The sequence below is a fragment of the Acomys russatus genome, chromosome 13 (genome assembly GCF_903995435.1).
Source record: "Acomys russatus chromosome 13, mAcoRus1.1, whole genome shotgun sequence".
Classification (NCBI taxonomy): Eukaryota; Metazoa; Chordata; class Mammalia; order Rodentia; family Muridae; genus Acomys; species Acomys russatus.
In genome coordinates, this window is record NC_067149.1 from 57,287,982 (window position 1) to 57,409,877 (window position 121,896).

General features: G+C 43.8%; 2 protein-coding genes across 2 annotated transcripts; one reads left to right on the top strand and one right to left on the bottom strand.

Moving 5' to 3' along the window:
• Positions 1 to 26,735: 26,735 nt before the first annotated feature.
• Mansc1 (MANSC domain containing 1) lies at positions 26,736 to 38,291 on the bottom strand. The gene is made up of 3 exons (XM_051155466.1): positions 38,057 to 38,291; positions 33,922 to 34,062; positions 26,736 to 27,736 (listed from the first exon to the last, which is right to left on the bottom strand). Exons 1-3 carry the CDS (start codon positions 38,274 to 38,276, stop codon positions 26,844 to 26,846), a joined length of 1,254 nt encoding a protein of 417 aa, XP_051011423.1. The 5' UTR covers positions 38,277 to 38,291; the 3' UTR covers positions 26,736 to 26,843.
• Positions 38,292 to 53,430: 15,139 nt separating this feature from the next.
• Borcs5 (BLOC-1 related complex subunit 5) lies at positions 53,431 to 121,685 on the top strand. Its single transcript, XM_051155479.1, has 4 exons — positions 53,431 to 53,709; positions 56,825 to 56,968; positions 97,812 to 97,969; positions 121,443 to 121,685. The coding sequence occupies exons 1-4, from the start codon at positions 53,652 to 53,654 to the stop codon at positions 121,668 to 121,670; spliced, it is 588 nt and encodes a 195-aa protein (XP_051011436.1). The 5' UTR covers positions 53,431 to 53,651; the 3' UTR covers positions 121,671 to 121,685.
• Positions 121,686 to 121,896: the final 211 nt, after the last annotated feature.

The window sequence follows — 121,896 nt, forward strand, 5'->3', positions numbered from 1 at the left end:
TAAAGGCTTCCTAGACACCCTCCTCGGTGTGTCTGTCCGAGCGCACAGGTGTACCTGGCTGCAATGAACATCCAAGAGCAAAGTGAAAAACACTTCCTGAAATACAAAGCTCAAAATAGTCTCACGCTGCTGAGGCACGTAGGCACGTAGGCGCTGTGTAAACAACTCCCTGGCAGGGGGAGTCTCAGACTTGGTCAAGCTGAGCTGCAGAATCACCTGCAGGGTTTAACTTGGAGATTGTTCAGTCCTAACCAGCGCTCCTAACCAGCGCTCCGGATTCCCTGAGCTCCGGTATGGCCTTCAGATCTGCCTTTCTCTCTCACTCTCCCAGGTCTGCTGGTCTGGGGACAACACTTGGAGGGCCAGCGCTCTGGCCCCCAAGTCTGTTTCTCTCCCCCACTTTCTAACTTGCCTGTTCCACAATCAAGGACAAGGTCAAAGTCCCTGTGATTTTGAGATTTCCTGTTTCCTCACTGACAACATCCCTCAATCTTTTTTTTTTTCCCCACAGAGTCTTCCTCCTTTTTCTTTCTTTTTTTTTGGGGGGGGGGGGAAGTATCGATGGGGGGGCACAGGGAGGTGTTGTGGGGGGCACAGGAAGGTTCTCATATAGCCTAAGCTGGCCTCCAACTGGCTAGGAAGCCAAGGCTGAACTTTTCTGATCCTCCTGCCTCTAATTCCCAAGTGCTGAAATTATAGGCCTATGTCTGCACACTGGGCCTCCTTCATTTGGAAAGCTCGGAATTGTGCTATGGTGTGTAAAAGAGAAGTTGGGAAGATTTTTTAAAAGAAGGAAAGGGGTGGGGGGAAAGGAGAGAAGGAAGGAAGATATCAACCTTCACTGTTTCTTCCTTTTTTTCTTCCCTTCCTTCCATCCTTCTTCCCCTCCCTCTCCTTCTTTTCTTTTTTTCTTTCCTTTTGCAAGTCTTTAATGTTGTTCCCATTGGTTATTCTTCTTTCTTCAGCCTCTTGTTGCCCTTTTCCACAGCGTCTAGCACACCACTGTTCATACAGGTGGCTTGTCATTGACCCAGTCACTGCTGTCCCACTTACTCTTGATCAACTAACTTGTCCTCAGTACATATCAGGACAGCCAGAGGTTTAGAGCATGTCCCATATTAGCTAATTTTATTTTGCTTTTTATTAATACCACTTTGTCTTATCTGACCTACCCAGCCTGTGCTTACCCTGTAGGGATTAATACTATCTGGGTTTAATGTGAAATGTCACACTGTCCATCCTCAAGGGTCACCCCCTATAGGCTCATGCATTTGAACAGTTGTTACCCACAGTGTGGTGCTCTTTGGAGAGATTTGCAACTTTTAGAAGGTAGAAGGTACAGGTTTGCTGCTTGCCACTCAGGTGGGCTTTGAGGATAAAAGCCTGAGACTCTGTTCTGACCAATGAACCATAAAGAGAAATTGTCCTGGCTGTGTCTAGGTAATACGTGTGTGTGTATAACATATATATGTTATATATAACATATAACATATATATAATATATATTATATATGTATATGTGTGTGTGTGTGTGTATATATATATATATATATATATATATATATATATATATATTTCTGTTTTGTTTTTGGAGACAAGGTCTCAAAATATCACAAAATGGCCTTGAATGTTCTACATAAAGATGACCTTAAATTGACCCTCCTGTCTCTGCTTTTGTTAATTTGTTTGTTTTTTGAGACAAAGTCTCACTACATAGGTCTAGCTGGCCTAGAATTCACTCTGTAGACCAGAATGGCCTCAAACTCACAGAGATCCTGCCTCTGCCTCCCATGTGCTGGGTTAAAGGCTTGTGCCACCACCCAGGCTTTGCCTCTGCTTCTTCATTACCAGGCTTACAGGTGTGTGCCACCACAGCTAACAAACGCTACCCTCCCTTCGTCCTCCTCCTCCAGGAATTGAACCCAGGGCCTTGCCCATGCTAGACAAGCATTTTACTGATGAGTTATACCTCAGGCCCTCTTAGAAAAAAATTTTTTTTTCTCCTTTAGAGAAAGTAAGTAGAGGAAGAATGCTTTTCTGTAGTTTCGGTAAAAATATGATGTTTGGTGCCATGGCGGCCATTTTGTCACAAAGAACGGTTACCAGTATGGACAAAAGGCAACACATTGAGGATGCCAAAGTAAAAAGTTGGAAACTATCTAGGTGTGTCTCTTGGCCACTAACCAGAATTTCCTATCTTTAGTTTCTTACTATATAAAATAATAAACCCTTATTTATTTGCTTTGAGCTAGTGCCTCCAAAACATTTTTTCTCTTTTTTTGCAACAGGGTCACACTGCATAACCCTGAATGGCCTCAAACTTGTAGTCAATCCTCTTGTTTTTTGCCTCCAAACCCAGCTTCTCAGACTTTAATGTGCACACACACTCCACTCTGGGATGGGCAAGGCATTGTACTTCTGGAATGCCAGTACTCGGCAGGGGCCACTTGAGTCCAGGAGTTTGAGACCAGCCTGGGCAACAAACATTACTATTAGTCCCTATGGTTCTGCTTGACAAGAAGACACTTAAGGGGAGGGGGATTTGCACTGTGTCACAGTTCAAGGGGAGAGAGTCCATTGTGGAGGGATCTGGCTATGCTGAGGGAGTGGCCAATGGGCAGAGAGCAGACACGATGTGGGTCAGGCTGTCCATCCACAAGGCTCACCCCCAGTGACGACACTTCTTCCATCAAGGCTCCACCTCCCAAAGATTTCACAGTCTTCCAAGGCCGAGCCACCAGTTGGCATGAGCTTATGGGGGAGATATTTCATATTCAAACAGCAGCTCTGTCTCAAAAGCATAACAAAAACAAATAACCAACCAAACAAACATTTTGTCATGGAGCCTGAGACTCTGTAATCCTTTCAGTCTTTTAAGTGATGATCATGTGCTGGTCCAAAGACCACACCTTAGATGGTAGGAATCTACTTTTTTTTTTTTTTTTTTTTTTTTTTTTTTTTTTATTCAATGTGATATCTTTATTGCTTCTTTGGGAATTTCACATCATATGCCCAGATCACACTCATGCTCCAGTCCTTCCATGTCTGCTCCTTTACTCTTCTAGCTTCCCCTAACCAAAACAAAAAACAAAACAACAACAACAACAACAAAAAAAAACAATGGTCCACTTTGTGTTATCTATATTTTCTCTGAAGTATGGTTAAACGTCAGTGGCCTGCCCCTTAAATAGAACTGAGTCCTTCCTCTCTCATACTCTGACCAGAAGCCATTACTTATGGACGGCTACACTTCAACATTCTTATCACGCTTTTTAGGAATTCTCTTCAATGGCCTCCTGTTTAGGCTGCCACTTTTTTGAGGATGGGTTTGGGAGTTAGAGGTTGTCATAGAAACCTTCCACGTCCCTCTTTCTCAACCATGCATCTGCAGCCATCAATATCACTGCCAAAGAAGCCTTGTCATGGGTTTCTGGCAATAGCACAGACTGCAGTCATGGCCCCTGGTTGTGGTAGGACCACTGAGTAAAACAAGACCCTCCGAGGCAGCCCAGACCACAGACATCAACATGGCCTCAGGCAGCAGTGCAGGTCACTCACATCGATATAGCCCCTGGCAGTAGCTCTGCCCTCAAACATCAACACGGCTTCAGGCTGCAGGATACACCATGGACATCCCCATGGCCTTCAGGGGCTAACACAGTCCATGGACATCAATGAGGACCTGGCCACAGTAGGACCATGAATTCAGTCATGGCCCTCTGCAGCAGTACAAACTGGACATCACATGGCTTCAGGTAGCAGCACAGACCACAAACATTTGCTTGACCTTCAGTGGTTAAGAGGAGCCATGGACATCAACACAGACCCTGGTCATATAAGACCTCGGACCCCGACATCAACATGGTCCCACATGACAATACAGGCCACCCACATCAACACGGTCCCCCCACGGGCACCAACATAGCTACAGGTCATGTTGCATTGACCACGGACATCCACATGGTATTAGGTGGTAACACAGGCATTGGGCATCTACCCAGTCCCCAGTCCCATCAGTACCACTGAACGTGACCCTCAGCGGTGTCATGGACCACAGTGGTCCTTTGAGGAGATCCAGTTCAGAAAGTGAATCATTCTTCATCTCGGGCCCCCACCATTGCCCAGAGCCAAGGAGATCCCGCCGTATTTAGGGACTCAATCTGAATCTGCATCTGCATAAGCTCCAGGCAACTACTCACCACCCTGCTGACCCCCCTGGGTAGTGCCATGTTCCACTGCCGACATCTCTTACCCCCACTGCATCTCCAATTCTGTCTCTCTCCACAGCGCATCTCTTTCCCACTTCTCCATCATGTATTCGTTCATTGTGGTGGCACCCTCTGCCCCACGCCTGTGCGAGGCAAGGCCGGGCGGATAGGAATCTAGGTTATTTTCATCAGACATTCTATTATTCATGCATCCTGGTTGATAGCATACCTCTACCTTACATGCATTCTTAAATATTAGATAAATAAATTACTAAATACCTTCTTTTTTTTTTAAGATTTTATTTATTTATTATGTACATAGTGTTCTGCCTGCATGCCAGAAGAGGTCATCAGATCCCAGTATATATGGTTGTGAGTCACCATGTGGGTGCTGGGAATTGAACTCAGGACATCTACAAGAGCAGTCAGTGCTCTTAACCTCTGAGCCATCTCTCCAGCCCCTAAAAACCTTCTAAAGCTGCAACTGCAGTGCTTTTCCAGATCCATTTCTGCAAAGGAAAAAATAAAGGACAAATTTAAAGCTAGTGAGATAGTTCATTGGGTGAAGGTGCTTGCCAACAAGCCTGAAGACCTGAGTTCAAATTCCCAAGCCCCACATGGTGGAAGGAGAGAACTGTCTCCTACAAATTGTCCTCTAACATGTGTGTTGTTGTCCACACTCCAGCAGGAGAATTCACTCCATCGCACATGTGTGTGCATGCATACACACAAATAAATAAATGAAACAAACATGTTTTTAAAAGAACAATGCGCAAAGTTTAAGGCTAATAAAGAAGCAAGGGGAGACTCTTCTGACAGGCTCATGGCCCTCCTTGGTGCATACGCTGCTCTTTCTTTTCACTCGTTTTTATACTTTGTGAGACTTTGTTGACTTTTGTCTTATTTTATGGCCTGCACATATGTCTGTAAACCACAAGCATGCAGTGTCCATGGAGACCAGAAGAGGCCACTGGATCCCTTGGACTGGAGTTACAGACAGCTGTGAACTGCCATATGGGTGCTAGGAATCGAGCCTGGGTCCTCTGGAAGGGCAGTCACTGCTCTTAACTTCTGAGCCATCCCCCGCCTCTCCCCCACCCCCACCCACACACTATCTTTTTCTTAAGTCTCTGTGGAGATGTCTCAGTGGGTGAAGGTGCTTACAGCCAAGCCCACAGGCTGAGTTCTAGCTCCAGAAATCTCAAGTGGAGGGAAAGCCACCCCTGCAAGTTGTCCTCTGACTTCTGCACGCACATGTGCTGCTCAACAGAATGCATACGTGTTTAGGACACATTTAAAAGAAGGAAAAGGGTCCAGGAGAGATGGCTCAGCATTCAGAGTGCTTGCTAGCTAGGTGGTGGTGTCTCACACCTTTCATCCCAGCACTCTGGAGGCAGAGGTAGGCAGATCTCTGGGAGTTCAAGGCCAGCCTGGTGTACAGCACAAGTTCTAGGACAGCTAAGGCTACACAGAGAAATCCTGCCTCAAAAAGTGAAAGCGAGGAGGGGGCAAGGGGGAGGGGCGGAGGCTCAGGAGATGCGGCTTAGCATTGAATGTTTGCTGTTCTTCCAGAGGTGCTAAATTCAGTTTCAGCACCCATGCCAGGTGGCTCGCAACTGCCTATATTTCTAGCTCGAATGGACAGACACCACAGTACCTGCACTTACATGTACATTCCCACACACAGCTGAAAACAAATACACATAATTAAAAATAAAGTTGGTAGAAATCTACAAGTAGAACAATATGATAGGCAGATTTGGGCCCAGGGGTCCCGCTCAAACTAAGGCACCAGCCAAGGACAATACAGGAGGTAAACTTTAAACCCCTTCCCAGATCTAGCCAATGGTCAGAATATTCTCCACAGTTGAGTGGAGAGTGTGATATGACTTTCTCACGTACTATGGTGCCTCACATTTGACCATGTCCCCTGGAGGGGGAGACCTGGTGGCACTCAGAGGAAGGACAGCAGGTAGCCAAGAAGAGACTTGATACCCTATGAGAATATATAGGGGGAGGTAATCCCCCTCAGGAACAGTCATAGGGGAGGGGAATAATGGGAAAATGGGGGGGGGGGCAGGGGAGGAATGGGAGGATACAAGGGATGGAATAAACATTGAGATGTAACAAGAATAAATTAATAAAAAATAAATAAAATTAAATTAAATTAAAAAATAAAATAAAATAAAAATTTAAAACACCTGACATTGCACTTCAGGTCAGCTTGTTAAAGTAATAAATCCTTTATTTAAGAAAAAATAAAAAAAATAAAAATAAAAATAAAGTTGGGCTAGAGTAATAATGGCTCAGCAGTTAAGAGCATTGCCTGCTCTTCCAGAGGACCTGGGCACAGTTCCCAGAACCCACATGGCAGCCCTGAACCATCTCTCCCTCTAGCCCCTGGGGATCTGAAGCCCTCTTCTGGACTTTTTGGACATCACACACACCTGTGGTACACAGACATGCTTGCGGGCAAACACCCATGTATATGAAAAACAAAATTAGAATAACTTAAATATTTTTAAAAGAAAGAGAAAAGGTTATTTGCAAGCTCATACACATCCAGGGCTTATTATTATAACCCGATCATCAGCTATATAGAGATTACTAGTGGCATAGGCTCTTGGGATTATTAGTGGCTGTGAAAACCTTAAGTTTTTTTTTTTTTTTTTTTTTTAAGTAGACTTCTGAAAAGTATTTCTATTCCAAGTTTCATACAGAGATTTAATTTATCCTCAGCCCCCCACCCCCACCCCCCGCGCCTCCACAGCCCTAGCACTTGGTGGAATTAAAAATAGCATACATGGATATATTTTGTGCCAATTTCCCTTAGGATGTTTGCAGATGTTAACACACACTTCAAAGTACAGAAAGGAGCCTGATTTTTCGGCAGGAGTGGGTGGAGAATGGAAGTGGAAGTCCCTTATCCCCAGGAACAATGAGCTCGCCTATCATTCTTGTTTCCTCCACTGAGAATTTCTTTGCTAATGAAGTATAGGAGTTGTTTTTCTGTTTTTCGTTTTAAGTGAAAATTTGATACCTACAATGGACCTTACGTCCTTTACTACCCAAATGATACTTCCCTGAACTCAGAAAAACAGGCCATGTAGCAAGATATGTTTGACAAAAGAATAAGTTGAGCAGGGGTAGAGAGAGCCCAGTGACTGAGAAGGTTTCCTACTCTTCCAGGGGAACCGGATTCAGGTCCCAGCATGCACATTCCAGGGCTCACAACTATCCATCCCTCCAGCTCCAGGGAATCTGATGCCCTCTTCTGTTTTTTTTGTTTGTTTGTTGTTTGTTTTGTTTTTTGAGACAGGGTCTCTCTGTGTAGCCTTGGCTGTCCTGGACTCGCTTTGTAAACCAGGCTGGCCTCGAACTCACAGTGATCCACTTGCTTCTGCCTCCTGAGTGCTGGGACTAAAGGCCTGAGCCACCATCGCCTGGCTGATGCCCTCTTCTAACAGCCAAAGGTACCCCTACCCACATAACACATGCAGACACACACATACACTATACATATACATAAATAAAAATAGTACATCCTTTTTTTCTAAAACATAAATAAATAAATAAATAAATAAAATAGTAATGAAAGGGGGAATTTCCATCTGGTGAGAACTGGGCTGAGGATTTCAGGTGGGAAATTCATTTCTTGCTTTGCTAAAAATGCAAATTGAAATACATGTGGTGACCCAAGCCTGTGATCCCAGTTACTCAGGAGGCGGAAGTAGGAAGATTGCAGCCTGTCTCGGCTACAGAGTGAGTTCAAGGCCAGCCTGGACAGGACATCAACACCATCTCTCATGGTTAACACTGTAAACAGGATCTAGACTCCATTAGAAGACGAGGCCTCCGGGCATGCACACCTGTGTTCGATTATCTAGCAGGTGAATTGAGGAAGGAAGGACCTACTTTCTCTGTGGGCGGCACCATTTCCTCTGTGCGAGAGTGTTTAGGGTTTTGTTGGGTGTTTGGTCATGGTACCTAAGCCAGTAACTAATACGCCATCTCAAAAATAAACAAAGAAACGAAACCAAGAATGAAAAAGATGCGTTTACACCCATAATCCCTGCACTTGGGAGGGAGAGGCAGGAGGATCAGGGGCTTAAACTCATCCTTGGCTGCATAGCAGTTTCTGAGCCAGCCTGGGCTACATGCAACCCTGCTTTAAACAAAACCAAGAGAGTTTTTAAAAGGTTTGGTGCTTGTCTCCAGTGTGTGAGGTCCTTGGTTCCACTGCCAGCACTGCCATTTAAAAAGAAATGCTAATTGAGTCAGGTGTGGTGGAGCACACCTGTCATCTCTGCACCGGGGAAGCAAACACAGGAAGAACGCAAGTTCGTGGCCAATATTTACATAGAAAGACCCTGCCTAAAACTATACCAAAACATAAACCAACACCAGATTGAGCACGGCTCTAAGAATACTGAAAGCATAATACTGAAAGCATCAGGTGTGTGGGCCAACGAGATGGCTCCATCAGTAAAGGTGCTGCACTTGCTACCAGGACTGATACCCTGAGTTTCATCTCAGGACTCACACAGTGGGAGGAGGGGGACCAACTGTGTGTTAACTTCCCTGTAAGGGCAGCAGCAGCAACAAACAAGAGTGAATGTACAGAGGCTGTAGGGAGCCTCCCTGCCACTCATCTACTTGAAGGACTGAAGGGTTGCCAGAATCTCAAATCCCAAGGTGTAGGGTCAGACAGCCATTGGAGGAAGGCGGTCAAGCCACGGACGCTAGACCCACCAGAAGCCTGGAGGATAATCGGCCTGCTCACGTTCTCTGTCCTCTGCTCTGCTGCTGGCAAGTCCTGTGAGCCAAGGTGAACAAGAAGCCAGAGGGGAAAGGGAGCCATCCATGCCCTCTATAAAGGGCAGCTTCCTGGGGGTGCAAAGCCAAGACAGGACAATTACACCCGAGGGGCAAAGTAGCAAGCATCTGTCTCACTTGTGACTTGGCACTCTGCTTCCAGGTTACTTCCTCAAGAACCCTTCCACCGCTGGGCGTGGTGGTGCAAGCCTTTAAGCCCAGCACTCGGGAGACAGAGGCAGGCGGATCGCTGTGAGTTCGAGGCCAGCCTGGTCTACCAAGCAAGTCCAGGACAGCCAGGGCTAACACAGAGAAACCCTGTATCAAAAAACAAAACAAAACAACAAAAAAAGAACTCTTCCACCAGTGCACCCTAGGACAGATGCGGAGAATCTTGCAGACAGTGAGGTTTTGTTTTTCATTTGTCTCTCTCTTCTGAGTGTGGGAATTACATAGATGAGACACTATGAGGTACTGAAGATCAAAACTGGGAACTTGTGCATGCTATACGACGTTCCTGAGGTCTTTTGATTGATTGATTGATTGATTAAGACAAGTTCTCACCTTGAAGACCTGGCTGACACAAAACTTACTATGTGTACCAGTCTGGCCTCAAATTCACAGAGAAATGCCTGCCTCTGCCTCCCAAGTGCCAGATACCACACCCAACCTTTTAGCCTTACTTTTAACAATATTTTAAATGTATTCTTTTGCCAGGCAGTGGTGGTGCACGCCTTTAATCCCAGGACTCGGGAGGCAGAAGCAGGTGGATCATTGTGAGTTCAAGGTCAGCCTGGTCTACAAAGTGAGTCCAGGACAGCCAGGGATACACAGAGAAATCCTGTCTCGAAAAACCAAAAATAACAAAAGTAAAAAACAAATAAATGTATTCTTTTGCAGTTGTATTCATGTACACAATATCTCTTGATCATATCTACCCCAATCTCCCCTTCCCAGTGTCTCAGGCACACTCTAGCACATCCTCCTCCTACTCTATGGTTCTCGCCTTTTTCCTGTAACCCACTGCGTCCAGTTGTCACTGCCCAATGGAATGCTGACTCACCATGCTGCCTTGGTCTTGTGTAGGTGACCACCGCTGTTGTGAACTCAGGAGTGTGGCAGTTGTACCCAGAAGACAGCATTTCACAACACACCTCCCATCCTCCAGCTCTTAGCTTCTTTCTGCCTCTTCTTTCATGATGTCCCTTAAGCCTTGGTGGGGTTGATACAGGGGCTCCGTTTACTGCACTTCAGTTGTGGGTTCTCCCACAGACTCTGTGACCACCTCGGCCATGGGTTTTTGACCAGGTCTATGGCACAAGGCATGAATTCTACCCTTTGGAATGGGCCTTCAATTCAATCAGAAGGCACTTGTTAGCCCCACCAATAGTTACATCTTGGATGGCAGGTTAGTGCTGGGGCCTGCAGCATCCACTAATGAGTGGGTAAGACTGTTGAGGACTTTTCTCTCCCAGTGGCCTGCCCAGCACCTTTGGAACTATGAAAGCTAGCCAGCCAGGAATAAGTTCCCTGTTCAGCTCCAGTTTGATTTCTCTGTGTTCCACAAAGGAAGGATGTAGTGCCTTCAGCAATATGGTCCTGCCTTCTAGTGATGGAGGAGAAGGGGAAGAAACTGATGGAGAACACAAGATGCACGAGGCATTATAGGTATAACATGGCATTCTGTTTAATAGGAAACTTCTAGAACATAGATAGTAAACCTTAAAATATATAAGCAAAAGGATGGGATAACAATTGAGATGTAATATGAATAATTAATAAAATATATTTAAATATATATATATAAGCAAATAAAATATAGAATAGGTCTGGTGAGATGGGTAAAACGACTTGCCATGCAAATCTGGTTTGGTTTGGTTTTTGGTTTTTCGAGACAGCGTTTCTCTGTGTAGCCTTGACTGTCCTGGACTCGCTTTGTAGACCAGGCTAGCCTCAAACTCACAGAGATCCACCTAGTTCTGCTTCCTGAGTGCTGGGACTAAAGGCATGCACCACCACGCCTGGCACCATGCAAGTCTGACAACCTGAATTCAATCCCTGAATCTACATCATGGGAGGAAAGAGCCAACTCTCTCAAGTTGTCCTCTGTTTTTTTACCAATATGCCCTCCCCTCCAACACACACACACATACAAATAAATGACATGATTTTTATGACTTTCAAATGTAGGCCGTCGTGAGCCTAATTCAGTCTTTTGTCATCGTCATCAAGCAGCATGTATAGTGCATGAATATTCATTTGTGTAAGTGGTAGGTCGTCACAGCAGCATTACCCCAAACACGGAAATGGTACGTCAGTCCATGCCATGCAGAAAGCTAAGGTGTCACTAGACAATAGAGAATTGCAGCCCCATATGACCTGATAGGCCCATCTGTGTGCAATCTCCTGTTGACCTCAGTCTTGTTATGCAGTACATGACAGAATCCGCTACTTCAAGTTAACCACCCAGTGCCATACTTCCCAATGCTTTGCGACCACGTCCTCAGCCCATTCCAAAACTTTCCAGCATTCCTAAAATCCCCAAAGCTGTAAGCAGTTTCCATTTCTTCCTATTTCCAACCCCTGACAACCACTGAGCTGCCTGTTTTCAGTCTCTATGAATTTACCTGTTCTGGACATTTCATACAATTGGGACCATGTAACACGGCCATTTGTATCTGGCTTTTATTTAACATAAGAGTTTGAACTTAGGACTGGAGAGAGATGGTTCGGTGGTTAAGAACACTGTTTGCACTTCCAGAGGTCCTGAGTTTAATTCCCAGCAACCACATGGTGGCTCACAAGCATCTAGAATGTGATCTGATGCCCTCTTCTGGCCTGTTGGTGTACATGCAAGTAGAGTACTCAGACATAAAATAAATAAATCTTTTTTTAAAAATGAGCTTAAAGTTCATACACAAATACATCACCCTTTTCCATAGCTGAAGAGTACATGTACTTAGAGTCATATTTAAAATGGTTTTAGGCCCATTGAGATGGTTCATTAGGCTCAAGAATGACAACCTGAGTTTAATCCCTAGGATCTATCTAGGCGGAAGAGAAAACCAACTCCACACATGTATTATGGCATGTGTGTGTCCATACACGTGCACAAGAAACAAACAAACAAAGTGTATTTTTAATTGTAGAAAAATACACATTGAAATGTACTATTTGAACTATTTTAAGTACACATAGAGTTCAATGACACTAATAACACATGCTCACACTGTTGGATATCCACAACATATTTGCTCTAGGTTCTTGTTTTTTGTTCTTTCTCCAGTGCTAGGTATTGAACCCATGGCTTCACACACGCTCACCAAGTGCTCTGCCCCTGGGCTAGAGCTGTGTCTCACTTTTTACATTTCTTTTTTGTTTGGAGACAGTGTCTCACTGAGTTGCCCAGGCTGGCCCGTCAGCTTGTGACTCTCCTGCTCCAGTCTCCTGAGCGCCTGGTACTACAGACTTGCACCACACTGCTACTGTAACGCTCCCCTCTTTCCTGTGTGACAAGAATCAGCAACTTGGGAAGAGAGTCACCTGCACATTAGAAGGCAAAACCAGGCAGTAAGTCAGGTGTGACAGTTTATTCTGGGTATCAATCTGGCTCGGCCAAGGGTCACCCTGATTAAACATTATTTCTGGATGTGACTGTGAAGGTGTTTCCAGAAGAAATTAGTGTTTGAATTTAACTCAGTAATTACCCTCCCCAGTGTGGGTGGGCATTATCCAATCTGTTGCGTGCCTGAAAAAAACAAAGCAAAGGAGAAACACATAAACACTCCCATACACATTAACACACAACATACACACATAAAAACACACACATACACACAGACACACAGCATATACACATATACATACATACACACAAACACAACATACACACATAAACACACACAAGTACATACAATAAACACACATACACATACATAAATACACACACACACACACACACACACACACACACACACACACACACTTTACTGCTGAGACTTCTCATTTCGTCTTCCTTTGCTCTCAAACTAAGATTTTTTGCTGTCACCTCCTTTGGTTCTTAACTCTTTGGACCCAGACTGACACAACATTGACTTTTCTCTCGGTTTCCAGTTTACTGATCGTGTGATCCCTCAGCCTCCATAATCTGTCAACTAGTCCTCATTTTTTGTTTGTTTTTTGTTTTGTTTTGTTTTTTTGGTTTTTGTTTGTTTGTTTGTTTGTTTTTCGAGACAGGGTTTCTCTGTGTAGCCTTGGCCATCCTGGACTCACTCTGTAGACCAGGCTGGCCTCAAACTCACAGCGATCTGCCTGCCTCTGCCTCCTGAGTGCTGGGATTAAAGGCGTGCGCCACCACGCCCGGCTTTTTAAAGATTTATTTATTATATAGTGTTTTGCTTGCATATACACCTGCACACCAGAAGAGGGCACCAGATCGCATTATAGACGGGTGTGAGCCACCATGTGGTTTACTGGGAATTGAACTCAGGACCTTTGGGAGAACAGAGGGTGCTCTTAACCTCTGAGCCATCTCTCCAGCCCCTGGTTTTTGTTTTGTTTTTTTTTGAGACAAGGTTTCTCTGTGTAGCCTTGGTTGACCTAGACTTGCTTTGTAGACCAGGCTGGCCTCGAACTCACAGTGATCTTCCTGCCTCTGCCTCCCAAATGCTGAGATTACAGGTGTGTGTCACCACGCCTGGCTCTGGTCCTCATTTTTTTTTAAAATCTGTTCACTTTACATCCCAATTGTAGTCCCCTCCATCCCTCATTCCCCCTTTGCCCTGAGTCGTCAGAAAGGGGGAGCCCTCCTCCCCCATCCTCTGACCTCAGCCTATGAAGTCTCATCTGGATTGCCTACATCCTCTTCCTCTGTGGCCTGGCAAGTCCGCCCTGCCAGGGGGAAGTGACCAACTAGTGGGCACCAGAGTTCATGTTAACCCTCATTTTAAAATCTATTTCTCTATCATTTATCTACCTATCTATGGTCTATTTATCACCGATCTATCACTCCTCTTCTTTTTGAGGCATGGTTTCATGCAGCCCAGGCTAGTCTAGAACTCACTATGTAGCCAAGGATAACCTTGGACTTCAAATTAGTTCTCAATGTCCTAAGAAAATTTCATTTCATATTCCTTTGTTCATGTTTCTATGGCCATATTTGGCACAAATTTCTGAAATTATGTGTGTATTATTTGTACTTGAACTGGGAAGAGTGGCCCCCCAAGGGACAAAATAAAGTCAAGGCCAGATAGTTTATATAGTGGGGTCTGGGTCAACCCTACATAGTAAGAGCTTACCTCAAAAAAAAAAAAAAAAAAGAGAGAGAGAGAGAGAAAGACAACAAAAACAATTACCCTCGGCTCTCAGCTTCCTAATAAGTACCTGACAGAGAGAAGTTGCCAATAAAAATTTACTGAATGGATGCGTGAGGTGGGAATACTGGTAGAGCATCGTGGTCCAGCAGAGCCAGGCACAGTGGCACACAGGCCTGGAGCCCTCGCACATGAGAAGTGGAGGCAGGAGGATCAGGGATCCGAGGTCATCGTTTGCTATGTAGGGACTCTAAGACCAACTTGGGCTACACAAGACCTTGTTTCAAAGAGAGAAGACAGCCGGGCGTGGTGGCACACGCCTTTAATGCCAGCACTCAGGAGGCAGAGGCAGGCAGATTGCTGTGAGTTCAAGGTCAGCCTGGTCTACAAAGCAAGTCGAGGACAGCCAAGGCTACATAGAGAAACCCTGTCAAAAAAACCAAAGAGAGAGGAGGCTGGGGAGTGGAGACAAATTTATGGCTCTGCCTGAAGTCATTCAAGATGAAGGCAGGAGGATCAGAAGTTTAAGCTTGGGGCTGGAGTGATGGCTCAGCAGTTAAAACCATGTGCTGCCTTTACGGAGGACCCAGGTTCGGTTCCCTGATCCACATGGGGACTCACAGCCCATCTGTGACTTCCACTTCAGGGAATCTAATACTCTTTTCTGGGCACCAGGCACTCACATGATGTGCATGCATACACGCATGCAAGTACACGTGCACATAAAATAAAAATAATTTTTTTAAAGCTTAAGGTCATTCATAGTTATACAAGGAGTTCAAGACCAGCCTGGCCTACAAGGCCAGACTGGGCTATATGAGACTAAATAAATAAATAAATAAATAAATAAATAAATGTTACAAACTGATAATTGTTTAATGTTAGAATCCTCAGCTCCCGCGTAAAGCCCCGGCTCAGGCTTGGTGTTAGAATCTTTAGTCTCAGGCATTTCTAACTCAGCGCTGGAGGGCTCCAATGAAAACAGGTGGATCCTTGAAGCTCATTCACCGGATCCAGGACCAGTGACAGACCCTGATTCCTACTTGTATTTCCTGTTGCTCTGATAAGACACCCTGACAAGAGCAAGGGGCAAGGGAAAAGGGGTTTATGTGACTCACAAGTCCATGTCACAGCCCGTCATTTCAGGGGAAGTCCAGGAACAGCTAGACACATTCGCAACGAAGAGCAGAGAGAGAATTCACGCATTTTATGCTTGTGCTCAGCTTGCTCTCTCTCCACTTTTATACCACCCAGAAACCAAGCCAAGGGAATGGCGCCACCTATTCACGTGGTTCCCAGCTCCAACATGCCTGGCCTCAAACTCACAGAAATCTGCCTGCCTCAGCTTCCTGACTGAGGGCTAATTAAACACGTGTGCTACCACACCTGGCAAAAACAAAACAAAACAAAAACCCCAAAAACTATTAAAGAAGAGCATGTATGGTGTCAGCAGTACAAGTGTTTCCTACGCTATCAGGCAAGGGCTTGCTCAGCTCTTGGAAGTAACTGGGAGCTCTTTCTTCTTTAATTACCTGGGAAGAGACTGAGAACACAGACAGCAGACAATGGCTGGACTGAGTGTGGCCAGTAAACTCTGACCCACAACCTCTGCAGGGAGTAATTGACTTCTACCCAGAATTCCATTCACTTGCCAACCCAGGATCAGCCAGAGAAAGCCAAATGCAACTCCCACAGCGATTGCTTAAGATACTCCACTTCTTGGTAGCCTGCCTCCACCTCCCCTGTTCTAGTGACCTCAGATCCTGGCCTAGCCAGAGCTGGCCTTTTCCACGCTCCATTTTCTTTTCACCTCCTCTGCCCGCAAGAGATGGCGGCTGACACCTTCAGCTAGCTCTGGGCATAAATTTGCCACACTCATCTGAACTGTCTTCATTTTCTTCCACCACTGGATGAGTAATAGAAGATGTCATAGAGCCAGTTATGAAAAGAGCATCAGTTATTAGACATTTGTAAAGTGCTTTACAGACACTTCGGCATGGCTCGTAAACACTTCCAACGTCCTGATACCCCCCATTTTAGAGCTGCAGAAATGGAGAAGGAGCCTAGGAGATTAGGTGACTAGGAGGGGAGCATAAATTTTAAGGTCTGTTGTTTATGTGAGGAGGCCAGCCTGCCCTTTGGAATCATTACCATTTTAAAGTATTTGGCTCCAGGTTCAGTGAATATTAAGCAGTAGATCACATTTCAGCCTGGCAGGCGTGAAAGTATTGTTTTTAGTTTGTTTTTCTAACTTTTAGTGGGAGACATATGGGCTGCATTAACTCTACTATGTAGCACAATTTCAAAGATAGTTTCTCTTCCAAAAACATTTTCACCGTCATTTAGCATTTGAAAGTTCAGCACATGCCATCAGCCCTCTTGTTTTTCTCAAAGTTTTGCCTTTTGCAGGAAAGTGGGTGGGAGGTCACAAATCTAGCCAGGAGTATGTTCTGTGATTGTGCCTGGGGATGGTTTTCGGTCATGAGGGGAGAGGGCATGGAGGCGGCATGGACAGAGTTCCCCTCATGCAAGGCTTTTCTTTATTTTCTTTTTTTTACCCACCCCTTTCCCCCCATTCTCCAGGCCAGCCAAAGTCTTAAGATGGAAAACTGAGATTTACAGCACCTAATTAGAGTCTGAGGGTGCTTGTCTAGTAGGCAAGGAATGACGGGAAAGAATGTGTTTCCGTGGCTCCTTGCTGTCTGCAAAAAGGCAGGGACCCTGTCCCTGCTGCTCTCGGGCATTTAAGAAGGAGGAGTCTTGGCAACAACATTTGATGTGCTTGCCACTGTACCTGGTCAGCGCAGCACAGAACGCCCGACTGGTCAGAAGACATTAGCTGAGGTTGACAAGTTCAGCATCGTGTAAGTGTTTCAGTGACTGTTACATAGTAAGGCTAGGGGGGTAGCTCCATTAGTGCTTGCCCTAGCGCACACAAACCGGATTTTGGTGGGTATGCAGGATGAATTGGAGTTCAAGTTCATCCTTGATAGAAAATTTAAGGCCAGCCCTGGGATATATGAGACCCTGTCTCAAGACAAACAAAAGAAATAATAGAATACATTTGCCTGCTGTGACTCATCTGCCTGGATCCTAGAGTTTTATGCCCCTGTGCAGCTCCACTTCCCCCGGCTTAGAAACGTAAATCCTGCTCCGGATTCTACTTCCCCTCCACTGTCACTTCCGACTTCTTCCTTTTGTTCTTCTCTGCTCCAAGCTTTCTGTATACAAAGTTGGTAAATGTATGTGATCAGAAAGGTGATATGGCAGCAAGTAAAGTGTTTTATGTTGCAAGCAAAGTGGGTTTTTGTTTTGTTTTGTTTTTTTTCGAGACAGACTCTGCCACCACATAGGCTAGGGTGACTGGCCTGCAAGCTCTGAGGATTTACCTGTTTTTGCTTCCCAGCACTGGAATATGATTGTGAGTTTTGGGGTTTTTAAAAAAAACATGTTTTGGGGGAGGGTTGAATTTACAAGGTTACCACATTACTTACTGACCCACGCCCTCTTTTGTTGAAGACGGGAGTTATTTTGGCTTGCAGTTAAAAGAGGGTACAGTCACCATGGCTGGAAGGGAAGGCAGTGGGAGTGTAAAGCTGCTGACATCTGTGTGGATCTGAGAGCAGAGAAAGTCTGCCCACATTCCCAAACATTTATAATTCTTGTCTGGCTACATCTGTGTTTCCTTTTATGCCCTGAAAAGAAAACCCAGAAGCCATTAGAATGCTGGGAGTCAAGAAGATGTCAAAACTAACCACTAGTTCCTCTCCTGCCCTCCCCCATCTGTCCCTCTTTCCCTGTCTTCCTTTCTCTCTTCCTCCCCTGCTCCCCCCTTTTTCCCCAATGCTGGACTTGAACCACTCACATATGCTAGACACTCTATCATTGAACTACATTCTCCCCTTGCCCCACTTCGTGGTGGTGGTGCTGGACTCAAACCCATGGCCTCATGGAAGCCAGGCAAATGCTCTACCACTGAGCCATACCCCAGGCCCTGTAATCATTAAGTATTGATCACTAGTTCAATGCAAAGGCCACCAAGGCTCGAAAGCAGATAAAGCAAGGACGGAAGGGTGGAGAACCAGGTCAGACAAGTCCTGCCGCTCTCTAAGCTGTGTTTTTCTCATCCTTTACAACATATAATTAGGATTAAATGGGGGAGGGGCGGGGGATAGGTACACACTTTAGCCACAGACGGCAAACAATAAATGATACTAACAGATGAAAAGAAGGGTAAGGTGAGTGCTAACCTTCCAGACACTTTTCATATTGCCAGGTAGAAAAGTCAGCCACATTAAAAGGCAAAAACAATCCAAGCTAGGTACCATGTGCCCGCAGTCAAAGCTACTTTGAAGCTACCCAGGAGACCACTTAGCTTCCAGCCTGAGAAAAATAACATGACCAAGAAATAAATAAATAGTAAAAATGGGTATCAAAATGTTGTAATTCTTTTTTGGTCTTTATACAGACAATATGTACCTAGTCGTCACACAGATAGAATTCAGTTTGTAACAACTCTCATAAATCTTTATTTCCTTGTATTTCAATGTAAATGGATTTTTTCTTACAAAAAAACAGAAGGAAAAAAAATCAAATGTTTTACTAAAGAAATTGCGCAGGGTGTGAGGGCACTTTTCTGTAATCCCAGCACTCAAGAGGCTGAGGCAGGAGGAATACTGTGAGATTCAGGCCATCCTGGGCTACATGAGACCCTGGCTTTAAAATTAAAAAAAAAAAAAAGGAGAAGGAAGAAACCAAAGAGGAGTATAGAGGAAGGGGTAATACTTGACCTTGGTTTTGAAGGATGGTGCCATCTCTGGAATGATGATTTGGGTTCTATAAGAAAGCAGGCTAATCCCGGGTGTGGTGGCACACACCTTTAATCCCAGCACTTGGGAGGCAGAGGCAGGCGGATTGCTGTGAGTTCAAGGCCAGCCTGGTCTACAAAGTGAGTCCAGGACAGCCAGGGCTCTTTTACACATAGGAACCCTGTCTCCAAAAACCAGGGGCGGGGGGAAAGGGGAAGAAAGAAAGAAAGCAGGCTGAGCAAGCCAGTATGCAGCACCCCTCATGGCCTCTGTATCAACTCCTGCCCTTGCTGATTTTTGATGACAAACTGTTCTATGGAACTGTGAGTGAAATAAACCCTTTCCTCCCCAACTTGCTTTTGGTCACTATGTTTCATCACAGCAATGGTAACCCTGAGACAGCTAGCATGCATCACATCTTGGATTTGATCCTAGGAAGTGGGTGGAGCATAGGGAGCCTCGCCACGCCACATTCAGTTGCTAATCTCTGCTACTGTGGTAGGAGCAGGTGGTCTTGTGTACGGTGTTACATGGCTCTGCTTTGTGATGAGAAGACATCCTTAAGTTGTACAGTGGGAACGAACTGGTGATGGAGGAGCAGAGTAAGGAGGAACAAGTCACTGTCTTCATATTTTGTGCTGCTGTGACGCAACACCTGAGGCTTAGTGAGTTATGGTGAACCGAAGGTCATTTCCTACAATTCTGGAGGCTGGGAAGTCTAGAATCTCTAAAGCTGAATTTGATGGTGGCCTTCATCACTCTTTGGTGGGATGGAAAGTGGAAGACGAGGAAGTGCCTCTATGTGACAGAGAGAAGAAAGGGGGCAGGGACAGAGATTGAGAGCAAGCACGAGAGGGAGATGGAGAGGAAGAGAGAGCCTGAGCTAGGTAGAGAGCCATCCACTCTGTAATAGGTCATTAATCTATTCATGAGAGCAGGGTCAAGCCACTTACTGGGTGGTCCTAGGGACCGAACTCCGGGCATTATACCTGCTCGGCAAGTGCCCTACAGTCCATGCATCTGTCAACATTCTCCTTGTCATGCTGCTGCACCGGACAGTAACTTTCGAAAACACAAACTTTGAGAAACAGAGTCATAACAAAGGAAGGAGGCAGTGGCATCCAGTGACTTTGAGAAGCATTTCTAAAAGAAAATATAATCAGGGCATGGTGGCCCACTCCAGTAATCCCAGCATGTAAGAAGAGGCTGAGGCATGAGTTTGAGGTCAGCTCAACATATAGAATGAAACTCTGATTCAAGAGAAAGAGAAGCTAAAAGGAAGGAAGGTAAATACTGGAATGCCGTGGCTAAGGCATCAGACAAAAGAAAATATTGCTTTGCAGTTGCCCAGTCCAGGATGGACTGGGAAGCAAATGACACTGCTTACTAAGAGGAGGGAACATGGAGGCAGGCGGCAGGTTTTCTAGTTCAGCGTTCTCCAGATGAAAGAGTGACTCTTGGTTCTGCAGATGTAGCTCAGTGGGCTCACGAGTGTTTTGGGGATATTCGATCACACTGTTAATCCTGAGACTGTGTGATTTACTGGAAAAACTCTTTTTAGTTGTGGTGTGGCTCAGCCTTAGCACACACCTTTAATCCAAGAACTAGAATATTGTAAGCATGATTAAATAAAATAAAATCAAGCATAGACCAAGAGGCGGAGCAAGCAACCAGTTCACAGGAAGTGAACATAGGATTATTAAGGAAAAAAAACCCATAGGGCTGGGGAGATGGCTCAGTGGTTAAGAGCACTGGCTGTTCTTCAAGAGGTCTTGAGTTCAATTCCCAGAAATGAAAAGGTGGCTCACAACCACCATAATGGGATCTGATGCCCTCCTGTCATGCAGGCACATATGCAGATTAGAGTGCTCATATACATAAAACAAACAAGCAAACAAATATTAAGAAAAGAAAAAGCCATAGAGAGGAAGAGAAAGTCAGGAGGATGGATGGATAGAGAGACGAAAAGGAAGTAGAGAGGGGAGACCTTCAGTTTGAAGGAAGTTGTTTGAGCTGGCCTCATGGGTGAGGAATATTCCTTCCAGGACTTCGGTTGAGGAGGAGGTCAGCTGGGTGCTTTCTCTGCCTCTCTGAGCTAGCAAGCTTTCACCCCAGCATCTGGATGAGTCTTTATTGGTAAAATCAAATGATTGAGATTTTGTTAAAAACAACACACAAGGCCCTGTGATCAGCCCCCAACACCCCATACAAGAGGCGTGGTACCTATTATCCCAGTTCTGGGAGGTAGAGGGTTAGGAAATTAAAGTCTTCTCTACACAGGAAGTTCCAGGCCAGCCAGGTTAGCTCTCAATAGCTGACTCACTCAAGAGGTCACTCTGAGGGTTTTTTGTTTTGTTTTAGTTTTAGTTTTAGTTTTTCAAGACAAGGTTTTTCTGTTTAGCCTTGGTTGTCCTGGACTTGCTTTGTAGAGCAGGCTGGCCTCAAACTCACAGCAATCTATCTGCCTGCTTCTGCCTCACTAAGTGCTGGGGTCATTTTGTTTAACAGCACTTAGCAGCTCTTCTCTGGGGCTGGGTTGTAGCTCAGTGGTAGAGTGTTTGGCTAGAATGTTCTGGGGCCCAGCTTCAATCCCCAGTAGTGTCAAAGGAAAAATAAAGAAACAAATCATTGTCTGGAAAGTGTCTTTTACTGCAAACCTGTTCTAGTTGCAACGTGTAAGAATATAAGGAGAGTGAACTCTGAAAATACTCAACCAGGGCAAGTGGCCTCAGGCAAGTTGCTTAAAACTCTGACTTCCTAGTTTCCTCATCTGAAAGATGAGCATTAAAAAACTCTTCCAAAAAAAAAAAGGAAAACCATACTTTTGGGTGATGGTGGCTCACACCTTTAATCCCAGCACCCAGGAGGATCTCTATGAGGCTGAGGCCAGCCTGGTCTACAGAGCAAGTTCCAGGACAGCCAGAGCCACCCAGAGAAATCTTGTCTCAAAAGAAAACAAAAGCAAACACAACAATTGTACTTTTGAAGTAGAGCTGGGGCTTGATGCTGGTAGCATGCTCCACAATGCAGTAGTAGACAGAGCCCACAGCCCGTGCAGACGATCCACCCACAGGGAGACATACAAGAACGTCTAAATGCTTTGCCACTGGCTCTGCGATCACCTGCCTACATGGAACGGGATGCGGGGCAGGTGCTAGGCATTGACTCCTTCCACACCAAAGAGCTGGCTGCTGGCAAAGCCCAAGGGCATGACTACCAAGAAGGCCTGCCGCTCCAAAGGAATCTCAGGCATCCAGAAAGAAGCAGCCTAATAAAGTAAAGGGTCAGGAGAAAGCCCCAGGTTGCCTCTGCCTGTAGCTGGTGATGCTCCAGTGCAAAGCGGACCTACATGGCCAAACCAAGGAGCATGTCCTCTTCACGGACGGCAAGCCAGGCACGTCCTGCATCCTCGGGCAAGCCTGTGCTCTAGCAGAGGCCCTGACCTTCTCTGGAGTAGAGAGGCAAGACAGTCTACCTATGTGTGCTATGCATGCTCCCTTCACAGGCTAATCTTACAGACCCTCTGTGCTGTGGGATTGCCTCATTTCTCATTTAATATTTAAAAATAAAAGTGTTTTGCGTTGAGAAAAGAATATTAAAGGTTGTTGTAAATGAGCCAAGAATGGTGGCACAGGTCTAAAACCCCCTCACTGAGGTGGTGGGAACAAGAGGATGAGGAGTTCAAGGCCAGCCTCGGCTACATGAGACTTACAAAGCTATCTTACTCTACCAGAGACCTGGACTCAAAAATTAAACATACAAGAATGTTTTCCATCCAAGTGCTTCCTTATTAGCCATATTCTATGGCCACTGGCAGAGACCGGCCTCGCAGCATCTCTCACCTGGACTACCGTGGCTACAGCGTCCTCTCTCTGACCGCTCCATCGAGGAAGCATTTAGGAGACTTGTGCAGACATCTAAGCCCCAATGTTCAGGAGGCTGAGGCAGGAGGATTGAAAGCACAGGGGCCCCTGGCTGCAGAGTTGAGTTTAAAAACCAACTGGGACAACTTAGCAAGACCTTGTCTCAAAATAAAATGAAAGGGCTAGGGCAGCTCAGTGGCTGAAGCTGAAAAACAAAAAAAGAGGGGGTAGTTCAATTGGCAGAATGTTTGCCCAGCATGTACAAAACTGCTGGTTCCCTACTCTAGCACGACACAACACCGAGCACATGGCATACATCTGTAATCCGAGCACTAAGCAAGCAGAGGTAAGAGGATCAGAAGTTCAGAGATATCCTTGGCTACATAGCCAGTTTGAAGGCTATATAAAAATAAAAATACACCTGTAACCCTGTACTTCTACATTGACTGCAGGAGGGCTGAGAATCTGAGGTCAGCCTGGGTACAAAGTGAGACCTCACTTCAGAAAGGAAAAGGAAAAAAAAAAAAAAAAAAAAAAAAAGAAAGAAAGAAAGAAAAGAAAAGAAAAAGAAGGAAAGAAAGAAAGCCTTCCCATCCTTGGAAAGGCTGCAGCTAGGTGAATCAGGGAAGCAAGAGGAAGCTTCCATAAACACACAGGGAAAGCCTTTCTCTTTACTCTCCAAATCCGTTAACAAGGAGGGGAGCCATTTTCAAATCCCAAGGTACTTGGTTACTAATCTGATTCTGCTCTACAAGTGGATATTCAAAAAAAAAAAAAAAGCTTGTTAAATCATCTCAAGGCTTTATTTATTCAACCTACTTAAAGCTTATGTAAACTCCTTGGAGATTTGTGTCAAGCTGTTAAGTTGGAAAATACATGAAAAATAGGACTTTCAATAGGCCAGCTTGTCTCTTCAATGAGTTTTGCCTGGACCACAGTGGTGAGGGGTGGTTATTAGGAGAATGGAGGAAGGAGGGGAAAAGACAGGAGGAGGGGAGAAACCGGAGTCATTTTCACAGCTACCCTTGTTAACCAGCTACCGCCCTCTAGTGTTCGCTGTATAGTTTGCATGTGAAGTCCAATGAGAGTGAGAGAGAGCGAGAGAGCTGGGGGGGGGGGGGGGGGGGGGTGAGAGGGGGAGGAGGGGGGAGAGGGGAGAGAGAGAGAGAGAGAGAGGAGAGAGAGAGATGAGAGAGAGAGAGAGAGAGAGAGAGAGAGAGAGAGAGAGAGAGAGAGAGAGAGAGAGAGAGAGAGAGAGAGAAAGCGCCAGACTGTCTGTGAATGCATGCATGCGTATGTAAGTGCCTGCAGTGACCAGAAGGAGATGGGTGTGTTCAGTCACCTGGAACTGGAGTTACAGAAGGTTGTGAGCAGCTATATGGGTGCCGGCAACTGAACCCCAAGCCTGTGTATGAGCAGCAAGTGCCCTGAACTTTGGAGTTATCATCTCTCCAGCCTCCCGAAGGCCATTAATATGGGCTGAGGCAGCTAGCTCAGCGAGGAAAGGGCTGCTGTACAAAGTTGGAGGACCTGAGCTCAGATCCAGCAGCTGCTTAAAAAGCAGGGTGCGATGGTGCATTCCATAATCCTAGCACTGGGGAAGTGAGGCAGGAAGATTCCTGGAGCTCACTGGCCAGGTAGTCTTGCCAAATGGTAAGTGCTATATTCAGTGAGACTTTGAATAAAAAAAAAAAAATAAGGTGGGGAGTGGGGAAGTGGTGGTGTACAATTCCATCCCTGAGAGGCAGAGGTGGGCAGATCTCTGTGAGTTCGAGGCCAGCCTGATTTACAGAGTGAGTTCCAGGACAGCCAAGGCTGCACAGAGAAACTCTGTCGCAAAATCAATCAATCAATCAATCAATAAAAAAGAAAGAAAAAAAATTTAGAAAAACAAACATCATCATCAAAAATAGATAAAAGAATTAATTTAAAACATAAGGTGGGATGGCAGAGGACCAGCTTGCGGTAGAGTCCTCCATGATTGCTGCTTCAGCTTCTGCTGTAGATGTTGCCCTGACTCCCTCACTGATGAATTATAACCCAGATATGTAAACCAACTGAAGCTTTGCCTTTGTTGCTTTGGCCATGGTGTTTTCCCACAGGAACAGAGGTCAAACTAGACTACCACCCAATTTTGACCTTTGGCCCCCTACATACATGTACATGTGCATGCACAAATGTGTACAAGCCTACGTATACCTGGATGAATCTACCATTCTTGTTCTGGCAATAAGCACATTGAAATTCAGATATGAGGTGTCCAGTGGACCCAGGGAGCCTTCTATACTTACCCTCAATTGCTTGGCAAACTTTCTGCCTTATAAACTTCCCCCAAATTTCAGAACTTAACCAATAAAAGAATACAACATAATAACCAAAATGCTATATATTACTTCTAATATTATCCCCAGTAAAACTGTGATTGACTTGTGTTCAAGTTTAGATAGTCATAAGTAATATCAATAATTTTAAAACTTGGTACAATTTTAGAAAATGTTAACACTTTAAAAGTTAGACCAAATCCCAAATGGGTTTGTCTGGTTATGTGTCAGAGCTAATTTACTAGCTGGGCCTGGGGCACATACTTATAATCCCAGAATTTAGGAGGTGGAGGCAGGAGGATCAGGGCATCAGGATCATCCTGGGCCCCGTGGAGAGTTTGAGGCCAGTCTAGGCTCCAGGAGACACTGTCCTAAACAAATAAATAACAGAAAACCTAACTTACCATTGTCTCCACGGTGGATTAATATTCTGCTAAAATTCTCCCAAAGGAACTTCTTTGGTCATTGACGGGAAAGAGAGGTTGTCATTTTTTAACAGGGAACACATACTTTTATCATTTCATCATTTGGCTGATGGGAAGAAACTGGAAGCTGTCCAGCTGGCCTTGCCACTCAGGACAACGCTGAGTAACAAGAGATTTATTCAAATAGTTAATTGGAGGGAAATACATCTGGAATGAGTTTTATTGGAATTCATATAAAAAAGAAAAAGAAAAAAGAATCCTTTAAGCTAGTATCAAACAGTTGCCATTATCAGGGATGAGAAATAGTAATGAGTCCCTACTCAGACTCCTAAACTTATGGGTTGCTGTTGTTTGTTTGCTTGCTCTTTAAAACCAGATATACATTTCTAGTTATATTCAGGTATACTTAATGTTTTAGTTAGGAATTATTTTCAGCTACTATTTTACAGATAGGTCACTCAATGCCTTAACTTAGTTTCTTGTATCCTTTCTCTTCTTCTTAAAACAAAAACAAAAACAAGAAAACAACAACAACAACAAAACAAATGAAAAGAAAGTGGTTGGGCTGGGGTGTGGCTGAGAGGTAGCCTGCTTGCTTGGCATGCAGGAAGCCTTGGCCTCTAGTGCTGCAAAAAAAATTTTTTTTTCAATTAAAAATCCAGACATGGGCCAGGAGTGGTGGCACATGCGTTTAATCCCAACATTTGGAAAGCAAGGCAGGGAGAATCTCTGTGAGTTTGAGGCCAGCCTGTTCTACAAAGTGAGTCCAGGATATCCAGGACCATTACCTGCCTCAAACAAACAAACAAACAAACAAACAAATCCAGACCTGATAGTGAAAATCTGCAATCCCTGAACTCAGGAGGCAGAGGAAAGACAGGAAGATTAGGAGTTCAAGACCAGCCTGGGCTACCTGAGCTTGTTTCAGAAGGAAGAGGAGGAGGAGGAAGAGGAGGAAGAGGAGGAGGAAGAGGAAAAGGAAGAAACATAATGGGAACATTTTTCAAGATATAGTTCCTGCTGAGTGGGCTGGGCAGAAGGTGCATTTGGCAACGAGTTTTTACACAAACTAAGAGCTGCCTAATTTATCTTTAGATATCGACATAGATCCCATTGATCAAGTAATCAAGTCTTGAATAGCGTTTCCTGCGGAGGGATTCCACCAGCATCCTACCCAGGAGGACGAGGCCTATTACTAGGAACAGAACACCAAAGAGGAGGGTCCCAATGAGAAGCCATTTCTCAAATGAGAGGCCATGCTGGTGTTTTGGAACCCTGCTCAGTGATGCGCTGCCTACACTGACCCTCCCATTCTCCCAGGAAGCAGTCTTGTTGGTGGCAGAAGACCCTGAGGTTGGCAAAGGAAGGACAGCAGAACTCTCCCCACGCTCTGTGTCTGAAGTGAGCTTGGAGCCTCCTCGAAAGGCCACGGTGTCTAAGGCTCCTTGTGTGTCTGTGCGTGCCCGGAAGGCGGTAGTCAAAGCTGCCTGGTGTGTAGCCACGTCTGTAAAACTTGCAGACACGGGGGCTGCTGGGGGCTTTGAGGTCACAATGGTTATAGGCGGAGCTGTATAGGTGGCCACCTTCTGCTGCAAGGTCACAGGTGTCAGTGACACTCTGGGCAACAGAAGTGCAGGCTTCAGAGTCGCAGAGACATTGTGGAGGGAAGCCACAGCTATGGTGGTGGATGACGCAGTCCCATTTTCAGGGAGTTCTGAGGAAAGCTGTGGACCAGGGGAATGGCTTTTTTCTTTATAAACAGGAAGCTGTGTGGTTGCTTCATCCATCTTGACGAGTTTCTGAGAGTGAACTGAGGCTGTGGGCATCTGAGAAGACACACCTCTCCAAAACAGGTCAGTGGGTTTTGGGTAACCTGTTGCCGGAGGGACCCTGGGAGTGACTGCTGATGACGTATGGCCACGTACCAGGGACTCTTCTTGTGTTAACTTTTGGAGCAGTGAACTAGCTCTGGTCGATGGAAAATCTGAAAATTTAAGGAAACGAAAAGGAGAGTTAAAATGTCCATGGTAAGGTACATATAAAACAAAAGTGTTTCCTATGCCCTCAAACTATTGGTGCTTGATGCATGTGCTGGCTTAAGTATTATTTGTTGTTGTTGTTTTATCGGTTTACAGAAACCAGAGTCATCTGGGAAGAGGGCACCTCAACTGAACAAATGCCTCCGTCAAATTGGCCTGTAGACAAGTCCATCAAGGCATTTTCTAGGTTAATGATTGATGTGGGCAGACCCACCCCAGGTACCACCCCAGGGCAGGTGGTCCTGGGTTGAATGAAAACACAGGCTGTGCCAGCCTTGGAAGGCAAACCAGTAAGCAGCTTTCCTCCAAGACAACTGCATCAGCTCCTGCCTCCAGGTTCCTGCTTTGGCTTCCCTCAATGATGGATCACGATCAGGGTATATATAAGCCAAATTAACCCCTTCCTCCCCAAATTGCTCTTTACCAGTGTTTTATCATAGAAATAGAAAGCAAACTAAGATATACTGACTGACAACTAATCTCTCTCTCTCTCTCTCTCTCTCTCTCTCTCTCTCTCTCTCTCTCTCTCTGTGTGTGTGTGTGTACGCACATGCATGTGCACTCACATGCCCATACACACATGCAAGCACAAGTGCATGTGTGTGCACACTTGTGTATACATGCTGGAAAATGAACACAGGGCCATCCTGTACACACTAAGTGTGCACTGTACCACTGAGCTACACCCCAGCCTCAGATACTTGATATCTCACCAAAAGCATGTATAAAATAAAAAGTACAAGTGGCTAAAGATCCCAACAGTGTCTCTCTACCTCATGGTATGGCTTACTTGTAGCCTGTTGGAACGGTAGAGAAGAGTAAGTGGGGTGGGGGTGCCTCCAGCTGACTGGGGAATAGGTGGGTGCAGCAAGGAGGCTGAGAGAAGCACCACATGGAAGGCAAGAAGAGGTTTAGGGAGCTGAGGACAGCTGAGGGCTGAGGCAGGGCAGGGAGCTTAAGTAGGACAGTGACTGTCAGGGAAAATGCTGGTGTGAGCCAGGCATTCCTGTAGATGTGCCAACTGCCAGTGTGACAGGTTACCATGGAGACAGATGTTCCAGTCTGAGCACGGGACAGGTGAGAAAGCATGAGTGAAGCCTTGGGGAAATGAGAAGTCGGGGGAAGCAGGATCCTAGTGACAGGCTGTTAACAGCGACAAGGGTTTGACAGATAGGGGGAGGGGTGGCCTTGGAGGCTCTGGACTCCTTGAAGAACACCAAGCCGAAGAAACAGGGCAAGGCAGGTAACATTTTCCAAATAAAGTCGAGGGTGGGTGGTTCTAGAGTGTTATCAGAAGAGGGAGGCTCTCTGTGAGACTTGATTTGAACTTTCAAAGCTTGGAATTAATAGAGCAACTGCCCTCGGTTATGAGCAAGATGTCTGCAATTATAATGCCCACACTGGATAGGAAGAGTAGGGCCATTCAGACCAGCTGCTAGGGTCAGGATTTAGCTGAATATTCGGGGTTTTGCTCTGAGCCACACACAGCTGCTTATCACAGTTCAAACTGGAAAAGCTTGTTAAGGCAATCAAGTGCAGTGAAAGATAACTTGATTGCTCAATATTAACTCTGCTACTTTTGAAAGTATTAGAACGGCAGGCCGGGGCTGGGAGTGTAGCTCGGTTGGAAATGCACTTGCCCACAGGCATAAAGCCCTGGGCTCCACCCCCAGCATCACACAAACCGGGCACTGTGGAACACACACATGCAAATCCCAGCACCCTGGAGGTGGAGGTAGGAGGATCAGATGTTAAGGGCTATCCTCTGCTACATAGAGGGGTCAAGGCTACGGTGGGGGGGGGGCCGGCGGGCAGTACATGATACCCACCTGGGGGTCTATAAAAAAAAGAAAAGAAAAACAGGACAGAAAACAAAACAGTAAGAAATGCAGGAAGCACAGAGGCGCAGCCTCCTCTCTCTCTTTCTTCCTGTTGGTTTCTGACGAAGACCTCTCATGTCTCCTGACAGATTCAGAGGCAACTGCAGAGGTGTGAGCTCACTGGCTGCTCACCAATCCCCACATCTTCCCATGGCTCGCTCTTATTTATTTTACAGTTTAAATATTTATTTGTTAGGGTGGGGGAGGACCCAGCATGTGTGTGAGGAGGTCAGAGGACGATGTGTAGAAGAAGCCTGCTCTCTCCTTCCACTACGTGGCTCCTGGGGACCAAACTCAGGTCATCAAGTCCATCAGCAAGCTCTTTCGCCCACTGGGACGTCTTGCTGGCCCTATTTCAGTTTTTGGAGATAGTCTCACATGGCTCAGGCTACTCTTGAATCTCATATGTAGTTAATGCTCACCTTGAACTCCCGATCCTCCTGCCTCCACCCTTCTCGCATTACAGGCAGGAAGGTATCATCCCATCAGACTACTACTAAAGAGCCTTTAAACCAGTCACCTAGGGGCTGGAGAGATGGCTCAGAGGTTAAGAACACTGCCTGTTCTTCCAAAGGTCCTGAGTTCAATTCCCAGTAACCACATGGTGGTTTACAACCATCTATAATGAGATCTGGTGCCCTCTACTGGTGTGCAAGTATACATGTAGGTAAAACACTTAATAAATAAATAAATCTTTAAAACAAAACAAACAAACAAACCAGTCACCTAATTAATCTGGGACAGGGTTTAACCTCAATGGCCAGATCCAGCTGGCCACCTACCTTTGTGTGGCTTGCAAGCTGTGAATGAAGTTTACATTTTTAAATGGCTGAAAAATAACCAAAGGGATGTTTGACCTGGGAAGGTCGAATACTATTTGAATGTATACGGTCTTCTATCAAGTTCTACTTGACTGTCCAGCATGATAACTTATTTACATATACCATATGGTCCATGATGAACAGATTTAACTGGTTGCATATGGCCAGAGTGCTTCACACCCAGGCCTCCAAAACCTAGCTACTATTTATTTGACGCTAGACAGAAAAGCTGGCCGACACATGCTCTAAGCTACTGTGCTCTGACACAGAAGTGGGAGCTGGGTGTGTGCTGATGCCTGTAATCCCAGCACTTGGGAAGTAGAAGGGTTAAGAGTTTACAGTCATCTTCAGGTAGTGAGTTCAAGGCCAGCCTGACTTACATGAGACCCTGTATCAAAACCTTTTATCCCCCCTCCCCACAATCTGGAGACTTGAGCTTCCTCTTTCCTCTGACAGCACAGACAGATCCTTCTCTCTCTCTCTCCTTTCTTAATTAGTTTTATTATATCTTTTATATATAATGAAATGTCTTATTATATATAAATATATATTACTACAGGTGATGTCATGGCATATTATCTGTATCATAAGGTATTCAATAAAAATGACGACTCAGAGGCTGGGAGTGTAGCCTATAGTATGCATAAGGCCCCAGGGCAGATACCCACAATCATACACAAAACAAATACACCTCAGCATGTTTCATTTTAAAGTTTAAAAAAAAAATGTCAGTTAGATGGCTCAACAGGGCTGCCAAGCCTGGCCTGAGAAGCCTGAGTTCAGACCCCTGGACCTACATGGCAGACACGGTCGGGGACAACCAGCTCCCACAAGTTGTCCTCACCTCTGCACTATCACTCTGGTGAGTACAGCTCCTCTAAATAAATAATAAATAAATATGTGATGTAATAAAAAAAATTAAATAATATTCTAAGGTAAAGAGAGGGCAAGGGAAAGAGAGAGAAAAAAAAGCAAGACTAACTGACATGCAGTCTGTATGGTATTATAAGTTAGATGTGTCCACTGACAAGAATGACCAAAACAACTGCTGGCCTTCTTAAACACGTGGGCTCAGCTATTAGGACAATCAAACGCTGGGCCCACTTGATAAGGTACATGTGTTGGCAAAGAGCCTGGACCCACACAGAATCCTCCACACCTGCTCCTCTCACCTCGTCCACTGCAGCTCACACTGGGCGGGGCTTCCTCTGTGGACAGAAGCCACAGAGGGAGCTGGGAAACAGCCCTGGGCCGTAGCCTCTCCTTTAGAGTTTCATTTTTCAAGGGATTTCACTGAGTTAAAACAACAACAACAAAATAAATAAATAAACAATCCAATTTATTGGATTTCTGAATTCTCCCATTCTTACAGTGCTTGGTAGAAAAAATATATTTCAAAACTATTAAAAACAGATGAATGCTAAGCTGCAATGCTTTTATAGGCTGAGCAGAGTCTACTGCCATCTTTTAAAGTGTCAGTCTGTAAATATTAGTCAGCTACAGGAAATAAAAGTTCCTTCAGAAACAAACTGCCAAACAGATATTTACATTTCAGTAACAGGATAATTTATGATCAATGGAATAACTCAACCCATAAATGCAAGTAGATTTATAAATAGAATTAAGAACATAACTTGTATACATCCTGTAGGAATAAACAGTCCTCTGCCATGTGTCCAGGATCTGGTGTCACTGCCAGGGAATGTCCTTCAACCTGTGCTCATGATGCCCCCTGGTGGCTGCCACCAGAACAGGTCAACTCCCGTTCCTCCACCCTCTTACTCCTCCTTACAATGTTCTTACGTAGGCCCACTCTGCTTTCCTCTTGTCTCCACTGGTCAGCATCTTTATCTTGTATTTCTTCTTTTAGACAGTATAAAAGCAACAACTCCACAGAAGTGTTACGGAAATTAGAAAAATTAATCTCCAGTTATTAATTTATTATAGCAGATCATTCAAATGACCTGTGCTTTTTGCACCCGTTTAAGGAAATGTCTGGCACATTTCTTCTGAAGAAGAAACAGTCAACACCCAGGTGCCTCAAGTAGTTCATCCCACAAAGCACCTTGACAGGCGAGAGAGAACCCTTCATTCAATTCTACCCTCTGACTCTAAACTGCTCTCCTCGAAATCTCCCAGGTCACAAATGTGGCCCCACCCATCTAGATGTCCATTCATCTGGACTCAGCCTCCTTGTGTCTATTTGCCTGGCCACCAACCAGTCCTATCAATATTACCTCCTTCCATCCCCTGTATCGTCTGCCTGGACCACGTTCTTCCTACATCTCACTTCCCACAAACCAGGTTTGCCATTTTCCCTTTCCTGTGGCCTCGGGTGGGTCCAAAAAGAGCCACCTGTGAGCTTTGAGAAGTCTCCTTAAAGGCACCGTGGAAGCACACACAGCTGTATTCCCAGCACTCTGGAGACACAGGTAGGCAGACCTCTGTGAGTTCAAGACCAGGCTAGATTACATAGCAAGTTTCAGGTCAGCCAACACTGTAGTGGGAGGAGAGCCTGTCTTGCAAAAAAACCAAAAGCGAAACAAATCATTTGGGCAAGAGAGTTGGCTTGGAAGGTGGAGGCACTTATGCATAAGCCTGGCAACCTGAGACCTCCATGCCTGCCATGGCATGTGCACACATAATAGTGTGTACATAATAGTGCACACAATAATATTGATTTTTTAAAAATGCACCATGGTACATGCCTACCTAAAAACTTCCCTTGCACACCTGCAATAAAACCTACTTCTCCTGGATGACAAATGCATCTGTGATCTGGGCTCCCTTCCTCCACATCACATCCTATGCACAACTTGCTACGCCTCTGAGGTTCAGAATGAACATTTGGTCTTCAAGCATTCCAGCTCCATTCTGCCTAAGGATCATGGTCCTGGAAGAGCTCCCTCATCTTCTCCCATCTGGCCCCTGGCTTTTCAGATCTCAGTCTAGGGGTCCCCTTGGCGATTATTCTATTGGATCCTCTCAACTCTGGACATCACCTGTGACTCCGCTACATTCTTCTGGAATGGTTGTCATCTCTGTCCCCCCAAAGCCAGCTTCAGAGATAGGAACTGTGCTTTTCATGTCCAGCACCTCATCCCTGGGGTATAAAAGTGTGCTAAGGCATAGGAAATGCTAATAGTCAACAGTTCTCTTGTGGGCTAGCCTGGGCTACAAAGGAGACCGTCTTCTTTTAAAAGAAAAGCTTTCATAACAGACCTGTGTACTTCCAATAATATGAAGGTAAAAACAAAATAAAAATACTGCCAGATGCGATTATAGGAAAATATATTTTGGTTTAATGAATTTCCAATCACAAAATATTTATGAATCCTTTGGCACTTAGGCTTTTATAGGAAGTCTTTCACAGAGGCCAGTGCTTTAAATAATCCAGTCACAAAGGGAAGAGAACAATGCCTTCATTACCTCTGATGAGTCTGTAGCTCACAAGGCCCTTTGCTGGCTTCAGTGGACAGGCATCCTCACTGGGACAGAAAAACAGGTAGCAGTTGGGCTGCCCGGCTGTCTTCCGGGTATCGAAGATCATCAAATTACACGGTTTGTCCCCTGCAACGAAAGGCTTGTAAGTACGACTTCCTAAGAGAACTTTGCTCAGTGGGGCACGCTGGAGTGGCTTTACTCAGAGTTCCTTGGTCACTTTCCTTCTTTGCTGACTCAGATCGGTTCCCTTAGGTTAGCAATATAAAGCAATCTCAAAAGACATGGCTTGGGTTTCTAAACCTGAGTTAAGGTAATCTTGGAAAAACCTTTTTTTCAATTTAAAATTTCATTATCAATTTTATGCATATGGGTATTTGGCCGGCATGTGTATCTGTGTACTGTGTGCATATAGTGCTTGTGGAAGCCGGAAGAGGGCATCAGATCTTCTAGAACTGGAGTGACAGGTGGTTGTGAGCATGATGTGGGGGCTGGGTCCTTTGGAAGAGCAGCCAGTGCTCTTAGCCTCTGAGCCATCTCTTATTTCCCCAAACCAATTGTTAGCAGAACATTTAGTTCTCCAGGGATAACTCTTCTATTTGTTAAAATATCCTTTAGGGGCCAGGGGTTTGGATCCTAGCATCTACATGACACTCCCAATTATCTGTAAGTCCAATTCTAGGGGATCTGATGTCCTCTTCTGGCTTCCTCAGGTACCATGCACACACACGATAAACAAACAGATATGCAGGCAAACCACCCACACACATAAAATAAAAATAAATCTGAAAAATAACAACAAAATACAAAAATACAGGCCGATAACCTCAGCACTCAGGAGGTAGAGGCTGGAGAAACGAGTTCAAAGCCATGCTCAGATACATAGTGAGTTTGAGGCCAGCCTGGGCTATAAGAGATCCTATATGAAAACACCAAACTCTATGGCTGAGAAAGAGAGGTAGCTCTATTTCTTTCCTCCATTACTCAACCCAAGACAACCCTAGTTTCCTCTTCTGACAGTGTGATGCTGCAGGAACACTGGTGAAGGTTAATATCACTGTCAATTTGATAGGTCTGAGACGCACACAGGAGTCAGTGAAGCACACCCCTGCGTGTGTCTTTTCAGAAAGGATTAACTCCATAAGGAAGACCAGTATTGACTATGGGTGACATTGCCCTTAGAGTGGGAACCTGGATACGGAAAGAACGGAAAGGTGGGAAAAGGAGACCCCTAGCTGGGCAGGTGGGACGGGTCAGTAATCTCAGTGCTTAGGAAGCCAAGGCAGGAAGGTCAGGAGTTCAGGGTCATCCATGGCTACATGAGCTTGAGGCTAACTTGAGCTATATATTACCCAGCACCAAACAAAAACTGGGCATAGATAGCTGCACAGCCTGTGATCTCAGCACTCAAGGGGCCGAGGCAGGAGGATCATCACAAGCTCAAGTACAGTCTAGTCTATACAGCAAAAATGCTGTCTCGGAAACAAACCAACAATTTATGGGAAATAGAAGGATTATCTGTGAGGAGCGAATGCTGGACGTGTGGGTGTTTGTTGGCAACATCAGGAACCAGACATTTGTCCTCAATTCCAGGGCCTGGGGGGTTTTCTACTTTACAGTGAAAGCACTCATGCAGCTTTGCTGCCCATGGATCTTAGCTTACAGATTTTAAACCTTCCCCTTATTTATTCAGCAGTTAAAACTATGGTTTTAAAGTACTCTGATAATCTGACAACAGTCCTAGACTGTAGGAAAGTGTACATCAAAGAAAGGACACAAACTTCCACCCGTGACTGGGGGTCTTATGGACCTACCACTTCATCTAAGATCCCACCATGTTATTTCACCTCTTCCATTACTATGACAAAACACCTGCTGCAAACAACCCAAGGGAGGAAAGATCTGTAGGAGCCCGTGGTGCCAGAGGCATCCCTCCAGGCTGATACCCAGCATGGTATGGAATTCACGATTCTCCAGAAGGCCAGGATTTCAGGTATGCATCACCATGCCCACCTCTATGGCACATAAATGTTTATCTCAACATTTGTAAGACCAGCACTTTATCCCCTGAGCTATCGGGGCTTCTCCATCAGCGCTTACAGAAAAAAACCAAGTGGGAATTTACGTTAAACCACTGTGCTGTCTAAACCACAGCATCACAAAGCATATGGTTTGGTTTAAGGTCACCAAACGGCTACTTCCTATGGACATCTAGTGTAGGGTCTCTTCCCATACCAGTTCTCCAAAGCCCTGGCAAGATGGGGCATCCTTCAATTCACTTCACCCCACTTCTGAATCTAACCAGCTTCAGTTAGCTCCAGCCCCCATAGGCTTAAAGATTCTGCCCTGCAAGCTTGCCATCCTCCCAGAAGCCAGCGGCAGGTGGCAGGTCTCAAGTTACCTGAACTCTAACTGAACTACAAATTCAGAGGTTGCCACAACCCTGCCTCTCCCATTTGATACTTTGCTAGTACAATTCATAGAACTCAAGGAATAATTATATTTACAATTACATTGTAAGATGACAGACTTTTTTTTTTTTTTTTTTTTTTTTTGCATATGTGCTGACTATCAAATCCCGGGCTTTCCCTCTATAAAATATAAAGGATAAAAATGAACAGTTGGATGAAAGGGAACATAAGGAAAGGTCTGGAAGGATCAAGAGTGCAGAAGCTGCAGTCCTCATGGAATTGTGGCATGCTACCTTCCTACCACACAAACACATACACTCATTTACCTGGAAGCTCCCCAAACGTCATCTTGTAAGAGACCTATATATGACAGCTCTGTTGCATAGGCATAATCAATTACAGTCATCGGCCTCTTGGTTCAATGGACCCCTCCCTGAAGACCAGGGCACAGGGCTGAAGGTTCCAAGCTCTTTCTGATGACCAGCGACATCTAGAAGAGTCTGTGGGCCTGTTAGGTAGTCTCAAGTAGCATAAGTGAGTTACAGTTGAACTGGACTTACGATCATGAGTCTTGCTCCTGTCACTCACACATTCCAAGGGTTTAGGAGCTCTGTGCCCCAAAACACAAGACAGCCTGCATGTAACTCCAGCTGCTCAGAAGGCTGAGACGGGAGAATCATAGGCGCATGACTTGGCTGGATTACAGAATGGGTTTAAAGGCAGCCTGACAATTTTGTAAGACCCTGTCTCAATTAAAAAATAAAAAGGGAGAGGATGGAGAGATGTCTCAGGGGGTTAGAGCACTTGCTGCTTTTTACAGAGGACCCAGGTTTGAGTCCCAGCACCCGAATGGCAACTTCACCGGCAACAGTTTCAGGGGATCTGGCGCCCTCTTCTGGTCTCTCCTGGCACTGCATGCACATGGTGCATATACACATCCAGGCAAATACTCATACACATAAAATAAAAATAAGTCTTTCCTTTTTAAGTAAAAAGAGAGGAAGGGAAAAGACTGAGTGGGAGAGCACTTACTTAGCATGCATGTACATGAGGCCATGGGCTCCATCTACAGTTACAGCACCACTAAGAAATAAGGACCCGAGACAAAGACCACAGGTACATTCCTTATGCCCCGGCATCACAGAAAGAGAAGTTCAAGAGCAGTCACCTGCCTCAGTGTCTCACCCAGGGCTGTTTCCTGCTCCTTGATGGTGAGGCCTTCCTATCCCATGTACTAACTTTAGCAGTTAGCGTAGGTGTGGCATATTCAACAAAGTTAACACTGGATCATGTAGAGAATTCAGACAGGGTCAGGAGCAAAACTGAACCATCCATCTCTGCTTAAAGGATTCTCTTTCCAGCTTGCAGACTTGAAGCCTGAACTGTTTAAATGTGTTGGTTTAAACCCACGAAGCTAGGCTTTCTTCTGTGTCTCATGAATGTATAGGATGCAATAACTTCCCTTCCTGACCGGAAAGATGGCTCATGTGAGCCTGGCCACCTGAGTTTCCTCCCTGAACCCATGTAAGCAATGTGTGGACACACGTATCAGCAACTTTAATACAGCCCCGGGGAGGGATGGTGGAATGCACTTTGTAGACACCAGTGTCACTTGTCTTTCTGCTCCACTGAGAATCACTGGTGCAAGCTATCCAGCCACACCTAACTACCATGTCACAGAACACACAGGCCACCACAGGCATGTTACCTACCTGCTATGTTCTGTGTAGAGCAGCAGGCACCGATGCACTCTTCCTGAGTGGCTGTATGTGTGGGCTCATTGCCTCTGATGCCTTTGGAAAGAGAAGTCTGGATGTCAATAACAACGCCCTCTAGACTCTCCGTGAGGCAGTTCTGACCAGCAGATAACCTTGGTATCAGGAGGCAAATCAACACCAAAGTGTAAGCCCAGCTCCCTCTCCTGAAGAACATTCTGAACTCCTGCTCAGTCTCAGTCTCTCTTTAGAGGTTAAGGATGACCCTTTGGATCTCAGTAGACGTCAGGAAGGTTGTACAGACAGCTTTTTCTCTAGAACAAAACAAAACAAAACAAAACCTGTCAGTGGCGCCACATGATGACATAAGAGGTTCCTAGGACCTTAACGGCAGACCAGAGAACTAACAGCTGCTGCTCCTTCCTTCCTTCCTTCCTTCCTTCCTTCCTTCCTTCCTTCCTCTTCTTTCTGCAGCCATGTCATACCTTTCTGGTCATTATACTCTTTCCTTCAGGAATTAGCAACACAGCAATGATAACAAAAAGTAACCAACACAGCGTGCATGCCCTACACGCGTGTGCAGAGGCCAAAGGGCATATGGGTGTCCTGATCTAGCACTCTCTGTCTTATTCCCTTGAGCCAGGGTTTCTGCTGAACCTGGCTGGCTTGTTGACAGTGGCCCGCCTCCCCTAGTACCCAGCACTGAGGTTATAAGAAGGCATGGTATGCCTGGCTTTTTATGTGGGTGTTGGGGACTCAAACTCAGATCCTCAGATTTGAGCAGCAAATGTCTTCCCCACTAACCCATCCCCCCAGTTCCAAATTTCTACTTCTTTAACTTTTCCTTGACCATGATCTCCCTTGATGATCTAAGGAAGCATAGGATCTTTCTTGAGAGAAATGCTCTAAATGCAGAGATGGGCCGAGGGCGCAGCGCAGTGTTAGAACACCTGCACAGCATACTCAAAGCCCATTGGAAGCCGGTTATGTTATCACAACCGTTTTTAGAAGCTTCGGCTCTAACTCAGTTGGTACTGCTCATGTAACAGGCACTGGGCACTGGGTTTGGTTCCCAGAACCACACACACAGGGCCTGGTCACATACACCTATAATCCCAGCACTCAGGAGGAAAACACAGGGCGATCAGAAGTTCAAGGTCACTCTCTAATACATAGCCAGGTAGAGACCAGTCTGAGGCATATAAGACCCTGTCTCAAAACAAACAAAACTAAATGGGGAGGAGAGACCCAACGACATCTATACATTCAATCCCAGTAGTAACTCTGTGGATAACAACAAAATGATTCTAACAATTAGACAGGAATGCAAAGAGACCTGTGAGAGTCAGCATGAGAGTGAAGGAGGAAGAGAGGATGAGGAGGAGGGGGAGGAGGGGGGAGGAGGGGGAGGAGGGGGAGGAGGGGGAGGAGGGGGAGGGGGGGGAGGAGGGGGAGGAGGGGGAGGGGAAGGAGCAGAAAGGGGAAGGGAGGAGGGAGAGGAAGAGAGGAGGAAAATGAGGGGGAGGAAGAGGAGGAGAAGGAGGGGAGAGGGAAGAGGAAGAGGAGGAGGGAGAGGAAGAGAAGGAGGAGGAACGGGAGGAAGAGAAGGAGGAGGGGCAGGAGAAGGAGGAGAAGAAGGAGGAGGGGGAGGAGGAGGAAGAGGGGGAGGAGGAGGGGGAGGAGGAGGAAGATGAGGAGAAAGAGGAGGAGAGGGAGAAGGAGGAAGAGGAGGACAAGGGGGAGGAGAAAGGGGAGGAGGAAGGGAAGGGGAGGAGGAGGAGGAGGTTGGCAGAGCAACAACTCCTGATTCAATGCCTACTAGAAAGTTATAGTTACCAAAACTGTGCACTGTAAAAAAAAAAAAAATAAATAAGACAGACATATCAATGGAAGGGGATGTAGTCCAGGAGGTGACACACAGACATACAGACAACTAATCTTTGGCAAAGGTGCAAAAGGCAATGCAAATATAATTTGGGGGCCTAGAGAGACAGCCTGGTACTAAGGAGTATTTGCTGTTCTTGCAGAAGACTGGCATTCTGTTCTCAGCACCCACATTAGAGGGCTCACAGCCACCTGTAAATCCAGCTCCATGGGCCCCAACACCCTTGTCTAACCTTTGCACACATGTGCATACTTACATACAGACATACGAATAAAAATAAACTAGACCTTTAAAAAACGGAGTTGGAACAACTGGACAGCCACATGTGAAAAATAAATGGGGACACAAACATTTTAATGTTCACAACAATGAAATCCAATGGATCACAGCCCTAAAAGTAAAACACATCTATACAATTCCAGGCAGTAGCATAGAAGAAGAGACTGTTCTCTGATTGATTAAATAATGTATTTTTAGATACAACAGCAAAAGTACAATCCCTTAAAAGCTGATTTAATATTTATTTTATTTTATGTGTTTGAGTGTTTAGCATGCATGCATGTATGTGAGCCACATGCATATATGGTACCCACAGAGATCAGAAGAAAGCACTGGCTCTCCCTGAAACTCAAGTTATGGATGGTTGTGAGCTCACTACGTGGGTGCTGGGACTGAACCCAGGTCCTCTGCAAGAACAAGAGGTCTTAAGGACAGAGCCATGACTCCAGCCCCTGATGCTCTACTCAATTAAAAAAAAAAAAAACCTGTTGCTCTATGTTTGTATGGGGGTGGGGCGGGGTACACATGCCTGTGGGGCATTGATGTTCAGCATCTTCCTTAACAGCTCTTCCATCTTCTTTGGGGGCAGGATCTTTTAACCAAACCTAGAGCTTGCTGATACAGCTCGCCTCTCCAGCCAGTTTGCTCCAGGATCCCATTTCCACCTTTCAAAGGCTGCCCAGCCTACCCAGCATCTGTGTGGGTTGGGGATCCAAACTCCAGTCCTCAAGTTTGCCTGGCTAGCACTTTACCTACTGAGCAGTCGCCGGCCCAGCCACAGAAAATATATGTGTAAAACACCTGTCTGCTAAAGGTCTGACACCCAAAATATACCAAGAACTATTAACAATCATAGAAAAACTAAAAAAAAAAAAAGAATCCAGGAATGGTGATGTAGACCCTTAATCTCAGCATCTAGATCCCTGTGAGTGTGAGGCCAGCCTAATCTATATATTGAGTTCCAGGCCACCCAGGGCTGCATAGTGGGAACCTTGTCCAAAAAATAAACAAACAAAAATAATCCCCCCAAAAAACAGAAACAAAACCAAAAAACTCAAAAAATTGGCAAGAGATCTGAGCAGTCATATCACCAATAATATAAATGTATACATATATATGACAACAAATAAGCATGCTAGAAACGCTCAACATTGTATCATCAAGGAACAGTTTCAATCAACACTGAGGAACAACCACTTGACACCTATTAGAATAGTAAAAATCCAAAAACCAGGCAGCACCAAATGCTGATGTGAACTAATGGGAATCCCATTCTCTGCTGGTAGAAATGCAAAATGGTATGGCCACTCTGGAGGAAGTGTGGCTGTGCCTTACGAAGCTGAAAGGCTATCTCCCCATACAATTCAGCACTGTCCTACACATGCTTTCCCAGGTACATTAAAAGCTGTGTCTAGGGGCTGGAGAAATGGCTGAGCTACTAAGAGCAGACACTGCCTTCCCTGAGGTGCCAAACTTCAGCTCCAAGAGGATCTGACACCATCTTCTGACCTCTTTAGGGCCTGTAGGCTCATGTGTAGACCAATCAACACACACACACACACACACACACACACACACACACACACACACACACCATAGATCTTCATGGGAATGTTTATAGTAGCATTCTTCAAAATTGCTCACAGCTAGAAACAACCAAAGTGTCATTCTTAGGTGAATGGATAAATGAGACACAACTATATATATTTAAGTGTTGTTCAGCAAAAGAAGGAAATAATTATCAAGCAACAGAAAGCTAGGGGGAAAAAAAATCTTCAGTTGTATATTGCTAAGTGAAAGAAGCCAGTCTGAACAGGCTTGACTCTGAATATCCATCTCCTGATATTCTGGAAAAACCAAGCCAGAGAGATGGTAAAAATACCAGAGCTGGAGAGATGGGTTTGAGGTTAAGTGCGTTGGCTACTCCAGAGGACCAGGTTCTACTACTAGAATCTACATGGTGGTTTACAATTATCTGTAATTCTGGTCCCAGGGAATCTGACACCCTCTTCTGGCCTCCTCAGGAAGTGCACATAGGTGGTACACAGACATACATGAAGACAAAACACCTAAACACATAAAATAAAAAGAAAAGGGAAAAGAAAAACTTTTTAAATATTTATTTCTTTTTATGTATGGGTATTCTATCTGCATGTACGTTACATGCCAGAAGAGGGCACCAGATCACATTATAAATGGTTGTGAGCCACCATGTGGTTGCTGGGAATTGAACTCAGGACTTCTGGAAGAGCAGACAGTGCTCTTAACCACTGAGCCATCTCTCCAGCCCAAAAAAGAAAATTTTATTCCTTCTTTTTATTATTATTATTTTTTTTTTTTAAAGACAGGGACTCTTTACATAGTCCTGGCTGTTCAGGAATGTAGACCAGGCTGGCCTCAAACTTACAGAGATCTGCCTGCCTCTGCCTCCTGAATTCTGGAATTAAAGGTGTGCACCACCATGTCTTGGAGAAAAAGAAAATCTTAAAACCATAAAAATTCTATCAAGAGCTTGAAGAGGTGGCACACACCTATAATCCCAGCAATCAGAGAGGCAGAGGCAGGTGGATCTCTGTGAGTTCCAGGCCAGCCTGGTCTACAAACTGAGTCCAGGGAAACACAGAGAAACCCTGTCTCGAACACAAAACAAAACAAAACAACAACAACAACCAACTCTATCAGGGCTTAGGAAAACGGGAAGAGGCATGGATAGGTGGAGTACAGAGAATCCTTTCAGCTGTGAAATTATTCTGTATGCTACTGTAATGGAGACATGCCATTGTATATCTACTGAGAGCACGGAACTATGAAACATGCCAAATGAACTCTATGTGAATAATGAGCTTCAGTTTGTTAACAAACAAAAGTTAGCATACAAAGCCAGTCTATGGCAACATAACACAAGTGTGATGCTTCCCTTGTTATTATGTCCAGCTCCTGTGTACAGCACAGTGGAACCATGTATCATGCCCACATGACAGCCTCGATGCACTTTATACACACCTGTCCTTAAATACTCACAAGAAACCCAGTGGAGCCCAGCAGGGTGCTTCACACCGGAAATCCCAGCACTAGGGAGGCTGAGATAGGAGGCTGAGGTTTTAGGATAGCCTGAGCTACCTAGTGAACTCCAGGCCAGCCTGGAATACAGTGAGACCTTTACTCAAAACACACACACACAGAGAGAGAGAGAGAGACAGAGACAGAGACAGAGACAGAGACAGAGAGAGAATATGCTAATAAGACAGAGCCCAGCTTTAGTCCCACCTCCAGTTAAAACAGCAAGTAAAATAACTGTGTACTGTACATGTTTATTAGCAGTAAACATGCGTGGTTGTATCAAATAGCTGCCGCAATTCTCAAGTAGCATTGAGTATAAGATTTTGAGATATTTGTAACAAGCAACACCTATGGACAGGATCTGTGCTGTCTCGCAGTGCCAAGCCACAGATACTGCCAGCTCCACTATGGCTCTGCCTACATTCTTTCTCACGGAAGTGCTGCTTTTCATTTGGAGGCCAGGGAAGTAATAAAACTTTCCCAAGTTCGCAGACTTCCTGAATTCCACCCATGGAGGCCAGAGACGGGGGTTGGGGGGTGGGAGAGGAAGGAAGGGGAGTCTGGTATAGCCTGTCCTTGTGCTTGCACAGAAACCTGAACTGTGCATGGAGACTGAGCAGAGGCTGTGCTCTCAGGATGCAGCATCTTCCCAGCGACTGCCCTGCAGAAAGTACCATCCCTGAGGCAGCTCAAAGGCTTGCTGCCAAGTCTGATGACCTGAGCTTCATCGCTGGAACCTACGTGGTGGAAGTTGTTCTCTGACCTACACAGATGCACCAGGGTATAAACATTTGTGTTCATGGGTGCACACACAAATACATGCTTTTGTTTGTTTGTTTTTGTTTTTGAGACAGGATTTCTCTGTGTAGCCCTGGCTGTCCTGGACTCCCTTGGTAGACTGGACTGGCCTGGAACTCACAGAGATCTGTCTGCCTCTGTCTCTTGAGTGCTGGAATCAAAGGTGTGCACCACCACTGCCATACTTGTTTTTGTTTGGTTGGTTGTTTTAATCTTGAAAACAAAACAAAACAAAAAAAGGTAATTCCAGCAGATGTAGAGGCAAGCAGATCTATGTGAGTTGGAGGCCAGCCTGGTCTACAAAGCAAGCTACAGGACAGCCAAGGTTACACAAAGAAACTCTGTCTTGAAAGACTAAAGACAAACAAACAAACCCAAAAATATATGGAATGGTTGAACACACCTTTAACTACAGTACTGGGGAGGCAGAGGCAGGCAGGTCTTATCAGTTCCAGGCCACCCAAAGCTACACAGGGAAATGCAATTAATTAAATTGAAAAAATAATTTCATTAAAGATACCCAACAAAAGCTGGGCATGATGGCGCACACCTTTAATTCCAGCACTCGGGAGGCAGAGGCAGGCAGATTGCTATGATTTTGAGGCCAACCTGGTGTAGAAAGTGAGTCTAGGACAGCCAAGGCTACACAGAGAAACCTTGTTTGGAAAACAAAACAACAACAACAACAACAAAAACCCCAAGTCTTAGGTTACTTAGGTCTGCTGTTTGTTTTTTTGTTTCATTTTGCGTTTTGGTCCCCAATTAAGGATTTAATATTAGCATAGTCCTAGAGCTGGGACCACATGCTGGCAAGCCCGCTACACTGAGCTACATATTATTAGCTCATGAAGTTATCTAATTCACTATTATTTGAGGCTTAAGGTCTGGAGCTCAAGTTAATCCTGCTGAAAAAGAGCACAGACACAGATGGAAGAAAGAAACTCCAGCTACTGAGCCATTCAAACTTAACTTTTATGTAACTATTTCAATTATTGGGAATCATTTACGACATGCTATCAAGAAGTCAACAACTGTTCTGTCTCTGTCTCTCTCACACACACACGCGCACACACGCACGCACGCACGCACGCACGCACGCACGCGGAAGCATATGCAACACATACGTCCCTTTATAAGAAGTCAACAACTGTTTCTCTCTCTCTCTCTCTCTCTCTCTCTCTCTCTCTCTCTCTCTCTCTCTCTCTCTCTCTCTCTCTCTCTCTCTCTCTCTCTCTCTCATACACACACACACACACACACACACACACACACACACACCTTTACAAAGTATCACACAGCAGGTTGAATAAGGAAAGGGAAGACAACCATAATAAGAAAATATGGGAACTTTCCCCTTCCTTTGAGGAACCGCAAGCTGCTCCCTGAATGATTTGGCCTCCCTCTGCAGACAGCTTGGAGCTTGTGCCATTTATAGCAGGTGCTTTCAAGCCCTCCTGGCCATCTGCTTTGGGATATTGCAGAGAAATGACTATCCAGGCCAGCCCCCTTTTGCCCTAACCTGGTTGCAGAGGTCGCCTAGGGGTAGGTGCCAGAGCTGGGCCTTGGAAAGGAACGGAGTTGTTCTCAACAGGGGTCAACTCTACCCAAGACCAGCCAGGAGAGGAAAGATGTCTTTACCTGCCAGCGAGAGGTCCCCGTGGTGCTTGGGCAAAGGGCGTCTGGGTCGCTTTTGCAAAGGACCGGCAAAGCGGCGCAAGGGTTTGGGGAGGATCGCTGGGGGATGCTCCGGAGCTCCCGCGCCGGCCCCGCAGATTTTGTCGTGATCAAGTTCCTGCTTCCGTCGCAGCGACTGAAAGTTTGCACGGGGGAAGGGCGCGTCCCTGCCCTGCAACCCGGAGCTGCTTCCCAAACAACATCCAGCCTGAGGGCCCCAGCCCGGACGTGCCAGAGCCCAGGCTCCAGGTCCCCAGCTCACGGTGTCGCCACCGCACCCAGCACACTGCAAGCCACTAGGGTAGAGAGTCCGACCCTCTCCGGGTCACGAGAGTCTGTAGCTACGCTGCCGGTGCCGGGGGTCGGGGAGTCGGGGCGGGGGGGCGGGGGGGGAGGCCCTGAAGAGCAGACGCACAGGTGCTGATGGGGAAATCACACACCCAGGTGTGCTCCGCACAACGCCAGGGTGCTGCGGCTTTTTGTTTTCAGACAGATCTTGAAGGCCTGACTGGCTTGGAATTCTTCACGCAGGCAAGGATGACCTTGAACTCCTGATTTCTTGCCTCTATCTTCTATGTGCGGGTGTTACAGGGCTACACCACCACCTTCGATCTAAGGGCGCCTTCTCGGTAAAAGTTCACAGACCATCCTATTTGGGCATAATTAGGAGATTCCTATTTCCATAATTGGAGAAGGGGGGGGGGGGGGGGGGGGGGGGGGGGGTGGGGTGGTGGGGTAGGGTCAATCAAACCTGGCAGTTTTCAAGCTAACTCTGTAAGGCAACCCCAGAGGAAGGCATTTGGCTTTTTTCGGGATTTACTGGGTTGTTGTTGCTGCTATGTGTTGTTTATTTTGGTTTAGCTGTTGCTTCGTTGAGACAGGTTCTCACCAGTCTGGCCTCCAACTCCAACTCCCTATGTAATGAATATCTAACTTTTATGTCCTCATCTTCCTGCCTCTACCTCCCAAGTGCCAGGATTACAAATCCAGTTATGATTTGTTTATGGGTATGGATAAAAATGAAAGCAATGGTGTCCATTACAGTCATTAAAATGACATCCCTAAGCACTGAGCATAGTGCTTTGGGCGTTGTAGTTGTTAAAAATATTTAACTAAAATGTGCTTGTTGCCAGTGAATATAAAATAGCCATAAGTGATAAAAGTAGCTCTTACTAACTGCCCCCCTCACTCCTTCTTGCACATGCCCCACTCCCACCCCCCAAATAAGTAAAACCTCGCTAAAACACTGATGCAATTTGGTCTAACTTCCGGCAATATCTTCTTCACCTTGGCTGGTGTGAGTTTTCAAAAACTGCAATTATAGATGATTCTTTTGGGCCTGTACAGCCAACACATAAGCCTAGCTTTAACCAATAGCTGCAGGAGGTATATGTTGCCAGAGAAAGCTCGTGAACAATGATCCATTGTGCGAAACCAACTCGTGGTAGGTAGAGGGTGACCTACTTTCCAGTTATAGTAATGTTGCCACAGCTTGGAACCAAAGAGTTGCCAAGGAAAACTAGGCTCCGGTGTGGATTAATGCCTGCACTGGAGTAATTTTCCTCCTGCAATAGGATACCGTGTATGCGTATTCCCTCTCTGTAGATGATGTGGTGTGGGGGACAATGGGAACTAAACAGACCACCAGCATTAGACATTGCAGGTTGCAGGGCATCTACACACCTGCCTATAATCCCTGACCTCAAGATTCGAAAGCAGGAAGACCAGGCCATCCTCAGTTGCATAGACTTCATTCGGCCCTGTCTCACACAACAGAGAAAGCCCCACTTTTAGTGCTCTGCTACAGTGGACTTGTTATACGCCTTCAATTACAGCCGTGAAGAAAGCTGATTGGTGAAAATAATGACCAAACAAAACTTCCTGGAGCTGAACTTGGAGACACAGGTTTGTAATCCTAGCTAAAGGTTAAGATGGGAGAATTACAAGTTTAATGCCTGTCTTGGCTACAGAGTGAATTTTAAACTAGCAATTTAGTGAGACCCTTTTTTTTTTTTTTTTAATTGAGCTTGAGAAATGGCTCATTGGCTAAGAGTTCATATTGCTCTTCCAGAGGACACAAATTTGGCTCTCATCACCCACATCAGGTAGCTAATAACTGCCTGTTAAACTTTTTTTGTTATTGTGTTTTGAGACAGGATTTCTCTGTATAGCCCTGGCTGTCCTGGAACTCAAGCTATAGACCAGGCTGGCATTGAACTCAGAGATTTGGGAATAAACTCAGAGTGGTGGGATTAAAGGCATGGACCACCACTGCCTGGCTTCTGTTAACTTTTTTTAAAGGTTTATTTTTGCAGGGCATGGTGGCACATGCTTCTGACCCCAGCACTAGGAGTGCAGAGGCAGGTGGATCTCTGTGAGTTCAAGGCCAGCCTGGTCTACATAGTGAGTTCCAGGACAGACAGAGCTACATAATAAGATCCTGTCTCAAGAAAAAAAAAAAAAAAAGATTGAATTTTATGTGTTTGAATGTTTGCCTGAATGTATGTATATGTCCCACATGTGAGCATGCCCAGTGTCCTGGAAGGACAGAGGAAGGTGCCGAGTCCCCTGGGCCTGGAATTACAATGGCTATCAGCTACCATGTAGACCCAGGTCCTGTGCAAGAATAACAAGTGTTCTTAATAATCTCTCCATCTCCTAAAAGAAAAATAAGGACTAGATACATACATACATATATACATACATACATACATGTGCACACACGCACACACACACACACACACACACGTTTTGTGTGTCTGTGGTAGAGTACTTTCCTAGCATGTACAAGGCCCTACTTTCAACCTACAGAATAGTAAAAACTATAAGAATAAACATTTCACAATTCTGTTGACATGAAACAGATGTTTAAATAGCAACCAAATCCATTGCTACCTCATTGTGAGATGAGGTTTTGTTATGTTTTGAAAAAGGGTCTTGTTAGGAAGCCCAGCCTAGCCTTGAACTCAAGATCTTCCTTCCTTAGCCTTCTGAGTGCTGGGGTAATGTTATACTCTGCACTGCTTGGTCCTAGAAGCCTGACTAGGGTGATGAGAGAATGAAGAAGGGGCAGGCACACAGACAGATGTGTAGAAAAGCTTGGGTCTGGTAGGATGTGCTCACTCTGATGGATGAAGGACAGCAGCAACCCAAAAACTTGGAGTTCTGAACTGAGGAGGCGGGCCTGTGGCACACAGCTAAGTAAAGAGGCAGCATTTGCTAACCCCAGTAGAAAGTCTCTGTAGGAGGCAGCCCCCTGGCTTGCTGGATGAGAAATCTCTGCCTGATAGTTTCTACATACACAGTCAGCATTCAAACTTGGGCCAGAGAAAGGCTCTGCTACCCCTCTGAGCCTCATCTGGGAAGGCTTTGCTACTCCCATGGGTCTGAGGCATGGGGGTCCTTGACACGGCTGTGCTCCGCCCCACGCACATTCACTGTACTTCATCTTCTTCTTTCACATCCACTCAGGGCTTCCTCTGATCCTCCACAGAATTACAAGTATATATTGCTAGGTCTAGCACCTGAAGAGATTTTTGATCCTCTCTCCTGAGAGTTAGGACTCCTGTCTACATAGATGCACTTAAAAAAAAAAAAAAAGTTGGTGGCACTCAGAGGAAGGGTAAACAGGCTACCAGGATGAGACCTGACAGGTTGTGATCATATGGTGGTGGTGGTGGGGTGGTCCCCTTCTGTTACAGAACTAGGGGAGGGGAATAGGGGAGGGAGGGAGGGAAGATACAGTGAGGGGATAACAATTGAGATGTACTCTGCATAAATTATTTAAAATTTAAAAAAGCATTTCATTAGGAAAATACATGATAAGTACCTCAAGAGGAAATCAAAGGCCAATGAGATGTGATGTCTGATTTCAAGGTGTTTCTAGTTCAGAGAGTGAGATAGATAAGTCAACGGCTATGGAAGAAAAGATATTATGGTAGAAGATGCTAACTAATGCATCTCAGGAGGATGCTCTTCCAAGAAGAGGTACATAAGTTAGATCCAAAAAGGAGAAGATCTGATCCCTACATAAGAAGGAAGAGAAGGAAACAAACAAAACAAAACAAAACAAAACAAAAACCTGAGTAACTCAGAGAGAGGAAATATGACCACTCAGTGATCAGTCCACCTGGCAGGAGGGTTGCCTGTGTACATAAAGAAAAAAAGAATATTAGTCAGATTATGTTAGTATTCTGGAAAATTCTCCTGCTTGCTACAGGGAGAAAGGACTGAAGGAGGTGAGGCCAGAGGTCTTCTGACTTCCAGGAAATTAAAAAAAAAAAAAAATGAGGCCTTGAACTGGGCATGGAAATAAAGGAGAAATCAGAGGGACAAGCTCCTGGGACTTAGGGATGGCTAGACGCAATAGGGAGGCCAATCTGACTTTCAGAAGGGCTGCTGGGTGAATGGATGTGGTGGTGGGCTGGGGGAGACATAGGCACACACACACAAAAGCAAAAAACAAAACAAAACAAAAAACCTCTTTGGTCTTGGGTATATCACACCTTCGCTGTGTGATCAAGATTAAACCACATCACTGGAAAATCAAGAGTGTTATTTCTAAGGTAGGAAAAATGGCCTAGGCCCATAATCCCAGCACTCGGGAGGCTGAGGTAAGAGAACTGTTGTGAATTTAAGTGGATCTCTGTGAGGTCCAGGCCAGCCTGGTCTACAAAGCAAGACCCTGTCTCAACAACAATAACGAACCACAGAAAAGAAAAAAAAAAAGAAAAAAAAAAAAAAAAGAGGGTTTAAAAAAATAAGATGTGATAAAAGGCTCACATATATGAAGGTGATATAAACGTCCAAGGCTGTTCATGCACATAACACAGATTCCTGCTCATGTGTAAGTGATTCTAAAGGGCATCAGGCACAAACTCACAGTGTAAACTCACAGTATAAACCCTCATTTATTTCCTAGTCTCCCTACTACGCGTTTCTTAAGGCTGAGTGCAAATCTTGTTTAATCTTCTCTTCTCGCCTCTATCTAAGCTGCGCCCAGTCCCTGACAGGCATACTAAGTTTCATATTACAGCTGCCCACTCAAAGCATCTCCTTCCAAGGCTGGAGGGATGCACCGGCAGCCACAGTTGAGCACTGCTCCTATGCAGAACCCGAATTTGGTCCTCAGCACCCACATCACGCGACTAGCAACTGGCTGTAGCTCTCGTTCCAAGGGGATCTGAGGCTCTCATCTGGTCTCCACAGGTACTCCAATCCACTTGCTCCTGTCCCCTGCTCTAAGTAAAATAAAATCTGCCAAAACCAAAAACTACAGGCACTTAAACTTCGCCTTTTCACTGGGCATGGTGGCGCCCACCTTTAATCTTCTTTTTTTTTTTTTTTTTTTTTTTTTTAATTTATTTAGTTTTATTTTATGTGCATTGTATGTCTACGGGTGTCAGATTTTGGAGTTACAGACAGTTGTGAGCTGCCATGTGGGTGCTGGGAATTGAATCCGGGTCCTCTGGAAGAACGGTCAGTGCTCCAAACCGCTGAGCCATCTCTCCAGGCCTCACCTTTAATCTTTAATCTCAGCATTTGAGGCAGAGGCAGGCAGATCTCTGTGAGTTCGAAGCCAGCCTGGTCTGAGTGCCAGGGCAGCCAAGGCTATTACTCAGAGAAACTCTGTCTCAACAACAACACCACAAAACAAAAACCTCACCTTTCCTCACCACTCTAGAGCCCGACATGATAGCACATACCTGTAATCGCAGCATTTGGGAGGTTGAGGCAGGAGACTCATCTGACCTGGGCTTGTGTATCAAACATTAGGTAAGCCAGAACTGTATAGAGATCCTGTCTCAAAACCACATAGCACACCCAACCTCAAACAGCAGAGGTTTGTGATACAGCAGAAGAAAGTTAAAAATCATTAGGTCAATTGGCCTTGCTGGGATTGTATTTATACACGAAATCTTTTTTTTAAGACTTATTTATTTATTATTTATACAGAATTCTTCCTGCATGTGCCTACACACCAGAAGTGTGTGTAGGCCAGATCACATTATAGATGGTTGTGAGCCATCATGTGGTTGCTGGGAATTGAACTCAGGACCTTTGGAAGAACAGCCAGTGCTCTTAACCTCTGAGCCATCTCGCCAGCCCTATACACGAAACCTTAGGACTATTTTTTGTTTTGTTTTGTTTTTTAAGATAGGGTCTCATGTAGACCAGGCTGGCCTTGAACTCTCTAAGTACTCAAGGACAAATCTGAACCCCTGATCCTCTTGCTTCCTCCACCACCACAATCTCTGAGCACTGGATAGATTCCAGGCTGTTGGACAAGACCGGGAGCCAAAGTGCTTCCATGTTCAGGGTTCCGGCTGGGCTTGCTGACTGCATCCCTTCCTCTTGGAAGGAAAAGGGGAGAAGGGGCAGATCATGGACCTCTCACCCGAGTGTCCAGCTACTCTTCCCAACCAGCTGTAAGCCATTCTGCAGAAACTGCAGGTGGCTTTTGGGGGTGGAGGACTGTCTCCGGATGGGGCTAAGGCATATAGGTGGGGACTTCACGAATACACCTAAAGGAGAGCGATCCTGCATGTTGGGTGCTGAATGTCCAGTGCGGCTGCTCTAAAGCCACCCATGCCCCCCCCCCCCCATTGCTCTATAAATAAGCCTAATAATTTCATTGGTTCCTCAGAAAAAACTTTGACCGTAGTTGGGACTGTAGGAGGATGCAGATGAATTTATTATAATAATTTAGTATATCGTATTATTATATTATTATTATAACTTATAATAATATTCTCATATTATTATTATGAATTTTAGCAGCACAGGCATACACCACAGAGCTTAGCTGCTTGTAATTTCTTGAAGCAGATGAGAGACCCCCTGGAAGGCACTGGGTTACTACCCATATATCTGTGATTTGCTCAGACAAGCAATTTCCTTTTTGTACTCGCTGTACATCTTCCAGGCCTTTGGTAGTTCCTTAGTGACCTGTCAATAACTGCCAAGATCCCCCGAAAAGTGCCTAGATTAACTTCCCTTTCAAGAGATGTAAAGCAGCATATCCTAGCAGTTTTTCTCTCATTTCTAGATAACCCCTCCCGCCCTCCCTTTTTTTTAAACAGTCTTGGCATTTCCTGTATAGTCGCCTACTGCTAAACTCCCTGTTTTCAACGTTTAGAAAAGAGCTCTGTTTCTTTACTATTGTGTATTGAAACTCGAGGTCTACAGACCACCTCTCTACTCCATTGGTGAAAGAAAGAAAGAAAGAAAGAAAGAAAGAAAGAAAGAAAGAAAGAAAGAAAGAAAGAAAGAAAGAAAGAAAGAAAAAGGAGTAAAAATAACCATTTTGCTGGGCATGGTAGTTCACCTCTGTAATCCCAGCACTCAAGAAGTTGAGTCATGAGGATCGTGAATTGGAGGCCACCAGGGCTACAGCGTGAACTCTTGTTTCAAAAACAAAAATCAAGCTTATTTTTCAAAGCTGTTCGGAGATAGTCAGGATTACCGTGACTAACACGTGGTGCTCAAAGGGTCGCGTCATCAGGACAGGAAAAGGTTTAATCTTCTGGATGCCTTTGAGTTTGGGGAAGCCTGGCCCTTTAAGACAACACCGCCCCAGCCTCCAGCGCGCGTCGCCCCGCCCCGCCCCGCCCCCGTTTTGGGGGGCGAAACCTCCGAACCCGGAACTGACGGCCACGCGTAGCCGGCGCGGCCAATGGGCGTCCCGGAAGGAGCGAGCAAGCTGTACCTGAGCCAGTGAATGACAGCAGCGCCTCCCGCCGGTCGTGGTCGCTGCCGCGGCACCGCCGGTGTCTAGAGCCTCCTGTCAGCTTGCCCACCGGGAGGGCGAGTGGCGCGCCTCCGTGCCGCGCCTCCCCGCGTGTCTGTGGCCCAGCGGGGTCTCCCCTGCCCCGCTGTCCCTCCGCTGCTGTCGCCATGGGCAGCGAGCAGAGCGCGGAGGCCGAGAGCCGCCCCGGCGATCTGAACGCCTCAGGTCGGTGCCTCACCTCCCGCCCGGGCGCTGCTTGCGGAGCCGATGGCCCCTCGTGTGTGTGGGGGGAACCCCCCACACTGTGCCCTAAAACAGAAAAAGCGTGGTCTCCCGCCCCAGGCCTGGTCCCCTAAACCGGCTCGCTCAGCTTCACTCTAATCCTTAAAAGACGACCCCGTTAATGTTCAGTTCCAAGACTCGCCACAGATGCCCGAGATTTGGCTCACGCTGTGGATTGATCATAACCCAGGACGTCTAGGATCAGGCTCTTTGAAAAATGGGGTGTCGAGGCTCCTTTTCAGAAGGGACCTGTGAGCACTGAGCGGCCACTCTCCATGTTTGGGTGCAGATGTTTCCGGAAACCGCTTTTTCCCTTCAGGTGTCGGTTCAGGTTTCTATTAAGTTGGCCAGATGGTAGGCAGGCTCTAGTGTATCTTCTGTTCACATTTAGATTTCTCTAAGCGTTTGAGGTGGGAATTGGAAGGGTACTGTGCTGGACCTGTAGCGAGTGCTCAATAAAACAGCTGGTAATTGAAAACCATTTGGTCTTTTTGTTGTTGTTACCCACTTAGGTAAGTAACCTCTGAGGCTGGCGTAGATAAACTCAAGGAGTGCAAGCCTACTTAGTTAAAATCTCCGACCTAGGGGCTCTCTACTTGGCGACATTTGTCACTCAAATGTGGAAGCTAACAGATGCGGTGATGATTCATGCTCAAGGGCGTTCCTCAAGATGAGTTCCCTGAAGACTTTGCCTGCAGTCTGGGGGCTTGCTTCCGCTAGCCTTGCTGTGTGTTGTTTCCTTGGAAGGCCCAGCGTGCCATGTCTGTTTGTAACGAAACGACAAGGATGGCTGTCTCTTACTTTCCTGTGTCAGGCAAGAAGGGTCGTATAGGGGAAGTAGTGTGGCACCCTTTAACACAATTGCTCATCCTAAGTTTATTTCTGATACAATTCGCAGACCCTCCAGTGCCAGGTGCTTTACATATGTTTATATACAGTATTTATACTATTCGCATTTTTAAACACATCTTTGCCCATTTTATACATAAAGTAGCAGAGAGGGACTAGAATTCTTTGAAGTTCCTTTTCCTTACAGTCTGGGAAAAGGAAGAATCATATAATTTGTAGCAGAAAAGACTTTTTGGTACTGCTTTTGTAAAATGTTACATAAATTACAAAGCCAGGATAAATTTTTTTCCTGAAAAAAGAAGCAATAAAAGTAGCAAAGGTCTGTCTGTTCTAGTCATCATCATCAGTGGTCTGTCTCTCTCTGAGCACTTCCCCCGCTTCATCCCTCCATCCTCCACCCCACCGCACCCCCTCCCTCCGTGCCAAGCATCAGGAAGAGCTGGCTTCCAGAAGGCAGACTAGTTCTGTGGTATCTACCCTTACATCGGACTGGTGGGCTTGAGTGTACCTATCGACTACTAGGACTTTTGTGTATAAGACACTGTGAGGGATTCATCCTTATCCCAACCAGGAAATTACGTGGGGAAGAGGATATTTTGTTCTAGAGAATCTTGGAGGTTTGAACCTCTTCCCTCCCAAGGACTGGATATTGGCATGCCTCAGAAGCTGTGCTCCAATTTTCTGAATGCTGCCTCTGCCTAAAATGGTCCTGTTGGTTGGTGGTTTGTGCCTTTTGTGCACTAATGTTGCACCAGACTCCCTGGAGCCTTAGGAATAGACTTATAATTTGGGGTTGGAACCAGAGGCTTTGGCTACTACTGGTTCTGTTCAACACCTGGCTGGCTTTGATAGGCCAGAGAGACACGTTTGCATTCCGTGTCACTAAGAAGAGCCTTTGTACTAAGGACCCAGAGACATTTAGTGCCTTTCCTAAATCTGTTTCTAGGGCTGTTGACCTTGGGCAATTCCCAGTTTTGTTCCTTCATTTGTAAACTATTGGACAGTATGTCAGGAGATCAGGACAATCAAAAACGGAGACATTTTTACAAAAAAATCTATATTGTATTGAATAATAAAATGCTTGGCTATGAAAGAAGTTCACACATGTTATATGTTTCTGTATGTTTGAATGTGTGTGTGTGTATATGTGTGTATGTGTGTGTGTGTGTATGTGTGTATGTGTTTGTGTGTGTATGTCCTGGGCTAGAGCTAGAGCTCAACGGTAGGGCACCTGCCTAGTATGTGAGAGGCTTTGGAAGGAAGGAAGGAAAAGAGAAGTTCCCAATAATCTACTTGTACCAGCCTTACTACAAAATAACTATATTTTATATATAAAAATATTTTTTCTTCCTTTGAGACAGTATTTCATGAAGTCTAGGTGGATTTATGTTTCCAAGGTTGTCCTTGAAATTTTAACAAAAAATTATTTATTATGTGTGTAATTATTTTGCCTGCATGCCATATCTGTGCATCATTTGTATATAATGCCTTGGGAGGCCTTAAAAGAGCATTGGATCAACTGGAACTGGAGTTACAAGTGGTTTTGAACCAACACGTGAGTGCAGGGAATTGAACTGGGGTCTTCTGGAAGAGCAGCCAGTGCCTTTAACCAGTGAATCATACCACCAGCGCCTGTTCTTGAAGTTTGGATTTTCCTTTCTCAACCTCCTTAGAACTGGGATCACAGATGGGGGCCACCGTGTCCAGTTTATGTCCAGCAGATGTACATCCCCCACATAATCTTTTATTTGTTTAGTTTTATTTATTATTTATTGAGTTTGTTTGTTTTTCATCAGGATCTCACTATATAGCTCTGGCTGTCCTGGAATTCACTATGTACACCAAGCTGGCCTTGAACTCACAGAGATCTGCCTGCCTCTGCTTGTGGAGTGCTGGGATCAAAGGCGTGCCTCTTTACACCAGCATTTCCTTTTAGTTAAAACAAACAAACAAACAAACAAACAAACAAAAACCCAACAACAGAAAAAACTTCAATCCACTTCAGCATTTCAAAGACAAAAGGTAGCCAGTACCACTCTGAGAAGAAAAGCTTTGTCATTTCAAATAAAGAGGGCTTTGAAGAGAAGTACGTACGTCACGATGAGACAACCTCTCATTTACCAGGAGCTACTCTGTCTAGTGACTGTGTCGCCAGGCGGCGGTGGCTTTCCAGCATGCGGGTACTGAAGCTGTGTACCTTTATTTACAGTGACTCCATCTCCGGCTAAACATCGAGCCAAGATGGATGACATCGTGGTGGTAGCTCAGGGCTCTCAGGCCTCAAGGAATGTTAGCAATGATCCTGACGTCATCAAGCTGCAAGAGATCCCAACCTTCCAGCCCCTTTTAAAAGGTAAGAGGGTAGACTTTGCGGTGTCTGGGCTTGGAGGGGAGGTTTATACGTGCCCCACCACTGCCTCCTTTAGGTCTTTCCTTAATTGGCACCGTCTCTGAATAGTCTTTCTTGACTTTCCCTTCTGAAATTGGAGTCTCTTTCCTACTCACCACTGACTTATTATGAATTAGGAAACATTTTACGTGTGTGTGTGTGTGTGTGTGTGTGTGTGTGTGTGTGTCACAGCTTGCATATGGAGGTCAAAGAACAACTTTTGGGAGCAGGTTCTTTCCTGCATTCCTGTGGGTACTGAGATTATCAGGCTCGGTGGCAAGGGCCTTTTCCCACCTAAGCCATCTTGCCAGCCCAGTTGTTTTACCATTTCTTTCCACTGCTGAAGCCTAACACTTGAAATAGAACTTCATATAAAATAAGATCAAGAAAATCAATGAATGAGTTGGTGTTATTGGAGGTGGCCCTTTTCCTGCTATATTTCCATGAAAAGATTTTCATTATTTTTTTGTGATTTGAATTGTGGTATGGGTTTACTAGTTCAGACTCATTGAAAAGTTCTGTCAGCACTAATGCACTGGTGATCAATTCTGGCAACTTGCGTGCATGAGAGAAAAGTATGCTTATGAGAGGAGGGATAACCTACCTGATTAGCATATTTCAAGGTGCTTTATATGAAGACCATAACTTTATTGTTTTCATATCTCCATTAGGTAGCGTTTACTTTCTTTACCGTGTGTGTGTGTGTGTGTGTGTGTGTGTGTGTGTGTGTGTGTGTGCATGACTGTTGTGTGGGTGCATGTTCGGAGGCCATAGGTCAACTTTCAGCGTTGTTCTCAGGAGCTATCCACCTTGTCTTTTGAGACATGGCCTCATTGGGCCCTAGGACTTGCCAGCTAGGCTCAGCCAACTGGCCTCATGGATCTGCCGGCCTCCACTTACCCAGGGTTGGGATTATAAGTGTGTACTACCACTTCCAGTTTTTTTCTGTGGTTGGAACTCAGGTTCTCATGCTAGCATGACAAGTGCTTTACTGACTGAGCTGTCTCTCTATCCGCAGAGATGGCTGTCTATGAATGGTGCTTCTGCTATAGAAGTTCCTCAGAGTCCCTGCCTCCATCCCCACAAGAACACACAGGACAAAAACCTAGCAACAATGAGCATGAATACAGTTGTGGTTTACTTGCCTTGCATCTTTCCTCATTTTTCTTTTCTTTCTTTCTTTTTTTTTTTTTTATAATGATACCTCAGACTGAGAAATTTATAAAGCGGTCACATTACCTTGCACTTCTTGATGTTGAGGACCTTGGCACTGGCGTATTCTTGGCATTTGGTGATAGTCTCTCTTGCTGGGTCATGGCATGAAGAGGGACATCACTTCACCAGGCAGAGAAAACTGCTAACTTGGTCTCTCTTTCTCAGCAAGTAAAGCCATTCATGCAATCATAAAGCTCCACCTTCATGACCACTATCCTGATTCCCTTCCAAAGGCCCCGCCTCCACATACCATGAGCCTATGATTTCAGTGGAGTGAGCTTCAATATGAACCTTACAGTCACAGACACCCAGACAGGAGCAGCTGGTAGTATAATAGACTCTAATAAAACAGCTTCTATAGTTATTTTATATTAGAATGTACCCTGGCCCCATACGCACGCACGCACGCACGCACGCACGCATGCGCACGCACGCACGCACTACTATTCTTATAATTCTTGCATCACTAAATTTGTTTAAGTGGTTTACACAAGATCAGATATCTGGTACACAGAGATTGCACTTGAAACTTCATCACCTATGTCAAGTCCTACCCTAGTTACACCATTCTGTGCTGTGTCCAACAAAAACAAATAGTGTGTCCAGGTGATCAGTGTGTTGTTGTATTCTTCCCAGCAATTCATCTACTTTACAGATGAGGCCAGTCATGCTTTCACTCAAGACTAGGCTTCCATCTGCCCTCTGCTCTATAAAAGAACATATTATATTCCATTACTTACCTGTCTCCTTATTCATTCCCCATATTTTGCGGAATAATGTGATTCTCCAAAGAAGCCAACACTAATGAAATCTCTACCCTCCCATACACTTGCCCAGCCTTCAGAAGCGTAATAGCTGGATATTGGTATTCTACACTCCGCCTTCCTGGGTCTGCATGGAGCGCAGCCCACAGTCAGCTTACACATGCCTTCTTCCTGCTATCCCCGCCCCCCCTCGCTCCTCAGCGTCTTCTCAGGGGAACACTAAAAGCAAAACTGAAATGGAGATACACTTAAACATTTACTGGGACTAGCTGTTTGATCATTTGAAATAATTCACATGAGAATAAACTGACTAGTGGGGAAAGTATCTAGAAGACTTGGTGTTAAGGGAAGCTAGCATGAGTTTTAGGTCATCCACTTTGAACATGAGTGATAAGTGTGATATATTTTCAGTGCCTTGCAAGGTGATGCACCTGGATTTGGTTACCTTGGTAACTAGGGTGTAATCAGGGATTTACCAACATCTATCTACATTGAGAATAGGTTATAGCGGAGAGGAAAGCAGATGAGGGCCCGGTGACTCTGAGTGCTCAGCTGGGTTTGGCTAAGGAAGATCGAGAACTCACTTGATTAGAAATGTCAATGTATGGCTGTGCTTAGACCACAGGCACAAACAAAAGGCAGCGAGTGTTTACAGATGCTTGTGTTTCATTTGTGAACAAGAAACCCCTTGTGCAGTGTTTGAAAAAAGACAGGCAGACAGGAAAGTTAGGTCAACCAATGAATACAGTTGATAATAATTATAGTGTCCACCTCCCCTCAGCACTTCCCCCACAGTAGCTATTTTATTTTCTACTTTATGGATTAAAACATTAGGAATCACCTTCAATTCCTAGCCTAAAGTCACTGGCCGGTAGCAATAGCCCATCTTCAGATGGCATTGGGACACGCTGGCCTTAGAGTAAGACTTGTTCCCACCGTAGCAGAGCCTGCTGTATAAATCACTGATGTCCTGGGGAGAGGGTGTGTGGGTGAGAGCTTCTTTGGATTTTAGATGCCCAATGTGTAGTAGAGCCTCGTGCTTTGACATTGTTCTGCCTGGTAATGTAAAGCTCTGGCCCCTGCCTGATTGGCCATTGCAGGAGTTGCAGGAGACTCACCACTGCTGCCTTCATACTGCCCTCTTTTTTTTTTTTTTTTTTTTTTTTTTTCCTCCTTGCTTTCAGAGTGAGGCAATTTCTTAAAGTAGTTAAAAAAAAAAAAAAAAAAAAGGGCCACCCAGTGAAGGCTTTACCCCCCAGGTTTGATTTCAGAAAGCTTTTATTCAAGTTAATGACAGTTTATTCTTTCAAAACAATATATTCAACTAACACAGTATTCACTATTGTTCCATAATGTCATATGATGTAATCTAATGCTGGTGGGTGATCTGCAGAGGCAGAGACTGGGCGAGTTTTGGGGCTATTTGTATGACTGAGGTAATGCTTGCATTTTAATAAGCAAGCAGATTCTTTGGCTTTAACTCTTTTGCATAATTATACCAGGGTATAATTTATGCTTTATAATACAAATATCTTTTCCTCTCCTTTTTTCAAGTCAAAGAATTTCTATTTTTCATAGCAACCCCTGAGTTAGCAATTTATTTTCATATGTAAAATACTTAATAGGAAATGGAAGAAAACTAAAAAGAAGCAGTGTAGCCATGACAAAATACAGAAGCAAATTGTTGATTTAATGTATGTTACTGAGATTCCAATGAGTTAAGTAAGCTCTACATATTTCTCAAATTTCAACCACTCACTCTTTAAGATAAAGCTGACTCTATATCATTCTATAGGAATGAAGCATTTACAAGAGAAAAGAAATATTGTTTTTATGTCAAAGTTAGAAAAATATCCTATTCATTTTTGGTACATGAATAGATGCATATACACACATGACATTGTTTATAACTGACCTACCATTTTTGTTCATGACCTTGGATATAACATCAGGGTTGTCTTCTGTGTGAGAAAGGACTGTCGTGCCACTAGCCAGGAAGATCAGGCTTATACAACATGGATGCCTACGTGACACTAAGCGGCTTTGTTGAGTGTTCTGAAAGTGGGTGTTAAGAACAGAAGGCAGTGGAATGGATTCCGTTTATTGAAGAGCTTGGAGCTGGATGAAGTGGCCCATGCCTGTAACCCTAACACCAAGAGGCAGAGGCCAAAAGACAGTCTGTGGCAAGCCTGGGCATAAGCTACAAAGGAAAGAAAAGCTAAAACAAAGAAACCAAGCCAGCTCTTTGGTCTTTTCTTGGGGAAGCTAAATTCCATAGAACAGTAGTAAAGGGTCTTAGACCACTCGGAACACTGGAAATTACACTTAGTTGGAGGAAGAAGGAAGCAACGGGAAAGGATGAGAAGTGAGAGTTCATGTGACCAGTTTGTCTACTATGTACTGTTTCTCTTCCCAATTGCTCCTCAAAGATAGAAAGTCTTCCACATTCACGAGACAGCTGTCTCTACCATCTGCCAGACATTACTGAATTGGAAAGTGGTGTACCAAATGAAAGGTCGAGGGGATGGGTGTTGATTAGAGTCACAGTCTTCTCTGAACACTTTAAAGTGTCCTCCAAGCACAGGTTGATCCTAAATATAGTTGGAAAAGTTGGTAGCTTATTCCTGACTACTTTGTAGACATATTTATGTGTCTAGTAGCTGTTGGGCTAAGCTTGCAACACAAATTATTAACCAGCAGAGACCCAGCCTAACGGAGGGAGAAGAAATACCAGGTAAAGAGTTGCCTAAATCTACTGGGAAGGTGAAGCCATCTCACCAAAGCAGCTTCAGTGCTCTGCTCTTATTAGCAAGGCTATGGGCCTGCATCCATCCTGTTACCTCAGAGAAGATGTCTGTTTTCTGCTGAAATGCTCCACACACATTTACTTTGCTTCTGTACTTCTTTCCTTCTAGTATCTGGGTCAGTGTACCTCTTTTCTCTTGTTCAGATATATACAGAAAATATTTTTTAATTACTTTGTTTAGACTAGACTCCATTGCCCCTCCTTTTGTTTAAATCTCTGCTGCCAAACCTGCTTAGCAAATGGCCACTACATGCTGCTCCTGTATTCTTTCTGCTTTTGCCATTCTTGAAGTTCTTATTTATTTTAGTGTGTGCACATTGCATGGGGCGCGCACACACTACAGAAAGTGTGTGGAAATTAGAGGACAACTTGCAGGAGTCAGTTCTCCTGTCAGCAGGAATCTGGGGATCGAACTTAGGTCGTCAGGCTTGGCAGCAAGCACCCCTGCCCACTGAGTCCCTACAGCCCTCTCCTTGTTTCATTGATATGCTTCTGTAGAAGATTGCTTATGTTCTCTTTTCACGCCTGACATTCCCCCCCCCCCCGCTCAGACCAAAGCTACCTCTTCTTTTTTGTATTTAGTGCACATTATCATTCCATTTCCTAAATTTCCCTTGGGTGTTGTTGCTCTGCTCCATCTCCATGGTTTGAGGCTTTGCTGAAGCTTATTAGCCTGTTCTTCTCTGCATGCCTGGTTGCCCAGTGCTCTTCTGGAGAAACAAGATTCTAAAGACCTTAAGTGTTCTGAAATGTAGACATCAAGATGATTCTAAGTTTGTACTGTCAACCTCAACTTTTTGTCCTATTTCTCTAGCTATAAACCAGTAATTTAGCCATGTACTAGGATTTTGTTTGTTTGTTTTGGGGACAGAGTTTCTTTCTCTGTGTAACTGCTATGGCTATCCTCGAACTCACTCTGTAGACCAGGATGGCCCCACACTCAGAGATCCACCTGCCTCTGCCTCCCATGAATAACTACCTGGCCTCCTTTTTTTTAATTAAAAATTTTATCTTACTTTATATGCATGGATGTTTGGCTTGTAAATTGATTTTTTTTTTTTTAAACCAGACGCCAGATCAGGTGTGGGAAGAGGGAATCTAATGCCACCATCAGATTGGCTTTTAGGCAAGTCTTTGGGCATTTTCTTGATTATTGGCATGGAGGATAGTCCTGGGCCGTTGTGCTGGCTGTTCTTCCAGAGAAATGGGTTCATGGGTCCATTTCCCAGCACCAACATAGTGGCTCACAAACACCTCTATCTCTAGTCCCAGGTGATTTGATGACTTCTTCTGGTCTTTGTGAACATGAGGCACACAAAAGGCACACAGATATACATGCAAGGAAAAACATGCATAAAAATAAAATGTAAAAAATTTTTTAAATGAAGAAAGAAAGCAAACTGAACAAGCCATACTACAAGTTGGTAAGCAGCAATCACCCCTCGTCGCTGCCTCAGTTCCTGCCTTGATGCCTTTAATGATGAGCTGTAAGCTGCCGGCTAGAATATATACTTTCCTCCCAAGTTGCTTTTGATCGCGATGTTTATCATAGCAGTAGAAAGCAAGCCAGGATAGCTTAAATGTGTGTCTGGGCACCAAGGACTCATCTCTCCAGGCCTATGCACTGTGCCTTTAAATTCAGTACGTCCCATCTTCTACTTATGTAGCTATGAATGTATTCACTTTGTTCAATAAACATAGAAAGCCCCCATTACCCCCTGGTGCTGAGAGTGGAACTCAGGACCTTGTACATGCTAGGTAAGCAATCACCCTGTCACTGAGCTACACTCCCAGCCAATCTTAAGCCAGTTTTTTTTTTCCCTTAAATTTGTGTGTGTTCGCAGGTATTTGTGCATTTATGTGTATATATAGAGAGAAGTGAGAGGATCTCTGGTACTACTCACTTTTTTAAAAAAAGATATTTTTATTCACCTGTGTTTGTGTGTGTATGTGTATGTATGTGTGTGTATGTGTGTGTTTGTGTGTGTATGTGTGTGTATGTGTGTGTTTGTGTGTGTATGTGTGTGTATGTGTGTGTATGTATGTGTATGTGTGTGTTTGTGTGTGTATGTGTGTGTATGTGTGTGTTTGTGTGTGTATGTGTGTGTATGTGTGTGTATGTGTGTATTTGTGTGTGTATGTGTGTGTATGTGTGTGTTTGTGTGTGTATGTGTGTGTATGTGTGTGTTTGTGTGTGTATGTGTGTGTATGTGTGTGTTTGTGTGTGTATGTGTGTATGTGTGTGTATGTGTGTGTATGTGTGTGTTTGTGTGTGTATGTGTGTGTTGTTGTTGTTGGTGTTGGTGTTGTATATTGCCACTTGTATACGTATACCCACACAGGCCACAAGTGGACATTAGATACTCAGGAGCTGGATACAGGGTTTGTGAGCTGCCTGCTGTGGGTGCTGGAAACTGAATTTGGGTCCTCTAGAAGAGCAGCAGATACTCTTAACTGCTGAGCCATCTCCCTGGCCCGTCCCCTTCTTTTGAGACGGTCTCTCACTAGCCTGGAATTTACCAAGTGTCAGCTGGCTGTCCAGTGAGCTCCAGGCATCTGCCCATCTCCGCTTTGTTAGTGCTTACCATCACTCTTGATCTCACTTTTTGTTTGTTTTTCCTTTTACTATGTGTTTTGGAGATGCAATTTGGGTCCTCATGCTTGTAAAGCAAGTCCTTTACTGCCTGGCCTATATCCCCAGTCCCTTGAGACTATTTCTTCTTTGAGATAAAAAAAATAAAATAAAATCAAGTGATAATATACAGTTGAATGTCTTCCTGAAGAGAATGGATTCTATAATGTTGGGTGTCGAGGTCTCTAAGTGTCAATTAGGTCAAACTATAGTTAATAGTGTTCACATTGATTTGTTTAATGTCATCATTTACTAAAAGAGATGGGCAAAATTCCCAGCTATGATTGCCAGTTTGACCTTTTTTAATGTTTTATTTTTGCCAGCTTTTGTTTTGTGTAGTTGGAGTCTATTATTAGGCTTAACGATTACATATTGACCTTTTTCACCATTATGAAATTTCTACCTGTGATGTTGCCCATCATGTAGTCTGGTTTGCCCAGCTTTCTTATCCTTACTATTTTATAGTCTCATTCTACTCTTTCATTTTAATCTATTTATGCCTTTATGTTGAAAGTGTATGTCTTGTAGACAACCAGCTCAGTAGTAGGTGCCAACAGTCTGCATTTTAATGAGTTATAACTTGATGGGACTATATTTAAACCTACCAGTTAGTTTATTTTTCATTTGTGCCCTGTGATTCATATACTTCCTCTGCCCTTTTTAGATCAGTTGACTATTTTAGAATTCTATTTTATTTTTCTCCTGTTTTTGTCTGTTTGCTTTTTAACAGCGTCTTGTTCTGTAATCCAAGTTGGCCTTAGTTGAGACAGTTTTCTTGCCTCAGGCCTGGACCACCATGCCAAGCTGATTTAATTTCCCTTTAGTCTAAACATTCTAGTATATCTTGCAGCTGAGAAGTGTCATTTTTACCCAGGGTTTTTAAAAAATAAAATCCTTAAAAAACAAGTACAAAAAGCATTCAGCATTTTGAACAGATGCAGCAGGACCGTGACTCTCATTTTCCAGTCCACTCTCTTCTACCACTTAGAAAATTTACTGATGCATTTTCTTCATTACTATTGTTGGTTTGTTCTTTTTTTGAGATAGATTCCCATGTAACCCACACTGGCCTTTAACTTGCTATATAACCAAAGGTGGCCTTGAATTCCTGGACCTCCTAACCTGCACTCCCAAGTGCTAGGATTATGGGCATGTGCTACCATGTCCAGCTTGAGGCTTTTTTTTTTTTGGAATTAATTATACTGTCATGGTTGCACAATGCCTTTCTTATGTTATCATGCCTTCCATAGTGACCAGCTTGCATTCTAATATAAGGAAGAGTTTTCTCCTTTCATTTGTTTTTGCGTTCACTTATTTAAGTGTAGAATGGTGGACTCCTGGTTTTGGTTTGGTTTTCTTGTTTTTGTTTTTGCTTTTTTTTTTTGCAAGTAAAGTAATTATTTTCATTCTTCAGATGTTCCAAGTGTGTTCAGCTGCACACCTTTAGTCTAATTTCTCATGTCCCTTTGATGAGTTCCTGCTATTCCTTGAACACACCCTTGGTTTCTGTAACAATATCATGCTGTCCCCGCCTGACCCTGCACTTTTCAAACTACTGCCTGGGTCTTCTAGTGGAAAATGACATCAAGGAACCATTCCCATACCTCCTCAGGGGATTTGGCTAGGAAACACATGTATATGTATACACCTGCATATGCATACACCAGTGTGTGCTTGTTTTTACCTATATTTTTAAAATAGCAACTTCACACTGATATGTGCCATGTGTTCTCTAATAGCTTTTGAATTAAATTGTGTGTGTGTGTGTGTGTGTGTGCACGCGCGTGTGCGTGCATGCGTGTGTGCACGCGCATGCATACATGATACGTTTATGTCAGCACATAAGCCACTGTATGTGTGTGGAGGTCAGAGGACAACTCTGTAAAGTGTTTTCTCTCCTTCCTCCTTTACATAGGTTCTGGAGATGAACTCAGGTCACCAAAATTGTATAGCAAGCACCGCTACCTTCTGAGCCATCTCACTGGCCTGGTGGATACCTGGTTGTTTTAATCAAATATTATTGGTTATTATTTTTAAATATTTTTCCCTCATATTTTTCCTTTTGTGAGTCTCAGTAGCTCTATCTATCATTAGATCACTTGATATTTCTCCCAGGCTAGTACTATTGATTTCCTTCCTTTCTTGCCCGTATCCCGCGCGCCCCCTCCCCATTTCTTTTTGGTTTTTCAAGACAGAATTTCTCTGTGTAGCCCTGCCTGTCTTAGAACTTGATATGGAGACCAGGCTGGCCTTAAACTGAGAGATCTGCCTGCCTCTGCCCCCCAAGTACTAGAATTAATGGTGTGCACCACCATCACCTAGCTCGTTTGCTTTCTCCTCCCTCTCTCCCTCTTCTTTCCCTCTCTCTCTCTCTCTCTCTCTCTCTCTCTCTCTCTCTCTCTCTCTCTCTCTCTCTCTCTCTCTCTCTCTCTGTTTGCTATCATAGTCTTTAGAGTCCTGCTATATGGCCAGCCCTGGCTGGCCTACAACTCAATATATAGGCCAAGTTGGCTTTGAATTATGCATCCTCCTGCTGTGGGTGCCTTTTTATTTGTTTTCTTTCTGCAGTGCTGAGATCAAACCCTAGGGCTTTTGCAAACAAGCACATTGTCACTGGCCTCTATTTCCAGCCCTGATACAGTTTTCTTTCTTTCTTTTTTCTTTTTTTAAAGATTTATTTATTTTATGTATATGAGTGCTCTATCTGCATGTATCCCTGCATGCGAGAAGAGGGCATCAGATCCCAGTATAGATGGTTGTGAGCCACCATGTGGTTGCTGGGACTTGAACTCAGGACCTCTTGGAAGCGCAGACAGTGCTCTTAACCTCTGAGCCATCTCTCAGCTCCCAGCTTTCAGTTTTTAATTTTACTCTTTTTCCTTTTTATCCTTATTTTATATTATTTTCATTGTTATAGTTCTAAATTCAGTACTTTATTTTCTCTCTTGTCTATACTGTTCTAAATCCATCCCAAGTATTTTAAAATCAGATCGATAACTGGCCTGAAACTTCTATTTGTCTGTTTATGCTATCTTTCTCTGATTTGAAAATTTGAAGGCATTTATATTGACTTTTTCTCATTCTTTTTTTTATTGTTGTTGATCAAACATTCTTTTTGCATGGCTGGAAGTTTCTTATAGGCTAAAACATTACAAATTTTATAGTTTTTAATTGCTATGTTCTTTTGAAGTACTTTGCTCAGTTGTATATGTTTATTTTTGAACTTATTTTCTTTTTTCTCTCTCTTTCTACATAACCTTAGCTCCAGGAACTTATTGCGTAAACCTTGAACTCACAGAGATCCATTGCCTCTGCCTGGAGCCTTGGAATTAAAAGCATGTGCCACAATCATGCCCAGCTTTGTTACAGGTTCCTTACAATCAGTGTGACCCTCTCTGGGTTTTTTTACTTCCCAGTTGTGTTCTCCAGAGCAGCCTATTTTGTTTTTGACATAGAGTTTCATGTAGCCCAGGCTGGCCTCTAACATATTATGTAGACAAGGATGACCTTGAACTCCTGATCCTGCTGTCTCCACCTCTCCGATGCTTGGATTACAGGTATAGGTCAGCACAAGGAGTGCAGAGCAATCCTCAGTATATCATATCCTTCCTACCATGGTGACAGAATCCAAACACTACCTGTGAGAACTCTACCTGTGGCCTCAGCTTCTGTGAACTTCCTACTGTGGCTAGTGGGAAGACGAACTATTCTTGGCCTTGATTGAGATTAAGAAACTGTTTGATTTACCACTTTCCTGTGGTTGTTTCTCCAGCTTCATAGAATTTTATTCCATGCATTTTCAGATTAGTATTAGTGGGAGATCCACGGGTACCTTGGTGCAGAGTTCAAGTGTTCCCTTACTGTGGTCTTGCCGTTCCATGTTCTGCTGTGTCAGCTGGAGACACTAGTTTTTCCAAGACCATTCTCTCTCTCCAGATCAGTAAGGAAGCTGGGCTTTTCTCACAGATGCCCTTCGCTATGGACTGAATGGTTTTTATCAGTCCTAAACTGGAAGGTACAATGGAATCCCTATGCTGGTATAGGGAGATGGGACCTTAGGCCTGTAGGTGATTTGAAGGTAGGAGTAGTACTCTTGGCGGCGACATTCATGCCCTTACAAGAGAAGAGGAGAAGACTGTCATTTACGAACTAGAATCAAGTCTGCAGGCTCCCAGGCCATTGCTATTCCAGGCTCCAGAAGTAGGAGGAAGAAAGATGTGTTGTTTAAGCTGCCATCCATGCTGTTCTGGTTACAGCAGCCATGACTAAGTCACCTCCCTGGTCTGCATCCTGGAAACTGCCTTTAGGCAGAGCTAGGAAAATAGTAGGCTTTGTTTTCCTCCTCTCAGGGACAAAGTCAGGCACTGGCCGCTGCAGAGCATCTGAAGAGTAGTTCATATATATACTTTATCTAGTTTCTATTTGTTTATAACTAGAAGGCAGAATAGTAGTTACTTCTTTGTAGAAATTAGTAATTTCTACAGAAGTAGAATGAAACATTTTAATCCGTGTTTTTCTATTTACCTCTTCTTTCTTTTTCAAGCCTCATGCGTGTAGCCTTTAAGCCATTTTTGCAACATACTGCTAAGTGTCTGAGAGTGTTCAGACAGCACGAATGCAAATGATACAACATGGCCGCCAACCTTCAGGAGCCTGGGTGGTTTTGTGGGCAATTTAGACAACTGAATACCTCACAGTAATATAGTATAAGCAACAGTGGCAGTGTGCTCAGAAGAACAGGCATGTGTGAAATGAGGAGGATTAGCTCAGCCTGTGAATTAGGAATAGGCTTCACAGAGGAAGAAACGTTTGAGCTTGACTTCAAGGAATGAGTGATGCTATCTAAAGACAGAGTCTGGGAGAGCATTCCTAGTTTGAAAATCTTTGATATAAATAAAAAAGGAGCTATATAAAAGCCAAAATAACTCTTTGCTAAAATCATATTTGTGGTATACTATAATCTAGATAGCCATAGGTAAGGAGCTAGAACTATAATTTCAGCTTAGGCTCCCCATGCCCCTGACTTTGAGGTAAGTTCTTCCTGTATAGCCTAGACCATAACAGAAAAATGCCTTAATATTGAGTCATCCTTCTACTTCAACAGAAAACTTTGATTTAAATTTCAGTTAATCTTACGGTTGGCTTAGCTTGGTTATGATGGATCAGTCCTATAATCCTAGGACTTGGAGGCAGAGGCAAGGGAACTGCTATAAGTTGGAGACCAGCCAGGGCTACACAGCAAGTTCCAGGCCTGCTGGGCTCCACAGTGACCTCCTCCTCTCCCCACAGCAAACCAAAGTTAGAGTATTTGCCAGCAAGCATCCTGATTATTTATTCTTTTTTAATTTGTACTTGTAATTTGTGTTATATTCTGAATTTAAGCCAATGTAAGTACCTGGAGATATGTCTTTGTAAGCAATGTAATTTCCTGTCTGAGCTAGCGAAAATACTGCTGAAGTGTGACAGTAAGAGATGTATTTATTTTCTTTGATGCTCTGGTTTGCCAGTAGTTTGTGACAGCCTGAATATATAAGGGTAGACAGTATAGAATCCTGTTAGTCATTTTAACTTTTCTACTTTCAAAAACTCTTGTATATGCTTCTATTTTTAACCATACTAACATTTAGAAGTGAAATGTTAATTTTGGCAAGATGAGACTTTGTAAATATTTCCAGAATTGAAATAAAATCTGTTCCTTCCATTTCCCAAATTTTAACGGATGATAGAAAGCTTGCTTTGATAACAGCCTTACATTATTCAGAATTGATTATAGACAAAGTTCTTTTTTGTTGTTTTTGTTTTTGTTTTTTGTTTGTTTCTCTGTGTAGCCTTGGCTGTCCTGGACTCACTTTGTAGACCAGGCTGGCCTCGAATTCACAGCGATCCACCTGCCTCTGCCTCCCGAGTGCTGGGATTAAAGGCATGCACCACCACCGCCCACCTATAGATGAGGTTCTTAACTCCTGAACAGAAGGGAGTCACATCCAAGATTTAGAACTGTGCTATCTATAATATTTATTCATTCATCTAAACAAATTTATTCATTCTTTTTGTTCATCAGATATCTTTAGCCTAGAGCTTCAGAACCAAAACCATGATTGTGCTCCATAAAGAGTCCCTGGTCTTTTTTTTTTGGAGCTGTCGTGGTAGCACATAGTAAGGGCCCACAGTGTATGCTGGTGGGGAACCTACAGGAAGAAAGTTATCCCAAGACTTAATGGTTGACGAGAATCAGAACAATGTAGAAGAACTTCTGTTGTGCTCTTGCTAGTGTGGTTAAGCATGCCTTATTCTAAATGCTTTGAAATATCAGGGTTTGGGAGTTTGGAATTTTTCAGATTTGGGAATGCTTTCATGGGATTGAAATGTTTTGAAATCCGAAATTTCCGAGCATTGACTCCATGTTTAAAAAGTTTCACGTTTTGGGAGCATTTCCAGTTTTTGAATTAAGAATGCTCAACCTATAACGTTTTGTTTTGTTTTGTTTTGGTTTGGTTTATCAAGACAGGGTTTCTCTGTGTAGCCCTGGCTGCCCTAGAACTTGCTCTGTAGACCAGCATGGCCTCCAACTCGGAGATACACCTTCTCTGCCTCCCAAGTGCTGAGAATAAAGGTTGCACCACTGTCTGGTGCAACCTGTAATTATTTCCAAAGTGTTAGTGTGTATAAGAAGCTACCAGGTAAAACTTTAAAAATGCTAATGGTCAGACTCTGGCTTCAGATTCCCTTTCAGTAATTGAATTAAAAGGCATCTGTTTATTACACTAGCATTTTAAGTGACATCGAATAGGTACATGGGCCATACATTGGAAAAACTAATGTTTGAGGATGGTGGCCTTGAATTCTAGTTATTGTCACAAAATTCAGATTATTAAGCTAATGATTTTAGTGATACTTCCTTTGTGGTGCAGGGGGTTGAACCCAGGGCCTCAAGTATCCTAGTCAAACGTGTAGCATGGAACTTCGTTCCTCAGCCCCTAAACATATTTAAAGAGATGTGATTTTGGAAATTTATTACTAGACTTTGGGTCTTGGGGGATTAGTTCCAAGTCTTCAGGTTTTTAGAAGCAGTTACCCTAACCCTTTGAGCCATCTAGCCAACACCAGTTCTATTTTTGACAACACCTTTGCCACTAGATGTCACTAGACTAAAGCAGTTGACCACAGAAGTGTCTACACCCTGTGCCCAGTGTTACCAAGGACATGTTGTTAAGAACATGGACCCCGAAGCATCTGGATTTCTTTTAGAACCAGGTCACAGCTCATTTCAAGAGCAAGTTAGTTGGAAAAATATACATGTTCTGTGACATACTAGTAACCTATAATTGCCTCTTGTAGTGTTTATCGAGACAGAAAAGGAATACAGTTCTAACCACAGGAAACTGTTGTGACCTTATGTTGTATGTGTTTAGAAAATTCTTTTCAGTCTATCACTGTGCACAAAGAAATGGCTTTGATTACTGGAGGCAGTTTAAATATCTATCTGCTGGTGAGTGGATAAATGAATTTCCATATGTTCAGGAAATATTATAAAATACTGTTCAGCATTAAAAAGAAACTAATGGATGAACTGCAAAAGCATGATGTGTGGATTCAGGAGAGCCAGCTCAAGTTGGAGGAGACCCTGTCTGCAGGATAAAAGGAAAATAAATGGGTAGAAGTGACTTAAGTAGAACTCAAGAGGTAAGAAGACCTAAGTGAAATGACCTTAATTGTGCAGGTTATCCTTGGTCCTGCCTTAAATCTGGGCAATATTGGACCTGAGTGTCTAGATACTGTGTGTAGATAGTCATGCCATTTATTTTGCTTATTTGACAATTTCCTACACATATATAATGTGCTCTGTTTACTCATTCTCTTATCTCCCTCTCATCCCTGTGAACCCTCAACATCCTCTCTTCCCATAGTTGACTTTTGGTTTGGTCTTGTGAGGCATTTGCTTTAGCTGGGCCCATCTGTGTGACCATCAGATTGGAACTATTCTTGGAGCAGGGTAGGGTCACCAGTGGATAACACAACTGAAGACAATGACTTCCTCTCTCTGAATCTATTTCTTGAGTTTAGCATCTAAGGTTATTTTGCTTGTTTGTTTGTTTGTTTTCTTGAGACTGGGTTTTATGTAGCCCAGGCTGAGCTTGAACTCACTGTGCAGCCAAGAATGACCTTGAAGTTCTGGCCTTCCTACATCCACTTCCAAAGTGCTGGGAGATCAGGCATGCACCACCACACTAATTTGTGTGGTGCTAGGGCTCAGTCTCGGGAGTTCATGTGTGCTAGGCGAACACCTTCCGATTGAGCCTCAGTCCTGCCCCAGTGCAAACACTGTTGTAGGTATTTGTGCACACGTGCTTATGTGAGCACATTCAGTTGCTTGGGGTCAGTTCCTAGCAGTGGAATTTTTAGGTCATATGTAGTAAATGTCCATTTAATTTTATCAAACTGCCAAGCCTTTCCAGATTGGCTATACTATTTTGCATTCTTTGAGCAGTGTTTAAGAATTCCATTTCCTCTGTCTTTCTGAATACAGCCATTGGACTAGATACGTAATGATATGCCATTATGATTTTTATTTATATTTCTCTAGTAATAATATTCTTTTCATTTTCATTGACTAGTCTTGTATCTTTATGAATTAAAGTTATTTAAATCTTATGCCCATTTAAAATTGTTTTTTTTTACATATATAGGAGTTTCTTTATATATTCTGTCGATAACCCCTTTATCAGGTTTACAGATATTTTCACGTAGTCTGTGATTTCTCTTTGTATTTAAAATTTTTAAATTATTATTATTTTATTTTATGTGTATATGCTTTGCTTTTTCTGTACTAGTGTGCCTGGTGCCTGTAGACACCAGAGGGTGTCAGGTCCACTGGAACTGGAGTTATAGATGGCTGTGAGTCATTATGCTCACGATGGAAACCAAACCTAGGTCCTCTGGAGGAATGTCCAGTGCTCTTAACCACTTAGCAATCTCTCCATCCTTTCTTCTTATTTTCACTGGATATGCAATGCTCAGTTGACAGATTCTTCCCTGGGTCTTTGTGTCACTCCAGGCTTCTGCCATTTTGGATAAGTTGCCTTTCTCCTATGCTCAGGAAGATTTCCAGCTTTGCCCTCAGCAGTTTGTGTTGTGCCTAGTTACCCCACAGGGAGCTCAGTGGACTTTTTTATTTTGTGGATTAATGTTTTCATGTGCTTTGATAAACTTCTCTCCTGGAATTCCCATTGTGTATGTTGGCATGTATGACATTGTTTCATGATAAAAATATTCAATTTTTCTGAGCCATGCGTTCCTCTCTGCTCTGTAGGAATGTAAGGTGCCTCTTTTCAGGCTTTTATTCTTCTCCTGACATCTCAAGCTGAGCTGAGTATTTGTATTTTCAGCTCAGTTACTGTGTTTTTACCTTCACTATTTCCATTTGGGGTGTGTGTGTGTGTGTGTGTCCTCTTTATTGGGAATCTCTTATTTGTAGATTCATTATGTTCACAAGTTTATTCAGTTATTTCATTACAACTCTTTTTGGGGTTATCTATCATAACAACTGCTCTGACATTTTTCTCTGCTGTATCTCACACTTTGGATGCTGAGCTGCCATTTCCATTACTGTTTTCTCCACTGAGTATTGCTCACATGTTCTCTTCCTTTGAATTACTCTTTTAAGATTTTCTTAAGAACTGGTCTTTTTAGGGGCTGGAGAGATGGCTGAGTGGTTAAGAACATTTGCAGCTCTTCCAGAGGATCTGAATTCAGTTCCTGGCACCCAGTTTGGACAGCTCACAACGACCTGTAGCTGCAGCTCCAGGGGTCTGATGCCCTTGGGCTTAGCTATGGCACTTGTACTTACGTGCACATATCCACCACACACAACACATAATTAAATTTGCTTTTAATCTTTAAAAAAAAAAAACAGATCTGGGCATTTAAAATTCTGAGCTTTCCTACCAAGACTTTTTATCTGCTTAGTGTTCTTTCATTTGTTTTGAGACAGAGACTCACTGTTCTCCTGGCCACCATGATGCCCTCCCTCGTATGACAGATTGAAAGCTCTGACACCCTGAGCACAGTAAAGCCTGCATCCGTTAACTGGCATCTCCAAGGTATTTGATTTCAGTGACATAAAGCTCCTGATGCTGTCCTTGTAACCAGCTCCTTTCTGGTACAGCTTCTTAACTGGGCATAAGGAATGAGAGATGCCACAGGTCTGAGAGCCAGAAAGTCCCAGTGTTCTCCAACAAGCCTGGATGTTTGTAAGGCATGGGCGCTTCTCAAATGCTTGTTTGGCTTTTGGTTGATTTCCCAAGCTTCAGAATCAATTTACTTTGTTTTTAATTTTATTAAATTTTCACATCTTTACAGTTATTCTTTGTGGAGAGGATCTTTTTCTTACTTGACTCTAGCAAGAGTCATGGCTGTCATATCTTTTTATTTTAAAATTTTCTTTATGCCACCATATACAGTCATTCAATTTCTCTACTGTAGGAATGGAACTCAGGCCCCTTTTCTACCATCGAGGTGTACCCCTACTCCTAATTTTTTAAAAAATGTATTTATACTTTGATAATTACATACATGTATATAATATATAATGTAATATATTTTGACCACCCATTAACCTATCACCCTCTCTCTCCCTGGAACTGTCTTCTCAGCAAGTCCCCTTCCTGCTCCCACCCACCCACCCACCCACCTACCCACCTGTGTGTGTGTGTGTGTGTGTGTGTGTGTGTGTGTGTGTGTGTGTGTAGGACAGAGGAAGATGTCATCCCTAATGATGTCACCTATCTCTTTTGAGACAGAGTCTTTTTTTTGGCCTGGAGCTCATCAACTAGTTAGACTGGCCATGAGCCTGAGATTGACCTATCTCAGCCTTCTTCATGTTAAAATTATAAGTACCTGCCCACACTTGGCTTTTCTTTTTTAAATTGTGCTGGTAAGCACTCTACTGTCTTCTGAGTAGATTAAAGACATGCACTAAGTTTGGCCAAATCTATTATTTTGTACCTGTTGAAACTCTGTCCTGGCCGGGTACTCCGGACGCTGAGGCAAGAGGATCCCAGCTTCTAGTCCATCCTGTACTACAGAGTAAGACCTTTCCCCCCCTTCCCCCCACATTCCTGTCTTCAATGCTATCTTTAGCACTGTTTAACTTCAGCGTGATTGAATAAATTTTGCTTTTTAAAAATTAATTTCCCCTTTTCTGTGTGCTTTAGGCTTATGCCTTTTATGGTCTTGTTTTACTCTTCACTGGGGCCTTTAAATTTTTTACATTAAGATTAAAATGCATGGTTATCCTGGGATTTCAATATACATATTTCTGTTTCATTATTTGAGCTAGTTGTGCTGCTGCCACTTGAGCGCACAGTTACTCACCACCTCCTGTATTTTACTATCGTTCAACTCCAGTCCCTTCTCTATCTTCCGTGCTTTGGTGGCATACAGCTTTCTTTTGTGTATGCTGTAAACCCACGTTATGCTTTTGTTCCTGCCTTTTGCTTTAGATCAGGCGTTGGCAACATTTTCTTCAAAGGTCTGGTGGTGGTTAGGCTTTGCAGGCTCTCTGGTCTTTGTTACAAGAAAGTAACCGTAGATGATGGATGAAAAAATAAGTGTGCCTGTGTTCCTGTGTCACTTGACGTATAAAACCCCAAGTGAGTGAGACGTGGCTCATGCTCTGTTGACTCGCTGCACTTCAGACAATCTGTGAGTCAGAGTGATTAGCAATAAGAAAAGAGTGTTTCATATGTACTGTCATTTCAGCCCTTCTCGGAGACTCCCGTTTCCTTAGGTAGACCCTGGTTCCCTTTGTTACCATGCTTATGCCTAGAGAACTTCCCTTAGCGTTAATAGGTCTGCTGGTAATGAGACTCTTGTCTTTGTTGTTGTTGTTTTCTGATAAAGCCTTTTGTTTCTCTTCAGTTTTTCTCATAAATTTACTCTTTTAAAGAAATATTTTTTGTTTGTATGTGTGTCTGTGTATCACAAGCACACAGTGCCCAAAGAATCTAGAAGAGGGCATCATATTCTCTGTGTCTTAGGTTTCATTGCTGTGAAGAAGCACGATGACCAAGCAACTCTTATAAACGAAACCATTTAACTGGGCTTGGCTTACAGGTTCAGAGGTTTAGTTCATTATCATCATGGTGGGAAGCATGGTAGTGTCCAGGGAGACACAGTGCTAGAGGAGGAGCTGAGAGTTCTACATCTTGATCTGCAGGCAGAAAAAGGAGACTTTGTGCCACACTGGGCGTTGCTTGAGCATAGGAGACCTCCAAGCCTGCCCTCACAGCAACACACCTCTTCCAACAAGGCCACACCTCCTAAGAGTGCCACTCCCCATAGCTAAACATTCAAACACACAAGTCTATAGAGGCTATACCTATTCAAACCACCATACCCTGGAATTGGAGTTACAGATGGTTGTGAGTTACCATGTGGGGCTGGAAACAGAACTTGGGTTCTCTAAGCAGCCAGTGCTGTTAACTGCTGAGCTATCTCTCCAGCCTTCTCCTCAGTTTTTAAAAATGATTCTTGTTTTCATTCTTTCTGTATCTCTTTTCTGTGTCTAGCTTTAAATTTTTCCTTTAATTTTTAAAAAATTAAGATATAATTTAAATAGAGCAAACTGCACTTGCTTTAACTTGTGGTTCCAGGATATTGATGGATCCATACCATTGTGTTACCACCCTGACAAACAAAGTATACAGTAATTCCACCATTACTCAAAACTTTTCTCATATACCTTTGGGGCAAGTCTCATTCCTTACCCTTGTGCCCCAGTACCATTGAGCTGCTTCCTGTCCCTGCAGTTTACCTTTTCTAGTGCTGTAAGGAATCATACGACATGTATCCTTTTGAATCTGGCTTTTTTCACTTAATACTCTAAGTACTAATGCAATCAAGAGTCATCCATACCATCAACAGCTTGTTCCCTTTCATGCTCAGTGTTCGATTTTATATTTGTACCATAGTTTGTGCATTTTCCAGTTGGGGAAAATGTATAATGTTTCAAATATTTGATTATAAACAATGCCACTATTATAACAGCTTTATGGAAGTTACAAAGTATGCCAAGATTGCATTTAAAAATATTTGACAAAGCTGGGCATTGTAGCACATGCCTTTAGTCCCAGCAGTCAGAAAGGAAAGGCAGGTGGATCTCTGAGTTCAAGACCAGCCTGGTCTATAGAGTGAATTCCAGGACAGCCAAAACTATACAGAGAAACCCTGTATCACAAACAAACAAAACAAAAATAAAAGCAAGAAAAACCCAACCAACCAACCAAAACCCCCAAAACAAATTTAATGAACTATTGTATATCTAAACAAGTGCCATCTGAACATTCAGTTTCATAATATTCTCTTCAACACCGAGTAATATTAAGAGCTTTTTTCTTCCAAAATGGAAATGTCTTCTATTCTCATTATAAGATAATGTGTACTCATTTAAAAATTATAGAACAATTGCTTTTCTATGCTGATCTAGTTCCTTGTATAACATGATTTTGTGTCACTCAGCTCACTGATCTGAAAGCGACATGCATTCTGTGTTGTCCTTCTAGAGTTTGACCTATGCAACTGAGCACAGTATTCCAAGCACAGGCTGGGTCCTCTGTCTCTTTATGTAGCTGTAGCTGGTGTTTGCTATTTTGTGGGTTCCTCTTTCTTCCACCCTTCTCCACCCTTAACCCCACTCTTTTAACCTCCTAACACTAGATATGAAAGGGAAAAAAGAATAGACAGGAAAGGAAAGAGATCCCTGAATAAAGTCAGGGGTTTGAAAGTGGGCAACATTACCATTAGACTGCTTCCTGCTGATGAGGCGCATCGGGTTCCTTGGGGCAAGTTTGATTTTTGCCATCAAGGTATCTAATCCCTTCTTCTTGTTTCTTCTTTGAACATGGCTACTTAACAAACTGCAACCAACAACAACAACCAACAACCCTTTCCCTGAATGACCAACAGCCACCCACTGCCTATTGAGGGCTCAGGCATTTATATACCCTCTGAGAAGTCCCCAGAATTCCAAATGTCACACAGCTGCAGAAACTATCTGCAGCTAGAAAAACCATACCTCTGCTAGAGCATGAGACAAATCACGGTCAGTTGCTATGAGGCAGTCCCACATCCCCACACCTGGCATTAAAATGAAAACACATTCTTATAATATTTCTGTGTTTTTAGAGAAACCAAAATTTCAAAATTCTCACTACACACAGCTGGATCTTCTTTTTCTTCATGCTGTATTCTTTTTAGAGTAGCTCGATTTTAAGGTTTCTTGGCAGCACAGTCACTTGAGTCATGTAAAACCCTAGGTTTTTCTCATGCCTTGATGTTAAGCCACACCTCCCTATCATCTGTTTTTCCATATATTTTTTGAATCATTAGTGTAAGATAAATACTTAACTCCATTATGCAGCTGTGTTTCTATATTGTTGAAGGTTTGTACTTGTTTTTTTTTAAATAACTTTTACAACTATTATCCTAAGTGGGGTTATTCAAGTGACCTTAAAATGCTTAATAGGACAGAACCCAGATGTGAGGGCTGTAGGAGATCGTATAATACCGTTATTGGCAGAGTGAGAACTCTATCTGGTAAGGTTTTTTTTTTTAATTACCTAGGTTTATGTTAGGATTTGGGGAGGATATTGCTACGTTATATGCAACAAGTGAGAGGTAATGTCAGTTATCTATTGAGACTGTTTTGGTTTTGAGACAGAGTCTAAAAGGCTGGCTTCAAATGCAGCAGAAGATGACCTCTAGCATCCTACCATCCTGCCTTTACCTCTCAGTGCTGGAACTATAGGCATGGGCCACTATGCCCCATTCACAGGTTGCTGGGATCTAACCCAGGTCCTTGTACACAAGGCGAGCACTCTACCAATTGAAGTATATCGTCGGCCCCTTGTTCTGTTTTTCTTTTGTTTTGAGAACAGTCTTATGTAGCCTAGGCTAGCCTCAAACCCACTAGGTAGATGAGACTGGCCTTCAACCCCTGGGATTTATGTGTCACCATACCTTACACAATTTAAGATTCAGATTAGTTATTTTTTGTAGTGTTTGGGATTGAACCCAGGGACTTGTGCAAGGTAGAGCTAAGCAAGTGCTCTAACCTCTGAGCTCTATCCCCAGCTCACATGAGATGCCTTTTACTATTTTATTATCAGCACTGTGCTTATCTGCATATCATCAATGCAGGGCTTATTATGATAGCCTATTCCTTGCCATTCTGTATACTTATTACTAGTACAATGCTGACTTAAAACACAGAGGCCTTTTTTCCTGAGGTTTTAAGCCACAGTGAGTACCATACCACTTAAACATAGTGACAGTAACTAGAGAGCTGAAAACTATGCAATTGAAAAGAGTAAAAGTTTGCTCTTAAGACCTTCCCCAAACCTCAAATAGGAAGGATAGTAGTGTCAACACTTCCAGTAATTTAGACTGTATGACACTGACAAAAATGAATGGTTGGCCATGGATAGTTAATATCCAAAACAAAAGCAATGTATCTGTGAGCAAAGTAAAGTAAACCTAATAATGACATCCACTGTTGTTTTTGGATGTGGTCATTGAGCAGTGGTAGATAAGCCTATCAATCACACCACCTGGTCAGACTGCATCTCATAATTATGCAGTAAGGGGAAACGGGACAAAGGATCAATAATTAATGAAAGGAAACCAGATGCATGAGGAGGCCACACATACGAACAGATAAAAGCCGTGTGAGACTGCTCTGAGTACGAGGGAGGGCTAATATCAACACTGGCCAGATAGCTGTTGTCACACTGCAGTGCTTCCCGGCAGTGTCTAGAAGAGGACGGTCTCCAGGCAGTGCCACACAGTAAGGGTATTCTACGGAAATGGGAAGAAGTTCCCAGAGATGAGCATAACTCTCTGTGGTTAGCAGTGGTTGGGGTGAGCCCCTTTCCAGCTTGCAGTGAGTTCTGGCAAGGTGCTATATTTCTGAGGCTTAATTATTTTGGTCTTGGTTTATCCCTATTTTGACTTTGGTAACACTCAATTGAGTCTCAGTAATTTCAGCTTAGAGATAAAACACAGCTTGTTGAGGCAAATGTTGTGAGTTCAGTTAAAAAGATAACTATCTCTGGCCAAAGTGCTCTCCTAGGCTCATATATGCACACATATTTATACATATATGGATGGTGTATGTGCACTTGTATGTATGTGGCTGTGCTCGCCCATACAACTTTGTGTGGAGAACAGAGGCTAACTTTGGGATGTCTTTCCTCAATCACTTCTTCATCTTATTTTTTACTCTTATTTATTTATGTGGTGTGTGTGTGTGTGTGTGTGTGTGCTCGCGCCCGCACGCACGTGTATATAGAGGCCAGAGGAGTCATCTGCTATCCTAGTCTATTGATGCCTTTATTATTACCTAAGACAAGGTCTCTCACTGAACCTGAAGCTAGATTGGCAGCCAGCAAGTCACAGTGATTCTCCTGTCTGCATCCCCTACAATGCTGGTTTATAGGCACAGGCACACTCGTGCTCAGATCTTTTCATTTTGCTTTTTTTTTTTTTTAATAGAGTTCCAAACTCAAGGTTCCCATGCTTGTAGAGCAAATGTTCTTATCCACTTAGCCAAATCCCAGCCCCTCTACCTTGTTTATTTATTTTATTTGAGATAAGGTCTCTTACCAAACCTAAAGTGTGTCGTTTTGGCTAGCTTGGTAGGCTAGCAAGCTCCTGGGATCCTCCTGTGTCCACCCACTGGACTGCAGTTATAGTCTTCTGTTTTTTAATGTGAGTTTTTGGTCCTCATATGTATACAGAAAACATTTTACCCACTGAGCCATTTACACACTCTCACAAATAAATATATTTCAGTATGCATTTACAGTTTTTCCTTTGGTGTAGGTGAACTCAGCTTAGAGATTTTACACATGCTAAGCACACACCACTGGGATTCAGCACCTTTAATTAGTTGGCTTTGTTGTTGTCTTGCTAGTTGGTTGGTTGGCTGGTGTTTTTAAAATAGTCTTTCTATATAACCCAGGCTAGACTTGAACTCACTAGGTAGCCCACTCGCCTCAAACTTGCAGTAATCTTGCCTCAACCTCCCAAATACTGAGATTAAAGGCATGTAACACCATACCTGGTCTGCAATTTTGTACCTCTTTTCTGGAATCTTCATTAAGCTTAGCTCTAGTAATACAGCCCCTTGGAGTGTTTGGTTGCTGCTATCCTTGGGCACAAGCTCCTTAACTAGATATGAAAATCTCAAGAGATCATCTCCATTTTCCCCCATTACTTGCATCTGTCTTGAGCTCCAGAGGCTCTTATCCAGCAGCTACCTCTTGTCTTTATGTCTTGCAAGTCTTTACTTCCAAGCCTTGCACTGGACCAGAAGCTGTCTCCTTACTATTCCTTTAAGATGGAGAGCTGTAAACACATGAGGGCTACTGTGTGTCCTAGCTGATGAGCCCATAGCAAATAGTTCGTCTCTGTTCTAGAACTTCTTTTTCTTGTCTTTTTTTGAAACAGGGTCTCACTGTAGTCTTGGCTGTCCCTGGAACTCACAGAGATCCACCTGTCTCTACCCCTCTGAGCGGTGGGATTATAGGCATGTACCACCATGCCCGGCTATGGAAGTTTTTCTTAGCCTGCCTTCTTATTCACCCTTTTTATCTTCTCCAGATGGCTAATGACACATTTAGATAGATCACAGACGAGAAAAGGGGAAGATATTTAACATGGCTGCTGTGGTTGTACAGGGAGCATGCAAAAGTTCTAATTTTAAAGTCTGTGTCCTGGGTGTGGAGGGAAGAAAATATCACACGGGCAAGTAGAAAACTGTGGTATGAGTGAGTAGAGGCGGGAGCCACTCCTGAGGAGATGGGCATGAGGATGACTCGGGAAGGAGGCTCTCTAGAGTGAAGGCAGTGGAAAGGGGCCCAGTCAGCATGTCGGGCTTGCTAAGGTCAGGATCAGGTGTACCAGAGCCTAGCTGTGCAACACCACCTTTGCTTCCATAGCTTATGTCACAGAGAAAGGGACTTCACTGAAAAATGATAGGACACAAGCAACTAAACCCCCAGATAGAACGCTGGAAGTCTACTGAGCTGGCCGTGGACGTTTGCCTCCTCCTTTCCCTGGACTGTCCCTCCTGGCTTCCCATCTCTACTCATCCCTCCTGCCCAGGGTATCGAAAGAATCTGTGAGTAAAATTATTAAATTATGGTGTTAGTGAATTGTGGAGAACAGAAGAGATGTCAAAAGCTTAGCTGTAGTAAAGAGAGGGAATTAAAGAAGGAAGATGGTTCCAAAGGGACCCACCTCACCGCAGCTCCCGTACATCAGCTCCGACGCTGTCTACCTTCAGAGCCTGCTCACTGTCCAAGGCAGGGTCTCCAGCTACTTTTGTCTTTTGCAACCTAACGAATTTCAAAGTCATCCTATACGAAAATTAAGAAGTGTAAGAGGGTTCTGACTTTGACTTCTGCCATGTTCAATATCATGCCAGTGGACTTACTACTGCCTTAAGAACCTTAGATGTACCTTGCACTCAGTGATGGTTTGCTGACTAACTTACAATAAAAAGGGAGAGACATAAAACACATTTCTATACAGGATGTGGCTTTTCTTTCTTTCTTTTTTATTGTATATGAGTGCTTTATCTGCAGAAGAGCGCATCAGATCACATTATAGATGGTTGTAAGCCACCATTTGGTTGCTAGGAATTGAACTCAGGATGTCTGGAAGAGCAGGCGGTGCTCTTAACCTCTGAGCCGTTTCTCCAGCCCCCAAGATGTGGTTTTATTGTATCAGAAAACATGGCACCAGCACATTCAAAGCTGTGGTATTGGGGGGCGGGGAATGGAGAGGGACCAGAAATCATGAGGAATTGAGATCGGATCGCAGTTCCCACATCAGATGATACTGGATAGATTATCTAACATGGATGGATGCCAGAAGTAAGGGTCAAAATGGTCTCCATAGACTCAAAAGATGGGCTAAAACCACAATAACAGTTAAAATCAATAGGCCATTATACATTTAAATTAAAAATAACCAGTTGTACATGATGTGGTACAAATAACAATGACAATTCAGTGTGGGTTTTTACTGGTCACAAGTTTAGAAAGTGGTATTCATGGGCACAGTACTTGGCCCCAGTGACTGCTGGAGGCTCTTCGGGCTAAAGAAAGAAATTTGGAGGCAATGCCTTGAAATTACAACTGCTATTATGGTTTTATTTGTTGCAACAGGAAACATGACACCGACACATTAAAGCTGTGGGATGTGGGGGCGGTGTATTGCTGGAGAGATGGTTCAGAGGTTAAGAGCACTGACTTTTTTTATTATGAGGACCAGAAATCAGATCCCAGTGCCCATAGCAGGCAACTTACAACTGCCTATAACTCCAACGTCAAGGGATCCAGTGTACCTCTAGCCTCCACTGGCATTTCTATATATTCTCACACAGATATACACCTATAGACAGAAACACGTCTTTTTAAAAAAAAAACTCTGTTTTGGAGAGATTAGTACAGCAATGGTCTGAGATGGACAAGCTAGTTAAGGTAGTCACTCTAGTTTTCTAGTGATAGACTGATGAACGTCTTGACTGAGTTAGGGACAGTAGAAGAAGCAAATCTGAGATATCTCAAAAGAAGAGATGGAAGACCAAGAAGATGGAGGGCGAGACCTAAAAACCAAGAGCAAATATGCCTGATTGGGGAGGCAGAATTGAGAGGGGAGATTAATTTGTTAAATTGGATCCTCTGAACACAGCTAGTAGAGTAATTTCAGTGCTGTAGGCTGAACAGCATGACCTAGCACCTAGGAGTGCTTCTGTGGTCACGTGGGAACTTTTGATGAGGTGGGAGTGTTTTTGGAAAGGGAGGGCAGCAGGCATCTTTCAGATGTAATGGTTTTCTGAGTTGAATTTGCCCTGCTGGCAGCCTCCCAGTCGTGGCAAACACTCTGCACCGATGTGTTTAGCACACAAGTAATGTTGCAGGCAAGGCTCTTGGGGAGGAGTAGGGGGGATTGTGAAATCGCTGTACTATTATTTACTGTTCGTGCCAGGGAACAATCCATCTGTGGCTCTGCGTCTTTAAACCCAGGATGAATACTAATAGGAACTTATGGCACTCTGGTTGGAAATTGCTACCCTCGTTTAGAAGCCATTAACAATTGTGTTGATAAAATAATGTTTTAAATGGAGCATGTGAAACCCATGTTTAGGAGCTGTACTCTTCCAGAACACTAGCTTGTAAAGTACTCATTGGGGCCTGTGGGTGGGATGAAGTCACCTGAGCAGTTTTCTGTAATTATAACCTTCAGAGCCGCTTCCTTTGCCTTTTCCAGCTTAACTTAGAGCAAGCTCAGCAGCCGCAGCAGTGCAGCAACCTGTCATTTTCCTTTTCTCTATAAACTGGTGAGTGTGTTTATGTATGTGAGTTTGTGTGTGTGAGTTTGTATGTATGTATGTGTGTGTGTGAGTTTCTGTATATATATGTGTGTGTGTGTCAGGGTGTGTGCATGTATGCATGTGTGTGTATGTGTGTGTGTGTGTGTGTGCACGCACACACACACACACACACACATTGCCAGGGATGGAATCCACAACCTGCATGCTAGGCAAATGCTGTACCACTAAGCTACACCAAATCCTGGGATTTTGCTGAATAGTCACAGTTACAGGAAAAAATAGATTTTCTATTCTTATTCCTTTTTTAGTTTACTTCAATTTGTATTTCAATATGTATTTTTGTTGGAACCCACAAACAGTGAGCTCTCTGCCTAAAGATTACATACAGGTAAGATAATTAACTCTACTAGCATCTGCTGAGATCCCCCTAAAGAAATGTTAATGTCGTATCTGTCACAGCTTCGTGGGTTGGGTTCCTTGTGCACATCCCAGAATGTGATAGAATCAGCTAGCACTGGAGGCAGCTTCTGCTTTCTGATCTTAGATCCCAGAATGATATCTTTTCAGCTGTGCATTCTAATTTGGGAGGCTTACACTGCAGGGGAGCTGAGGCCTCAGAGGCTTTACAAGGGAGGATCTGAAGCTGGCATAGTTCTCTAGGTCCATGATGCTGACCACATTTAAACACCAGGATCATATTTTCTAATAAGCTCTCTGAATTTCAGATTACTTCATGTGTAAGATAAAATTGTTGGCTTTCAGAAGCGTTTACGTGGTGCCTTGCTATTTTTACCTTTTCTCTCCCATAACTAGCAAAAATACTCTTGAATAGTCTAGGGCTTGCATTTTTAAAAAATCTATTAGCTCTTTCTGACAGTGCTCAAATAGGCATATCTTTTCCAGGGTTAAAAATGATCACGTCATCTTGTTATGTTACTGTTTCTATTAACTCTGGCAATGTTTTGTCTTGCTGAGGCTGCTTGGAAAGTTCTCTGTGTACGTGCATAGGGCTTTGGCTCACAGAAATGTTTCAGAAGATGTGAGAATACATCAAGAGCTTGGTAAGGGCAAACAGAAGGAAGTTAATCATCTTTGTTGCTTCAGAACTGAGCAAACGTTTTGGGAGAGCGAGATTCATGCTGGACATCACTGAATAAGAATGAGTTGATGTCACAGTTGGCCAGAAACAACTTTTTTTTTTTTTCATACAAATAATACAACATCATGGGGAGGAAGAGTGAGGGCAAAGGGAAACGAATTCCAGGAGAAACTAAGCTGGAGAAGGAACGTAAAAGTGACTCACTTGTTGAGAGTGGAATTACTGTGGTATAAAAGCTGTGCTTTTCTTATTCGGGGGAGTCTGCCTTAGAGCAGGAGCTGGGGAGGGGGCTATTTCCTGGCTCCTCTCTTGGCTCAGAGGGCTGCTGTGCGCTGATCCCTGAGGAGGGTTGTATAATAGTCTTGACTCATTGTCAAGGAGGAATGGCCCCTGTTGCTCTTTTGGCTCAAAATAGTCTTACAATAACAGTAAGTGAAGAAGTCCTAAGACATGATAATATGGAACTCAGAATAGTCATTTTAGCAGATGTTTTCAAACACTGGAGGAAGTGCCACCACCTCTGCCTCCCCCTCCTCCTAGTTCTAGGTGAATTTAGTGGAACTTTGGGAAGCCAGATTCAGGTGACTTAATTATCCATATTTCTAAAAACTCAGCTATGTCAAGATTGACCAAATACAGGTTGAAGTTACCTAGAGTTCTCTGACTAAGTGAACGTCTATGGTCTAGGGTCTTAGAGCAGGAGTGGGTTGCAGACAACACTGGCACTTCAGGTGGCCTAATCTTCATTGTGTGTGTGTGCTATGCTATGTTTTGAAGCTGGTGAGCTTCTCTGCTCACTAAATTCTAATAGTGTCCCCAGTTCTGTGACTGTTTGGAGAGCTCCCCCTTCTTTTCTCTAAGGGCAAGGGAGGCTGAAAACAGTATGTCATACCAAACTGTACATTTTCTTTGTTATTTATTTATATAAAGATCTTGGGAAATCTTAAGGAACTGTGCACTTGTAATATAGTATAGCTTTCATTTGGAATGGATTTTATTTCTGAAAACTGGATAAAATAGTTTGGAAAACTGGGTGGTGGGAAAGACATTGTCAGGAAGAGAGAAAAATGCACCAGGCTTCTTAAGTAGATTGTTGGTCCCCAAGCTGACCAACTGTCTGGTCCTGTGGGTGCTTTCTTTATTTTCTGAGAGGCAGAAGGTCAGTAGTAGCGCATGGTGGAGACAAAGGGTTGGAGGAAATAAGAGATCCAGGACTTGGGGAAGAAGCAGGAATGATGGAGGGACTGGGATTGGTATGCAAAGATGAGAGACAGAGGTGGTGAAAGGTGGGAACAAAGAAACTAAGGTTCCCTATGACGTTGTCAGGGTTAGAATGGTGGTACTTCTGGAACTATTTGGAATACCACAGACCTGGAGCTTCTAAGTGAAAAACCTTATGAGATAATGATACCATTTACACATCTTCACATCCATATTGGAAGTTAGTATTTAATGTCCCTTTGCAGGTTTCAGCTTATAGCCTAACTTTCAAAAGACAGGTGTCTTCCTAGATGTTAAGCCACCACCTAGTACACTGTGCCTTTTGCTTTCATTGTGGCTTCTAGGTCTCAGCAGCATTTACCCCCAGATTTCACCAAGTTTGACTCAGAATCATAGTTTTCCACTGATCTCGTCCTTCTGAAAGTAACTCAATGCATTATTAGAAAAGCTACACACAAACACTAGCCAAACATTAGCTTCAAATTTGCCAGATAAAATGCTATTAAATAAAATGCAAAAATAAAGGGAAAACTTATGAAATATGAGCAAGTCTCCATAATCTTTGTCATCAGCTACAAGTTTTAACCTTGGTTTCACACCAAGGCCTAATTGGGCCTATGACCATTTCTTGGACTGCTGCCCCAGTGGTCATTCAGTTCTGCATGCCTAGCACTGGATTTTAAGACTTCGGCCAGTTGTCACTCTAGCAGCCTTTCTTCAAGTGAAAGTCTTGTTTGTGTCACAGGCTATTTTTCTGAGCACCCAGCATGTTACCGTCTCTTTAATTGTCTAAGCTAGTTAACTCTTACCACAAGCAGAAATTACCTGGTCAAACACATGACTAAAGAGAAGTCATAGTTATTCCCGAGTGTTGCCTAGGGCTAAGGGCAAGGTAACCAACACTCTTGGGAAGTAGTACCATGGCTTGCCTGAACTTTACAGAGGCCTCTTACATCCCAAAGAGTTTAAGAGTTCCTGCTATGGGAAGAGAGCCTTGTCCTCAACAGAAATTGCCTCAATAGAAATCACTAATGCTTATGATATTTAGAACTTCTCTTTAATTTATAGTAACTTGGCTAATAGAAGTAACAGATGCTCTCTTCATTCATCTTTATCAGATCTTAATAATAATTTTGTCCTATTTGTTTCAGATCTTTTGTCCCTTCAATGAAAAGAAAAAACAAACTCAAATCTCCCATCCCATAGGTAATTGCTAATTTTTATTGTCAGCTTGATTAAATTAAGAGACTTTTAGAGGCTAGGTGGTACATACTTATAATCCCAATCATTAAGAGATAGAGACAGCATCAGGAGTTCAAGGGTAGCCTCAGCTAAAAATCAAGTTTGAGGTCAGTACATGAGGTACTGTCTCAAAAACAAACAGTAAAAATAAGGAATGAATTAATGTCTAGGATGTTAGTGACAACTTTCAGTTATATCTGTGCATGTGTCCATGAGGAGCATGAGGAAAGACCTGCCCTTGATGTGGATAACATCATCCCATGGGGTTGGCGTGAACTGAGTGAGAATAGAGGAAAGGGTAAAGCCAGCAGAGTACCAATGTGCATCTCTCTGCTTCCTGACATGTGGAGATGTGAGGAAGTAGCTGCGACCTTCTTCCACCCTCCTCAGATATCCTGATGCTCTGGCTTCCCTGCCGTGATAGACTGTGTCTCCTCAAACTGTGAGCCAAAGTAAGTCCCTACTGTCTTAGTTTTCTCCTTGATAGGTATATGGTCACAGCATCAAGAAAAGTAACTAATATGTCACCCTTTTTAACATTCTCTGATATTCTGTCCTTCTCCCTAAGGAACACAGTAAAGGGAGTCATCGTCTGACTTGTGTTTTCCATGACTGCTTCTTCCTGGATATCTGCACAATATATGTATTTCACTTGTATATGAATAGTGTCCTATGTGCAAGCTTCATATACTTCTGCTGCTTTTTCCTTGCTTATATTTTTTTAGATTTACCCATGATGATATAAGCCTTATTTATCCATTGTTGTGGAGCATGCCATTGAATAACTAATTCACAGTGTATTTAGCCGTTGTCTTATTAATGACTGAGATTTCCCTCTTGTCTCATTATTGAAAATTCTGTAGTATACATTCTTTTTCACACTTTCTGCATATGCATAAGAGTTTTCTCTAGGGCAGGTAACTGATAACAAGTTGCTGTCCCATAATGCACACATTTTTGCCTTATCACACTTAATTTACCCTTCAAAGTAGTAATGCTAATTTATATCCTTGCTTCCTACGTTGAGTTCCTGTTGCTCTGCATCCTCAATAAAAGCCAATATTGTCCAGCTGTTTCATGCTTATCAATTAATTTAAAGGTAGCAGTGTGCCTAGCAACCATCGAAAGCACAGGCCACGATATAAACCTGACTTTTTAATCCCAGCCTTCCTTCTTTGAAAGGATTTATTTCACTTTCTGTGTCACAAATCCAAGATAACTATAACACAGCTTTCTGTGCTCACATTTTGATAACAAATGATTGTGCTTATTTTAAAGAAATGGAAGAACAATTACAAAACAAAATTAAAACATTCTACTATATAGGCATAACCATTAACATTTTGTTATGTGATTCCTCCTCCTTCTGTGGACAGAAGGATATGCATTTGCTTGCAGTTAGAATTGTATTGAATGTGTATTTTATGTCACAGTTTTGACTAAAATTACATTCTGGCATTCACCATATCATTTGGATATTATTTGAAAACACCATTTTAGTTGCTCTCTTTGGGCAACTATTTTAATTTAACCATTCTCTTGTTTGAGGACATTCAAATAACACTGGAGCTTTAAAAAAAAATCTGGCCATGTAAATCCTCATCTCTGGGTAGCTCTGTAGGAGAGGCCAAGGGAGGTTTATGGGTTTTGAGCCAATATGATTGTGAGCACAGCATCCAGGAAGGAATACACAGCTGAAAGGAAAACAGCATGCTTCAGAATTAGGACATCTATTCACCTTCTCTCCTATTTGAGTTGAGTGGTAACCTTGGCTCTCACCTCAATGGAGACTCTTTGGTCATTAGGGGCATTGTTAGTCAAACTCTACTTTTCCATGAGCACCAGAAAGCTATCTGTATCTTATAGCATGTAAAACTCTTAGGATCTTAGAACCTGAAGGGGCTTCTCCCTCCTCCCTTCCTCCCTTTTTCCCTCCCTCCCTCCCTCCCTCCTTCTCTTTCTTCCTTCCTTTTTTCCTTTCTTCCTTTCTGTTTCTCTTTCTCCCTCCCTCCCTCCATCTCTTTCTAAAAGAGACTTGTATTTATTATCTTATTTATGTATGTGTATGTATGTATTTCTGTGAGTGAATGCCACTTGTATGCAGATGCCAGAGGAAGCTGGAAGGATCCCTTACTGCTGGAGTTCCAGCAGATTGTGAGACACTCAGTGAGGATGCTGGGAACTGCACCCAGGTCCTCTGGAAGAGCTCTAAGCACGCTTAACTACTGAGCCATTGGGAGATGCCTTTTCCACAGCCCTTTACTCTTTTCATTTCTCTGACAAGAGCAACATAAAGAATGGTTAGTTTACTTTACTTTGGCTCATGGTTTGAGGATACAGTTCATCGCAGCAGGGAAGGCAAGGCAGCAGCTGGGCCCTTTGCATCCAGCCAGGAAGCACAGCACAATGCATGCTTGTTCTCAACTTAATTTCCCCTTTCAATTCACGCCTAAATGCTGGTGCCTGAATTTGAGGTAGGTCTTCCCATCTCAATCATGAGCCAATTTAGAAACTCCTTATGCCCAGAGGTTTGACTCTGCGGTTCTAAAAACCTACCAACTTAACAGTATTAACCATCACAGATTTCTGTTTTGGAAATTTTTATTGAAGTAGGTTGCTGGTCTTTTGTGGCCAGAGAGCTCATTGTAATACAAGGCAGATGTTTCCCTATTGGACAACTTTGATTAGTTGAGTCTTTTCCTTCTGATGAACCTAAATCTGATTTTATGTAACCCCCATTTAGTCTTAACTTACAATGAAAGACTACATACATGTGTTTGGCTTGATTTTAAATTAATGAACATTTTAGAATTATTTATTTTATTATTTTCTGTATTAGTACATGCTTGCATGATTGTCTGAGCGTGTGCCCACATGTGTGTCTGTATGAGTGTGCTCCCACATGTATGTCTGTGGTCAAAAGAGGGCACATCCCCTGGAACTGGGGCTTCAGACACTTGTGAGCTGCTGTGTGGGTGCTGGGAATAGGACCCAGGTCCTCTGGAAGAACAACTACTTAACTGCTGAGCCAACTTTCCAGCCTGCTTGTATTACATTTTTTCCCTATGTATTTTGTTTTATCTTGTCTAGACAGAAATTGTATATATAAACATTGGTCGGACAGGAAAGCTTCCTATGTATTGTTATATTCAATAGATAGACAAGTCCTTAAGTGTCCAGGGCACTACAATAGCAACTACTTTTTCCTTTTTTTTTTTTTTTGGCTTAAAGATGTTACATACATGATCTCATTTAATTGCTTTATAAATATCTGGCATTGGCATTTCCTCATTGGCAAATATGGGTTGTTGAGACTGAAAGAGTAGTCAGAGCTGAAACTTAACACAGGGTTAGTCCTGAAGCCTGTTGATTTAACTAGTTTGCAAGGCTATTTCCCTAACCTTAATTACATTCACTTCAACATGAATTACACATCTTCCTGTTCAAAACACCCGTGTGATTTTACATCACTTTGTCGTCACTTTGCCCCACTGGCAGCGTGGTGTGATTTCTGGAGGTGTGTGGCTTCTGCTTGCTTCCCTTGCCTCTCTCACCTGCTCTCTTTGCTTTGGGACATCAGAGTATAGTCTCCTTTGGTGGCCCAGCTCTCCCTGTCCTTTCTGCTTCTGGAGGAACTGCAGCAGAGAATGAAAGAAGGGCAGCAGACAGTCATGTGATGTTTCCTATGAGTGATATTGAGCATGATTTCACAGTTACGTGCCTTAGGGACACTGGGAGGGACACTCAGATCCTTTTAACTGGAGTATCATCGACAACAAGGGCACTGACTCATGTGTTCAAGGACTTAGAATGCGGACGCCTGATGGTGGGAATCTTTGTGTTCATTGTTTCATAGAGATGCAGATAATATCACAGCGAACTTGGGGCCAGGGGTCAGGGAACTAACTAATAGGCCCACTGAAGTTGTCATTTATTATCGTAGATCAGTCAAGCTTTGACCAGATGATGACGCATATACTGTGTGTGTTGTCATGTAGTTGCTAGGGGAAGGAACAAAGTTTACTACCTGGTCTTTTTGATCTTTAGTGTCATTTATCTTATAGTTCCATATAACCGCTTTTCTGTGTGTTCAAAGGTCGCAGTCAAACAATTTATAGATAAAGCCTCACTTAGAAACCAGCACATATCTTCAAATAAGGGTGACGTAAGTTTACTTCAGAAGCAGTAGTAAGTTCATTTCTTTGTAGTAATAGAAGTAAAATATGTGTTATACAGTGAGTGTGATGGGACACACCTATGATCAATCCTAGCACTTAGAAAGCTGAGGCAGGAGGCCTGAGACAGGTCCAGAAGATTGCCTGGACCACATAGTGAGTTCCAGGCCAGGCTGGCCTTCAGAGTGAGACCCCGTCTAAAAATCTGTGTCTCTCTTTCTCTTTGTTTCTGTCTCTCTATTTCTCTGTCTCTCTTTCTCTCTGTCTCTCTGTCTCTCTCTGTCTGTCTCTCTCTCCGTCACACACACACACATTAAAGTGTAGCTGCTCAAAATGAATGTAAATCCAGAGCTTTGCTTGGGGAAATGGGGTGGGATGGTGTGTATTTAAGTGTCTTAGATGTTCCTAGAGAGTTTTATCCCTGTTAGTCTCTTTGTGCTGCTATAATGAAATACCCAAGAATGGATGCTTTATAAGGAACATAAATTGATTTTTACAGTTTAAAAAGTTGGGCAACCCACGATCTGGTGCTACCAGTTGTTTAGTGAGGGCTCAGGGCTCAGGCTTGCTGTCAAGCCTGCATATTGTGACACCACCGAAGCTGAAAGGACAGAGAAACCACCTGCCTGTCAAGGCCTTTAGGAATTTCATTGCCTAATCACGTCATAAAGGCCCCACTTCCTCACACTGTCACAAGTTTGGAGGGGACATATTCAACCCATAACAAGAACTTAGTAATGTAGATAACACTTTCCTTTAGCAAGGTTACACAGAGGCGGGGTGAGGGAGGGAGGAAAGGAAGGGGAAAGAGGAGCAGGAGTTGTTCACTGACTGGACACATGAACCCTGGAATATGTGGGCCCCTCCCCCACACTAAATAAAATGTAAAAAAAAAAAAAAAGTTAAAATGAAAAATTGAAAGTTGAGACTTGGAAGAAAATTTGGTTTGAGAACCCTGTTTCCAGGCAAGGAAACGTAATTTTATTTTATTTTATTTTATTTTTTCCTGTTGATCCCACTTTTCCTACCCTGGCCTTCTTCTTACAAGAGTATTGTAGAATGTGTTTGCTTAGTGAAATCTAAAATTAATCAACCTGATCCTAGGTTATCTAATATAGCCTAAAGTGTATCATCTCAGCCCTTTTCTGAGGCTGTGCTTACTGGCTTTAGTCCACTCACAGTGTTGTCCTTCACTTTCCCATAATCGCAAACTGAACTCTGGAGCCATTAAACCGTGACCTCAGCGCCCTTCACCACAGTCATGACAACCATTGATCTCTCCCTTTCTCCACAAATCGCACCATTCTCTGTCCTTTTTTGTCTGGCTTATATCAGCTAAAGAGATGTTTCGAAAGTTCTTTATTAAGTCTGAATAATGTTCTGAGACCGGAGGACAACTTCGGGAGTCAGTTCTCTCCTCCCATGCTGTCTTGCATCAGTGCCATGACTGTCCACTGTGCAAGTCTTTTGCTCCTTCTGTGGTTCCCCCTAAGCACTGTATGCTTTTGATGTGACTGTCATCGAACCTGCTTTCTTGATTTCTGTGCTTCGTGGATTTCTCATCCTTAGTTCATGAAAATGCAACTGGGTTGCATTTTGAGTTGACCTTGTGTCCTCTGACTTTACTAATTTTTCATTTATTAATCCCAGCAGTCTCTTGAACAGTGTTTAGAGCTTTGTACATATGAAGCCATCCCTGCGATCAGAAGCCGCTTTAGTTATCCCCTCCAGATTGAACACCTCTTCTTTCTCTCCATGCTTAACTGTTCTGGTTGGAACTCCAGTACCATGCTGGGTAAAAGGGCTAAAAGAAGGGCGGGGGGGGGGGGTTACTGTTTTGTTTCTGACCTCATGTCTGGTCTGTTTTCTTGGGGCCATTATTTTTTATTATATTTCCGTCTGCTTGTCAATCTTGTCAATCTTTTTCATTCAGAGTTCTTATTTTTGGAGGCATCATACTAGTTTGGGTTGTTTTTCTTTTTCTTTTTCTTTTTTTTTTTTTTTTTTGTTTTTTTTTTTTTGTTTTTTCTTTTTTTGGTTCTTGTGTCCCTGTGTTGCTATTTTGCACCTGACCATTCAGTTGCCCCCTACTTTCTTTTTATTTCTGCCTTTTAAAATACCTTTTTTTTTTTTTCCCCCCTAATAGGATCTCATGTAGCCCTGGCTCATATTGAACTTGCTATGTAGCCAAGGTTGGCCTTGAACCCCTTCCTGATCCTCTTTCCTCCATCTCCGAAGAGTAGAGATCACAAACATGCACATCACTGCGTGCTGCTGTATGTTGTGACCTACAAAGCAAATGACATTTCCTAATGTACCCCGGGGTGCTGCCATGACGGGCCGCGTGGGTTGGTCTCAGGCAATGGAGATGTGCCCTTGTAGGTTCTCCAGCTGTAATCAGCACCAGTGATGCCTAGAGTCTGCGGAGGTTTCCCTTCTCGGTGGCTGAGGCTCTTTTAGGTGATGCGGGTTCACGGCTGACTTGACATAGGACACCCAGTCACTGAGGGCACAGGTCAGATTCTGTGGGTTGCTTGGAGATAACCTTCTTGCTGGTTTGCACAGGTGAAGCACAGCTAGCAGTAGTGGTGGGTCCCTCCATTTCCTTAGGGATATGTCGGGGTGGGTATTACACTGGTGGACACGACACAATAAGAGTTACAGGGCAGTTGTCTGTCACCATCCAGGTCCAGGCTCTACTGCATACTCAACAAGCATTGCACCAGCTGGGCCACCTGCCAGGTCCGGCCAGCCCTACCACTCCTTAGAAAAGGAGAAGAGGGACTGACAGGTTGGCCAAGGCACCCAGTATACTTGCATGAACACACAGACACACACACACACACACACACACACACACACACACACGCACACACGCACACGCACACACACACAAGTGTATAAATATAAAAAAAGCATCTTTGGTTTAGAAAGGCAAGAGTAAGGGTTGGGGTGTTGACTCCTGGGTAAAGTGCTTGATGCAGAGCATGAGGACCTGAGTTGGGCTCTTAGACCTTACAGAGAAAGCCAGGCATGGTATTGGCGAGGAAATCCAGCAGGTAAAGGTGCTGGAGTCTGGCCCCAGAGCTACTGGCAGTTGATGGCGCTGGAGAGGAAGAGTTGGTCTTCACTAGGAGTGTGATTCCTGTAGGTTGAGTAGGTTGCAGTGGACAATCCCACACCCATATGTACATAAACAGAACTAATTGGATTCAATGGTTTACTTCCAAAAAAAAAAAAAAAAAAAAAACAGAAAAGGACAAGAAGTTAGGAGGAGGTAAGTATGCACGCACACAAACGGTGCACACCTATGATTCTGGCACTGGGAGGTGGGATCAAGGATCTGTGGGGTTTCAAATGGTAATGTGGGGAGGACGTTAGCATTTAGCTCACACAGAGGGACCCCCCCCCTTTATAGTGTGTTGATTAATTATACCTTCCTAGTAACTTTTTCCAGAGTCATAGAGTCCACGTTCTGGATTCTATCGTGTTAAAAACCCGTGTCCAGCATTATGCTATTAATCCGTAATGCTACAACTATGCTCTCAGGGCTGAGAAGTTCAGTTTGGCAATGGCCTAATTTAATAACCACATGGCTCTGTACTGTGCTTTATGTTTTAATTCTTATGATGTTAAACATAAAAGAACTCAGAAAGATGGTCACCAAATTTCTAACCCTGATGATTTTTCCACTCAGCATTTTACATGAAGAGGTGGATATAGTTGGAAATTTGTTGGCTTTGTTAACATCTGCCTGGATCCTCACCCAGTCCCGTGAGCCCACTCCTCATTTTTTTTCTAAAAAGAGTGGTTTCAACCTGATCCCCGGGTAAATGTTCAGTGTTTGCCATATGCTAACCCACCACTTCATAAACAGAATCCATTAGATCAGATTTTAGCTCAGTAAACATCTGCTTTGTATGACTCTCTGTTTCAAGCTAAAGACAACTAGAAAACTAAGGGAGTGGCCCTGTTCCTTACTAATTTACAAACTTTATTTATTGAACATGAAATTTTAACCATAAGATTTTTTTCTTTCTTTTTTTTGTTTTTGTTTTTTTCAAGATGGTGTTTCTCTGTGTACCCCTGGTTGTCACAGGATCCCCAAGACCCTACGAGGAGGTTTCTGTGGTCAAGCCATTTTTGTGATAATATTGGACATCATTTGCAAATCACTGTCAGTCTTATAAGTGTACAGTGGAGTTTCCCAGAGATTTTGGGAGGAGAAATGGCAACTTACATGCAGAGGAGATAAGAAAAGTCATTGTTTTTCACTAAGCAAAACATCCAAAAGACTTGTGAAAATATAAACCAATATTACCCTTCTGACTTTTTCGTTTTGGAAAATAGAAATGTTTTCCTCAAAATAGGTGATATGTCAATCTGTAAAGTGTTAACTATTATTTTAGTTTTTTGAGATGCATGCAATTATTTAACATTAAAGAATTTTATCAGTCTTAACCTTTAATAGGTTAACAACAATAGATATGATGCCAGTAATTCTTGAAAATGTTTATGAGAAGCTTGCTTGATAGGAGCAGAACTATCGCCCTGGCAACCAAAAGTTCTAGTCAGGGCTTTGCCTTCTGACCATAGGCAGCTGTAGTAGCCTCTGTAATTAAAATGGTTTCTTTTTAAGTAGGTGGTGATAATTATACCCTGACCCATGCCCCTATAGGAAACCATGGTGATTCAATATACAGACATTGAGAACATAATTCCCTGTGCTTACTGAAGCTCTACAGATAAACAACCAATTTTAGGAAAAAAAGGAAGTATTTCAGGTGGTTAGCTTGAAGTCTGGCTTTTGTTTTCATTTTGGTATCAAATTTTTATAATTTCCTCATACATTTTTTTCAGTTTCTCAGATAGCCTTATTAATGACCAAATGCACCTTCCATCCTTTTCAATCAAAAGGGGGTATGTCCTCCTAATACTTTGAAGTGGTGTGATAAGGCCAGGAGCACTGTCTGAGGGAAGCCACTGGCTCCCTCTCTTCCTGATGCTCAGGTTACGCAGCCTCTCCCTTGTGTGTAAAACAGAAAAAGAAAGAAAAGCCCAGGAAGTATCAGGGAGAAGCTGGTGGTGAGTGGTTGGGATCTATAAAAGGTAGTTGAAGAGATTTTCCTTTGCGTAGAGCAGAAGATGCTAAATTAAATGCCTCTTTTCCTGCCTCTGTGAGCTTCAGCTAGGTCAGTCACAAGTTTACCAGCAGAATTTCTCATTTCACTTTTTCATCTTTCTCCTTGAAGGGCTCTTGAGTGGACAGACATCCCCAACAAATGCCAAACTGGAGAAGCTAGACTCTCAGCAGGTGTTGCAGCTCTGCCTCCGGTACCAAGATCACCTGCACCAGTGCGCAGAGGCAGTTGCTTTTGATCAGAATGCTCTAGTCAAGCGAATCAAAGAGGTAACATCCCTATGGGGGGGGGGGGAGACCATCCCAGACTCGTGGCATTAGTAAGACATGCTGGTGAAGAATGGTTCTCAGGTGAGAAGAGCTGGCGTTTGCCTCCTGCTTCACAGCTGACTTGGCCAGGCTTCTTGTTTAAGTTTCTTGTTCATGAGAAATGGGCCTAATAGAAGTAGCAAGGTCGAATGTACTGAGACTGCTCCATGGCCTTTAGCTGGGTTAGTGTGTAGAAAGCCTCACCATTATAAATTTGCTCTAGTCATATCTGTGTTCGGCTTTTCTTATGTATTATCTCTATACTTTTCATAGTAAGTATTTACATTGAATGTAGGAGCCTTGACATAGTCTTTGCTCTTTGCTCTTAGTCTTCACTGTGTTAGTACACGGGAAGCGCAGTGGTTCCTTTTTGCTGAATGTAAATGATTATGCCTATTCAACCATAAGTGGTTTTGTGAATACACACCAAGTATTGTTCATGTGAAATAGCCTATAAACGAGGAACATGGCACAGGCCTGGGGCTGACGATTAATTGGGAGGATGCTTGGTTAGCAAGAGTGACTCACTGGGTTCCATGCCCAGCACCATCAAGCTGGATATGGTTGGTATATACCTGTGATCTCAATGCTCAGGATAGTGAGACAGGTCAGAACTTTGAGGTCATTCATTCCCAGCTACATAACAAGTTGGAAGCCTTGATACATGAGGCCCTATCAATCAATCAATCAATCAATTTTAAAACATGGTACAAATGTGTAGTTACCAGTAACTGTAATAGGTTCTTGGCTTAAGCACTAAAATGATTTATTGGCAAGGCCATTACATGGCACAATTTTGGGAGCACCAAGGAATAGGCAAATATGCAGTCTAAAATTTTCAATCAAGGAAGAATGTAAGTTTCTGCTGTGAGGTGATATCATCTGAAGGAAAGTTTGAGAGTGTTGTCTAAGGGAAATTGCTTAGGAGGATGGCACCTGGCATTTATTCAACACCTGACCATGGTCCTCAACTCTGATAAGAGAAGATAAGTCTGAGGAAACAAGTGATGGGCTTCCTATCACTACTCATTGCTTTCCATTAGTAATAAAGATAGTCTGTTCTTGGAGATTCTGAAGTAGTCATTCATTAGAGTAGCAATACTTCCACCATTTAGCATTGTTTTCCATAAAAGGTACGAATATATGCATTTTTTTCGTGAATAAAAAACTTGGTTCGTAAGACTTACATCACAGTAGTGAAATGCCTGGCATCATTTACTTTAGTTTCAGTACATGGCCACTTGGCCCCATTGCTTCTAGGACATAGGGAGGCACAGCAGCACGACAGGAAGTATGTGGTGGAGCAGAGGTGCTCAGCTTGTGGCAGCTGAGAGGCAGATATCAAGGGGCCAAGAAGAAAACTTCATTCAAAGGCATGCCCCAGTGGCCTCCATCTGACATCCAAGTCCCTGTCTTCCTGTACATGCTATCAAGCTATGGAGCTATCAAAGAGTTAATCCACTGGTTATGTCAGAGCCCTCAGGATCCAGTTACCTCCTAGTGGGTGGATCCATATGCTAGAGACCAAGTCTCTAAAACAGGAACATTTTGAGGAGGATTTCGTGTCCAAATCGTAACAAGTGCTATTATCTGGAACTATTCAATATGACTTTTCTTGCTGCTGGACATTGATGTGGCCTTAAGTATGTATGTATGCATGTATGTATGTATGTATGTATGTATGTATGTATGTATATATATATATATATATATATGTATATATATATATATACAGGGTCTCATGTAGTACAGTTAATACATAGCTGAGGATACCCTTACGCTTATAGCCCTCCCGCTTCCACTTTCAGAGTGCTGGGATTATAGGTGTGCACTACCACTCCCAGGTTATGTGGCGCTAGAAATGGAACCTAGGGCCTTGGGCGTGCTAGGCAAGTACTCTACCAATTTAGATATAGTCCAGGCCCTGAGCTTTTAAGTATTATATACTTGTTCAATTATATCATGATCTGTAGAGCTCTTGTCCTCATTGAGTATGCATAAGTGTCACTTCAGTTGGTTCATTTGAATGATGTGTTCTCCCCTCCCTAACTAGGGTGTGGCCCATGAATCATTGTTTTAATAAGCTTGCCAAATGATACCTAATGCTGCCCTTCATTAACTGGGATGTGGGAACCACTGGTACAAAGGACTACTTTCCAAAACAAGTCCTAAAATACTTATCCCGTGTAGGTTAAACTTGCATATTCATTACCACACCTCGGAAAGTCACATCATAGACATTTAAAGTTCTTATTAGTCTCACAGTAAAGGGAACCAGTACATTCCGAACTAATTTCACCTCAGAACACTTGCCCTAACTAACATCTGTTAACATCTCACTGAAATAAAAGCTTATTACTAGCATACATTTACCATACAAAATAATGTTTCATTATGACATTTTCATAAATTTGTATCACATAATTTGATTATACTCACCTCTCAGTCTTGCCCTTTCGTGCCTCTGCTGAGCCTCTTCATCCCAACTCGCTTCCTTCCATTTTCTTGTCTTAATACACTTTCAATAGTATTTTTTTCTTTTTTTATATATACATTTATATTATTACACATATAAACTACATATAACAAGAAGAACCACGAAACAATCAGGAAGTATATAAATGTTACACTCATAGTGTTTTGGCTATTTGTATTTGGCAGCCTTGAAGAAAACATCTTTCCTATCTTAGTGCATCTCAAATTCTGAATGTAAATCAATATCTATCCTATCTCATCTCTATCAACTTAAAACATCTATCTAGACCTAAAAACATCTTAGCCCCTAAACAACTAAGCTTAATTGTAAAACTAAACAATCTGGTCTTCAACCCCATCAGAAACTTGAGAAGGAATAAAATTAATTACCTGAGTATGCCTTTAAGCCCAGCACTCAGGAGGCAGAAGCAGGCAGCCTGCCTGGTCTACAGAGTGAGTTTCAGGATAGCCAGGGCTACAAATCTCTGTACACGTCTCTTTCTCAACCGTGTCTCAAAAAATCCAAACAACAACAACATCATCAACAACAAAACCAACATATAATTATCTTCAAGCGATGTGTGTAAAACATCAGAAGTATAAATAAATTTCATTTTTAGAATTAGGTTCCCTCCACAGAATATCTCATTATGTATAAATATGTAGGTATTCTCAAATCAAACAACATAAACACTTCTGGTTCCAAGCATTTCAGAGATGGGAGAGTCAATCTCTAGTTTCTCAGGGTTATTTCAAAACAGGCAACAGTTCTCACAGTGATGAGCAGGACCTCAGTTGTTCTCAGGGCAGAGGGAGTGACACTTTCAGGATTTTCCCTAGTGGTGTCATGTGCCCTTTGTGCTTCAGTGGGGTGACTGTTAGCAAACTCCTGAGACATGTGTCCATCTCTGCTCACTGCAAACCCAAGGGCTGGGATTAGTCACTTCCAGATACATAAGGCAGAGCACATAGTTGTGAGCAAGCACAGGCTCTCTGCTCTTAGCCCAGATGCTTCCTAGAGGCTTGGTCAGGAGTATGAAGTAGTGACCTAATGCTGTATGTGTTGAAAGGGAGATTTAGTAATCACCAAGAATATGCAGCAGAGGGTTAAGCAGCAGCTTCTGTGATCATCTTATTCACATCAGAAGAAAACCTAACTATAGCCACACACAAAACAATGTCAAATTTAGATAAGCCTTTGATAAGAATTTTGAGTCATGCTCTTGAATGAGAAATTTATGTTTAAAGATATATACATGTCAGAGGGGAGAATAAGCCATGGAAATGGCTCCCTTCCCAGCCTTACAGTAGACTTTGACCACTGGTTTGCTTATTGGCCATAAGGTGACCCCTTACCCATCCCTCAACCACTATTGCTGAGCAACTATGGCATACCCACTTAGTGGGAGGTCCTCTTGGGATTATAGGGAAATGTGACCTCGTCCTGTTCTCTGAGATGTTAGTCTGCCTGGGGAAATAAAACAACACAGAACAAAAATATAAAACCTATATCACTATCAGTAGAGTGCTGTCAATGGAGACTGTTTGGTTGCAATGTATACTGGAATTTCCATGAGAAAAATTAAGATATCCTGGAGTGATTGAGGTTAGAGAAAACAGGTGTTGGGAAATGAGTATAGACAGGTGGGAGACAGCTTGACAGTATTAGAAGAAAATTAGCTTTGGGATGTGTCATGTTGGAACACTAGTCTCTGGCCTTTGTGTCTGTGAGTCATTTCACATAATGTTTTGTGAACACTAGAGCCACAAGTGGCAAGGGGCCAGTCTTCACACTGTCTCTAACTAGTTGTGTAGCCTCAGATTGGTTTACTCAATCCTTATAAGCCTTGGTCCCTCAGTCTGTTCAGAGATACAAGAACAGTATCTGCCTCAGTGAGTTACTCAAGGTGCCATGACTAGAACTGGGGCTGCTGTACAGTCAGTGCGACAGTGTAGTCATTGTTTTCAGTACAGTGTGACTGAGAGAGAAAGGCCTGACCTTCCCATGAATTGGCTCATGGGAAGTTTCTTGAGTCTAGCAACAGGCTAAGTGCTGGCCCATTTAGAGACCTACCCTCAACAACCGGTGTGGTAAAGACCTGCCTAGAAGCAAGGCAGATATTTTCTGTGAACTCTGGTTTCCCAAAAATCCCGAGTGATTTCTTACATGCCAAAATAGGTGATTTTTGGTCTGATTCTAGGAGTGCTCGTGAACAGCAAACTGGTTCCCTCCCTAGGAAGCTTGGGTTTTCTGAAGATGTGGAGATAGATAGTGGTAAAATGTAGTCCCTGGCTTCCAAGCAGTGGACATCCTTTCTGATCACTTTGGGTGGTTTTCTTGGTATCTTCTGGATTCTTCTAATGACTGAGAAGATGGCACATAAACACTTTACGTTTTAGGCTACACCTGTCATTGAAATTCAGGTTTATTGAAACATAAATGAGAAGGAGAGCGCTTGCCAGCTAGTGTGCTTTTGGGGCAGGGGGCATAGGGTTAAGACTATTCCTTCCAGCCGAACTGCCACATCTTTGGGAGTTGTGCTAGGCAAAAGACCGTTGCAGCTGTGCCTGTTGACTACATTTCCCTTCCTTCATCAAAGGAGGGGGTGGAGAGGGTCGTAAGATCCTCACCTAAGCATCCTGCCACTCCTCCCAACCAGTTGCATGCAATTCTGCATTAATTGCACATAGTCTTCTGGGTGGGGCCAGAGGATAATAGGGGTTTGTGACTCATGAAGAGAAGGGATTCCATCTTTGCAGTTATGGGAAAGCCACTGTCCATGCTGGGTGCAGACCTTCCAGTCTGGCTACTTTAAGGCCGTCTATGGTCCAGCCTATAGCTCCTCACCTGTGCTCCGTGAGTAAGCCTAATAAGCTTTGGTTCCTTGAGGTGAACCTTGGTGGAATCACATCCTGGTTTGTCCTTAGGGTGTCAGGAGGAGGGATAGATGCTGTTCACACTGTTCTGTCTCTCCCAGGAAAGGGAGCTTTAGCAACAGTGAGAGACTAGGGAGGAGGCAGGTGGCAGAAGACAGAGCTGAGACAGTGGAGCTCCTCCTGTCATTCTGATCTGGGTCTTGATTTTGTCACCTCCCACTTTAGTTGCTGTCCCTGGACACATGTTCATAGCTTCTTACCCAGGATAAAGCTACTAGGTGTATTTTGTTTCAGTTAATCTGCTATTATTATATGCTTGCTTAAAGACTTTAAGAGTAAACCCTGTTCTGATTCTAGTAATGCCTGTGTTTTTAATTCTTAGGGGTATTGGCATTAGTATATCCTGGTAGCATAGGGTATTTAGAAGCATCAGGAGTTTTGGTGAATCAAGAGTTGCTATCCCTGCTCAGACAGCCAAGGATCACATAGGACTAGAAACAGACCCTAAAGAGTCTCTAATTCAATGCACAGATGAGGAAACTCCAGTCCTTAAAGTTTACTTGGGACTTGCCTAAGTTAATGACTAAGATGAATTGTGTATGTATGTGTGCACATGCTTGTGTGCAGGTGCCTATGTAGGTGTGCATGTGTACACGGGTGCAGAAGTCAGAAATCAACCTCAGGTGTCATTACTAGAGGCACTGTTTACCTTGTTTTTTGAGACAAGGTCTGGAACTCACTGATTAAGGTAGGCTGGTTGGCCAGCAAACCCCAGGGATCTCTTGAATGCTGCAATTACAAGGTACACTATGTCACCACTCCCTGCATTTTTTTAAAATGTGAGTTTGGGGTCAAACTCAGGGCCTCATGTTTGCATGGTGAGCTCTTCACTGACTGATGGATCTTCTGATTGCTACTATTCTTTTTTTCAGTGGGGGGAGGGGTGTTGTTTGTTTTGTTTTTGTTTTTGTTTTTTTGGTTTTTTTGTTTTGTTTTTGAGACAGGTTTCTCTGTGTAGCCTTGGCTGTCCTGAACTCACTTTGTAGACCAAGCTGGCCTCAAACTCACAGTGGTCCGCCTGCCTCTCCCGGTGTGCTAGGATTACAGGTGTACACCACCAAGCCTAGAAATTGCTACTATTCTTTTCCTCTCCCTCTCTCTCCCTCTCTGTCCCTCTATCCTTCTCTCCCTCTCTCCCTCCCTCCCTATGACATGAGCACCCTGAATCAAACTATCTAAATCCAAGATGCTCCAAAACATGGACCTTTTTGAGCATTGATCTGAGAGGCAAACAGTGGCAGATTTGGGAGCATTTACAATTTCAGATTGTTGGATCAAGGATGTACAAATGGTAAAGTCTGTGCAAATATTCCAAAATCTAAAGCAAAAACTTCTGAAGTACTTTGAGTACAAATATTTCATATAAGAAAAACTCATACTTACGTTTTCCATGTTTAGAACCCTTCACTTCACTTTTAATTCTTCTTTTCTCACACAGTAGGCATTCAACTGCTGTAAAGAAATGCATGGGAGCTGCCATTTTTTGCTCTGTACCCAGGATGGGGAACAGGGGGATGGATGGAAGACCACAGGGGTTTCCTCCTGTAATGTAGGCCTGGATGGAGCTGTTGCCAAGTATGTGAGCTGACTACTTGTACATTGTGCTCTCCCAGGCTAAAGACTGACGGAGGATAAGAGTGGTTCCCATAGTGTGGCGAATCCTGCCTTAGCTGGCATTAGTGTTCACACTGCCTTCAGTTCCAAGTCTGCTTAGTGTGAACACTGGCCAGGCAGCACTCTGACTGCCACTGCACACTGAACCTCCTTCAAATAACATCAGCTGACTCCTGTCCCTGCTTTGAACATATTCTGGCATCCATTTCTGCTTCCTTGACCTGAGATTATAAAATGAGTTGAGAGTACTTTATTTTAAAGCCAAAGATTTTGGCAAAGCATTGAGATAGCTGGCTGCTATTTTTGATGAAATAGTGAGACAAAGCATTTCCAGAAAAGTCTGAATTTTCTTTCTGTCTTACACATTACTCTGATATAAATTTCAGATTGAGAGTATGCGATGTAATTAAAATCCACCCCCCATCCTCTGAGCAGCCTTTCTTTGCAGTAAGAAATACAGCTGGCCCTTTGGGTGGCATGAAGTGTAGATGGGAGACTGGGCTCACTCTGGTTCTGGCAGTAAGGCATGCTGTGCAGCGCTTCCTCAGGCCTGGCCCCATGCTCCTTCCCACCGTCCCTGCCCTGCCAGGACACAGAACTCTTGGAAGAGGGCCGAGCCAAATTTATTACTTGCCTGTTGGAAATGTAGGCTTGCGTTCTTTGGCAAGACATGAGCACAGCCCAGTTATTTGACTGCTCCTGCCACTAGATTGAACTCTCCTCACGTGCTGGACACTGACTTGCCAGCATGTGTGAACAGCCTACTTATCCCCCAGCCTGCCTGCCTGAGATGTGGCCATAGGCAGCTGGCTCTGCCAGCTCTCCTGGTGCTAGCACATGTGCCGGGCTCTACAGTATGATGTAATTGTTGTCTCCTTCCTCCACAGACTAGGCAGAGTTAGAGGCTTTGGGGGTAGCCTCCTCCTGAAAGGAACCCCAGAAAATACTTGTAGCCTGTAAACTAAGGGACACTTAGTTTATAGACATGGAAATGTGGCTTAGAAAAGATCTTCCTGTCCTGCATGTCTTTACTGAGAATAATAAGGAATGTTAGCAAATTTGGACATTGGTGCTATGATAGTTTTGATCTTGTATGTCACCCAAAGGCCCCATGTATTAAAGGTTTGGTCCCCAGGGCCACACTGTTGGGAAGTGGTAGAGCCACCCAGGAAGGAGATCACTGGGTTTTTTTTATGGTTGCCAAACCCTTCAAAGAAACCTCAACCTGTGTAGTGCTAATCTCTTGCTTCTTGGCCACAGAGTAAGTAGTTTTCTTCTCCCTCAAGCTCCTATATGCCAGCCTTGCTGTAGGAAAAACAAAGCTTTTCAGAAAACCCCATGCTACCCGTCTATCTTACAAGTTACAGTGGTGCAAAATTAAAATCTAGTGTAAACTTCTAAGTTGGTTATATCAGGGTTTTTGGTTTGGTTTGGTTTGGTTTTGGTTTTTTGGTTTTTTTTTTTTTTTTTTTTTTTTTTTTTTTTTTAAGTAATAGAAAGCTGACTCATTGCTGCAGTGCCTAAGATAATGCCTGGCTTGTAGTAAGCAATGAGTGCTTGTTAAATGAACAGCTTCCTAGAGTCTTCATCCTACAGACTGATAAGCTTTCTCATTCTGTCAGGGAAAAATAACTGTTTTGAGAGTAGTATTAGGACACGTAGGCTGGGCTGCAGCAGTAATTACACTTAGCACTTGTAATCTTTTAGCTGCTATAGAAGTATAGCTTGTGCTGATGTTCAGAGTAATTCTTGTCAGCAGATGGCTCTCCTCTGTTGAGTTCAGGGTTACAGGTTCCTCACACTTTGTGGCTTTGTGATCTTCATAGCATCCCCCTGACAGAACATCATGGAGTGACAAAGATTAGGATGTCTTACAGGCTGAACCTACTGGTTTCACATGACTCTGGCTTGAACTCAACGATGTGGCCAGATCCACAGGAGCCTGGGAATGGGTGTGTGCCCATGGTTATACTAAATGTTGAGCCATAGTTGGAGCATCTGTGTCGCCTTTGACTTCTACTCCTACAGTACACATGTTGAAGAGCTTGAGACTGAGGGTGTCAGGCCACATAGTAAACTCCACAGGGTGTAAGTCCCACTGTGAGTGAAGAGCAGGAGTTGTAGGAAGAAGTGTGTTTTTAAAGATTACTGAACAAAACTAAGACATGGAACTATGCATTCAACATGACTTCAGCTGTTCCATACTCTTAAAGATCAGCTAACATCAACTACATGGCACAGTTGGGGTGGGGTTTTTCGTCCTCAGCCTGCCTTTATTTTTCTATATTTTACAAACTCTTCATCTTAAGCGTGTGTTACTTACCCCTCCCATCTCAGAACACTGTTTTTCCTCAAGTGTATCAGCCATCTCAGAGCTCTGCCTTACTATCTGCAGATTTTTTTCTTACTTACCTAATTGGCTGGTCAGATTTTGTCAACTTGACACAAACTAGAGTTGCGTGGAGAGAGGAACCTCAGCTGAGGATTTGCCTCCATCAGCCGGGCCTGTGGGCATTATGTGATGAATGCGAAAGAGCCCAGCCCACTGTGGGCGGTGCTGCTCCTAGCAGGTGGTCCTGGGAAGTGTGAGAAAGACTAAGCAAGCCTCGGAGAGTAAGGGTGTAATTAGCACTCTTCCACGGTTTCTGCTTCAGTTCCTGCCTCCAGGTCCCTGCCCTGCTTGAGTTCCTACCTTGGCATCACTCAGTAATGAGCTGTGACATGGAAATGTAAATTAAACCCTTTCCTCCCCAACTTGTTTTTGTCAGTGTTTCATCACAGCAACTGAGAAGCAAACTAGGACAGAATGTGCTCAGAATTCTGAATACTGCACGTTTATCCATCCCCTAGGTGAATAAACTTGACAGGGCTCTGTTGTAGGTGTCAAGAAATTATGACAAAACAAACAGGAAAAATTCTTCCTAGGTCTTATACTCCAGGGGAGAAACAGACAACAAGACAGAAAAGAGGGAGATTAAAATAGCATATAAAAAGATGAAGGTTAGCAATTACAAAAGATTTGGCTTCTTTGTCAAAAATTAAATGTCTTTATGTGTGTGGATTTATTTCTGGGTCTTTGATTCGATTCCATTCATCAACCAGCCTATTACTATGCCAGTACCATGCTGTTTTAATTACTGTTGCTCTATTATACAGCTTTAGATCAGGTATGGAGATTCCTGTGGAGGATCTTTTATTGTACAGGATTGTTTTAGCCATTCTGGGTTTTTTGTTTTTCCATATGAAGTTGAGAATTGATCTTTTAAGGTCTTTAAAAATTTGCGTAGATATTTTGATAGGGATTGCACCAAATCTGTAAATTGCTTTTGATAAGATGGGCATTTTTACTATGTTAATTCTCCCAATCTATGAACAAGGGAGATCTTTCCATCATCTGATATCATCATCAATTCCTTCTTCAGAGACTTAAAGATATATATATAATTAAATGCCACCAAACCAAATAACCCAATTAAGAAATGGGGTTCAGAGCTAAACAGAGAATTCTCAACAGAGGAATATCAAATGGCTGAGAAACACTTTTTTAAAAGTGCAGTGTCCCTAGTCATCAGGGAAATGCACATCAAAATGACTTAGCCTATCAGAATGGCTAAGATAAAATACTCAAGTGACAGCACATGCTGGCGAGAATGTGGGAAAAAAAGGAACACTCCTCCATTGCTGGTGGGAGTGCAAACTTGTACAACCACCTTGGAAATCAATCTGGCATTTTCTCAGAAAATTGTGAATAGGGCTTCCTCAAGACCCAGCTATTCCACTCCTTGGAATAAACCCAGAAGATGCTCCATGTATTTCTTTCCCTTTTGTTTTTGCTGAGACTTTGAATTTCTGTGGTCAGACACACACCTGCCTTCCATATAATGTGTAATGGTCATAATCGAAATCTCCAAAATCCACTAAATTCAGGCTGCTGTCCAGACTCAACTCCTGCTCTATGGCTTCTGTTATATGCATCTTGCTAGATATCTATGCCCTACTTTTCTGCTCTACTTGTCCTCCAACAGACCACCAGCCTAACCACATAAAACCATCCTAGTTTCCCTTATCAGAAGGAAGGCTTTGTTTCTTCCCTAGAGTTGGGAAAATGTTTATGCAATGACTGTTCATAGTTACCTACTCTGAGTAGGGAGTGATATGGGCCTCTGGACTTACCAGGCTCACAGGTTTAGTATATAGAAGCTCCTGGCTGCTGGCTAGGGTGGTATACCAAATCCTTGGTCTGCGGTCACCATCCTGGGTTGAACACTCAGGTTCATTCTTCAGGCTGATGGTAGAGGAGTTGAGTGAGGTACTTATCTCAGCCATATCTGAAGTCACTCTCTGAGTCAGTGCTCATACTGTGAGGGACTTAGAGGGATCACAGAGCATTTAGGTAATCCAGGTTGCCACTGTTTAGACAGCAGCACAGGTGTAAAAGTACCAGAGTGTTACTTGTATAGACTTCTATTTCCCTTTCGTCTTAGACATTGCAACAGGGAATCCTAAAATGACATGTTTGGGGGTCTTCATCTGTCTGATGGTCTCCCCAAGTTCCCTTCTGGCCTTTGGGGCCCAGGACTTTTAGCATCAGCCCTCAATCCCCAGGGCCTCTGACTTATGGCCTCCAGCTGAGTGTGTGAGCTGTAGTGGGATGAGAGACTGGCAGCCTTGCACTGAGCTCACAGCTCCTGTCTGTTGTATCTGTCTGACCTTCTTTCTTCCTCTCACACACCCTGACTGAAATCTTTCTTTTTCTTATTTACTTTTGCACCCTTTTCAAGTCCAGGCGAGGGACATAATCTGTCTGAATTTACATGTTTTATTAAGGTTTTAAGATTTTTTTTCTTAGTTAGACAGAGCACAGAAGGGAAGTCCGTATGAGGAGAAGCCAGTCAAGCAATAAAATAATGATTAGAACAAAGTGACTATGCCATTCAGATTGCCCAGTTTCTGGTATCTCTTCATTCTCTCAGACATGAGTAAAATGTATTCCTTCACTGAGACACTTGAACAAAGGAAATGGGGTCATTTCAAAATGGCCAGTATGCGGTAATCAATGCCACCCAGCCTGTGGTGTAATTAATGGAAACATTGGCGACAGTCTGCCCATTGTTTGTCCTTGTGCAACAGGAAGTGGCAGGGCCATAGGGAGCCCAAGGAGAAGGTTGACGTAATGCAGAAGGAAGTGGCTAGAGCTCTGCTCAGCCAGCAGCTTTCTAACTACAGACCTCGGCTCACCTGAGCGCCCTCCTCTTCCTAACACACACACAGAGATGTGCATTTGCTGACATCGTTCCTTGAGTTTTGACTTTATTTAGCAATAGATTTTTGTTTCCCTTATGGCTAGAAATGTCCCGAGAAACTTAATTTTAGATCCCATACAATTGAATGTTGTGCAAAGGCAGAACAAATTATGGAAAGGAAAGTTTTCCAACAGGATCAGCTGTGGACTTGACTTGGACTGTGCGGTGGTGGCTCTTGAAGTCAGGAGATCTGGAGTTGGGGCTTGGCTGTCCACAGGCTCCCTCTGTAAGAGAACATCTCAGCTTTCCCTGCTTTGTCATAAGTCCCTGTGAGGTCAGAGTGTGCAGTGTGCAGAGATGTTAGCCCCTGCAGTGTCTACTTAGATTTGCTTGGTGAGCATCCATGTTAAATCTGGTAATGTATTGCTTTTGTTTTTGAAAAAGTAAATGTTGGTGTTTACATTACAAATCAAGTGTTTTCTTACTTTACTTGAAAACACTAAAAATTGCTCTTCAGATTCATTCATTATGGGTTTCGAAGAGGCATCACATTTGCTTGCTCTGACGTTTGACTTAATGGGTTCTGTAGAAAAGAGGAGCAAAAGCTAAGTGGAATTATGTATTTGTGAATTTCTGCTCTGCTTAAACTAGCTGAGTAACTTCGGGCATATTTTTATCTTCCCAGAATCCCTAGAGGATTGTCAAGGGACATAAAGGTAAGGCATATAGAATGTACAGCAGTGTCTGCCATTTAGTGGATATTTAGGGGTCAGTAGCTGCAACTTGCAGATTATCTTATCACATTTGTTAAAATAATGAGTGAACCAGTGAATAGTGTATATTAGGCTCCACCATCCAAGTCAGTCTGTGGATTACCCAAAGAAGCAGTCCCAACAGTGGATTTTCGTTTTCCGTAAATCAAGCTAACTGCAGTTTGCTGGAGTGGGGTTCTGTTGTTTAATTTCTAGAGTAAAAGTCTCCGCATGAGAAAGAATGGCTGGAGTGTATTCTGAAAGCTGTCATTGTAGCCTCTTCAGAACTTTCCTACTGGGGAAGCAAGCTCACTTCAGAATATCAGTATGTGGTAACTCATGCCATTCAGCCTGTGGTATAATTAATGAAAACATCTATCCGCTGTCAGTTGTACAAGAGAGAGTCCTCCAGAAAAAGACTCCTGAGTCTTCTGCGGGAATGGAAGAAGTGGCAGTGTGGTGGGAATAAAGAGTAAGAATGGGCCAGAAGGGGCCGGCTTTGAGTGACAGCAGGCCCACCTACTTTCTGAAGTGGAGACAGCTAACCCATGGAAGCTGACATAAGGAAACCTAATCATCAGGGTGTAGGATGGAGACCTTGAAAGTGCCTCCCATCAGTACCATAGGAGAAACAGCATGACTGCAAACGTCCTCTCACTATGTACAAATATATCAGAATGTCCCCCTTAAGGATACTCCATTTTTATTTAAAAAAATCAAAGAAGAATGTGACCCATATGAGTCAGTTTCAGAACAGGAAAGAAGGGATGCCAAGAGAGGTACTCCGTGTCCTCTCTTGTGGCTTGGTATTGTCACAGCAAAGCATGGGACTGAGCATCCCACGGCCCCTTTGCATTGCTGCTCTTGTGCACCGAGCACCTGCCTTCCTTGGGTTTGTAATGTTTTACTTGGCTGCAGTGATTTGTTTGAGGCCACTGGACAGTGTTTAGTTCAGGATTGCCAAATGGGTTTCATCATTGTGAACTCTGATCCTTTGCAAGTGGCCATCTGGGGTCCAGTGTCAGTGCAGGCTCCCATTTCAGGTCAGATCTGAGAACAGCCTGTGCCTGGTGCTATTGCAGGTGTGAAAGGAAGTTCAGGTATTGGGTTTGTCTGTGAGGACTGAGACCTGAGTCTCATAGCTTAACCTTCTTACAAGGTACAGTTCAGTGGTCTTTACGCTAAGTCAAAGGTGTGTAACTAACACAACCAATTCCAGAACACTTGCCCTCCCTAGAAATGGGCACACACTGTTACTCCCCACTCTCAGTGCTCTATCACCTGGCAACTTGAGCCTACTGTCTGTCTCTATAGATTGTCCATGTGGGGCCTCACATGTGAAAGGAATCCTATGATATGTAACCATTTGTGTCGTGTTTTCTTCACTTAGCACAACACTTCTGAGGTTTATCCAAGTCATAATTTTTGGTCAGCATTTCATTTGATTTTATGGCCAAATGGTCTTCTGCTCTTCGGGCACACTGCATTTTGGCTATTCCGTCCTACATTGATGGACAGTTGGGTTATTTTTGTGTCTGCCTGCTGTGAAAATGCTGCTGTGAACACTGGTGTAGAAGGCCATGCATATTTTGGTTTTCTTGTGATTTCCCTGGTTGTTAAACTGCCAGCTCTCTGCCTCCTAGTGGGTGAGAAGTAGTCGCTGTAGCCTGATGTTCTTTTCCCAAATGACTAGTCATTGACGTCCTCTCACCTGCTGTGGCTGTTCCTGTCTTCTCTGGGGAAATGAATAGGCTGCAGCCATACCCCTAGATTCTGCCTGCAGGGCAGTGCCAACCCTGTCGCTATGCTGACTGCCCTCCCATGAGAGAATGAGCAGCTCTCAGGAGATGCACTGAAGAAAGGTAGATGTTAAAGCAGTTTTTCTTTTACTGTGGCCATATAATTTGGGACATTAATTTTGAGTGCTGTAAAGAACAAATCTCCAGACATATCTGGCCATTCAGCGAGACTTGTTGCAATAATATGACCTTGCAGTTTATAGCTCTGTTTATAAGTCACATTTGCACATATCATCTCATTTGCATGTTTTTGAAAGGTTTAATTGTGTGTATGTGTGTATGCCTGTGAGTGGGTATGTACCTGTGAATATGGTTGCCCTCTGAGGCCAGGGGCACTGGGTCCACTTAGGGTGGAATTACAGGTAGTTATGAACCTGACATTGGTGCTGGAAGTCAAACTCAGGTCTTCTGGAAGATCCGTGCACTGCTAACCACTGAGCTGGCTCTCCAGCCCTCATCTATAATCGTACTGTCACACTGATACAGAAGAGACAGGTGCTGTGTTCCTCAGTTTAGAAAGTAGAAGCTAAGCCTGACTTCTGGATTTAAATCTACGACTTCTGATTTCTGTTACTTTGTGGCAATAAATGGACAGAGCACTAGCTTCTCCAAACCTGGATGCTAAGAACATCTGAGGCCTATGGCAGAGGTTTCCTCACTTTACTGTAATACCTACCTGATGTTCCGATGTATTTGAGAACACCTACCAGTGTATTTGAGAAGTGTCTTAAATTAGAACTTTCTGTTGTCTTTAACTATAAAAAACTTTGTTAGACATTACCATAGTAGAATGTAGTATTTGGGGTAACCTAAATCTGTTCTCAGGCCCAGTCACTCATATTTGCCTCCAGAGCAAAATCTGAGATAAAAGCTGTTTTGTACTGACAGTGCCCATTGCCAAATAGGCAAATCTGGTCAAAGTCATGTCCAATAGACCGTTTTTGGCCTCAGAACTTAGTTTCAGGAAGAGAGCAGAGTCATGCATCCCTGCATATTTTTGCATTGTCCATCCAATAATGGTTCAAAGCTGGGATGGAGGTGGAACTGGAGAGATGACAGGCAGCCATTAGTCAGCCATCCTTGTCCCCATGGCCTATTGCTCCCTAAAGCCATATTCCTAATGTGTTCTCCTTGAGGAACAGGATTTTTATGTACAGAAAAGGTGAGCTATCTATTGAGAGCAAGTCACAGCTGACCTTGAGGCTTAAGTTAACAGAGATATCACATTAAAAGCCGAACATTACTTTTTAAAACATTACTTTTAAAGGATGAGAAAAATGGGCTATTTTTACATATTTTCTTTTTTCCTCATTAATATATTTATTTGTTCATTTTACATCCTAATCCTAATTGCAACCCGCTCCCTCCTCTACTCCCAGTTCTACTCTCACAGCCATCTCCCCCATACTTCCCTCTCCGCATCCCTACCCACCCATTTTCCCCATACTTCCCTCTCCACACCCCTACCCACCCATTTCCCCCATACTTCTCTCTCCATACCCCCTACCCACCCATTTCCCCCATACTTCCTTCTCCACACCCCCTACCCACCCATTTCCCCCATACTTCCCTCTCTGCACCCCCTACCCACCCATTTCCCCCATACTTCCCTCTCCGCACCCCCTACCCACCCATTTCCCCCATACTTCCCTCTCCACACCCCTACCCACCCATTTTCCCCATACTTCCTTCTCCGCACCCCTACCCACCCATTTTCCCCATACTTCCTTCTCCGCACCCCTACCCACCCATTTTCCCCATACTTCCTTCTCCGCACCCCCTACCCATCACTCCCACCCCCCTCCAGCCCCACCCCCCATACCAACCCACCCTGGCACGTCAGGACTAAGTGATTCCTCTTTTACTGAGGCAAGACAAGGCAGCTCTGCTAGGGAAACAGGATCCAGAGAAAGGCAACAAAGTGCAAATCAGAGACAGCCCCTGCTCCAATTGCTAGAGGACCCACTTGAGGAAAAATCAGCCCAGCAGCTTCATGTGTGTAGGGGGCCTAGGACCCATCCGTAGATGTTCTTTCATTAGTGAGTCTACGAGCCCCATGGGACCAGGTTAGTTGGCTTTGTAGGTCTTTTTGTGGTGTCCTTGACCCCTCCAGCTCCCTCAATCCTTCCCCTAGCTCTTCCACAATACTCCCTGAATTCTGCCTAATGTTTGGCTGTGGGTTTCTGCATCTATTTCCATAATCTGCTGGATAAAGCCTCTCAGATGACAGTTATGCTAGGTTCCTGTCTGCAAGGATAGCAGAGTATCATTAATAGTGTCAAGGGTTGGCTCTCTCCCATGGGGTAGGTCTCAAATTGGGGCAGTCATTGGTTGCCATTCCCTCAATATCTGTTCCATTCCATCTTTTACCCTTGTACATCTTGTAGGCAGGACAAATTTTGGGTTGAGGGTTTTGTGGGCGGGTTGGTAATTAAGACCATAAATGGTGTTTTAGGGGTTTTGTTTTTAAGCTAAGGTCTTGCTGTGTTAATGTAGGCTGGGCTCAGTCTCCTGAGCATCTTTTGTTGTTGTTGTTTGTTTTTTGTTTTCTGGGACAGGGTTTCTCTGTGTAGCCTCTGCTGTCCTGGACTCACTTTATAGATCAGGCTGGCCTCAAACTCACAGAGATCAGCCTGCCTCTGCCTCTGCCTCTGCCTCCCAGGTGCTGGGATTAAAGGCATGTGCCATGACGCCTGGCTCCTGAGCATCTTTTTGGTGCCAAGACTACAGATGGAAACATAATATCCAGCTCACATTTAAATATTGTAAGATAAATAAATAAATAAATAAGGAAGATTGTTTGTATTTGTTTTGTGGTGTCATATCACTGGCTGGCCTTGAACTCAGACACCTGACTGCCTCTGCCTCTCCAGTGCTAAGATTAAAGGTGTGTTGCCTCATGCTCAGCATCTTTTCTAAATGTCTTATAAAGGGTCAGGGAGACAGCTCAGGCTTGCCTAGCATGTATGAGGTCCTGGAATCAATCCCTGGTATGGCTAAATTTTGTTGTTGTCATTGTTGTTGTTGTTTGTTTTTTAAGACAGGGTTGCTCTGTAGCCTTGGCTATACTGGACTCACTTTGTAGACCAGTCTGGCCTCGAACTCACGGTGATCTACCTGCCTCTACCTCCCGAGTGCTGGGATTAAAGGTGTGTGCCACCATGCCCAGCAACTAAAATATTTCTAAGAACACACACACTTGTGTATACTTACAAAGTTTTATTGTAATCATGTTGGGTCTGACCAAGTGGTTATAAGAGTTGCTTATATTCATAGCTGAAAACGGTCATTAAAGAGACTTGGTGCCAGGGCCAGAGTGGGTGTCCAGCAGGGTTATGAGTCCCATCCTTGGTACTACAAACTGATAACAAATAAAGGACAGGAAAGACTTGTGGGAAGTTAGGACTTGGGTCCTTTGCTGGTATGAGATGGTTCTGTCAGGAAGCTTGGTGGGGAGGTAAGCTGTAAGATTTCACAGATTGGAAGTTCACAACGAAGATAAAGAGCCTGAAGACAGTGCTAGCCTTGGCGATGAGACACAGCACCTCCACCTTCGCAGCAAGCACACACTCTGTACACTTCAGGTACACGTCACTTTTCCCTCTTGCAGTGCTTTCCAGTCTTCCTGAGAAGAGGTTTCTAGACTGCCTTCCTGGTTTTGTTCACATGATCATTTACAAAGCTTGTTTTCTACTTCTTCTAGACATGTGTACACTCTATCCTTTATTTTCATTCCTAACCTTCTAGGGCAGGCACTCTTATTATCTCCAACTGAGAGATGAAGAAGATGAGACTCAGAGATACTAAGTAACTGAAATCCCCAAAGGGAATTGGCCACATGTGAAACCAGAGTTTGAACCCAGTTCTGCTTAAGCCTCAGTCTTCATACATGATATGTGTGTGCACGTGCGTGCGCGTGCGCATGTGTAATATATATGTATGTGTGTATATATATGTATATATGTGTATTTATATGTGTGTATATGTGTGATATATATGTGTTTGTGTTTGTGTATACTTGTCAACCTGGAATGACTCCTTAGCCTCCTGTTCATTATATTGTTTCTGTTGTGGATGTTTCTCTTCCTTTCATGCTCTGAGGCCTGGACTAGAACTTGGAATAGCTTTCTTGTATCTCCATAGCCATCTGCAGGGTCTGGAGGCTGACCTACCCAGATGTGGAGCTCTGTCCAGGTGTGGGAGTGAACCATTTCAGCCAGGGCTTTGAAGGCACCTAGGTTCCTCCCACCCCAGCCCAGTGAGGATTGGGACCGCTGGAACAGGCTCCTCCTGAGGCTGGATGTGTAAGCCCACTGGGCGCAGGCCCCATCAGTGGCCACTGTGCATTTGACAGCAGAAACCACCAAGAAACAAGGGGCAGTCATGAGCTTGAAAGCCCCAGCGCCACGGAGTGACTTAAAAATTGAGCAGCAAGGACCTGAGTTCCAATCCTAAGAACTCAAGTCAAACCAGGCACGGTAGTTTGTATCTGTAGTTGCAGCACTTCCAGATGAGATGGGACACTGAGACCCCGGAAGCCCACAGGCCCCTTGCTTGTTGCACCCAGCAGAAGAACAAAGCCTCCCACACCGAGAGGACGGTGAGGAGTGGCCTGAGGTTGTCCACTGACCACACATGTCCTATGCCACAGGTCTGCCCACACTCACACACACACATACACACATCATAAACACACAAAAGCTATAAAATGAAAGCCGAGCAGAGCCTTTTACTCTCCTTACTGTAGGAGGGGTTCAGTTGATACAGCTGCGTAATAGCATCTGGCTGTGCCTCTTTCCTAAACACAGCACCCTGCGCTCCACTGGCTCTTCTTCTCCTAGTCCCCCTAGTTCCTCCAAAGGGATGGAACCCCCTCCAGGTAGTCCTCAGGTCTTCCCTCCATGTCAGTGCCCCATTTGCGGGGTCTTCCCTGGCTCCCTGCTTCCCTGCCGTATACATGTGCACACATACCCTACCCCCACGCACACAGCCACTTGATGTTTACCAAAACAGAGTCACACTCCTTAGAGATTTATTTTATGATCATGTAAGAACACAGCTTTCACCTCAAAGAATAAGACAGTTTATTCTGAAGCCAAATATTTGAGACTGTGGTCTGGGAACACAGATTCAGGTTACCCTGAGGGCAATATTTCAGTTTGGTAACAGCTTTGTGAAGTTTTTATAGTGGTTGGACAAAGAAAATCATCTAGATTCTGCATATGTGAGAAAACATACAAGCTGAGCCTGGCTTATTTTGCTTAAGATGACGGTCTTCAGTTGTACCCATTTCCTTGCAGATGACACAGTTCCATTCTTTTATTCATTCTCACAACTGAACAAACTCTCTTGTATGTATGTCCTACATCTTACCGCTCATCTCTTGATGGACGTCTAGGCTGACTACTCTTTCTTAATGTGTGTTCTTGGTGCTGTCAACACATGGATTAGTTTCTGGGCTCTGTTCTGTCCATTGGTCAATATGTCTGTTTTGACGTCTGAAGCGTCATAGTACATCTTGGAGTCAGCCCTGTAACCCCTCTAGCTCTGTCCAGTCCTCCAGGGTCACTCTGTTCAGGCTCCACTGTGGCTCATCCGCATTTCAGGAGCACTTTTCATGTGTCTGTGCAGAGTGTCCTTGGTATCCTGATAGGACTTGATGGACTTTTCTTACCATTAATTGGCTTTCTTTTGTTTTTTCGAGACAGGTTTCTCTGTGTACTCTTGACTGTCCTGGACTCCCTTTGTAGACCAGGTTATCCTCGAACTCACAGCGATCTACCTGCCTCTGCCTCCCAAGTGCTGGGACTTAATATTGGCTTTTTTGATATAAATCTATCAAATATATGTGTTGTGAATATTTTCTTTGTGCATGGATTGCCTTTTTCTTTTTATATTTACTTATGCCTGGCATATACATATACCATGGCGCATGTATGGAGGTCCTTTGAAACATTCTGCTACCAGAGACAGTATATGGAGTGCAGGGCAAGGTTTAAAGAGAGGGTACATGTAAGATCTTGAGGGCAGGATTACCTCTTTATTGTGCTAGTGTCACAAAAACCCCAACATTGCAGAGACTTGTGTAAAAATGAAAGGTTTTCTCTCTCTCTGCCCGGGACCGCTCTAACCCACACAGCTCCATGGCTTGGGCTTCTTGAAGTGCACCTTTCTGCCAGCCCATGGGCGTGGCTTACATGTTCTTCCTCAGCTGTGCGGAGGAGGATGAGACTGAGCAGGCGATGGGCAGTTCACTCACTACCAGCTGGCAGTGAAGAAAGTTCCCAGAGGCTGCCATGACTGACCCGTCCACTGTAACACACAAAGAGGCATGCGACCACATCAGGGCTAGGGTTTTAACACACGAGTTACGGAGAATAAACAGTTGTTCACTGTTTATTGGAACATCAAATTGTTTGTTTAAATAGTTGGGGTTTCTTCTGGAAGTTCCCATAACCTAGTTACTTGCAAGTTTTCTTTTTCTGGGTCTGCCTGTGTTTCCTGGAACAGTAAAGTCATACTTAAAGACAGTGGGAAAGTTATGCTAATGTGCAGTACATGGTGTGAATAGAAGGAGTTTGAGTGTCTCTGCCTTCGGGAGCCGGCATGACACATGGGACGTCCTGACAGTCACTGTGTGTGGAATGGTGTGTGTATGGTTGGGAGCCAGCATGACACATGGGACGTCCTGACAGTCACTGTGTGTGGAATGGTGTGTGTATGGCTCGCCCCAGGAGTTCCGCTGTACAGGCAGTATGTACATGCCCAGCTGCCCGTGAGGCCATGCAGGGAAGTGTGTGCATCTGAACAGACACTCCACAAGATGCTATAAACCACTGAGCTGCGTGTCAGGGTTCATGAGTTGACTGCCAAGCACTTTAGCCATGGCCCACCAGAGCCCGGGAGGTCAATTCAAGTAAACTCCTTTGTCTGACTTCATGTGGCTGTCCCTGTGGTTGAGACAAGGATGGAGAGCAGGGGATCTCTCAGCAAGGTAGATACTGTGAAGACTAGAGAAGGTTCCAGAGTTTGAGCCGTTGGTTAGCTCTGGGGGCTATACCTTCAGAATACCATTGTCCCTCCCAAGGGACTTCTTTTGAGGGCATCTTGGCAGGGCTAGTGGCCACCCTCAGGAGCACTGAGCCACTGGCACACTGCTTCCTAAGGCCTGAGCAGTGCATAAGCACGTCCTCTGAAGGCACATCACTCTCACACTGAGCTCCCATTTGGGTGGATTTGGGGTTTTGTTCTGCCCCTCCCACCAGTTCCTCTTAGTCTCTGAGCATTTGAAGACCAGCTAAAGAAGTGCTCATGCTGTCTTCCCCAGCCGCCCCCCTCCCCATTTCACCGTGTAAAAGTAGGATTGGTTTTCCTTGGGCCTGGCTTTGATCTCTCATGTTCGTGAAAACCCTTTCCAGAGGTCCCAGCATGCAGTGGGAAGGGAAAGACAGGGACCAGGATGGAATGAGAGTCTCGACAGTTAAGTATGTGGGAAGGAAAGAGGACATGGGTGCATGTGGGGCCCTCGCAAAGGGGTGCAGGTGTCTAAGTGCCTTCCCTCCTCTTCCCCAGCAGAGAAAGGGGCATTCCAGGCACTTTGCAGGCTGGGCATGTAGGGTGTTGGTGGGAATGGAGTGCATGGCTAAGGAGAAGGCTCTGCCTACCCTGACTGTACACAGGACCCAGGCTGCACTTCCTTTATAAGAAGACTTTCCTCAGTAAATTAATCTTAGCTTACTAGAAGGGTTTACTTTATAGAGTTCTTACTTTACTATGTAGCCCCAGGTGGCCTGGAACTCTGCTAAAGGTATATGCCTGGCTGAACTTTAAATTCTGTAATTACACTTGGCTTAAAATGCACGTTGTACTGCTATACAAAAAAAGTTATCTTCATATCCTTATTCTTCAAGCTTTCTCCTATTAATTTAAATTTTTCCCTTTGAAACTTTTAATAAGAGTTTGTTTGTATTGTGTATATGAATGTGTCTGAGAGTGTCTGTGCCCTCCACACACGTGCAGGAAGCCTTAGGAGTCAGATGAGGGAGCTGGGTCTCCTGGAATGGGAGTTACAGGTGGTTATGAGCCTCCATGCGGGTGCTGGGAGCTGACCCCTAGCCCTCTGCAGAAGCAGTAAGTGCCCTTCACCAGTAAACCAAATCGCTGGTCCCATTAAACTCTGTTGCACTGTAGGGCCAGGCTTTTCTATCTGTGTCTCTCTGTGTCTCTGTCTGTCTCTGTCTCTCTGTGTCTCTGTCCTGGCCTAGTCAGCTCATGTTCATGTGTGGCCGAGGAACATCACTGTACAGTACTCAGGCACACGCAGAATAGAACACTGGGTATTGAAAACACACAGCTGCTAGTGCTTCGCTGTTGTGCTAGCCTTCCTAATGCTGCAGCCCTTTAACGCATGCAGCTCCTCCTGTTGGTGACCCCCAACCTTAAAATTATGCTGTTGCCACTTCATAAGTGTAATTTTGCTCCTGTTATGAACTGTAGTGTAAATATCTGATATGCAGCCTCTGTGAAGGAGTTGTGACCCCAGGCTGAGAGCCCCTGCTCTGGACGATGTGTGAGGCCGACTGTAATGCTTCTTGCCTCTGCTTACTTCCTGCAGATGGATCTGTCTGTGGAAACCCTCTTTTGCTTCATGCAGGAGCGCCAAAAAAGATATGCCAAGTATGCGGAGCAGATCCAGAAGGTGAATGAGATGTCGGCCATCCTGCGCCGCATCCAGATGGGCATCGACCAGACAGTGCCACTGATGGAGAGGCTCAACAGCATGCTGCCCGAGGCGGAGCGCCTGGAGCCCTTCAGCATGCGGCCCGAGCGGGAGCGGCTCTAGCAGGCACCTGCCTCCCGGTGCAGTGCGGCTTCTCCAGCCGCTGCCTGGGCCAGATGTTTGCCTAGTTGTGTCTGACCCACATGGACTTTCTCATGCGGTTGGTTTTGATAACCAAAGTTGGGACAGTTGAATTCCCAGGAATTCTTTAAAGAACTTGGTATCAAGAGTTATTTTTATTTTGCTCAGATTTTTTTTTTTTAATTAAAAGTGTATATAGTCCAGCCAC

Bases quoted from the DNA above. Each gene is read 5' to 3' on its own strand.
- Mansc1 (XM_051155466.1), bottom strand. From the start codon at position 38,276: ATGTTCTTCAGGAGAGGGAGCTGGGCTTACACTTTGGTGTTGATTTGC. The intron at 34,063-38,056 runs GTAGGTAACATG...CTTTCGTTGCAG, and splicing joins CTCTACACAGAACATAGCAG to GGGACAAACCGTGTAATTTG. The intron at 27,737-33,921 runs GTAATGAAGGCA...TTAAATTTTCAG, and splicing joins GAGCTACAGACTCATCAGAG to ATTTTCCATCGACCAGAGCT.
- Borcs5 (XM_051155479.1), top strand. From the start codon at position 53,652: ATGGGCAGCGAGCAGAGCGCGGAGGCCGAGAGCCGCCCCGGCGATCTG. The intron at 56,969-97,811 runs GTAAGAGGGTAG...TTCTCCTTGAAG, and splicing joins CTTCCAGCCCCTTTTAAAAG to GGCTCTTGAGTGGACAGACA. The intron at 97,970-121,442 runs GTAACATCCCTA...TACTTCCTGCAG, and splicing joins TAGTCAAGCGAATCAAAGAG to ATGGATCTGTCTGTGGAAAC.